Below are 123,087 nucleotides of genomic sequence, written 5' to 3'. Positions count from 1 at the left end.
AAATATGATAAATGAGTCGATTTGCCTTGTTATCAAGAGTCATGCACATTTCATTGTAATGAAATAACGAAGACTGACTTCATGACTGCTGTCGTTTTAATCATTCAGCCTGAAAGTTAATTCCACGGCGTTTTTCTACGTTTCCTTGGCTACAACTCTTCACGTGCTGGCGTTTAGAATGAAACGTAGCCTACCAAGTTGCTTGGGCTGTCGTGAAGAAGTCTTATTTTAATCCTCTTCACTCGACTATGGTAAACCTATTAAACATCACACTTGAAAGTGATTTTTTTTCTGCTTTCATGTTCACATCTACTGTTGAACCTCCCTGTTAACAGGTGCACACTGTCTTCCTGACCTTTGACCCCACCACCACCACCACCACCACCTTCCAGCCCTGAGCAATACCTGAGGTGCAGCCCCTGTGAGTGTTGTGATTGGTGGAGCAGAGATCAGGTGGGCTTTGCTTTTGTCTGTGTGCACAATAACACGGCTGTCTTCCCTCTGGAGCTCAGGGGGCCCCGGCCTCTGCAGACAGACGGGGCCTCTCTTTGCCGACCACGCACTCCCGTGGATGTCGAGCCGGTGAAGACAGGTTAGGCTGCGTATTCATACGAATCAAAACCAAACGCGGCTGTAAGTGGCATCAGCGCGTTGGTTCTCGGTGAAACACTCGTCGTCCGCCTTGACACAATTCACCCAGCCATCTTCCTCACCATGTCATTTATATTCTGGACTGTCTCCAAGTGCTGCTACTACAACTGCAGGCATTTCTTGAGACAGACCCCCCCCCCCCCCCGTATCTCTGACAGCGTCGAGGCTTGTCTCAGTCCTCAGCGATGTAAGGAGCTTAGCCCTCTAAGGATGTCTGCAGATTTACTACCTGACCTCACCTCCTGAACAGACACTAAAAGGCCTCGGGACAGGTGAGGTCATCTGTGGTGTAAACCTCGGCTTACTGGCAGTCATTTAAAAAAGAAAAGGTCCTTTCTATTTTCCTCTTGTCAATGTCAAGCTGTAATACTGTAGGATTATTGCGGCCTGTTTGCTAGGCAGCAGACTTGTGCTCCCTGCAGCAGGAAATAGATTTACTGACATACAAACTCAAGCTCCATTTACTTCCTGTCCCATCCGATGGTCTGAGATGCTCAGAAGCTGCTGTGAGCACCCCGGACTTCTTGCTTTAATCAGCGTAACAGATTTTTAAGCAATTTTGGGACAGTGACTAATCGCCCCCTTTTGGAAATTACAGTTGATTATTTGCACATTTGCAGAGGAACATCATCAGACAGTTCTGTCACACAAGGTCTACTCACTGAGCAGGCGACGACTGTGGATGTTGGAAACACGTTGAAGGCACCTACTCAGCCACGCCGGAGTCTGGACGCGCACTGAAGACCAGGAGTGGGTGAAAGACACCCCAGGACGACTCCACTGGCCAACAGTTAGTTGAGAGAAGACATTTGATCAGGCTATTTTAAGGACATCGTATCATGAAACTAGAAACACCACATTGTGGTCGTACGCCTGCGTGAAGAATCCCTGCTACAGCGACCTTTGACCACCCAAGTCTTTCTCGTCAGTTCAACCTCGAGTCCCAGTGGAATTTTACACCCAACGTGAAGAAATCCCCTCAAGTTCTTACCGTCCAACCTGAAAACATGATGCCTCACCTGTCTGGAAGCGTAGAAAGACCAAATATGGCATTTTGGGATTAAGATGGAGTTATGAGATGGGGGAGGCGGTGCTGTGAGGATCATGTGACACCCGAGGCCTCGTTCAGTGTGCAGGCAAATCTGATTAGTTTCACAAATCAGAGCTTTATCCATCCACATTGTGATTCTGAGGTGATGAGATGGGATTTGTTGTGTCCAGACATCACCAATCAATCAAAGATACACACTCATGACACTAACAGGTTAGTCAGCGGTCCAGTTTGAGCATTCACACATCTGGTTTGGCTCAGATTTGCAAAAACCCTGATGTCACGTCATTTTTGCCTGTTCAAATTGTGTTAAATCAATATGGATTTGCCAAAAGCTGATTGGGCTCAGCCTGAACTGATCTGGAATGGTTTGATGGCTTTTGATTAAACAGACAAAAATAAGTATGAGCGTAAATACAGTGTTAGCTAAGGAAATATTACTTAGCTTGCAGTCCACTTTACTGCCCCTTTGTCAGGATAAATCCATTTTAAGGAAATTTGTTCATCCCGGGGTTCGTTTATGAATCCTGGGAGATGCAGATTGTATTTCTGCAGGAGCTGTGATTTGTGAATAAAATTCTTATTCTGTTCTACAGTTACAGGGGGGGGGGGGGGAATGCAGTGAAATACGATCCAGTTCTATCTCTCTGGTCTCATGTCAGACATGAGGATGAGCAGAGGAGAAAACAAAAAAACGTGTCCACCGTCAGTGAGACGAGCTTGGCGCTGGACCCTTCAAGTACTGGAACATGACACCTCTTTCATAGGAAGTTTGAGCTGCTGGTTCTGGACTACAGAGACGACACACAGGGTTTGATATCACACAACTCTAAACCAGGAAATATCAGCATGAAGTCAACAACGCTTACGAAAAGCGACGTGACACCGAAATAACACGTCCAGGGCAACACACTTGAGAAACCATCTTTTTTTTTTAATAATTTTTTTTCATACAATATCAAGTAAGGAATTAAATAAAGGACCAAAGAGATGAAACAAAGCGGGCAGTGTACCGGACCATCACAGCTTGCATAAGAACACAATTGTCTCATCTCTGTTGGCTCTGTTGAGCCCAGCTGGGTCCAGTTGGGATTCAGTCAGGCTCACCTCAGTCTGAGCCTCGCTGGAGACGGGAACCAGCAGGGCTCAGAGGACCGACGCGGAGAGCCAGACAGACCACATCTGAGCTCCGACCACAGGAGATGAGACACTTAACAAAACCACGTGACGGTCTGAGGACAGTCAAGTTTCATGCACCAAAGAAAAAAAAAAAAAGGTCATATCACAACTGGCAGCTCCAAAAATAGAACTATCGTCCTTATTACAATGGTAATGAATATTAAATAGAGCTTTTACTCCCAAACAGAATCAAATCAATGCTGATATGCTTTAAAAGTAAACAAACCTTCCTTCTGTGTAAAGTGAAATTAGAGGAAACACGTTGTGTTATGAGAGCTTTTGCCAAAGCAACATCAGACACAGTGCTGCGTCAAGTGACCGCATGAATTCAAAAGACAGAAACGTACCTGTAAAAATAGATAACGATTGCACCAGAGGAAAAACATTGCGATTTCTGTAGATTATTTCAACATTCAATAGCATTTGTTTTGATAATTACCAACCCTGATAATCATATTTAGTTATTTGTATTCATATTTCTGCATATTGCCAAAAACTACTGAGCTCATTGCAAAACTGCGCCCCGCCACACGGAGAGAATAACCAAAGACGGCACCGACCATAAAGTGCTACAATATTTCTGTCGCTGGAATATTTGCCATGGCTGCTGGGACGTTATCGTGTGAAATGAAATATCAAAACTCTTAAATATATTTACATCTATTTTATATCTATTTTACAAGGCTTAATGATGAAGCTGGCCTGTTGGATTTGTAATATATTTATCATTTTTATTTAAATAAAATGCTAAAACATAGCAGACAAGTTCAGTAAACAAAATACGTTCATCTAAACGGCCCCCCCCCCTCCCAAAAAAAGCTTTTTGTTATGGAATTATTGCTTCCATCGTCCTAAAATGTAAACATTATAGCAGTACTGGAGAGTCGGCAGACGACCCGCTGTGTAGCGTATTTAAGACAAAACGGTCCATCAGTGCAAACATTCTTGAGAAGTGACGACACATTTCATCAAAACAACTTGTGACTGGCTGCGATGTCATTTTAGTCAGGTGACCATTTTCCGCTCTGGTTCGTATATTAGACGGATCTGAACCCGTTAATAAGGAGAAGCATCCGTTCCCATCAGCGTGTTTGTGGATCCTACAAGTCAAACGCGGCCTCTTTCTCTTGAGAGTTTTGGAAGCACGTGACTTGGCGTCGCGCGACGAAAGGTCGCGCGGCTGCTGCGGGCGCACTGGAAGCTGCGGATTGCTGCTGGTTGGGTAAACCAAAGCGCTACTGCCGTAAAAGTCGCCGTGCTCGGTGGCGTTCATCTCACCGCCGAGCAAAACACTGCAGGAAATTAAAGCTTCATTCTATCTCAAATTGACTGCCGGTTTCCTGGCAAATTAACGTAGCAAGCTGAAACGGGATTCTGCTTTTCCCAAATTTCTGTCATATGTATATTTTTTATATACATCTATGATATTACAATGTTGGATACTCATATTAAACATGAATTGAGGTAAACATGTAAAGGAACTCCCTGTGAGGAAAACGCTGGGGTTGCTCTGAACAACCTTCTCTTAATTCTAGTCCAATGTGAGCTGATGCCACCTTCTCACAGATGTAGTACAGGCTGGTAGGCTCCCAGATGTCAGCCAATCAGAAGGAAGTACATTTTAGGAGGCGGCCCTCAAGTGTGTGAGCGCAGGGAGGTTTCTGACCTCCTGTACATGTGTGACCCTTCCAAAGAGATTTCACTTTCATGTAATTGATGTTCAGTGACCTCCTAACTGTTGTGTGCCTTCGAGTCTTTGTGCCTCGCCAGGTTTATCTCGTGACCCCAAGTGGGTGTCCTGACCTTCAGGTTGTGAAAGTTGCTCTATGGCAAGGTCAATCAAAAACAGTGGTTTTATCAGCGACTTTGTCCTGCACTCTGGGTTGATATGTTGGATAACAGAACGTATTAAAACGACAGTGACGTTTTGAATACGGAGGAAGAGAAGACTATCTGACGCAGAGCTTTCACGTTTTGTCTGTTTTCCGAGCGAACTGAGAAACGTCTCTTCTTTTGGTCCCAGTGCTGCTCAGACAGGAAGTGCTTGTGTGCTCTGAAGCTCACACATACGTTATTTCACACACACCCTCACACCTGCATGTTCACTCTAAATATTGAACCACCCTCACACACTCGCGCGCGCACACACACACACACACACACACCAGTTCATCCTGATGCGACAGTCACACGTTCTTTCTCTCACACTGTTCATCAGCCAGCTGAAGTTTTCTTTATAAAGCTCCTCGACTTCAAAAACAACAGCAGGATGGTTGGACACGGCGCATCCATGGTTACAATAACTTACTGTATTGCCACTGACTTTAATAAATACTCAGCGCTCTGCTGCTGTGAGCCAGGAAAGCCAGGCTGAGCTGCCATTTGCTCTCCGTCTTTCCTGAGAGGTTGATTGCTACGTCCCGCTGGTCAGTCGATGCGGTTACCACAGATAGTGAAACGGTCGATCTCCAGCAGGTCCTTTTTGGGAGTCCTGGGCGCCAGTTCAGACGCCCCTTCTTCCTGCCCCTCCTCTCTGGAGAGTGAAGGGGCAGATTTTTCAGGTTCAAGTGGTGGAGTTGGAGGACGGCAAGATGGTGCAGCAGGGGAGGCTTCGGGGGGCAGCAGAGGAAACAAGTCAGTCCTGGGTGGTGGCTGGGTGGTCACAGACGAGGAGGAGGGCGAGGAGGATGGTGGGCTGCAGGGTGTTACAAGGGTCTGCTTCACCTTCGTCTCAGCTGTAGGGAACAAATAAAACACATGTAACTCTCTGGGTGGCAGACGTGTGGATTAGTGTGCTTCTGACTGCTCGGCTGAACCGAGGATAATGGATTTCTGTGATTTAATCTCATACTGATATAATATTTTATTGGACTCTGGTAGAATTTGATTCACAAGCAAAGTTATCAGGCAGGTGTCAACAGGTTGAACTGAAGAACCTTTTAAGATCAAGATATTCTCCGATTCATCAGGGGCTGCAAAGTTAGCAACAAGGTTGGTGGAAACAGACGATTAGATTAAATTTATCGTAGCACAGCGTTATAGCAACATAAAAGCAATAAAAATGTATAGGATTAGGATGTCAAGAACAAGCACAATTGTTTTCAACACAAAAAGAGCTTTTAGATCAAATTTAAGACCATTTAAGACACCATGGGAACCCAAGTTTATTGGCCAGTAGGTTTTCTCTTATAATGAATTTTACCAGGCGCAAAACAGTCCACTAGAGAGTAACAATCACGTCTACGATGACTTTCACTCATGAATCAGGAGGTGCTGAGTCTAGAGTGTTGTCTGCAAACAACGGTTAAAAATCAAATATACAAACATTCATCCAATGAATAGAAAATATAAATATCTGAAGAAATATAAATAATGATTAAAAAAAAATGCAAAAAGGGACACTGTCACAATTAAGATGATGAAACCAGCAAATGTGGTGCAGATTTTCAGACTGACTTGTGTTTCGCATTTAACTGATCAATCAGCGCAGGAATTTCAGCAAACTGATGACATCATTTCAGATGATAAGGATTCGTCATAACGTGTCTCGTCATGCGTGGGTTTCATTTGTGGAGCAGTAAATTCTGCAAGAGGTCTCTAGCATTCTACCGCTGCCTGATGCAACTCTGGTTTCAGACGATGACAAGCAGAGCCACTCCAGGGTCTTTGTCTCAACTACAAGTGTTAGAAAATCAACCGAACAGGGCAGTGAAACAGCAAAGAAGAAGAAGAGGGAAGAAGAACAGAAGGTCGATACAGGATGAGGGAGGGAGGCAGCAATCTTCAGGCGGTAACAGACGGAGTGAAGTTGCTTTGGCTGAAATGACGGCAAGTGATTCAACCTGTCTGGATCATTCAGGCGACCCGCCCCCAAACTGATGGCTCTGTTTCCAAGCAGCACTGAGGGACGCGATTGAATTATCATTAGAAGAGGAGGCCTACGCTAAAATCTCATCCCAATCTGCCGCATTGTTTTAGAGAAAACACTAAATAATGTTTTTACTGTGAGAGCAGCAAGTGTAGTTATATTAGGAAAATCAACCAACAGAATAATTCATCATTTCAGAGAGAAGCGAGCGAAGCAGCCGTCCACCGAGACAACAGCCAGCCAGGGGCCATCTGGCTACAACTTCCAACTCGTACTGTAAATGCGGCCGAGCCGACATTTTACTGTACAGAACTACTGCAATCCTGTGTGTGTGTGTGTGTGTGTGTGTGTGTGTGTGCTGTGTGCGAGCATGTATGAGAGTCTGACATGAAAAAGAATAAGCTAGAGGCCACATGGCCAGGCAGCATCACCGCAGGGCAGCTGAATATTCAAACTGGGCAGATTTGGTTCTGCCTGAATTATTCAGCGGTGAGTCTGTAAGGAATGATTGTTTATGTATTGACCGTCATCACGGCATCATTCTTTGTTTTGGGTTCTATTGGATTTTGAGTTGCTGGGATTCAGAATATATAACTCAATGGATTGGACTAGGAGTGGATCTGAAGTGGATCTGGTCATAGTGTTGTGGCGGAGGCAGGACTGGGCGTCAACCCTCTGACCAAATTACTTCATTATGATAAGGTGTCAAAAGATGCCTCGTCATGAAACACCTAATATAAATACTTGAGGGGGAAATTTCCAAGTTGGGTTTTATTTTTTCATGTTGTGAAGTGGAAAAATGCCAATGTGCTTGAATTAAAAAAAAAAAAAAAGTTGATATTTTCATGTTAGAAATGTTCAGTGTGTGAAAATCCCAAAGAGCTAAAAAAAAAAAATAAACATTTTTAACAGTGCCTAAGATCATTTTCATTTATGGCTGTTTTCAATTCTCATTGGTACAAAGTACTGACACTGAAAACTTTGTGACACTAACCAGCCCGAATGCCATGTTGCTACAAATGTAGGCCAGGGACTCCTGAATCTCCTAGGACACAGGAAGTGCATTCATTTCAGATAGAAGCCTCAACGATCTCCAGGGTGACTACAAAGCTCCTCCTGTTTAGTATTTGAACCGATAGATAACGGACAGTGTGTTAGCCAAAACAAGCTACAAATGAGCTACATAGCGAGCCTCTCCTTTCTCTGCGGGTAAGTTTAACAAGCAGATGATCCTCCCTTTTAACATGAACATAAGAGCCAGAGACCCAAGCAGACAAGATGTAATTTGCCTAAAGGGCACAATGTTTGCGTGTGTTTGCTGGATGTGTAAATCCACGATGGGTGGCCAACAAGTTCACCCAAACAGTCTTTTAATATACAGCAGTGAATTATTCAGCAGAAGTTGTTATTGTGTTTGTTATTTAACTGTTTATATTTTTTACATCCTCCCTCTGTGGGATTTATGCTTTGCATGTGTAAGTAAATAGTTTTGTAGTGTCTTTATTTGAGCAGAATTCCTGCTAGTCCATATGTAAGCTTTAATGAAACTTCACTCTATTGCTTGAAATGGCTAATGTGGATCTGCTCATTACCCATTCCTGCCCTCCGGAAACAAACATGCAGTTAAGACAGATGGCATATCTACTGTTATGTGAATCCAGATTATCGTAAATGCAGATGAGCAGAATTATGCAGTGAATCCACTGGAGCAGCAGGTAAATCTTGGTAGATTAATGTAAAAAAAAGTTAGCATGGGAGCCGAGGTCGCCGGTTCAAATCCCAGCAGCAAAAAATGTGTGGGCAGGAGCCTTAAGCCTTGTCGCTGCTGCTTTCTGAGAATCAAGATTCATTTGAAACACAGAGGAGCAAGTAGGAGCTTTGATGTCTGATACGACATGATGCGCCATCATTTCAAAGCTCCTGGCTCAGCACAGTAGGCGTGTCTGTGGCGCACACGGGGAGAAAAGATCTGCAGGGATTTGGCTGTGGATGACAGGAAGATACTGCCACCTCCAAATCTGTGTTTGATAATGTGTGCATGTGCGTGTCGTCGCAGGTGAACAGCCTGTTGAACAATTCACTGAGATATTTCTTGTTAACAAAGGAACTCAAATCAAATGTGTGACTACAACGAAAATATCCCTAAAATGTGACCCAAAGGCTCATTTCTTGGACACCGCATCTTTTCACGATTTTTACTTAACTGTTAACTGTTGCTTTAAACACCAGTGAAGAACTATTTAATCCACCAGATTATCTGCATGCAGATCTAAAGTGATTCAAAATTGGATGATTTAGACCATAATTCTACAAAATAAAGCTTACAGACATGTCACTCAATAAAACCACAGCGATTCAAGAGCACAAATCTGAGAAATATTTTTAAAAATTCTACGTCCCTGTAGTAATTCTAATAAAATCCTGATTTCTCTGATCATGAGCAGTAAATTAACACACTGTCATCAGCTTAGAGAAGTGCCAAATGCTACACTTGCTGGACCACCAGTCTGACTTCAAGCTACTTTCATATTTGATTAATGCTGCATTATCCAGTAAACCCACAAAAGCTGAGTTGAACTATTAAGTCGATTTTGCAGCAAGTGGACCGGCAGAAAATTAATCAGAAACTACTTTAATGATATATTTTATTATTTTGGAAGCAAAAAAATGACAAATATTTGTCTCCTTGATATTCAATAACCAGAATTAATCAATAATGGAAGAAGTAATAGTTGCAGGCCAACATGCATGACACTATTGTACTTACTACAATACATTCAATTCACAACACAATCCTCACTTTAAGTGACTGCATTGGCGATGAGACAATTGCAATATCAAAAAACACATACATTGAGATTACTTTTATCCATTTTGTTCTGGATGATTTACAATCAACATCTGACAGGTTATAATCTGATATTGAGACTTCCCCACAACAAAAAGTGACAGGTTTGATTCCTACAAGAGTCTCAAGTGGGCCACTGAGCTCTTACCTGCTGACAAATCTGTTTGGATACACGTGTCAGCTAAACGTCTACAACGCCAATTGAAGCGTCAGCTAAATGCCTAAAAATTTTAATATAAACATGACTCTTCTTTTAGCCAAAGTGAGTCTAAGCCTTGTGCTGCTTTAGAAATGGTGGCGCATGACATTATTTTGAAAAGATTACTCTATATAGTGTTAATGAACACTGGAGTCACTATCTTGAAATATAGAAATCAAAAAGCAGAGGGACAGGAGAGATCAGTGAGTGAGGAGGAGGAGGGAGAGGGCAACTTGGTATTTTATTCATAAGCAAGATTAAGTCCCAGAACGTCTCATTTACCAGAGATCTGTTCCAGAGAACCACAAGGATGCTCTCTCTCTTTGGTCTCGGCAGTTTCCATAGCTATGGCTTCATACAGTATATACAGAATGTCTGTAAACATGACTCTTTTTTTGCTGAAACAGTAATATAAGAGAATTTAACTCTGTCATCTGCAGGATTTGCTAAAACGAGGGTTTCTCCAAGCTCAAGTAATTTCTCGAAATGGGGATAAAAGTGAATGATTAAAGAATAAATCTAATGCTTTCGACATTTATTTGAGGACACTGATAAAAAATTTTTTTTAAATAACTGGAGCGGCAGGTTTTGACATGTCAAGGGGAATTCTCTCATTAGGAAATCACAAAGCGCAGAGCTTGACATAACTACAAACCAGAACTCTGTCACTTTGTCTTAGTTTTGTGTCAGGCTAATTTCTGCTCTATGCCACTTGGATCACATGACACCACTATCTTAAAAACACATACTGTACTTTAGCCGTTACGTCCAGTTTCAGTCTCCCTCAAAAAGTGAGTCAATCTGCATGATCTTCATCACAAATAAATACATGAAAAATAAAGAGTTGTTTCAGTTTGGTGCCATGCTGTTCGCTCCTTTGCTGTTTCATGATCTGGAGGACTGAGACACAGTGCAGTGGAGCTGCTAGTGAGCTGTGTGAGCGGATACCTGAGGGTGCAGAACATGTGGCCTGGTCAGCTTTGCTGGGGGTCTTTGCAGATGAGGATGGAGCTGACGAGGGCCTTGAGAACAGTTTCCCCTCCATGTTGGCCCTCTTGACGTAACCGCACGACTTACCGAGCAGCACTATACTGTTTAACACTTTCAACGTTACCAGCCTACAGAGAGAGAAGACTTGATTCAGAGGAATGCATTTCTGTCAGGAACAATCAAAAACTTGCTCAGCTGAAACCAGCTTTTTTAGGATGAATAATACATTTAAAACACGCAGCAGATCACAAGCAGTTTTAATATATGGCTACACGTTCATTTGTGTCTATTTGCTGATTTCTCTTTAAAGCAGCTACTATGAATTTTCAGTAGTGTTGATTATGGTAGCCCCTCTGGCTTAAAGCAGCAGTGTTTACTGAGATGAAGACTGCATTTCTTCAGAGCACCATTGCTTGTGTCAGGCTGCCTGGAGACCGTGCATCTCTTTTAGAAGTCAGTAAAAGAAGGATGCAGCATATTCAGTGTGCATGATGCATAATGATATGGTAATGTAGCTTATTTGTGTAAGACAAATAACTAATATGACAATAGTGAAACATGCAACTGCTAAATGCAGCTAGTAACTGTTGCTCTAGTAAAGTTTACATTGCTGCAAATGTAACACAAGACCACCAGCAACAGCTGAGCGAATGCTGGTCGTTTCCGTTAAGTCTGATTTCACGTGTGAACCAGACGGCTTTTAGAAATGCTGAATTTGTTGGCTGGTGGTTGTGTTTGCCTGTGTAGAGCATACAGAGTCATCAGTATCCCAGTTGGAAACAGTAATGTAGCTTTTTCCACTGATTTGGTTGACTGACTTATCGTGTAAATTTTGACAAAAAGAAATTGTAAAATGAATATAATCATTACAGTCATGACCGTACAGCCAACGCCAGGCTTCTTTCAGCACTGACACGTGGCAATGTTAACACAGTGCAGTAGAGGTAGAGAGCAGCTCTGATGAACTGGTTCATATCCCACTACTGTCACTGGGATGGTGATGTGTACATCCCTCTGTGTTTCTGGACTGTACTATAAGGACGAGGCTTGACACTGTGATGCAAGAGACAGACAAATTTGGGTCTGTGGATCACTGCTCGCTGTGACGAGGTGTTAGGACCGAGAGCATGTCAGCAAAGCTGAATCTTTGCCAAGGCGCAGCAGTCTGTTCAAGCCAGAGCTATTTTTAAATAAGGGGGGTTGGGAAGGCCAGAGATGGCACTAGAGATGACAACATTGTATTCTTCACCCTGAGGGAAACTCTTCAATGGTACAAGCCCAATGGAATAGGGCAAATGAGAATGAGCGCAGCTATCAGCAGCTCCTCATAGGGAGAACGTGAGGACACTGTGTTAATGCTTACGTAACTCTGTGTGTGTGTGTGTGTCTGTACATGTGTGTTTATGACAGTGCCTGCATGTGCTCGTATTACATTCAAGAGACTGTGCAAGCATGTCTAACACTCAATGACTGTTTGAGTGTCAACGCACATATTGAATACATTAAATTTACAGAAATAACTCAAAAATATTTACATTTGATGATCTATGAAATAAATGCTATGTTGACTATAAAAATGTGAAGATAAAGACTTTAACCCCTATTTCAATGGTTTGAGCTTTTAGTATTTCAGGGAGAGGGAGGAGCAAAACTCCCCCATCTCCATATTAATATGCATGAACAACTTCAATTTCAGCCTTTAAATTTCCTCTGGAGCAAAAGTTGAATTAAATATATACAGCATGTTTAAAATGGCTTAAAAGCCCTCGTAGGTATCGATATTTGGAGAGGAAATGTACAATGAAACTGAGTATGAACACTAAAGCAAACACTTTTGAGTCTTACCCGAGGTAAAAGAGGAACACACATGTATACGACAGCGCTCCTTGCACCTTAATCGAACTTGTGACCACTCGAATGAGCTGTAAAAAAAATTGTATTAACATATTTTGTTTTAGGAAGTTCTGGTTAAGATTGTTCACTTGCAAATGGAGATTACACTTTTTAATGGGTATTTGTTTACTGAATAGTAATTAACTCTCTTACCAGAACAGCCAAAGGCAAAGGGATGAAGCCCATCCTGCGGGCCACTGAGTCACTGTAGTCTGTACAAGCCTACACAGTGACAGAGGAGCACCGGTTACAGCTCTCCACAAAACTGCATTGATTAACTGCGTAGGCTCCACACGGTTTATGTAAGTATAATATGAAAAAACAGCTGCTTACATTCTTCTGTCGGCTGCTAAGGAGATCAAAAGCCAAACTGGCTCTGTATTCACTGTACACCTGGGAAAGAGAACAGCAAAATACTGTAGTACAAGAGACAACATCTAAGAGCAACCCATGAGTGTAATCGTTAGCTGGAGAGTGAGACTATTTTAGAAATAATGATCCTTTTATAGTTCTTACATCAGCGGTGATGTCATTGAACTTGGTGATGAAAGCATGCTTAATGATGTCAACAGCAACCTCCGAGGCGAGGACCATAAAAACATCAGGGAACAAAACCCACAGGTGGTCTGTAATAAAAACAAATAAACAGACAAAAAGAAAAGAACTTAAATAATCATTCACCTTAATTCATATTGGGAAGGTCGCATGCTACTGCACATGCTCAGGAGGCTCTCCAGGGCTGCTCTGGACATAAACAGTAACTGAAATAAAATACACCGTAAAAAGAAAGACTCCTTACACTTAAGAAGTAATAACAAGGATACGGTTGCCATTTGAACTGATTAACAATTGTTAATAAAAAGTAACGATGTTTGCAATGTCTAATTACTGTATGACAGTGTCTATTGGCAGCATGTAGCTGTGGCTAGTTTTGTAATCTCTTTTCCATTTAAAATGGATGACTTGTAAGGAAATAAGATGAGAGAACATGATTTGTTTCCAGTGTGTATTGTAGACTAATGCAGCATAAGAGATAAGTACATTACTGAGGTTGTGTGATTTGCACCCCCCCACCCCCTTCAAGGAAAAGGCGGCTGGAACGTATAAGCACTGTATAAGTGTATCAGTGCTACGACTGCCATTGACAGGCCACGTCTGTCATCCACTTTGTATCTGGCTTTGAGACTGGCAGGAGGAGATGATGGTTTTCAGGGAGCTGTCATACAGAAACGCCCAACTCTCATCCCTCACTCTGCTCTGTCAGTAGGATATAGCTCCTGGAGGTTGCGGTAGGTTAACGGAAACATCAAGAGGGGACTTGATTCTTTTTCTTAACCACAACAAGCATTGATCCCTGAGCTAGGCTGGAAATATTCTCCAGCCGTGACAGCACGTAGCCACAACTGTCAGTGAGTGTGTGTCACCATGGCAAAAACTGCTCTGTGAGTTGGCTATAAAGCCAATGTTCTTCATTGGTCCAATTGTTAACTTGTTGACCCGCTTTGAGGCCACTGTGAGCCCATCAGAATATAATCATGTGGTTCAACCAGGGCTGTCCAAAGGTTTGATTTGACTCACAATAATCAAAAATCAAATTAACTACAATTTTAGTTTAAAAAAATGCTACAATTACCTGGGTTCCATGAGAACTGCTCCATATTCCTGAGACAGACAATGAGCAGGAGAACTGAGCTGGTGAACCGCTCCTTGATATCTGCCAGGATAAGATAATCAAATTATCTCTTCGCTCTGCCACATCCTGCTGAAGCAAACACTCCCAGTAAAGTGTCTTCACTTCAGATACAACTGCTTTGACGTTGCATTCATCAATATTTGGGAACTTTTAGCAGAATATCCATCTTAACAGTGAGTTTAAATGCCAGATGTGTCAGTTTCATTACAATTTAAAAAATCGCACTGTTCATCACAGCACCGTATCAGAGCAACAGTACAGTTTTATTCTTACCACAGGACAGGATGCCATAAACATCAAGTATAATTCAAAGACACAACTGTAGCATCACAGAATGCTTTCATCTGTTCTGATCTTCTCATGCTAGTTAGGACTGGCCCGGCTCCATAAACTGGCAATCTCCAGATGTGAGTGAACACTGAGAGGAAAATGGCAGCTGATTGTGGCTTATTGTCTATTGCTGTCATTAGAACACAACAGCAGTGACTGAGATAAGAAAAAAACAACCTCCAGTTAAAAGGAGAAATGACCAAGGCCTTTCATCAAAAGCTGTTTGTTCTGTCCCATCATGGACATGCTCATAACAGCTGTCTATTTCGAGTGTAGTGGTGGCTTATACTCATGATACTGTGCTGTGTTCTTCTAAAATTAATGACGTATTATTTGGTCTTTCATCCATTTATTCTTAGATAAATTTGATTACACAGACACAAAATTATTAGTCGGTTTCCGTTTCATGTCTCATTACCAAATACCATGTTGAAGATCTTACCACTGTTAGACATTTGGAATAAATTGTTCTTCTCAAACTTCTTGAACACGCTTCCTTTGATCTCGACAAACTGTTTGAGAACACGGAAAAAACAAAGAAAGATAAGCAGTAAGTACCAAATGTTATTCGGAAAATAAAAAGACAAATCGTGATGCCGCTGCGACACGAGTCTGCCAAGTTAAATCTCTGAGCTACATCCGCATACAAATTATTCAAGTAAAAGGCAGCACAAAGTGTCTGTGTGTGTAGCTGCATGAATCACAGGCTTTTCTATTGTCTGCAGACTGCTGAGTATGCATTAATAGTTGTGTGTGTGTGTGTGTGTGTGTGTGTGTGTGTGTGTGTGTGTGTGTGTGTGTGTGTGTGTGTGTGTGTGTACACTAACATTGTTGGACATCATGATGGTGAGCAGGGACTTGTTGTGCGAGTTGAAGGCAACGTTGAGGGTGGAGGCTTGGACCATGATGAGGATGGCATGGAGGACTGACGACCAGCCACTCAGGAAAACAACTGGTGTGAAAGTCATTTGCCGTTATACTACCAAACTATCTCCCTCAGGCAATTACAAACACCGTTTGTACTTGTTATCAAATTGCCAGAGAATTAAAAGCACTCACGGCTGATGTGTGTCAATTCAACCAACAACACTGACGTTCAGTGGCGACTAAAAATGAGAAGCTGCAGAATGTCTCTTTGCAGCCTTGCTCATAATTGGCATCAAAGTGAAGTCAGTCACAGCTGCAACCAAATTTATATTTCACCTTCACACTCTCATATGTTCTCTCACATATGCTGCTCTGTAGAGCTCTGCTGTCTTAACAGAACAGAAAGGTGCTTTAGAACGATGAGACAAATGATTACAGAACTGAATCATTGCTTTAATCCTCCTTTGAAACATATCTGCACCTGCAACCATTGGATCGGTTTGAGGCTCTTGGAGAAGTTTCAATCTCATCTATTTTGAAGCCTTTCAGATGAAAGGTAACTTCACAAACGACAGCGTAATGCTGCCTGTTCAGATTGTAAATTGTCACATTGATGCAGTGGAATTGAACAAGGATACAAACATAAAAGACAGCCATGAGGAAGTGAGGGATGACTCCTATACTGTCTCTTTTCCGTTCTTTGGGTTCTGTGGCTGTCCAGTAGAGAGCATCTAAGATGTCTTGACCAAAGGAAGAGAAGAGGCGGTCTGCCACCTGACAAAGGAAGAACAGGTAAGATCACAAATTTAGTGAACGCTAATAGCATTTCGAATAAAAAAAAGCATTGTCCATTTCTGATTCTATTTTACCACAATCAATGTAACATGATTATTGTTGTAAGTTAAAAAAAAAAAGGAAAACATTTTTCCGTTCTATTTTGTTTCCTTTTGAGATGAGTTGACCCCGTTTCATTTGCTTTTCAAGCTGGCAGGTGTGAATCTGATCACGTGTTATCACAGTCAATTTAACACATATCAGAAATAACCAATACAAGTGGGTCCACAGTACATCTACATGCAGTGTGATATGACGCATTTCAGCATCTTCTACTAAACTTCTTTAAAACTGTGTGAATTTCCGAGACTTTACAGGGCCATTTTCAACAGTGCAACTCTAACTTGTGGTACTGTTCTGTAGGTACTTCCTCTCATTTACAGGCTGACAAAAACTCAGTTATCTATTTTCACACCTCAGTGCCATGGCAACCATGAGACATTATGTTTGTGAGTTCTCTGTCTGTCCATCACACTTCCAACACAATAACTCAGGAATGCCTTGAAGGAATTCCTTTCTTTTGTGTCACATAGGTCAACTGGGACGAGAAGGAGGAACTGCAAAGATTTTGTTGGTCAAAGGCCAAGGTCACTATCATCTCATAAGTGCCTGAAATCCACCCAATCCTCATTAACATGGTATCTCAGGACCCCTTTGACAGAATTTCTTCACGTTTGGCTAAAACAGCCACTGGAACTTGAGGATGAAGTGGATACACTACGGTGGTCAAAGGTTAAAGTCACTGTGACAGTCAACCAAAAAACCAAAAGAAACTGTCAAAATGTCGAGAGTCTTCTGGGGTCATAACATCCTGTCACAGTGCAACAGCAGCCTGATAGTCAGCATCGTCACACAGCAAACCAGATACATGACAGAACAGTGACTGGAGAGGCATTAAATAGGTTTCATGGACTGTCTGATTCCCATCTCTGAATCAAAATGATGCTGTAGCTTAATTGAAAACAGACGGGTATCCTCTTACATGCATGCACTACATTATAAAGCTATTTGCACAGTGTCAAATATTAGAATGTAATTTTTCATGTACCTCCAGCATGTTGTAGATGATGTAGAGTTTGATGATGGACTGTCCTCTGATCAGGTGGTACATCATGGCATAATCTACATAATGCATCATGGAGAAGCACAGCACCAGAATCAGGCCTTTCAGCACATCGCATACCTGCGCTGGCTGGAGCAGCCTGGACCCACTGAATACACACAAACACACACACACACACACACACACACACACACACACACACAATTAACTTATATTGTTCTTCAGTTTATTTTTTGCTCATCTAAAGGCAGACATGCATGCTGAGATGTACAGTGCAGTATATTAATGGCTACTTACTTAACATGTCCACAACATTACCACTATTGTCTCCATTAATATTTAAATATGTTTGAACAAAGATGATGTATGCATCTGCTGACACACAATTATGGAGAGCATTAACAACACTGACCAAGTCTGTCTTCTAAACTAGGCAGCACTGATGCTGGAACAGTGAAGCCAAAGGAGATCCTGCCTGTGAATTCATGACGAACAAGACCAAACCACAAGTATGACGGTCTAATGTTAATCACAGAGGCTCTGGAACATCTCCCCTACTGATTTCACATGGGAAAACAGCACTCTTCTGTCCAAGAAGTATTTCAAAAGAGGACAATTACTAATACAAACTACAACGACTCATAAAGTACAACAAGAAATATCAAATAAGAGTGCTGCAGGGAAGACTTATTTTTACAGGCCAACACAGAGGAAGTACGCTTCGCCATGGGTTCCTACGACCAAAAGCCAGTGGAGTTACTTAACATCTAAGCTTTTTTCGGCAAGATCATCTTCACAAATTTGTATCATTTTTCAACTGTAATCGCAATTGTTACAAGCTAAATGCTAACATCAGGCTGTGAATGAACTAAATCATGTACACACCACTTCAACTAGATCCAAATACACACAACTACAGTGCACAGCCAGATGTGTATTTCAGGTGCTGGTAGGTGGCAGGAACTTCTTTGTTACGATTAAATCTTGTTCTGATCCATCAGTCCTTTTGCAAATATCATATCTGACCAAAATGGATTCAACATTTTAGACAGAAATGCCTCAATGTTGTTGGAGGAAAACACAGTGGCTAAGCTGCCACATAATGCAGGGACAGCGAACATGTCTTGCATGGGTAAAAGCACGCGTTTCAAACATCTGCAGCTTCATAATTAATGGCAGTACGTTAGCAGTGGCAGCTCGTGAGCATGTTTAGAGGAGGGCTGACAAATCCATAGGGCTAGTTTATTTAGTATTTACTGTGACACGGATGAACTGGGATGAGTCAAAGAGCTTAATCTTAATACATACTGCGTATTTTCCATGTTGGCTGTGGTTTACATGCCATTAACCACCTCCAGCTACAGCGTTGTGTGTCAACACACAGTCTACCTCACAAACCAATGCAATATTCGCAAGCATTAGGATCCTCATTAAGACAATGTGAAGGTGGATTTAGCTTTCTGATGAGTCTTAATACATATCACAGCCAAACTGTGCTGTTTTTTAGTTTGGTTTTTTTACTGCAGTGTAAACGCTTTCATTATTAGCACTTGCCCTTAACTGTATTAGTTCTACACATACTACCACAAAATAACCACAAAACCACACGGACTAATTTTTGACCTACACACTAGTGCACAAGATATGTCAGGACAACAGTGAGCTGCTCTAACAGTCATCATTACCTTAAATTGCAACAAAAGCTGTTGATTATACCTGCTTCATTATGGTACTGTCTCTAAACTTTGGATAGAGCATAGAGAGAAAAATAAAGAAACATTAAAAAAACATTTCAAAGGGAAGGCTGGGGGAATTAGACATATTGTGTGTATATATATATATATATATATATATATTTACACACACATATATATACATATACACACACACATACTGTATATGTGTGTGTGTGTGCGCGCGTATGTATATATATGAAGAATTTAAACAGCTGAGAGAAAAAAGAGGTCTGAGCTCATGAATATGTGTAAATTAGCTACACCAGTTGTTTCACTGCCCTCTGAATCTTTGTGCAGCTGCATGCAGATTTGTGAATGACTGAGAGAAAATTAACATCTGGCCATTTTTTTCCAGAGAAAACAAGATAAGTATTGACTGAATTTGAATAAAAGAATATAAGTTGTATTTACTTTGTGCACAATGATTTTACAGTTCAGCATTGTTTAATTTTGTTAAGGTTATCTTCGGAAAAAGCATTGACTCTCATTGTTTATTGAATTATTGATACATTAATCACAAAAGATGCTAAGTAATTTCACTATGATGCTGAAGATTTTTTAGATTTGCTTTCCTTATTAAGGGGCGCCATCCAGTGGTCAACTCGGTCATGTAAATGCAATATTTCTCACTTGATTTAAACGTGTTGGTTCTGGACTGCGATTTACACATTTTTTTTTTTTAAATCGATTGATTTATCAAATAACCCAATGATTTAAAAAAATCTGAAAAGACAGAAAAGTCCATGGTGCACTAGATTTTGCTTCAAATATTAAATTTAAGCAACCAAGTAAAAAACAGACAAAATAAACAAAGACAATAAATGCAAAAGTAGTTTAACATGTCTGCTCAAGAAATAACTGAAATTAATTTCTACACAAATTTTAGCAGTTCAATTATCTGTCAGACTCTGCACACGTTTGTTTGTTTCAGCTCTCATCGACAGTTAGAAAAACAGGGTTTTTGCTGAGAGATTCAAAGCTGCTACCTTTAAGGGAAGCAAGGGACTTTTTTAATTCACTGTATTTCCAAGATCTTTCACAGCACATACTCATAATCTATATCACTATCTTCAGCAGTCTGCCGTCTCTCATCATGTACAAGGTGACAGCAGTTATTGTCTTTGAGTTATAAGCTTTAGCTGCAAGTATCACCATGGCAACCTCTAACTGCATCTGGACTCTTCCAGTTGATTCAGATCAGCTGATTAGAAATAAAAACACCCAACATCTAGCTATGGTCTTATCTAGGCAGTTCCAGGACCAGGAATATGGATAAATGTCCCTTCGGATGATTAAACATTGGTATTATATAGGTACTCAAGAGTCAGTATGAATAAGTTTTTCCCATACTACACTACTGCTGACAGCTATTCCTTTAATCAAGGCAAGCGAGCCCAAAACTGTCCCCAGAATGCTAGTTTTCACCAGGAAGCTTTCCAGTCTGAGCGTGTGCAGCTGTGACACCGACAAGCAACATGGAGATGAGAATGAGCATGCATGCTCAGCAAACCTTCACTGGGTGGATTAAAAAAAAAATGTTCAGACTTATGAGGAACCAATGTAGCTGTTCTGGCCTAGAAAATGAAACATGGCGTGCGGTGCAAAGCTGTATTAACAGACACAATGGAGATGGAGAGAGACTGGTGAATACACGAGGAGGCCAGTTCTGAGCAGTGATAACAGTTATGGAACCTTTATGGGAGCGTACCTGCTTCTTCTGCAGTAGGGGCATGTGCGTGCCCTGCAGGGGGAGGAAGGCAAGTGCAGAATCAGGCAATGGAACGGGGGGCACCCGTTGATAGGTTTCAGGTTCATATGACTGAAAGGTGGTCCACTAACACAGCATGTTACCCAGCAGTCACTTCAATATTAGCTTTGGCTGAGCTGCTGACACTCTGATTCAATAACACTGTCTGACAACATCCTCAAACACTGGTTGTTTTTACATGAACAATGGTCACTCAGAGAGACAGGTGAGGCAAGTTCAGTGCATAGCCCCTGGCCCCCTTCTAGACCAGCTCCTGGTCTCAGTCCCAGCAATGTTTATTTGATGCATACATGGAATGTGACCACATTTTAACATTCTGTGTGTTGTATGTTGAGAAAGGTGAATGAAACATCACCTGACAGAACGTCACAATGATATGGCGCCACATCAATAAAGCTGAAAGGCTAGTATAAAGTTTAGCCTGAAAACACTCTGATCACTTCTGTCTACAAAACAGAAAAGGTGATATGTTGTTTTTTTGTCTTATTCTGCACAGCTCTCTTATGAACACAAATGTGCACTCATACATGGAGATTATTATTTTGCTGCTCTGTGTAGGTTACTCATGATAGTCAGGGTTTACATCTGGAACAGGGATAATTTTATCTTTTTCTCTCTTGTATTTATGTGTGTGGCAGTGGGAGAGAAAGTGTGTGTGGGCTCTGACCTGAAGCCACAGCATGGCAGGGTGAGGAGGCGGAGCAGGGCCAGCAGCACCCTGAGGGGCAGCAGAGTGAAGACATAGAGGAAGGCATCCACGCACAGGAAAAAGCCAAAGATCATCAGCTGTGAAGTAACACACAAACACCTTAGAGTCAGACAACTATTACTCAGTAGGATTGAGATTAAGATGAATTAAACGAGATTTTGCTTGTCTTGTATTATCACGGCATTAAAAGAGAGGCAATGCGATATTAGCCATGTCTCCCAAGCATGCACGCAAACATAACCACCCACTAAGTTGGTGCATACCTTTATAGCTCGCCATATTTGGAAAGCCATTTTATTGACATTTCTTGGGGAATGTTTTAGCGGCAGTGTGTTATGTGGTTTAAGACCTTGTTTGAAAACACTGATGTAGGTATTGGTGGAAGCAGGTGCCGTTTGTCTGTCACTGATTGGATTCTGTGTGACTTCTCCTGAAGCAGGCAAGGTGAACTTTATGTATGTAGCAACTGCCGAAGTTGGAAAAACAAACTTGTTTGAGCAACACTGACCCACATTTGACCCTCCATTTCTGAAGAGCGAATGAGTCGGCACAACCCTGATTACAACAAGTTATGGTCTATTCCTCGAGTTTAAACAGAGAGCTAATCCTCCACCGTGGATATGTGCATCTCAATGCACAACAGGTCGCATTTTAAGCAGGTTAGAAAGAATACAAAGTACTTTTTATAGAATGCAGATATGCCAGATATTGAGATGCATAATTTTGAGACATAATTCAAGGAGAGATTCATCATACATTTAAATGAGCTTCAGACAAGTCTCAGTGACAGTTCAAGACTGCCACCCTGTGGCTCATGAGAGGAACAACAAATAAATGCTGGTCAGTTAAGCGAAGGGCAACAAAAATTAACATTTATAAACTGCAGATGAGCAGACATTTTTAATTGCAAATTATTGTCTCTGTGTCTAGTTGGCACTGAAACCAATTATCACTTTCATTATCATTTGGTATCTAGATTTCCATACAGTCAAAATAAACACAGTAATCCTCGAATCTCATATTGCACTACGACCTAACAGATGTGGTGGCTTTAATATCAATAAGAATAATACATATTGCTATAAAATTCCTGTAATTTGCTAATTTATCAGAAGAGGTCTCTGTCAGTTCGACGCCGTGCTGCCTTACACGTTTGATTTGTAGCCTGATTTGAGAGCAATTTGACTCAAATGCATCCTCTTTGTCTTCATGTTCTTCTCTGAAGTGGAGTCACACATTTGACAGTTTACAGCAGTCCAACTTTCACACTTTTGTGATGTTAACCATGCACTCTAACTAATTTCTACTTTGGAACTGGGTTTTTGGTTCTTAACCATGAGTGTGCTGTGCTGTCATCGAAAAAACAAGCAGAGGAAGCTGATGTGAAAGGGCGTAGCTAGGTTTGGGGCTTGTATTCTACGGTACCTTCTCAAGCTCCTTGGGAATACGCATGCATGTGTAAACTCTCTCTCTGCGCTCAGTGTACTTTGCTTCATTGTGCTCCAGGAAGTAGCCTCTGGTCAGCTCTGTGCAGATGAAGCGCGTCAACGACGGATCTGGAATGACATTTCAGCAACAGTGTTTCAACAAGGCCATTGTCTGCAACAATTACAACAACTATGGCTATCGCCACAGTGACAGCACCAACCTCTGGAGAGTTGCACTGTAAAATAAAAGGGAAAAAAAATTCTCCGTGCGAACTGGAGGTCTAATAATTGTCTTCCTGATCGTTTCAGTGAAACATGCATACATGTTGATGGGAAAGTGTAATTAAGATCCATGTGAGATACAGTCAGCTTTGTGCTGGCTAACCTGAGCATCTGCACGTGGAGACATTCAGGTGACAGATATCAGAAAATAGTGTTTTTGCCATGGCTATGCAAAATACAATTGGTTAAAATGAACATCTTGTGACACATCCAATCTATGACAGGTTGTATATAATATCAAAAGGTCCTCTGAAATAAGATATTTACTGTATCATTGAATAAGTTAAAATTAGAAGCCTTTACCTTTAGAAAATACAGGAAAAGTTCTCGTTAGGACCACAGTTAGACAACACAATTAAATGAATAGATGACAAGGGAACAACCTTATTGCCAACAAATCTTGGAAATAAGTTAACAATAATAGGAATATGCAGTATAGATTTTGTTTTTCAGTCTGAAAATACTGCTTAACTGTGCTGAAAGCATCGTAGCTGTTGTTTTACGATAATTCTATATTTCCTAGAGACATTTCCAGAAATGACGGAGTGATTATTACAGGATGAAGTCGGCTCTATCAAGAAAAAACGGTGATGACTAAAGCAGACCAAGATGTCTATTTATGGTGCCCTTGTGTCATAATAATGACATACATGTACTTCTTATGTCTAAATGCATTTACTGTTAAATCCATCCATCCATTTTCTACCACTTATCCAGTTCAGGGTCACAGGGGGGTGGAGCCTATCCTAGCAGCCTTTTCTGTGCTGTCATACTTGTATTTTATCATTATTAAACAGACCTCTGTGTGTGTGTGTGTGTGTGTAATTAATAATAAAGAGCAGATACAAGTGGCGGGAAGTTGTTGAAGTGTTGCAGCCTTTCGACACACAAATGCTCCATATTATACTGTCTTGGATTCGTTCCACTTGATTTCACCCTGTGAGAACCTGTCCTACGTGTCAGACCTCATAAATGTAAGATAATGGTAAGATATGAGAGTGCCGTCCATCTCATGATCATACAATACAATGGTGGCTAAACTTGCACCGGTTTAACCCTTGAAGTCCAACAGAGAGCTGGGGGCACTTTGTGGGTGGTTGAAGAATAAGGTTCATGTAACTTTAGCAAACATGCTGGATAACAAAAGATGCAACAGGCACATACTCTTGGGCCAAGTACTTGCATCATAATTTCAATGTTTCTATTGTAACTTTTCCCATTTGCGAATTACATCTTTTCTCACAATGAGACCTTTTACTTGCACTTGATAAATGCACAATGTTGAGGGCCAAGTGAGGATCAATGAACCCAGAAATTGTGTGCATGGGTCCCACATGCTCCTATTATGCAAATAAAGTAAGTGTAAAACTGTAATACTTGGGGATAAGAATGTTCTGGACCATCAAGAAGTAATATTAACATTCCTGTAATGGCCGGTGACTGATATTTGACCATACGATCCGTTCCATGGGAGAACAAGGTTGTCAAGTTTTTTTTTATATGCTTTAAACCTTGTGAATTTGAAAAGTAACATTTTCCTTTATTTCCAACACATTTGAAAAAGCCAATCAATTATGTATTTACCCTCTCATTGGGGTACAGAACAGAGCCACCATAAAAGCACAGGAAACCAAGAGAGTTAAATATAGGGTTCTTTTACAATTTGTATCCACAGTTTAATTTAGTTTAATTTACATCTACGATCGTAAATTAAGTATCCTGACAAGGTTTCATGAATATGGCTGATAAAATACAACAGATAATTCGCCAAACTGCTGTTGAACTGATACTCTAAAATCAGGATCAACTGATACCAATATGAACGCCGATTTATTGTTCGTCCTTAATGATAGGATTCAGCCACATTAAAGTATCAGTTGATTTACGACATTTATAGTTTCTTTATGATAGATGTCGCACAACATGACAACACAGCAGGGTTGAGATGTTTTGCAGAAGTTAATTGTGATTTTGTCAGGGAATGCACGGATTATAAAAGTCTTGGCCGAAACAAATCTATAAAAACAATATTTTTTTAATTTATTTTTTGTGATGCTGATGGAATTTAAAAGGCCGCTTATGTTTTTTTTGTTGTTGTTGTTGACCTTTATTCCCTCTTTTGTACCGCAGAATTCAAAGTATCATTTTAAAGAAAAATAAGGGTTGTGGGGAAGTTTCATATTCGGGACGGGCAACTGAATTTGACCCCGTCGTGAGAAAAAAAATGCAAGACAGTAAAACGAGAAGAGTTTCAAATGCATTTCTAAATACCTCGGGTGTCCTCTGAAAACTTTGGAGTGCAAACACACAAGCCAACCACTGAATCAGAGTGTGTACACGAGAATGAGTCGTAAAGCTTGACAGGCTGGGATATCATAAAACCCTTCATCTACCCTTCCAGAGAGATAAACACTTGCCAGCCACATCCTACTAGTTGCTAGTTGACAAGTTCAATATCGGCCAATATATTGATACATCGCTAATAGCGCTATGTGGTTAACTGCTCGCTGGACGACTGAAGTTTAAGCTAGCTTAGCGCGGCCGCGCTGACCAGCAACTTCAAACCATGACAACAGAGGAGTTGGTTTAAAACACTGACTCTTCTCTTTCCACCATGAGTTCGTTAATTGTGTTAACTCGCAGGGGTTTGTTGAGCGGGACTCCAGAGACTGACGAGTCCTTCAATTGAATCACACGGGCAACGAGTGTAAACAACTCGACCCGGTAAATATCTGGTAACTTGCCGCGACTGAAACTTGAAGCTTCTACAACACATGAATGCTGCCTTGTTTGGGGGGATTTATGGTGGCGAAGAGGGTTGACAAAATACGCGGGTGTTGTGCTAGCTGTGCTAACCCCTGAGCTAACGTCAGTGGTACTGTTAGGAGGAGGGATACCCGACGTCTACCTGCCGAGAGGTCTCGCTGCTCCCGCCTGACAGCACTTATATCGTAGAATCCCAACGTTTCCGGAAGCGGTGGAGGTACACCCATCTTTCCCGACTTGTGTAAATCATCCCAGGGTCGTTTTTGTCTTTTCTTGAGTTCAATATCTGCCTCTTTCTCTTCTGACAGCTCGGTCCCCGACAAGTCCGCCATCTTTACTTTGGCAGCCGCGTCGCCCTGTGCAACGTCATCGCTACGACGGTGGGGTGAAAAAAAAACGAGAAAAAAAAAGAAAAACAACGTCAATAGTTAATGATTATGAATATCAAAATTATTTGAAGGTTTGATATTATTCACAGCTTACTATTTTGTATTCATTCATTCTTCATTCATGTATTCATTCAAACGTCTTAATTCTTAATTATGTTTTCATCTATTTTGTTTGTTTTAGGTGCTGCCATTTTGGCCAGGTCTCGCTCGAAAAAGAGATCACCAGATCTCAAGTGACTACCTGGTAAAATAAAGGTAAAATACATTTTATTGTCAAAAGCCTCTCTTTTTTTGTTCTTCTATATTTGGCAAATTTACAGGGAAGATCAAAATACAGTGGTTGCCCAGGAGGCCAAACAGCTGGCCCCACCGAGTCAATTTGCTTGTCAATGCAACTTCGTGAAAATTATACTAGTGTGTGGTTTGTTAAAAGTCAACAGCCATGATCAGTTATGACAGGCATGTCCTTAGGTTATTTTCCAACAGCTTTTTTGAAAACAGCGGTCTAAAACCTGTTTCTTTTTGATATTATTTCATGCACTTTTTCCCCCCTTCCCATGAAAAAGGAAAATAATTGCAATTTAGTTATTGTTTTATTACAATAAAGATAAGGAAATATATTTTTTGGGGATTCTCATTCATGCTGTGACTGATGGATATTGTTGTCTTTGTGTAACAGTTGCTGACAGCAGGGTTGTAGTGCTGTTGTATCAGTACCGGAGCGCACCTCTGACGCACGCGTACGCGCGCACGGTTAACGTGAGGCTCCTCCCCGAGCTGCCTCTCCCTGGATGACAATTAAACCGCTGCTTAGGGCCACTAGGGGGCCCCCAAACTCCTGCACCAAATGCCGAGTTGACCGACCTGGTAACCCGGGTATCTGCTGGTCTTCATCATCGAGCTTGTTATTTATCATTTTAACCTTATTTTTGCAAATTTCCTCAGTGGGAGGAAAAACAATCCGCGCTGCCGTAACACTGCAACCATGATTGATGCATAATAGGTTTAGTAATTAATTATTTATTATTTGACTTAAGCTCAAATGGTCAAAAACATAGAATGATAACGTTTGTGGGGGGGAAATAAAACCTAGTTTTCCCTCGCTATTTGTGGTTCGAGTCAATAACTCAGCATGGAAGAACAAATTTGCACAAAAGAACATTTCGTGAGTGAGGCCCAATTTCTTTTTGATCACATTAGAGTTTCTGACGTGATATTTTATTGACTGATATTTGGCAAATCTGTCCGAATGTGCACTTTTTGTAGCATGTGATATCATGTAGGTACTGACGTAAGTGAAAACACATGATTCTCCCAAAAACATTCTCAGGGTTTAAATCACTCAAAAACCAGAAGGCAGCCTTGCCCACTTTGTGACGTCATTCATAAAAGAAACTAAAGTTGTTGCTGTACTTTATATTTTCCACTTGGTGTCGCCAAAGATCCATGACGTCGCCCTACATTGGAAGTCTACCCAACAACAGCACCGAGGGCCCGTTCGCATCGAGTTCCCAGGGCAACTTAGCCGAGAGGGAGCCAGAATCCATACATTTGTCCGTATTTGATGGCAGTCCAGGTTTTACTCAGCTTTACTATGCAGGTAATCAGGAGACCTGCAGCCTGAAACCAGCCTCTATAAATCCTCTCCATATTTCTGTCCACTGCTTTACACCATAAATTGTATATGATGTTTTTCCATTAAAGAAAACATATTCATATTCTCAATTACCCTTTGAAAAAAAATAGGATCAACTCTCAGATTTTTTGGTGAGTGCAGAGAGGACCCCTCCCCCCCCCCCCACACCTCCCCCCTTCAGCAGATGAATGTGAAAGAGGCCTGAGAAAACTCGGCACATACATGATTCAGCACAGAGTAGCTCAAACATTCAACTGAAGGATCAAGAAGAAAAACACATTTTTTTGAGTGGAGCTTTGAATCCAGAAGGCACATGAATACAGAGCAGGCAGATCAAATCCAGGGTACTGGATAGCTGATTATATCCATCTTAAAATGTTTAATGCTCAGGGAAATAAATAAAGTAAAATAAATGCATGCACAATTGAGTTTAAGGCGTAGCTATCCAAAAATACTATTTACATGCAGTATAATGAAGCATATTTATTTTGAGATGAGGAGAGGTAAGTTTTAAAGCGCAGTCTTAATGAATGAATCCCAACGTTTAGCTTCATGCATCTAATGTAAAACTGCAGGCTCTTTGGGTCTAAACATCTTTGTTTTTATCTCTTGTTTGAGGGAAAGGGATTTCCCCCAGTGGTTATTAAACAGCAGCTCTGAGATGTTGGCCTTCGCTTGATATCGAAAAACAACAGCAAGAAAATACAGTCCAAACCATAGTTGCAGTCCTGAAATGTACCGCAGTAGATCTCCCTGACATCTCAGACCTGAAACATCCCAAACAGACGATTAAGTCAACTTAATATTGAGGAACACATCAAACTTATCAAAACTACAAAGCACTTACCTCTGTCAAGGACGCTGCATGATACAGAATATTGAATAATTCGCCATACATTTTTTTTCCATCCAGACCATGATCCCTACTTAACATCTCAGAGAGCTTGATACTCATCCTCTCTTATCAAAACACATGGACCCCATGAATTAATCAAAATATGTTCAATTTTCAAGCATTAAAAATGTGTTTTCTGGACCACAGATTCAGAATACCATCAAAATCTCAATTATTTCAAACAAACTCAAGGAATTTCCAGGATATTCATCCGCCGCATGCCCAGAAAAAAAAGCTACATCCTGCCAAGGGCCTGGAATGTTCCTCAAGATCCAGGATCTTCAACTTGATCCGGATCACCTGTAAAAGTTAAGAACTTGTTAACTTGTTTTATTACGTATTTTCCCACCAGAGCTTATCAAAACTTCTCCATTTGTTTTTGAGGTATAGAGGTGATCATGTTACATCCTTGGAAATAATTTTGTGCTGCTCATCTAATCAAATCAGACTATCAGACTTTGCAATTACATACCTTCAAAAAAAAATACATACATAAAAAAAATGAAATTGTGATTTTGTAGGAAAAGCGCTTTATTTTCAAAGATATTTTCTTACTATTGCTATATATTTCGCGAAACACTGGACTGCTTTTGTATTATTCTACATTCGACATTGTAACATTGATCACAATAATCCCAACATGACTTTCTCATCAAATCGTGCAGCTCTTCTGAGGTCAGAGCAAATCACCAAACACACAAAAGCCTGATGCACTCATGAGGGGCGTAACCAAACCAAGCTGGAGTCCATTGTAAGCACAGTTTATTGGCACACGTAATGGTAAAGCATACATACCAGACATCAGATATGACACTGAACACCTCTGCTATATAATGTACAAATGGTGTCTAATAATACTAGGCTCAAACATATTTAGAAATGTGTTAGCTTCCTTACAAATGCACAAATAAATACCCATAAGATCCAATTGTACGAAGACATTCAACTTTGTCTTCTTGCCCATTTCCAAACAAAAGTCCAACAAAAGAGATCAGGGATAGTTATCAATTCATTAAAATATTAAACTGTGAACACAAATACAGGGAAGTTAGAGATTTCTGTGGGGTGGAGGGGATTTTATCTGTGCGCCTTTAAAATGTAAATTTTTTTTTTTTTCCTTTCTATGTCACAGAATATACAAGAAATATGTGACTGTTTGTCATCGTTGTGGCTTTGGTTCTCCACTAGCTAGAGGGAGGATGGGGAACATTAGAGAATTTGGTTTTAACAGAAGCAACCCAGCAAGCATCCAGACCACCCGACAGAAATCTGAACCTTCTGTACAAAACAAAACAGCTGCCATATCCAGACTGGTCTCTGCGGCTGATTTACAGTGGACAAAATCAGTTCCACCTCTATTTACAGAGCTACAAACGTTGTAACAGTGTTCCCAAACTGATGAACCCAAAAAAGGAAAATCAGACTGTTGTGTGTTTTTAAAAAGTACATATAGATAACAAAAATAAAAATCTTATAAAATCATGCAGGAAATTCTTTAGTATCAGTTTGGGAGTTGGTCGTTAAAGGGAGAGAAGTCCAATTTTTGAGGAGGGAGGAGGAGGAAAAAAACCCAAAACCATTAACGTGTGTTGGCTAAGTTCACATCTGCAAAATTACAACATGTTGGCAAAGGATTCTGAGAGAAGCAAAATACCAATAGACAGCGAACACAATCAAACTGGTTTGCATGAAATCACAATCTGTGACAACCGCAGTAATGTGGAAAAACAATCTTAGGACACAATTTTCCCTCATTTGAAAGGAGTCCATAGTGGTAGAGAACTGTTATTTCCTCTTAATTGGAAATGGAAATAACAGCAACAGCAGAAACAAACCAACAGCCGATTGAATTTCCAATAAAAATGCAATTGCCTCAAACAATGTTTCATTTGTCTCCAATGTGGTTAGATTCTTCCATCGACTCTCTCGGCTCTTAAAAACACCTTGCCTTCTTCCTGTTGAGTTGGCTATTTTTTTTTTTTTTTTGGTTAGATGTATTGTTTGTTGTTTCATCCTTTTTCTTTTCTCTCCGCTGTCTACTCTGAGCGAGATGACTTGCGACCTGCAGGTCAACCAATCACAGCTGTGATATTCCACCAGACGAGAGGTTTCTATCTGAGGGTCCAAGGAGGAGAATTTGATCCACAATTGTCCACTGTATTCTTGGAAAAAAAAAAGAAAAAAGAAAAAAGCCCCCGCCGTGCTATTTTTACATTGTTGTGCATACAACTTGGATGCATCTCTTGTCTTTGACACGTGGATATTGCTGTGCAATGCTGCCAGATATCAGCGTTCTCCAAAATGGTACAGCGAATCAGAGAAGAAGAAAATATCCAGGGCTGACGTGCTCTGGCTGGAGATGCCAGCGAAGAGTTGGCAGGCGGGGGGTTCTGATTCAGTACAATGTTGTGAGGCATAGAAGCGCTGCCCTCAGAGGAATGGAGAGAGGTTGAAGTCCAGTCCACATGGAGTCAAGGTGGTTTTCTTCTTCTTGTGTTTTACTGTGACGGCTGGGGCGCTGTGCTCTCAGGCTTGCTGTCCTGGGCCGCCGGCGGTTTGCTGCTCCAGGGGGCGTTGTTGCCCAGAGCAGGGGAGCTGTTGAAGTCGTCCTCGTCATCCAGGCCGTTGGTGGCGTCATACTGCGTGTTCTCCAGACGAGTTATCAGACGCTCATCCTCGTCTCCGAACTCGCCGCCCATCAGGGTCGGCTCGCCCACCACCATCACGTCCTGGAGAGGAGAGAGAGGCAGGGATGATAAACAGATACAAATGTTCTCCTCTCTTTTAAATGTGACATCATGTTCTAGCTGTCCATCAATATTTATGTTACTTGAGGCAACTCTGGGTTATATTTTTAAAGTTGACTGTGACCTTCAATTGTTCTTAAATAAACACAAGCCTCTTTTCAGCCTGACGCACACGAGGCTTTGAATGTGAGTCTACAGTTATTCTGTTGACAGCGGTCAGTCTAAAACATCCAGGACTCTCTCACAATGTGGACCTGGAAGTAGAAATTTAACCCACAACACCACCGTGGGAAAGTAATGTAAACTTTACGTGTAAAAGTAACATGTAACGTGAACAGATTGTTACATTTGGCCCTAAAATTTCCTTGAATGTATTTTAAAATGTTTAAGTACTTAGTTTTATCCCGTTTTCAACTAATAGGGTAGATACAGTATATACCTTTGTAAGTAGCTGTAAACATGGAAATAAATAATACAATACAGTTGGTAAAACAGTTAAGCAATTGCACTGATGTGGAGACTTTTTTTCATTTGCCCTTATTTTTCTTGTCTTTTTTTTCCAATTTCTTTCTTTGTTACCTCATTTTTTAAAATTTGTTTTCTACCAGCTTAAGATTCTTTGAGTCTGTCACTCACTAGTATATAAATATAATTGTTTTGTACGCAGTCAAGCGTGATGTGTGTTCGGTTTTTCACAGGGACGTCCATATTTAGCCTTTGGGTGATTCAAAATGAACAAGTGAGTGAGAAAGAAAGAGAGAGGAAATCAATGCGTATCTGTTTCATCTCAGACCGGAGCAGCTTCTCTACATCAACTCAGCGCACCTTATAACGTTTGAATGACTTCAAATAAATGAATATGTAAGTTTTCAGTTGCACATATTTACATCCCAGGGGAAAAAAAGAAAAAAAATGTAATTCAATCTGATGCTTTTTTAAAAAAAAAAAAAAATCAACCACAGAATCCTTCTAGAAGAAAAACAAACCAGGGGCTGATCTTTTACCAGCTGATGATCTATTTAATCTCTACAGAAAATAGAAAATAAAAAGATTAAGCTTAAGTTTAGTCAAAACCAACCAGAATGAATACAAGCATATACCACAAATCATTAGAATTTAGATCATATCACCGAACAATTTAAATGAGTAACAGAAGATTAAGGGCAGAAAACAAACAAACAAACATTCCAGGCTTTGTAAATTCGTCTGTCTTTTTTCCTCAGCTTTTTACCAGACCTCCACGTTGGTTGAGGTTTCCCATCTTTCTGAATGCATCATCGTACTTTCAACACATCCCTGCAGCCTAAAGTGACATTTAATAAACATTCTACACATTCAAACCCATTCATATTTAAGGAATCCACGTCAGCAGCTTTGAAAGTAAACGATTCCCAAACAAAACCATCAAATCACAAGAATAACGATTTGTCTCAACATCGACCAGATGAGAAGTCATCAGGTTGACCGCTTCCCAGACTCAACGTGGTAAAACCAGAGAAGATCCGACTCAGCTGTGTCCTAAATCTTTAACACTTTCCTCAAAGGAAAATAAATTCTTCATTTGTTTTAATTGAAGGATTATTAATGTGTTGTTTTATATACTGCGTATCACCAGAACTCTTGTTCCCATCGCTGAATAACAAGTATCCTCCCATTCTCTTATAGGTACTATGTGGTATAATCAAGAAGTTCAATAACAGTGTACAAATAACTTTGTTTTTATGAAGTTATTTGACCCTCTTTGTGTTGGAGCTGAACAATTTCAGGAAATAATATACAACTGGGATTATTTGGACTGATGCAGTTGTGATATGAAGAGAATATTAGTCGTAATCAAAATTCCTGTGTCATCATTCATATTTTAATTGAAAAAAAAAACAACCTGAAATTACAACTGTTTTTTTTTTTGCAGAAATCTGCACCAAACGAGGATGATGAATACCATTAAGAAGCTGGAATATCACCACAATGCTTCATTTGGAGTGGCAGTTGGACATATTTCGCTGTATGACACCTCCTGTAATCTTAGATATTGCACAGCAGGCCTTAAGGTCAGAAGAATTTCAAATGTTCAGCCTTATGTTTTGCAGAAATTTATGTTGAATACACGTCCGTTTCCTGCAGAAGCCGACAAAGGCTGTCTTTGGAGGATTTTCCCGTTGTCGTGATGATGGGATATTATCTCATAGTCACAAGATAAAAACCTCATTAACTCGTGATCCTGACACAAAATCATCATCTTGAGAAAACAGACGCTATCTCCTCATGGCAGACTGGTTGTCCGGTTATGTAAGAAATGATGTTGTTTCATGATAATGAGATAATATCCAGTTGATTTATCTTGTTAGCTCAAGATAATGACATTACTTTAAAAAAAAAAAAAAAAAAACTTTTTCAAGTATGACCTTCCTGGGGCTCTGCAGTTTCCTAGCAGCGTGACAGTGGCCCCACCCCCTACTTCAGGAGGCATGTGCAGTATTTTTCTGCTTCAACGCAGACCTCCAGCTCAGGACAGAAGAGGAGCTGTATAGCATGAGCGAGGTTAGGACTGACTGAACTCAACCATACGGCGTCTCCAAGCACTCTGCAAATTAAATCTTCCGGAACAGAAAGAAGAACCCCGCGATCTCTAACTGGCCAATCAATACTCATCATGTAAGACATATTTTTCATGGACATGGCCCTCACACAGGTCAAGGAAGGCTAGGAGAGAGGTTTGTCCGTATACATCCATGACGCTTGAGGTGGTAAGAAACCTTGATCATCCCTGTGAAAGGTGGCATTGTACTAGGATGTGATTACTGTTCCTTAATGATTCTATTGACAAATCATGAACACAAATATTGATCAGAGATCTATGAGTCATGTCTGGATCCCCGTGTCTATTATGAGTCTTTGAAAGTCGTCTTCCTCCGACTGGCCGAGCTTCTCCCTGCTGGCGAGTCCAGCGCCACCCACTGCAACCTTGGAAGAAGCTGTACAGTTAAATGGAGCGCACGCATCACTAGCCATGTGTGTCAACGCTGGCTGGCTCGGGAGATCTCGCTCTCCTCGACCTACTCCTCAGCCTCGCGCACACACACACACACACACACACGCACGCACGCGAACGCACACACACTGATAAGCTGACTGTGCAATCAAACAGTAACAGACAATCACACACCAGAACACGGACGCAGACAAAAGGTCCTGCATGCATACTCACATTAACCCTTTGTATTATACACAGGGAAAAAAAACAACACACACACACACACACACACACACACACACACACACACACACACACACACACACACACACCGGAGTACACGCAACCCCAAATATTGTACACAAATAAACACACACGCACAAACCAAACATGCATAATGATATTGTAAATATACAAACAAAACTAGCTCATCACACAAATCTGCCACACAAAACACACACACAGACACCAGTGAGGAGAACCAATAGGAAGAGGCAGTTTATTTATCCAAGCCATCCCCAAAACTCCCCTAGCGACCACTTCTACACCCCACTATGCCTTAATCAGGCTAATTAATTTAGGTGAGCTTTTCAACTAAATGACAATATCCACACTAATTTGTCAATTTGCATAGCTAATTAAGTCATTAGCTAAAAACGTGCTGATTGCCAACAAGCCTTGCATTTGCCATCTGTTCCTGTGAGGAGGCCTGTCAACCTACCTCTGGCCAATTTTGCCCCCCCCCCCCCCCCCCAAAAAAATCCCTCCGACAATAACAGCTGGTGGCTAGTCTGAGACTGGGGAGCACTAATTGTGAGCTAATTAATACTGTCTACTTGACGACTCATCTTGTTGAGAGTTAGCCTTCATGCTAGCTAACGGGCTCAACTCTGAATGGGCTGACGCCATCGCTCGCTTCATTCATCCAGCATCAGCTTTAACATATTCACAGAGATGAGCAGCGGCGGCGAGCCAGGATCACATATTTCCTCCTTGGAACCAGACCCAGAACAAAGGCCAGGTGTTAAACACCGTCTTCAGCCTCGGTTAGAAGATAAAACTTTTAAAACCAAAACACGGCCCTGTTTGCCTTATATATTGCTCTTTTATATCATAAAAATGTGTCTCGATTTTTCAGCTCCTGTAGGACTCCACTGAAGACATACATTAAATATGCCATCAATGCATGACTACTAAAACACCCGGGCAGCGCAGCAAACATGAAAAAGAAGAGCAGGATTAGTTTCAACCTTGAACGCACATTTGTGTTCTAGTATGCGGGTCTGCTGTTCGACTGATCGTCTTTTGTTTGTCTGTTTTTGGAGATATATGCTCCACAACAATAAGATAAGCAAGTTAAATAAAAGCTAGTCGGAGTCTTTGAATGGGACCAAAAACCTAACTGCTAACCATAAAAATATAAAACTAATTTCTATAAAATCAGATCAAATTTAAGGGTCAATCTTTACATTTGTCACAAATTTTTTAAATTACACAATGGACTGATATTTCAGAAAACTAGGAAACAAAAATAACAAAAAGTTTTATTGCAATCAATGATAATTCTACTTTTGTAAAATATGTTTACAAATCAAAGGATATTTAATGTATTTTTTTTTAATCGCGCCACCTGACAGGCAGTGTTTACGCTTCGGCTCCAACTCTCTTGTTTAGAAAGGAACGTTTTTGTTGCAATTTTCAAACTATTTCCACTGCAAAACAGTCTTGGCACGTAAATTTGTCTAAGTTCAAGTCAAAGAAAAAGACCTCAACCTGTTTTGTTGTTGTTGTTGTTGTTGTTGTTGTGGTAAGTTCATCAGTTTGCTAATGTAAAAAGTTTTTCTTTTCTTTTTCCTTGAAACATTGCGCCGTCATTGTCTTGTACAGTACATCACTTAGATGATCCTGTCATAAGAAATAGAATGAGATTTTTTAATTCAAAATTAGACAACTATTCTTGGTAAGACCTTGTTTTTTGTCGTGAGCTCAGAGTGGCTGCTCTGAACTCTTTCCATGCCAAGGATGGACCCTGAATGATGAATTTGGTCCTTTTATCTGCTTATGACCAAAAAACACTGACACTGACTTGCAGCATCAAAAATTAAAAAGGCCTGATTGGGGTGAAGGAAGTGCTACAACATTAAATTCAGTCCACTAGAGGTCAGTGTTGCTCATATTATAAACACCCACCCTCCCCATCTTTCTTTCCCCCGCACCTCCTCTCCTCCAGCCGCTGGTAACCCCCCCCCCCCCCCCCTTCCCCTTGCGAGGGTCCACTCCTTATTGTCATTGGACTCACGTACGCTTGTGCTCAGCCACAAACGAACAACTTCTCAGACAAAGACAGCAGGCATGCAACATATGTATCCAGCATGTTACCAGCTACGCTGCCAATGTTTAAGAGGCGTGTGAATGTACGGCATGAGTGGTATGTGTGTGTGTGTGTGTGTGTGTGTGTGTGTGTGGGAGGGAGGGTGCTGTTATACGGGGAGGGGGGCACTGATGGAGTACAGTGTGTGCATGTGAAGGAGGAAGGGGCTGGGGGTGGAGTGTACACAGATATCGGTGATAATGAGAGCTGGCACCGAGCCAAACTGCCTTCTAGAGAGAAAACAATTGTGCACGCTGTGTGTATTTGTGCGTGTGATGTATCCGTGAGAGGGAGAAGTGAGGGCAACAAATCAGAGAAGATGACGAGACAGCAAACCACGGTAAACAAAATAGAAGGACAGTATGTATGTGTATGTGTGTGTGTGTGTGTGTGTGTGTGTGTGTGTGTGTGGGTGAGAAACAGAATATATTTCCTATTTAGAGGAACTGCAAAAAAAAGTGAATTTTTCTCGCTAAACTATCAAATTTTGTTGAATAGTTGGAGATACAACAACTCGCCTGCACAATGTTAAAATTATTCAAACAAATGTGTTTTTTTACTACTCTAAGTATAAAAGGACATCAGCATAGTTACATTTCCTATTAAACTGATTTATTCTTTGTGTACAAAATGAACACACATTACCCAGCAACATTTTAAAACAGATATATTCCAGTTGGGTTTGGTATCAGTACATTTAAGCTGCACTGGAATGACCCGCGTTGGAAAATATTGGTGTTCTGCACCAGTGTGGGCACAGAATAGTAAATTAGATGCAGCAGTGTAAATATATAACAGTATGTTTATAATGAGCTGCGTATGAAAGAAGCAGCGCCTCTGTAGACAGCGCCGAATCCTCCAGGGGAGTGCCAGGCATGTGGTGTAATACTCAGCCGGTTAAGAGGCTGTTTAACCTCGAACTGTGTCAAGTGGCCTGTGATGGAGACATGAAGCAAAATCAGGCATCCATACCCTAAAACACAGCGTGCACTGTGCAGGCTCTCCAGTGGCTTCTCAAGTTTACACGCTTTTAGGTGACAGTTTGTGATTTTTATGATTATTGGCGAGTTTATGTGCAGGACTTTGGCTGGTGCTGTTGTATTTGTTAACCACAAAATTTTCCCTAGTTTGAAAACTGTGATGTAATTCAGATATTTACTCTTTCCATATCATGTCCTGTCATAAAAATCTAACAATCCACTAAATGTTCGGGTTTTGTTTTTACAGCAGTCAACGCAGTTCTTTTCTTTTGTGATTAATTGTCGATTTACATACGCACATGAATCGATCAGTATTTGCTTTCAGAGATCACTAGAAGGGTTTGAGACCATTCTTCATTCAGTTTCTACACTCCAGTAAACAGACTTAAAAATATGGCATGTAAGGAAAGGTGAGATATGCAAATAAAACTAAACAAAACAACAATCAAAAACAGGAATAGACCCCAAATCTAATGAAGCCCCTGCTGAAGCGGAACAGCAAAGCTGTGTCTGTTTACTGGACTAATAAAACCAAGGACAGTTGCATCCACAGAACAAACAAATTCTTTCTTTACTTCCAATCCAAAAAACAATATCAGCTCATTATATATGATATTATTTTTTGGCACAGAGGAAAACACGACACAACTTTCCTTCTCATTAACACTTCATATTTTTTGGGGGTATTTTAGTAATTATGTATATAAATGTCACGGCCTTTTCCTTAAGTTTACCTTACTTTTGTATGTTTACTTATTAATTTTTATGTTCTGATTCTGTGTTTTTGCTGTCTCTTTGCTGCTGTCAAACCACAATTCTGATGATTATCTTATCTTGTATTAATTCTTGCAGTAATTTTGATGATAATTAAAAGACTGGACTATTTGAGGGATTATTGTCTAAAATGGTAAGTGTACTATTTAAAAATATATGCAGATAATATGGAAAATTATCAAGATGTGTTTGGTTCCTGCCTCAAAATGATCACATTGGGAACCAACAGGCAGCCAACTAATGATTATCTTCAGTTACTTAATTATGTCACAATTATGTTTAGTTGATAAATCATTGAAAATTTCTGATTGTATTTACAAGCCCAAAATTCTTCCATCAACCCGGTCCCACGTACGTTTAGTTTAGGTAAGGAAGTTAGCATCGCCATGGCTTCCTTTGGAAAAAAAAAAAAAGTCAAACGCTTCCCGTTTCACATTCATATGTTTCTGCTTATGCTACGCTGGTAAGGACGACCAGCTGGTCCTCTGGGCAGCTGTGAATTTAGTACCTTGCTTGGAGTTTGGAAGCACTGTGGCTGTACTGTGGAGGGGGTCCTATTAAAACTTCTCCAAACCTGGTGGCTGCAGCCACTTGGATGGGCAACAAGGTCAACAGGGTGTTTCCAAGCACACATATTCAGAAAGCAGTGCGATACAACACGCAGAGACCTGTACTTTCCATTCATACACTTAGCTGCACCGTGTTCTGCTTTGATTCATTTTAATGTTGTTTCTGTCACACTTTGATATTTAATATATTTCCTTTGTATTTTTGGAGCAAGTCCCACTGGGAGACTCGCTACACAGGCTTGTGTTTCTTTTTTAACTTCTCCTTGTCGCGCTTTTTTTCCCTCATTTATGCAAATAAATTAAACTAATAGCTGCAATACCATCAGGAATTGTAACCCTGCAAACATGCATGTAGATTTTGAGAATACAATAAAGGAAGAGGCAAACCAAGTGGAGTTGATGCTTACAGGTACCTGACTGGAGAGGCTGAAGTTGGTGGCGGGGCTGCGTTTCTTGCTGGCAGTGGTGCCCACGCTGCTGTTGGCGCTGCTGGCTGAGTTCTTCCGTTTCCTCCTCTTCGTGGTTGTCTGTCGGGCAGGCTCAGCTTTGGCGCGACCAGCAAAGAGAAACAGAGGCCATGCCAAGAACATAATGCATACAGACGGGTACAGGGTGTAGGTCTGTGGGATGTGAGTGTTCGTATAGCTGAAGCTCAGACAGATACATGCAGAGAATATTACAGGCAATGCGTTTATACGTGCAAGCATGCATGCAGAGAGAACGCACACACACACACACACACACACACACACACACACACACACACACACAAGCTAAACACACACACACACAAGCTAAACACACAGAGCTAGTCTACATTGACTCATGCTTTGTTTTCTTCAGAGGTGAAACCACACAAGCGTTAACATCTCCCAAGACATGCACTAGTAAGAAAGAACCCCTGTAACATTTCCACAAATGTTCAACAACGGACCCTGATGCTCAGAGTAATGAACATTTGGTCATGATTTCAGCAGTTTGTTATTCGATGAGATTAAAACCACTCTGCCAAGGCAGGAAGTGCGTTCATGTTTCCAAATCTGCTTTTATAGATATCACTTAGCTGCAGCTTTAGAATTCTTACATGCATTCAACATGTAAACTGTTTTTGATACAAGTATAGATTGCAGCAAGGAGGACTTATTTTTGTGGGGCAACCCAGAAGTTAGCATCGCCGTGGCTTCCCTCGACTAAAAGCCGATGGGATTCTTACGCTGAATTTAAAAAAAAATGTTAGCGAGAATAAGTTCAGGGGCAAACAAAAGTTTATAAGACTTACGCATTTTTACCTTGGGTATTTTAATGTTTTTTACGGCATAAAATACATCTGTGAATACCACAAGACTGGATTTTAAAGCTTTTTAAAAGTCTCAGAAATGGCAGAAGTGTTAAATTACAGTAAGTTATGGCGGTGAAGTCGTGCGCCTCTGCTTGGTTCAGTGCAGCAACAAGTTGAGCTTTATACTTCCAACAACTGCATTTATTCTTTAAAAAAAATCCCTAAAGTGTTCATTAGTGAGGATTACCTTGATGAAAACTTCACTAAAAGTTAGTGTGAACCACAGACTACAGACATTTAACCAAAAATAACCCCAGAAACAATGACTTTGAGACGAGGGAAGCGCACGTTTGACACTGCTAACTTACTTCCAGGTTTTTGGGCTCATTCCAATGCTTCTCTTTAGACTATAGTCACTATGTTTTAGCCAGAAGCTTTAGAATTCTTGCATGCATCTAAATGGCACGTGGAACCTGCATTTGACGCAGGTATCGGCCTCGTTTCTTTACATGCAATCAAACATCCGTGATAAACTTGCACACAAGAATGTATTTCATAGCATTCCTAGAATGTCGCTTTCCAGGAAGATTACAGAAAATTGACAGCGTAAGAGAGAAGATACCTTTTTTGTGATTTGTGGGAAATATTTCGGTTTTGAAGTTCTGTGGATGTCCAGCTGAAACCGGAGCCAAAATGAGTTTTATTTTGCTCAGACGGCTCAATCAACAATTTCTTAAAAGCATTTAAGACAGCAGAGACGACAACAGAGAAAATGAAGAGAAATAATTGAACATTCAATGCCAGACAGATGCTATGTAACACCAGTGGGAAACTTACGCTCTATTTTTTTTTTCCAATTATGAGCTATACATAATTCCTGAAGGTGCAATTAAATCACAAGTGAAATCATTACCATTAATAAAGTACTGACACAGGTTAAACAGACATCTTGGTGTTCCCAGTATTTACAAAATAATTTATGTTATGCATAATTTGATTCTGCAAATTCTGCCAACATTTGTTAGAAAACATTATTCCTTTTAATCTCAAGAGAGACAAGCAAACATGACTGCGATCTTCAAACAAATGTCTGAAAATGAAATACATTTTTCGAGGTTCTTACTAATCACACCAAGGGAGATGCTTTCATATTCTGTAACAACAACCAGCAACTCATGATACAAACAAAACTGAAACTATAAATCAGAGGCAAAACATAAAGGGGAATTTTTATCAGTATCTTTCCTCTTTTGATTCCTGACTTTGACAGACGTGTGTTCAAAAACCAGGCCTATTGTCAGAGACAATCCTTTCTGTTATCCGTCTGGTTTCCTTCGATGCTGCGCTGGTGACGCACTAAAATCACTTCCATTTCCACCAAAAGGACTTATCAGAGCATAAATGGTTTCCTTCCTGGCTAAATCCCAACCAGTTTCCAAGCTGGAGAAGAATTGCAGGAAAAGGAGAATAACACTAGCAAGAAGAAAAGCTGCAATTCCAGCTAAGTCCAAGCAAAGTGCATGTCAAAATAGAGACGGATGACATGAAACAACCCTGAAAACGACTCTTCGCTGAGGACGCTGGACATGAAGGACACATCCGACTCACTGCACTGAATATTTAAAGCCCAGCATTTATAGCGCAGAATGGCCAAGTGATAGACGTAAGTTGTTCCCATACTGTGATTAATTAGTGGCCATGAGACATAATTTGTTCTCTCGATTTGATTAATTTGTGACCACAAAATATACCTTTTCCCAACAAATTAATCAAAATGGGGGACCAATGTATATTATGGCCACGAATAAATCAGTCATTGCCCAAAGTGTGGGAAAAATTATAGCTAATGCCCACAAATTATTTAAAGTGTGGGAACAACTTATACATTGCGCCCACGAAATATTTATTTTCTCTCCCATTGGCCACTCTGGGACTCTGTACAACATAAAACCGTTTATCATATGTCAGTAAGTGTATACAATATAAAACTACATCCTCCAGAAACCATTCAGCTGCATTCTCATTCCATTGAGCACAATTAACCATCAATACTAGACACTTTATATTCATAAAATGCTTTCCATGTTTTTATTCCCTCTGTTTTTCTCTGTTCTTTGAAGAGCGTCGTCAGCGCCGGGGAGCCTGCCGGCCCGGGGAGCCTGCCGGCCGGGGAGCTGGATCTACTTGTTTGATTACACCCAGCACACTTAATTAAAGTTACACAGGTCTGAGTCAAAGGCTTTTTGACTGGTGTTGGTTCTTGAAGAAATCTTGTCATGCCTCGCTGAGCATTGCTGTAATTTGCAGCCACTACGATGTGTCCAAAAAAAAAAAAAAAAAAACTTGGTTTACTCCTCCCAAGCTTATGACTGCACAGCCAATTTAAGCCTGGTGCTTTTCAGAAACCACCCTTAAAACATCAATCATAGAAAGCTGAGAGGCCTGTTAAGACTGGTGAGGTTGAGATTCAAGAGGCAGCTCTGAATTCTGATTAATTTCACATACCTGACAGGCAAAATATATTTAACGGATTAGGACGTATAATGGCAAATTTATAAACATAAATGATGCAATAAAGACATCGTTGGAGAAAATATTCTCTACTCTAAAATATTCCTACAAAGTGGGTGATGACAGAAAAGTGAGCCTCTGTGAGGGAAATGATTACCACAACATTTGAATCTGTTTCTGTTTGCAATTTGATCTGATACTTTTACACCCCGTGCACACTGGGAGCTTTTAAAATCCAAGCTGATCTTAAACAATTACACTGAAGTGGTGCAATTGAATGTGACTTCCAAAAAAAAAAACAAAAAAAAACTAAATAAATACACACACACACACACACACACACACACAAAAAAACCCATGTTATGGACAATTGTAAAACAGGTTGCAATTGTTGTGGTTGTTGTTCTGCATGGAAAAGCATAAAAAGAGGGAAGTCGTAGCTGAAGGTAGATCGAGCTGGAAGTGAGATGGAAATAAAAGGTTTAACGATGGTCTCAATGAGGCTAGTGAATGCTACCGCGAAAAAAGCTAATGCTACACATTCCCGAGACATGGCTGTCGCATGTTTCTGCTCATTATTCCATTTCTGGTCCTTTTATACTGCAAGACTTCAACTCAATTTACACCCTCCAACAAGTGTCAGGAGGGGGCGAATCAAACCCCAAATCTGCTCGAGTATCCTGCAGTTTGCACCCAGTTTGAGCCACAACAACTCCTTTCTACTGTCTGTGGATGACTTAAGGGTACAGAGGAGGATTGGAGAATTCTTTTGGGTGGGAAAAATGGAAATATATGAATAAAATTCTGATCCACCCCGCTGAAAAAAATTCACATAGGCTTAATTCTCTTCCACACTAAAGAACAGGTTTATAATGAAAACAAATGGGAATTTTGTTTTGTCAATAGAACCCAGAAATGTGAAAAAGTTAACAAAAGCTGCTTCCCCCGAAAAGGCTTTTTATGAGCAACGACATGCGTTCTAGCAGCAGGTAGTTACCTGGTGGAGCTACCATTCTCTGCCATTTCTGGAAGAGGCATGTCTTGAGACAGTCGCGGGGGCTGAGGTTGTAGGTCTTGTGTCTTGACATGAGCTCCTGCATCGGCTCCAGGATGACACACAACTGCAGAGACAACAGCATAAACCACGTATTTCAGATCAGGAAAATTTATCGAAGACTTGATGAGAGTCTGTCGTAGCTCTTATTAAAGTAAAGCAAAACAACATCAATATAAACGCCGCTCAATTAATCACCCACACACTTTGAGTGATTAATTGTGCGGTAAATCTAGTTTTTATAGACACTATTAATGAAGTATCGCAGGTTTAGGGAAGCAAAAGAAGACAGATAAAGAGAGAAATATAGAGGGGAGATTTAATATGAGCAGCCTTTATTGAGCAGTTGACAACACATGACAAAATATGGAAAATACACACATATCAATCCTGAGCTGTTCCCACACAATACTCTCCTCCAGCGGAATATTTGGTCTGGAGAAATCTCTGGTGATTTGCAGTGGGAGGAACCAGGGGTCAGCCTGTCATCTCGAATACATCGAGATTTGCTTGTCCAGATAACATCTGGATCACATTACAAGCTGGTTAGCCCGCCCTCCTCCACCGCAGCAGCCATCAGGATGCTTGTCGGTGCAGTCGGAGGCTGGTGATAGGCCGCCGGCTGGAACAATCGCAGGGAAACACTCCATGGTGACCTGCCATATGTTTCCCTCTAACTGAATCACACTGTTTTTGTCTTTTTACTTGACTTTCCTTAGTCTTGATGCATCTGCCAATTATACCGTTTCATCTCGCTGAATGCGGATGAAAATAAACTGTATATTTTCAATCACTTCAACCTAGAATTACCGAGGGAAACGGCATTTATTTGCAAGTAACTTATAAAACCTGAAATAATTGTCAGCATTCTCTAAAACCTTTATCTTGCCACCTCTGTAGACAGAACATGAAATAAAACCTAACAAAACAATATGTCGAGGAGCTCGGCTTCTATGTAAAAAGGCTGTTCATTTCTTTTACACCTTAAACAACATGGATGCCACATCCAGGAGAAGCACGCAAACGTTACCTCGGATCGTAAAGTCACTGAGGACCCACCCGGATGTTGCATCAGCACTAAATGGGTTCAATATTTGATTTCCATTGCTAGCAAAGGAGAAACTTGCCTCTAGACAGTAGAGAGACTGTTTCTGACCAGGAGGAACCTGCATTTATCTTCTTTTTTTTTTTAAAAATGACTAAAAACTGTCCATAATCGGAGACAAAGCGGGAATCATTTGTGAAAAATACTAGAAAGGAGGTCAGAGTGGATTGATGTGCATCCCAGACTCCTACAGACAGTCAATGTTGGCTTCTTTTAATGATGAAGACCATCTCTCTGGTAACCATGACCACAAGCTTTCAAGTGCTGTTGGTTTGTCTTTGTCACACCAGATATGCCCGGGTATCGGCTTTTACCAAGAAAGGCTGTATTGATTGTTGTTTAAAACAAACTGCCTCTACACTCCAGCCAGTGGAGAGTGATAGAAGATCACATGATTCACACAGCAGGACTGGAAGGAAACAAAAAAACAGTCCTGTATCAAACAGCAGCCTGCTGGCAGAAACCCACCTTAGACAGTTCCTCTGACTGACACGCTGGAGCTACGTGATTTACTTTAGCAGGCATGTGAGGCTTGAGTTCGAGCGATTATTTTACCATGAAACTTTGGGGATTCATGGACAATGTCTCTGATTTTTTTTCTGTCTTGTGTTATTTTTATATTCATACTTTTCAAACATTCATTTGCATAAACCAAGCATTTCGCCAGTATGTACTTGACGAATACATAAACGCATAAATAGATTTGTTTGGCAAAAATTACATTTCTACAATTCACACGCTTATAATTATGACAAAACTTCCCACCAATGTTAGGTGGGATAAAATGATAAGCTGATATTTTCTATCCAAATGATCAAAGGCCAGCATATATGTTCTAACTTTTCTGGTCATACGTAATTAAATTCTCTTAATTTCCATATCTCATACAGCGTCCTATGATTCTGGAAAAAACATGGACGTTAACTGCATCCGATCTGGTTGGCAAATAAAAGAACTGTGCGCCGCTGATTCTGGTTATGCTACATTGTGAACCCCTAAAAAAATGGACAATCAGACAAATAACTGTCTTAAAGCCCCGACTGCAACTCATAATCACAGCCGACAGTTCGACCAAGTAGACCAAACTTCAATCGTACGACAGAATTCCAGTGTACGTGTCACATCTCTGTGGTTAAATCTGGTACAAAATCAACTTGGCGCACGGTTAGGGAGCGACTGTGGTTTAGTTAAAATAACTCAAGTGCGAGGGAATCCACTTCATCAAGGTCTGCTCAGATTAGAGAGCGACCATCCACCCGCCATCAGACATCTATACCAACACTATTTCTTCTTTTACGCTCACGGTGGCTAAAGTAGCGAGCTAGACCAGCTGGCAGATTCGGTTGAACAGGCTCACACTCATGGTCTCATAAAATCAAAGTTGTTGCTTTTCTTTATTCTTAGCTCAAATAAAGCTAAACAGAACGATGCAAACTACGTGAACTCATGTTTAGGATGTTTTGCTGTCATTGGCCTCCTTTAGTTTTTTTCTGACTTTTCAAGTCACTGGCAGTCATGCGGGGGGGACATCTGTCAGAGTGAAAGGTGAATACATATTTTGGGTAAAGTACCGCTTTAACCAAAAAATATGTCAGTTTTGGGCGTTTAGAGACACAACTGATGCTGTTCTTTTCTTGGAAACATTCCATTTTTGTCTCATTTACAGGGTATGACATAACTACGCTCTGACTGAGACGCAGTTGAAACAGCAAGTGACTAATTCTACTCTTCTGTCTGTGTTTCGGGTAATTGCACAATCAGTATGTGCTGTACAATTACAGCTGTAAAAGTGTGTGTGAGGTTGATGACGTGCTCAAGGGCACTTTCAGCAAAGGCAGCGGCTACGGCGTTCCCTGCATACTCAAATGATTTAATCCGATCTTCAACATCCCACCACCCTTACATTTCTGATGTCAGTTCTAATCAACATGCTCGTCCTGTAATCAGCGATCCTAACTTGGAGCTAAAATGACAAAACTAGAACAAAACTATGAAGGACACAGGAGGATTTCACACAAACAAAAAAAGAATGCTGGTGTTTAACTAGCCAGCAAGCTAAGACTGAATCACCGTGTTGTATATTCAAACCAGGATCAGTCAACTAGTTTTTCTAACTGCTCAACTGCTAAATAAACACAGTAATGTCTGTTTTTCCCTCTGTTAGGATGGCGGTGTTTTGATGCCATGCAGCTCAAGGTAAAGCGAACATCCCTGCAGCAAACTAATCCTGTGTTCTCCTCTGATAGTTCCCACCTGACACAGTAATATCCCTCCCAAGCTCAGCCAACAAGCCCTGGCTCTCAGCCTGAAAACAAGGGCTATTTTCAGGCTGAATAGTAGGAAGCCGGCAGCTCCAGTACATGGAAAGGCTTAAATACTCGACAGGAAAAAAAAAAAGAAAAAAAAAAAAAGACAAAGTGTATGTGAGAGCGAAAAAAAAAAGCCGGTTGTAACCCCATGGCCAGGAAACCGTCAGTCTCTTTTGGAAGGACTGATAAACGCTGGGAAAGGCCTTTTCCAGAGACATGTTATTGCTAGTTTAATATGAGGAAAAGGGTGTACTTCAACTTGACACCCTAAGATAAGAGTTGAAAAAATATAATTTGCAAAATGTGTGACATGATGGATAACATTGACGACATAGCAGTGGTTCCCAACGTGGAGGTCCAAAGAATTAATCAAGAGATTGATATATGGGACGGAAAAGGGAGGATATCAAACTGCTTTAAAAAAAAAAAAAATGTTATAATACTTTTATCTCTTTACATCCGAATGAAACACTCCAATACAGAACAAAAAAACCCCCAACATTTGTTTTTATTTTATTGGGGTTATAAAGGTTGAGAACCACTGCTTTATAGCCACCAATCCTTAGACTGCTGCAGTCCAATTTGAGATCTTAAAATCCTCCCTAGAGCCGACCCAAACTTTTAATCACTGCTTTGATCAATGACAAGGAAGAACATTTGGCTTGTATATTCTCTACACTATGATCAGACCCTCATGTGAACATGAACCTGCGGCAAGGCAGTGCAAATTGATGATCAGACCAGCAGTTAGAAACAACACAAATGTACGAAATTACGTATAATTTGTTGTTAAGAACATATGCTGGCTGTTCTACGCTCGACAACAAACTAGTTAAAAATGTCACAATGTCAATATGATATATTTAATCAAACTAATGTAGTATTTTAAAACACTGAAAGGGATCCTGCAGTACCTTTACAGCCCACTAAGAGGCCCATACTTTAGGAACAATTGTGATACATGACTCAGTTACATTTTAATGAAATAATTATTACACATAAATTCATTAGAGCCACAAATCTGGGTAAATTCCTCTTTATCACGGACATTAATGTGATTTTTGTGTAATTATCTTCACCAGAGGCCGTGTTTTTCCCCTCGTCCGTTGGTTTGTCCGTCTTTCATCAGGATAACACAGAAAAGAGAGCTAGCATGAGCGAAGGAAGGACTCATTGAAATTCGTGCAAAACTAGACTGCAGTCTCCAAATGACTGTCCGTCAGCGAGACAACACACACACACACACACACACACACACACACACACAAAAAACTAGCGTGAAAATTTTCCAGAAAAACTTGGCGGAGGGGCAGTTCGTGAGCCGAGGGAGAATCCATTAAATCTTGTGTCAGATCAGTTTATGGCATTTTACATTGGCCTTGACGGTGGTATGTGCTCTGCCCCTCTTATTTGTGTTTTTATTGTAAGTGAAATGACAGGAAAAACTCAGAACGAGACTGAATCACTTGCAAGAATGAAAACGTTGCGTAACATTTAAAATAAAACCACATTGTGCGCTCGGAGAGTCGTCCAATTCATGATTTACCAGATGCATGAGGATTTATGTGAAACATTTCAGGTCGGGTCCTGTGGGGCAAAACAAGTCATGCTGACGCACTAACAACACTGTAACTACATTTGTCTGGTTCTGGGAACAAAAATCCCATAACAGACACTTAGTGGAAGACAGAAAAACTTACAAACCTAAAAAACAAAATTTTTTTTGTTTTTTTTTTTGCTCGTAATTAGTGAAATTCTACCAATGTAGTCAGTAAAATTTACTTATTTCAAAGTATTAGTATTTCAAACAAGCCCCTGATATTGTCAGATATTCGCAATAAATCAGCCGATATTTGCAGATGTAAGCTGAACACTGCACTCAGATGCTGCTAAGATGTCATTGTGGATGGTAAAAGTTATCTTTTGTTAAAAAGTACAATGATCTGCCTCCAGACATCTCTTTCTCAAAAGTGTTTGAATATATATTAGCTCTGTCACTTCCACGCATTAATTCTATTAATGAATTGCAATGCAAATTATCGCGTTATATAAATTAACGCAAGATTAATTATAGCACACTTGAGTGGCAATTCAATGCGAATTTTACCACCAGCATTTTAAACTTGGCCCACTGAAGCACCCGTACTTGGCAGTGGCACGTCACTTCACGCACGCATCGCGAGTCAAAGCGCCTGTTTGAGACTCCGCCTTAAGACGCCCTGATTCAGGGTTTATTCAATCACCAATAAAAATGTGGATTTCAAACCTTCTCATCTTATTTCATTTGATTTGTCATGCACTAGAATTTTGTAATGTCCTAGAATTCAAATTCTTTAATTGGGGACCTAAAGCAGATATGGGATTAAAATGCAATTATCTGATTAATTAATTACAAATCCTGTCATTAATTAGATTATTTTTTTAAACGCCTGACAGCACTAATATATATATATATATATATATATATATATATATATATATATATATATATATATATATACATATATATATATATATACATACATATATATATATATACACATACATATATATATATATATATATATATATATATATATATATATGATCATACACAACTTTAATCTGTCAATATATACGCCCAAATTGTTTTTACTCTCTAATATCGGCATCAATTCCAAAAATCCTGGTCGAGTCCCATTCCTGAGATGTGACCTGATCAACAATTCCATCCTACATTAAGTGAGATTAGACTTTTTGACGAGAGATTAATTTCTACAGGGCATCCTTTAAAAATGAAGCTCGGATTGTTCAGACACAAACATGGTGTCCTTGTCCACTTTGTCTTGACAGAGAAAAGTAGATACAATCCAAGTTTTACTTACTGAGCACTGACCAAAATAAATAAAAGGAAAGGAGCTAAATCTTGTTATTACAGATACCTTTCAGTTGCTGTATAGAAACTCTTTGTTACAGGAATACAAAAACAGCCTCCCCCTCTCCCTCTCTCTCTTTCTCTGGGTATGTGTCTTTCTCTACCTATTATAAGCAGTGGAGGTGCCGTTCCCTGATTTGCGTGCCATTTCACAATTATGAGTCTCAACAGGGAGTGTTCATTAATGTTATGCTAATTTTCTGTATCCAATTAATTCTTCTCTCTCGCTCTCGTTCTTGTTCTCCCATTTGGAAATTGTAGCTGTCAGTCAACTACGGCGTCGGAACACACAAACAAAACCATGTGAAATCATCATTAATGTGTTCAGCCGGCTTATATTTCCTATTTCTGTAAATAATATTGCTGCGGTCAGGTAGAAAAACATGAATACGGAGAGTAAAGAATAAAATTATGGTTTTTTTTTTGTTTTGATGTCATGCACTTCTGAAATCTTTAAACTGAAGTGCCTTAGAGTTCTAAAACATGTCTGCCATATTAATAACTGCATAAGCTTCCAGACAAGAGAAAAACTGCTGCGTTTATAGTGATGATAAGACCTTAAATAAACCTGTACCGCTGTATATGAGAGGGTAGAAAAGCATATCTGGAAAATGAAATTCATGTCAAACTTTTCAGTGCTAGTGTACTTGTAAATATACACTTTTAAATGAAATATTATTATTATTACAAATCATATTGCAGACCTAAAGGGGACTTTCTGATATGAAATTCCTTCTTAGAAATGCGGTCGCTCTTTGTGTCACATCAACGTTAACATAACCTGAAAGTGATATTTCCCCCAGAGGAGCATTAAGTGTAAGTACTGCATCCTAAACTCACAACATTTTTGTTGTTTTGTTTTCCTCCTGTATCACTTTGTGACTCAGAATGTAGAAAAAGCCAGCCATGCATATTTAGCTAGACGCTAACAGTGACTGACGGCTAAAAACAACCAAAGGCCAGTTGATCCTGCTTTATGCTCAGTAATCCACGTACACAGTAAACATGTGTCCTTAAAATGTCAAGCAAATTTTAGAAATGCCGCAAAACAGGATATTTATGATCAGATGACGGCGGTACAGGCAACATCATGATGACACAGCACGGAAAAACAAGCCTCAAAATCACTTGGCGCAAGCACAGCTACTAAATAGGGCGAATCTGTTCAATTGGATATCATTCTGGCCAACGCCCTCATATTTTTTCACTGCCAGGATTTTCCATATTCAGATTTTTTTTTTTTGTGTGCAGATTTTGGTCAAAATCTTGCACCATTAGCATGTGTGCTTCGGGTTGCTAATCCCTGGAGTGGAGCATGAAATATACATGACAACATGACACGGACGAATATGAATCGGGCCTTTCCGAACCAAATGTGATTAGAAAAAAAACAGAAGCAGATTTTATATATATATATATATATATATATATATATATATATATATGTTTCCAACAATGTCACAAGCACATACAAACAAAAAACATGCACACCAATACTGTTAAACCACACTTGCAAGGACATTTATCATCACAACTAAAGCCTGACCACAACCCTTACCTCACCTAATCCCGACGAACTTAATCTGAAAACGTTGTCATTTTATCACACTGTGTTTGCTGGCAGTGGTTTTAAACTGGTGCTCACAAAGATAGCTCTACAAGTACACACACAGACACACACACACAAACACACACACACACACACACACACGGACCTTACCCTGAGGTAGTTGAGGGTGAAGTTGGTCAAACCCATGCGAGTGATGTTTTTGGACAGTTGCTCCAGCACCTGAGGGTCTTGTGCCTGAAGTCAGTGGCAGAGAAATAAAGAAGAAGTGCACATCGACTTAAAGGTTCTATATTATAAATACACATCGTATGTTTGCATTGAGCTGAAAACACCATTGAAACAAATCATCTGCAGGCAATTAGACTAATTGGCGTTGTGGATGCGCACAATCACCACATTCAGAAATGCTTAACAGTGTTATTGCAGTTTTGTCATGTCAATATGGAAATGTTATTATTGACCTTAATTTCACACTTTTGTCAAACTAATGAATCAGTATTACTTCATTTTTTTGTCGCTGGGTTCACACATGTTGGTTCTGAACTAAGGGGAAATTATTTTGATAATAAGATTATGGAAAAATCAGTAAAACATATGCAGTTCTTACCCACCCTCACACATGAATGACACTAAATATTATTATAAATTATTCATAAGTGATCCAGCTGTGCAATGAATCTATTTAGAGATTGAAACATAACTAAATAATGTCTGAGGATTATATAGTGTCAGGATAGAGTAAATCAATTAAGAATTCGAAAAAACCTGATATGGTACTTATGTGATGAGATCTGGTTGAAAAATAATGTCATGAAAACACCTGATTGTTCACAACTTGCTACTCCAAGACAAAGCAGCCAAATTTTAACAAGCTGTAGGTGTAGAAGGCTCCAAACATAGCCCACACTGAGGAGAGGCAGCGAGCACACTTGCAGTCACTGCCTCATGAAAAATGCATAATTCTATCTGCCGTTGCATCTCTGTGTGGAGAAAGTTGAGAGAGGGAAGCCAGGGAGTTCTTCTGTACCGTCAGCAGACCAACACCGGTGACGGGAGGGATTCAGCTCGTGTACATTATCGGTAGCTGCTGGATCCACAGCTGAATGACTTTGCTCATCAATTAGAATTACTTCACCGTACAGGATTTGGTCTTGGCAGCATTGGCATACACGCTGCAGTCAGACGCTCGGTTCACGAGGCCACATTCAGAATTCAAGACGCATTAAAGCGGTCCAAATAGCAGGTTCAACCAGCTGAAGCTGGGGATGGCTCGATAGCCAGGTTTCATGTCTGGTACCAGCCGTTCAAGTCTTTTTTTCTCTATGATAACTAAACCATTTGCTTCATCGCCCGACTACATAGACATACATAAACTATACTTCCTGGTTCTGTGAAGAAAAAAACATGTGCAACCTGAGTCAGTTACGCAACCCTTTACACACGCAGCCCAAATGTTTTATTGCGTGTTAAATTCTAAACAGAGTCAACGGGAGCCCCCTAAGGTTGGACTTCCTACTCAGACACTCAAGGATACATGACGAACCTTGAACAGTTTGGTAAAATCCATTTTTTAAGCAGCAATGTGTCAGACTGAAGCAGTGGAACTCACAGTACTGTTCTTTATCCATCTGGAGACATATTACTCAGGTGTGTGGAGTATTATCAGCTGGTATTGCTTAGACGTCAAGAATGCGTATTCATTTTTATTTTTTCGTCATTTCTTTGACTTGTACGCTTATTAAGGATATGTTGAATATAAAGTTTCACTGCTGCAACTACAGGGATTGAGGGTATCTGTTGAGACACCTGTCAATCACGCAAATGACCTCCAAAACTTTATTTAATACTTATGGACTTTTATAAACAAAAACTTTCCAAAATCACCGTGAAGCACAGAACAATTATCGCTCTATTTTGTGGCAGGAGACGTTTCAGTCAGCATCTAGTGGGCGTTAGAGGAAGTGCAGCATTTTCACAGTGGGAGCTCTCAGGCGTGACGTTGGCTGGCATTCTACTGTACGTCAGAGTAGGAAAAACAGAGTAGCGTCACTTTACGGTCTTTAGCTTAGCAATGAGCGTAAAGTGATCATGCACAGAGAGGAGGACGTGCAGCTGCTGTCCAATGCGACTTGGATCAGATATTTTAGTGTTTTTAAAGACACAAACAATGATTAGATGTGAATCAGGCACGTGAGAAGATTTGAAAGTATAGAATACCTTCTCATTGTAATTAAAATTTACTTTTACACACATAAATCCTGCATTTCTTATATCTGACTTCCCTCACCTAAAAAGAAACACACCTCTTTTTTTTATTTTGGCAACATATCATCCATTTTATTTCCATTTGAATTCACAAAGCCTCTGTGTGTTGCATTTCTCAGTCTAAGTGTAGATAAGAATGCACTCCCCCCGCTTCTCTGACGTGTGTTTCGAAGCACTTGTCTGTTATGAGCCTTTTCTTTTTTGTTGTTTCAAATATGATTTTTGATCAATCACAAAAATGCGTTGTTGTTTTTTTTAATTGTATTTTTATATTTACTATTGGTAACAGTTAATTAGGGTAACACAAAGAGCACTTACAAATAAAAGGTGTCATTATCAGTCGTAATTAAGGCCAAATTTTAATTCCACTGATAATCTTTTTTTAACACGTCTCTGCACTTCCTGCTGAGTCAAACGTCTATATTCCCCACCAGATCAGTCGCTCATTAGTAGATATTAATTACAGGTCCACGCTTTATAAAGATTTGAAGGTTTAGATAAAAGCAAACTTTTCTTCGTGACGGTGAAAAGGAGCAGCAGCGGTTTCGGCAGCTCACTTCAAATAGCGGCCCTTCAGCTCAGGCTACATCTGCACTCGTATCCACAGTTAAACTTCCCCGTTCCGAATCCCATGTGTTTGTATCTGCTTTCATTAGACCAGGAAACCATCAAACGGGCGAACTCGCTCTCGCCGTATGAAACGGCTCAAGATCTGGCTGGGACCCACACCATATACCCACAAAATCCAACTCTTCAGGAATTAGTGCGAATACCCAGAGGGGCCAATTTATTGGTGAGTGAAATTCATATGAAGATTTGGCCAAAAGAGGCAGGAAACGCTGCTTCTTACACACACCTTAAGGTCCATGGGGGTAAATACAAAATACTGAGGGAAGGGGATCTTGTTTGATTTAAAAAGCAAATTGGAGCAGCTGCATGGAGTGCAACTATACTGCCTGGGATTAAAACTCAAGAGAACTTTTTTTTTTTGTGGGGGGGGCGTCATTTTTGTGTGAAGGGAGTTGCTGGAGCCTTTGCATTTTTCAGGTTCATAAATATTTTTACAAACAAATTTCCATGATCCCTATGAGGAGAAATTTCATGACTATACGTTTTGTCGAAACCACGTAAGATAAACCAAGAAGTCCATCAAAAAATTATTCATAATATATTTAAAGGATGTGCTGATTTATCAGCATCAGCATCGGAACAACAACCGGCCATCAGCAAATATGATGGCTCTCACAGAAATGTGTAGGATTGAATCCGTCCTCAAAAAGGGTCTCAAAGAAGCCTGAGAGATGAGAAACAGTTATTGTTTTGACAAGGACTTTTGTTTCTTTTCCTGGCACAAAAGGGGACATATGAAAAAAAAAGAAAAGCAACTTAAAATAGATATAGTTAAAGAAACATCAGCCTAGGCACACAAAAAAAAAAAAGATCTGCCAAATTACTATTTTAAATATTGGCATCCCCAAGGATTTTAACAATTGGTGCATTCCAGGTGAATTTACCTCAAATTACCCACAAGCTACATGGTTTGATACACCATAAAGATGAACTGAGATGTATATAGTGTTTTGTACATATGTAACTTTGTTTATAACGTTCTTCTTCTCGTTTCTTGATATATTTTAATTGCTGTTCCCTCTTCCTCTTGAAACTGAGCCGTGGTAACACAGAAATGTCCCCGTTGTGGGATTAATAAAGTGCTATCTATCTATTAAAATAAATCAAAATCAATACCAGAAGAGATTTCTGTACGTCCATCTTCGTCGAATCATATGTACGCAAACAGAAAATTTCCATACTTCCAAAAGATTCCAGGTTCCAGGACTTTTTCATGTTTTTCATGTCCGTACGAACCCTGATCTTTAAATGCACCATGCACAGTACGGACAATAAAATAATATGACTTGCCGTACTTTGCCTTTGGAAAAAATACGCTGTTTGTTTCTCTATGACAACCAAAAATTGATCATGCAGTTGAAGTTTCTGCTGGTTCACACTCGCACACTGTACAGCTCAAGTGACTAAATGTGTTTAACACTTGGTGGAATTAAGCAGATTATTCATCCAACCTTGTTTTTTTTTTCCCCTCTCCATTTTCAGACAAGGGCTCCTTTTTTATCCTTGTGGCCTTTGATGTCTGCAAATAAATTGGTTTGCAGAAATCCCTCCAAACTGCTTAGCTGGCATTTAAATTTCATACGCTCATGAATAGCTTCTAAAAAATGCCTCGGCAGACCCTCGTTAGGTTTTAAAAGTGCCAAAAGTGAGGGGTCAGATGTGTGTTTTTGTCAGGCGTTAATTATGTCACACTCACGTGCATGGCCAGGATGCTGCGGGGGATGAGCTCTCGGTACTGCCGGATGGTAAAGTGCCACGTCTTGATCCTCATCAGGTCATCAAAGGCAAACTCCAGTATCAAACGACCCTCTGTACAGACCTGGAGAAAGATCACCCAGTTATTATTCACATTTTCTTCTCAAACTTAAAACAATTTCAGTTGACTTTAACTGGTGGCAGCCAGCTGATTTGGAAGAAGACAAAAAAAAAAAAGAAAGTAGAGTTTATTAGCCGATTCATGATTCTCATTAAAAAAAAAAAAAAATGTCGGACAGGATACTTTTTGAGATGGTTCAAGGACGTTCGGCCGGCTATTTTGCTCCCATTATTTACAGTGTTTGCTTCCCTCATTCAGAGCATCTGTCCCTGGGCCTCTCAACCATCCAGCTATTTCTAAAATGTGAAAATAAGTATAATCTAGAGAGGGTGTGTTTATGCCAAAGACAAAGGAACTTCAGGTCAGAGAGAGTTGCCAATTAGAAGTAGAGAGAGAGAGAGAGAGAGAGAGAGAGAGAGTGAGCGAGAAGGGAAAAGACTTTTTTTTCTTCGCCCCTTTAGCTGAATTCAGCGCTTGCCGGGGCTCTTACGTTTCTCCCGTATTTCGTTGCTGTGACAACCAGTAAGAGTAAGAGAGAGAGTGAGAGAGAGAGAGAGAGAGAGAGGGAGAGAGAAATGGAGAGACAGACAGAGAGGGGGGAGAAAAAAAAATCAGCTGATTAGTTGGCATGGCAACGGCAAAGATGTAATCCCACCAGACACACTCTAATCAATGCCCCCAGCGCAGATGGTCTCCTGAGGATCAACAAGAAAGAGGCTAGCGGCCATACTGCACCCCCCCACACACACACCCCCATCTCCCGATTTCCCTCCCTCCCACCTACCCTGCCAGTCACATGCTCTGCCGCTAACTCCAACACACTCTGTTTTTAAAAAAAAAAAGAATAAATGGAAGCTCGCCTGCTCCAAAAACACCCTGAATACAACTGCTTTCCTGCTGTCAGAATGTCTGGAATATGAGGGAGGACATGGACGTTGTATCGTGTTCTCACTCCGCGAGCAACAGTGTGTTTCCTGAGGTGACAACAAACAAATACAGAGGTTTGATGATTTTTCAAATTTGATAACAAGGTGAAGCCTAAACTTAAAAAAAAAAAAGTTAAGAAAAAGTTGAAGCGCACTTCCACATGTCGATCAATTGATCAGCCGCTGTTATTTGCCCCTCCCCCACATAGACAGTTAACTACGAGGCAATGAAAAGAGAGACAAGGTAACAGCAGGTCATATGAATATGAAATGCCAATTTGGAAAGTTAAACTATTAAAATATATATAAAAGAAATGTATAAATGAATCATGACATATTCAGATTCCAAGGGTCTAGCAACCGAAGGGTCGCTGGTTCGATCCTCACTTCCCCCGCTGACCATGTCCAAGTGTCCTTGAGCAAGACACTGAGCCCCTAATTGCTCCTGATGGCCCTACGACGAACTGGTGACCCGTCCAGCGCGAACCCCGCCTCTCGCCCAATGTCACTTGCAAGCTTTAACAGATCAGCGGTGTAGAAAAGGATGGACTGAGAGTCAGATTCCTCTTCACAGTCACAGGAGGAAATTGCAAGTTGGCTGAGGGTCTCAGATTAAACAAGGATGTATTTTTACAGAGTATGGAGGATAGAAAACGCTGTGGAAATTAACTCTTCTCTTTAATGATAGAGTCAAGCAAATGCTGACAGCTTTACATGCAAACATGTCTGGGATCTGCCGGGTCTGATAATGGGCTTGTCCCGGCTAGATATGTGTGGATTAGACTAAAGCAATGTTTGGACGTAATCCTCCGTGTTTAATGGAGAACGAAAATAGTCTTTATTTTATTTTTTCATTTAGTCTAATTCCAATAGCATTTTGTCCAACTTTTGACCCCTGAGTTCAGAGACAAAGATAGCACAAAATCCTCCAAAATCAAAATAATATCCCTCCACTAAAAATGGGTGTAAATTATTACGATGTATATTATTATCCCCCCCCCCCTCCCCCCAAGATAACCAAAGGATTTAATGTTCCATTTTGAATTGGGAAATTATTCTCAAAACAAATTAAACACACATTGTCACGAAGCTTTAAACGTGTTTTTTTTTGGAATTATTTTTCTCAGCTTTCCTTAAAAAAGTAGGTGACGAAGGTTAACAAAGTGAAACTACATTTGTGTATTAAAAAGTGCATTACTGAAGTTTTCACTGAGGCCCCCAGGTTTCCAGCTCATGTTGAATTAAAGGACGGATCCTGTAATTAATTAACTTGAGCATTCAAATTGCTGACAAATGAAAAACAAACACAAAAAAAAGCAACTTTTCTTCTTTTGAATAAAATTGCCGAGCCCCTCGGGCCACGGCATCCTATAAAAAGACAAAACATTTTGGCATGCTTGGGGAGATAAGTGATTCTTTACATCATTCCCAAAAGTGTATTTTTGCAGATTTATGGTATTTACCCACCAGCAGTGAAAAAGCTTGAATTGTGTTTACCAGTAAGCGTCTGAGTCTTCTGATGCTCTCCAAGTGCTGTAGCCTACAGTGAAACAAGGCTGCACTATTGATCCCTTTTCCCCACTGTTGCCAACTGTCTTAAGCACTGCTTCCACTTTTGCTTCTATTTTTCTTTCCGCTTCTCTGAAACTGATGAATAATTGGTAAACTGCCCAAATCAGAACCAGAATGAGAATAATCTTAATTGCCAACTGCAATAAATCTGCGGGAGTTGTTCTCTGTGGCACTGTTGCAGAGACATATTAACCGCAAACGCAACCAATGCTGCCTTTTCAACAGATTCCAAGTCAGAGTCCCCCACAATGAGCTGATGAAAATCAGATTCTCACATTAAAAAAAAAAAAAGCTAATAACGTTCTCTTATGAAAACTAAAAGTAGGAAAATCCCCTTGAATTAAAAAAGTGGTCCATTAAATGGTACAGCCCCTCACAGAGAGTCCCCATTGATTTAAGAGCAGGGTCATAAATCTTCCACACAACGGGGCTGAGATCAGGGGATCTCCGGCTCAAAAGAGCCCGAAAGAATAACAGTGTCCTGCTGCTGAGACGCTGTTCAATACTTTACCTTAACGCCATGAATTAACAACAGAGGTGCTGAAGGTCATTAAATCGATTATTATGACATATAAAGTATTCACGGCTGCTCTGTGTGAATATAAATAGGAGTTGACCAAATAAGCTCGATAATAGCTGCAGACTTACTGTACAATATGTACTGTAATATGACCCTCGGAATGTGTGCAAGGAACACGGAGTTAATATAATAGCCTACAGTCCATCGTTAATCATTGTTCAGTAAAACTTGGTGCTGTAGCGCTACAATATTTTGTTGAGCTGCAACTTTGATCGACATCAGCTGTATGATTGCAGATGAACAGGATCAATACGTATCAGTAATGTGCAGTATTGGTTGCGACAAAGGATGAAGTATAATATATTACATAAGAAAATATTAATAAATGGAAGATATTGCACATATCCTGGGAACAACTTATATATGGCCACTCCAGGTTGATCAGCCAACAGTGCATATAATGCGTTTTTTAAACTCTCTACATCATCATCTGCATCAACCAAAATAAAAACAACCAAAAAAAACAGTTGCATGAATAAATAGCTCGCTTAACTATAGAATAAATAAAAAAAAAACAGAAGTGTCTTGAGGTTAAGATGGGATTGCTGTGAACAGAAGAGGCCAGAGATGTCAGAATAAAATTATTTTAGTTGAAAAAACAAAGAATGGTGGCACGCACACACACACACACACACACACACACACACACACACACACACACACACAGAGAAATATCAGCGAATAAACAGCTTCAGACTTGGCTGCACATAATGTATTAATTCATATCACAAATACATGAATGAACAGATCGCATGTCTGATAATGAATACACCACAAAACCTGAATAACTAAAAACCTCCAAACCCAGTTTACTGCTCCAACGATATTTAAGTACACAGCTAATAAAGGAAAATACTGCGACTACACATTAGTTAGACTGGTTAAGAAAGGGAAGGTAAATCAACAAGTCAAACCTATTGGAAGTTTGCAGAAACCTCTATGAAAGCAGAAAAAACACACACTGATGGCACATCCACCTGTCAATTTCTTTAAAAACACATCGACCCGCCCTGGGAATTAAATTCACTTAAGTTGCGATCGATGTGTCACCAACTCCTTTCTTGTCTTTGCTCACCTCCCAGCATGCTGAAACCTTCTGCTGAGCGCAGTAACAAGGGCCGTGGCCTCTGAGCTAACACACACTGGCGGGGGAGAAGAAGGCCTGCTGGGGAGACAATGGAGGTGCTGGGCTGCTTGGTGGCGGGGATATTCTGGTCAAATTAGCACCCTGTGTCACCTCGTCAACACCTCGCTGGTCTGTGATTCTTACCCGCTTGGTCCACCAACACCTGTGCAGCACCGCCACCTTTTGCAGCCTGCTAGTCCCGCCCACTTGTATGTCTCCGTAGCGCCCGGCCAACAGAGAACGACATGCATGCAAATGAACACAGAGTGAAGAGTTCATTTGCTCGTGTCTCATCTTTGTTAAGGGTTTTGTTTTGAATTATTTCCACATTTTTGTTGCTTTTGGAAATGTGCTAACCCGCTAATTTTGTAACTTCGGAGAATCAGCTTTGAAAATAATTTGCAGATTGGATTAATGACAATTTGAGGTTTATTCTGTAGTTTTGGCTCCCCAAGTTTGTGTCTGGGATCTGGGTGATGATGGGGACATGATGATGATGATGTCACTGCAGTTAGAAAACACAATCGGAGGCAAAGACTCGCTGGAGACAGTCGATTTACCGTTTCAACATAGGTCTTCAATAAACAAAAAGGCTACAATTACATTAATTACATATTCATATTTCAAAATGATCAATCAAACAAGATGAGATTAGGCTGAGAGCATATTAAATATATGTGGCTGTGTCACTAGTCACCCTCTGGAGCATGAGTTTTCCATATGCATACGTCAGAAATAACAGCAAAAGGAATGTGCAGGATGGAAAAATATTGATACAGCATGAAAATTCTGCATTAACAGCTTCCCTGCTGACTCCGGTTGAAGCAGGATTCAAACCAACCACCCCTCAGTTACCGAATGAACACCAGACCCCTGAGTCATGGCACCCCGTATTTCCTCGATCGCAACAAGACAAGGAACAACAAACAAAATCTGACTGCATTTTAGCCCAAAAACAAGAACTAGAATATATCCAACTGCCCAAAAAAAACACAAAGAGACACAGCAAGGAACTCGAGGTCCATTTTCTTTGAACTTTACAAAAGTTCTGGTTTTCTGGACGAAGACAAGAGGAAAAGGCTGATTTTAGTTCACTAAAAACTGTCTGAATACAAACAAGATGAGGATGAGTGAATATGAAGAAAACTAACAAGGACTAAATTTAAAAAAAAAGAAAACCAAGTGCCAAATCTAAAGCGACTGCTTGCACAACGTACTCAGGGCCAACAGATCTAAGTTGAACAAGAAGAGGAGAACAAAGAAGCAGTTTGGGTTTATCTCGGAGCTGTTGGACTTTGTTCTCCCTCGAAATCACTGAGAATCTGGCGACCTTGTGGACTGAGGGTTCAAGGACATGAACCTCAACGTCCCCCGTGTCAAGTTGGGATTTCTGATGCTCTCCCTCTTATTTTCCGTATTTGCTTTAATAAAATTTCACATAAAAATTGACAAAAGGGGCTTCTCTTCATCATCATCATCATCATCATCATCTGATCGTCATCACTGCTGTCTGGCTGCATTTTAGTGACGTCAGAGTCCCCAAATCTCACCAATTAACTTGGTTAGTGCCACATTCTTGTTACTACAGAAATAATGAAAATAAGACCAGAGTTGTAATAAGCCGGAATTACTATTTAAACATGATCACACCATTAAAACAATTTAGAAAATTTGAAGGAGAGATCGGGGAGAACGAGGGAGACATTTAGAGAGAGACAGACAGAGAGACAGAGAGAGGGAAGGAGGGAGGGAGAGCGAGTGAGTTGGGAGCAGGGGATGATTTCTCTAGGGATGAAGGATGAGGGTGTGTGTGTGTGTGTGTGGGTGTGTGCATGTGTGCTGAGGGTGCTGGGAGGGGGGTTGAGAAGAAGAAGGGGGATGAGAGAGCGGTGGAGGAGGGAGCGAGGGGAGAATAAGTGAGCGAGCGAGCGAGTCAGGCAGGGGGGATGAGAGAGAGTGGGAGGGGGTGTGGTGGCGGCGGCGGCGGTGGTGGTGGTGGTTGAGGAAAGCGAGGCGAGGCAGAGCTGATTGAGATTCGGGCCTCCAGAGCTGCAGGCTCGCTGCTGCTGCTGCTGCTGCTGCTGCTGGGAGCTCAGGGAGAACACGCTCAGTTATTGGAATTCTTTTTTTCTTTTTTTCTAATGAATTAATTCTTCTCATCCAATTTAGGTGAAGATGAAAAGAGAGCAACGCTGCGAGCATCAAATTTAGCTTTTTGTTGACCGGCCCTGAACCGTTCTGTTCTACGCTGTTAATATCTGACATGTAATATATTGTGTTTTTTTCTCTCTCTTGTTTGGGGACGCTTGTTTACAAAAACCAAACAACGGAAACATCAAAGACATTTCCTGTGTGTGTGTTATTGGGGATGTTTCATACACATTTACTCATATGCACCCCCATAAAAGAAAAAAAAAAACCTGGCACAAGCCCCCTGCAAATCTACAGAAACAGTCACATGACCTTATGAAACCTTTCGACACAGGGAAGCAGTCACGCGTGTAAATATAAACTAACATGTAAACACACAGACTCATATGCCAAATAAAGGTCATGCACTAAATGTTTCCATATGTAAATTATCGCTAGGATGGAAAAATGTAAAATATGACTGAATGTTTCCTGACTGCATGTCATTTTTAATCTATATTTAAAGATACTCTTTATAAAAGCTTTTGTAAATATGAAGCCAAAAAATTACATTATGACGGGAGAAAGATTTACATCACCGGGGGGACGCAGTCAGACCTGACCCCGCTGAGTGGAGAAGTTCAAGTATTGCAGCAGACTTTCTCCAATTTTCAGTAATACGATGTTACAAAGCTTACGGCTCACAGTACAATAGCATGTCAGCTACTCAGCGCTGCTACACGGACAGCACGAGTCATGCAGATTTTTTGTTTTCTGCTACACGAGACATAGGGCGGCACGGTGGTGCAGTGGTCAGCACTGTCGCCTCACAGCAAGAAGGTTCCAGGTTTCAGCCCCGGCTCCATCACAGGGTCTTTCTGTGTGAGTCTCCAAGTTCTCCCTGTTCCTGTGTGGGTTCTCTCTGGTACTCCAGCTTCCTCCACAGTCCAAAGACATCAAGAGGGACCAGGTTAATCCAGACTCTAAATTGACCGTAGGCGTGGCTGGGAGAGCCAATGGTTGTCTGTCTCTATGTGTTGGCCCTGCCATGGACTGGTGACCCGTCCAGGGTGAAGGCTGCTGGGATAGGCTCCAGCCCTGCAACCCTTAACAGAATAAGCGGTAGAAAATAGATGGATGGATGGATGGATGGATGCTACATGAGACACCAGGAAAAAGGTAGTGGCGGGAACAGCTGGTCAGTCACGTGACTTCTTGGCCACAAACGAGATTTCTGTCTGCCATTTTGTACATTGTCTCTTTTCTAAAAAAAAAAACAACCCTCAAGCAAGTGCAATAATTAGCGTAATCATTTGGATTATTCTGATTCTGAGAAATTTGCTCAAAGATTCAACGTTGAGAAAAATCAATACAATCAATGTTTCAGTGAGGCAGTAAATTCCTCCGGTGCGATAATGATGGAAACTAATAAAAAGAAAACCTCAAGCACATATTTTGTTCTTGGGAAAATATGATCTTAGATGTCAAGCACAGACAAACGGACTTATTTTCACAATTACGTCTATTTTCTACCTTCTCTCTTCTCAGCGGCTGTTGACTGTTTAAAGTGAGTTCCGAGTGTGACAACACAAGAGTGTGTATGGCTGCTGAATGTCAGAAACCCTCTGGTCCACTGCAGCAGCTCTGGGTTCATGGTACAGGGAACATGGAATCCCTTTAGCTGGGACGCCCGGTGCTGACAACGTATCTGGCCTCAGATTCATTTAGACAGTCAGCAGAAGACGAGTCAGCTAGCCATCTGGATCAGACGGCGCTGAAGCAGATATTCACTCCAGCGCGAGGGAATCCTCTCCCCGAAGACAAAAGCAGATGAGCCCATCAGATTTAGCGCCTTCAGAAGACCTTGCTGTCAGGTTTGGATTATCTCACCTGTGCAACTTGTACTTTTCTAGCTTCTGTCTGGGTGTCACTTTTACTGCAAAGTCTTGAGAAATCTTACTCATGTGCCCAAACACATTTTTTGTTGGAGGGTTTAAAAACTGTTGACGTCTTTGAAATCAGAAATTGAACCACTGAATCACACAAAACTACAATTTCACTTTGGATTGCTGTTGCAAACTCTCATGTGCTTCACATTTTAGTCAAGGGTGCTTTATTAACTGAATGATTTTCATATTATATTTTTGCCCCTGTCACTTCCACGGCTTCCGCTACTGCACACCATTCATGTCACTCGAGAGCCATTTAAATGAAAAACTACATGTTTTCCATATTGTCCCAGCTGGATCTCTCTCTCTCTCTCTCTGTCCAACTCCTGCGGCAGCCATATTGGATTATTAATTTGCGCACCATCTTAAAGTCCTGCGAGAGCATCTTACGGCTGTACTGTTACAAATTTCAAGACGAAAAGTGGATACGTGTTGACAGCATCCAGTGACGGAGTAGCAGAACCCAACGGGGAGAGACGGAGCTCATCTCCTGCTCCGTTGTAGTTGCTGCAAAACATCTTGATCATCACCTGGAACCGTCACATATCCCATTTTCCTCAACATGAATGCAATTTTGTCTCTTGATCTCAGGATTTTGGGAAAAAATGAAAAAATTAAAAACAGGGTGTGAGGTAGCGCATGGCCAAAGACGTGTCGATTTCTCTCGCAGGTTCACTGACGTGTCTGAACGTGCAGAAAAAATTCAAATGATGCTAAAAACTTGAAGATTGAAAAAAGGTGGATGTCGTGATATTTCTGAGATTTGCTGGTACATGCTTGACCTGAGAATGCCACACACTTTGTTTCATAGGAAGAAAAAAACTATTGGCTATAGAAATACAAAGAAAATGTGACCAGGAATATGAAATTAAAAAGGTTAAAGAAGTATTTTCATTTCAGCTCAACTTCAGAAGTCTCTTATACTCCTTGATGGATTTGTTTCATATTGTAGTTCTGAACAAGATGGCGGGTGAGGAGGCTTGATGGCGTGATGGTAAACCCCGAGCAGCCACAGGCCACGTGCGTAGATTATTTATGTTTTAGTTCCTGCACTTAAAATTAACTTAATAACCAGTTTTAGTTTGAGCACACACCACAAATAAATAGATAAAAAATAAATAAAGTAAAAGCTAGACTTTTAGTCTAGACAACAGAATTAAATTAATTTTTTGTAGAAAAAGGAACATAGCTCCTGTAGTAATGACCACCAGAAGACTAAATTATAGTGCCATCTAAATAAATCATTTAGTGTTCTCGCCTTGCTTTAATTGCGCTGCGATGCAATCTTGCACAAGAGCTGTTGGGAAACATGCTGCCTTCACAAATAAGACATTTACATTCAATGTTTTCTCAAAGCATTTTTTTTTTCAATATCAAGCAAATCAAATGAGTTAATTGTATCAATTTATATTGTTTCCATATTTCACACTGACAGCAACTGGTGGGGTATTAAAAAAAAAAAAAAGCCCGGTTAAAAATGAAGCAGGGAGGGAAAAAGGATCAAAGTGTGTAAATGGATTTGATCTTTAACCAGTTAAACACTCGGCCTGCTCCATTATCATAGCCTGTGATCAATTATTCATGTCGGGACAGCTCTCAGGTCAGGCGTTACCTTTGTAAACATGGGCTTCCCGTGCTGGGTGACCATGGTGCACTGATCACAGTCCAGGGTGATGCAGGAGTTGTGGAAGGACTCCTTGGAGTGTTTGAGGATGTAGTGGAGCTCGGTGACCCCTCCCTCGAACACCGTGCTGAAATAACGTGGGATCAACGTCCGGCCAATCGCTGCGGAGAGACCAAAGACAGGGCAGAGCTGCTGAATATGGAAGGAGACCCAATGCAAAGCCATTCGGAACAGTAAATGGACTTTGACAAAGCAATTCAAGTGAATGAAAAAGAGATGCAAGAATAAACGCAATTAAAATTGAAAACTTGTCTTTGTACTCTGAAACACATCAAAGTGAAGACGAAAAAAAAAAAAACCTCAATAACATCTGTATTATATATTTAAATCCAAATAAACATTTTGGCTCCGAACGGAGCAGAAACAGATCAAATTGATTAAATATTTGAGAGGAAAACAGTGATTTTCAGGTTTATAATGAAGCATCGATATAAGAACACAGTGGGGATTGTGAGGTCTGCTGCCAATTGATTTGACTTGAATCTTTCAACTCATTACAGGTGGAATTCTGGGAAAACGCTGAAGGATATATTGACTGCATCCTTGAAACATACATGTCAAATGTTCATATGATAACACAGATTATCTTTAATGAATTAGAGCTGACACTTAGCGAGGTGTGCACGAATGAACTCTACTAAATGCTAACTAAGCGGCGGAGATGCTATCAATTCACACCTTTGCAAGTCACCAAGAAGTCTCAAGTCTAACAGAAGTCCCAAGTCTTTTTTTTTTCCTTGGGCCATTAAAGTAAAGTCAGTTTCAAGTCAGTGCGTGTTGAATTCTGAGTTGAGACGAGCGAAGTTCCATGTCAGATCACTTCATTTCCCTCTGTCGTTCATTTACTCCCTCGCTCGGTTTTAAAACATACAATCCAAACAAAGCCATCGAGTCATCGTGTCTTAACGTCAAGTCGTGTCTCAAGTCCACGTCTCTGACTAATAACATCATGGATTTGAGGCTCTACTTATACCTTCAGTTACGACACGTTCACATTTGAATATTCCTAACATGACGGAGACTTCACATGAATGAGACTTTCTCATATTTTCAGGGGAAAAAAAAAAAGTAATTCCATGAGCGACTACAGTATAGTAATAAACTGAATTATTAAGACGGACAACTTCTGCAGTGCAAACTTTCTGTGGAGGCCTAACGAGGCAATGAGCCGGCTGCATGATGAAAACCGGGAGAAGAGAGAGAAAGTGTCTTCAGTGTTTTATAGCCCTCAGGCTTTGTCTGCTTCCCTCTGTGTTCGCTGGCTTCAAGGAGGAGAATGGATGATACAGGGAGAGGCTTACATTCCCATTACAGTACTCTGTGATGCCAGGCAAGATACAGATTCTTGAATACTTGCATCCAAGTGGATATGAAATTCTCCATGGAAATGCCTTTTACTTTTTAGGATTTAATTGCTGTCAATGAAAATGTACAGAATTTAAAAAATGCGTCTGTTACGGTGTCAACGTTCACTGCGATGGATTAATAACGAACCGATGGATTGATATCGACGTTAATGGAATGTCAATCATAACAAATTAAAATCAAAATCCACGTAATACTGTACAAAACATGATTTCTGGACCACCACCCCCCCCCCAAAAAAAAAGTCCATTAAAAACCAAACAATGATTTTCCCTGAACCATAACAAAGTGTTTTTGTCCCTAAAAGTAACCTGGGCTTAACTGATTGGTAACGGCTGCAAACATGCGTTTACGTGCAAGATGGTTGGAACAAATCATATATTAGGTTGTTTGGGCTGGTGGATGTGTTGGTGGCAGAACAGGTCAGCTGGAAATGATTCATATTTAAAAAGAGAGAGACAGAGAGGTAGATTTACTGACAATGAAGATGGAATAATAACAACATTTTTGTTTATCTATTCACCGAGGGACTGAACTAGCGTCAAAAACTGTTTCTGCTCTGAAGAAACACACCATGCTGGTCAACACTTCATTCCATGACATTTGCGGGTAGCTTCATTTCAGAACTTGGTGCAAACACACAGGTTTAAAGTTACATATTAGATGTGAACATACAGGATTTATTGTGGATATAAAAGTGAGATTGTCTTCCATAAACATCTTAGTATGTAGATATATGACTCTGCAGGGCACCGGTACAGAACAGCTGCGTCAAACAGCTTTTACTCGGGACAAAAATTGCAGCCTCTTTTGGTTAACTGCAGAGCTCAAACATTAGCATTTGTGTTACTTGTTGAGCAGCTGTGCCGAGCCGGTCTGCAGAACAACCCATATCATCTCCGACAGCATCTTAGCAGCACATTCCTCTCTATAAAAAAAGAAGACTTGTTTTTTTTTTCTTAGCTTGTATTTTTCTAGCTGTAGGGTTTCAGCTGAACACAGATCCTCATTTTCAGCACCGCCCTGCTTCATACACGCCTGCACTGCAACCACAAGCTTCATCCAGACGACACCGGGCAGTTCCACTTGAGCAACATGCTAAAGGGTACCGCCACACTATTTAATGAAGGGAGTGTGCTACGTATTCCCTGAGCTGCTCTTGGATCTGAACCAGCGACCGGCACACTTTTGCTGTTGGCTGTTAACTTTCGCGACTTCTGTGTTATTGGATCTCATTCTCTTGCAAGTATTTCTAGAAATCATTTGGGCAGCATGTACAGTAATCTTGTGGTACATTTCTCATATCAGCTCGTATTGACATGTGAGTTAGGAGGTCCAATTGCACTGATTATGGTATTAGAACCCTGAGATTGACAAGGGATGGAACACTGAGCTAGACGTTCAAAAGCTGTCCATGTTCAAAATAGATAAGAACGTACACAGAAATGAAGCCTGCACCAGTGGAAGCAGCAACAAACAGACAAACACACAGAAAAAACACATTAATTAATAATAACAGAAAACTTTTTGAATTTTCGGTTTCCACGTACCTCTCAGTTTGTATGTAAAATTTAAGTATCACATAAGCCTGTTTTAAATAGGGATTATATTGAAATGGGCTGTAGGTTAAATCAGTTATCAGATATCGGCCAAAAATCAATTTACATGCAAGTCACAGCTCCTCTTGCTGGCCTTGCCACAGATTTAGATGACAAACTGATTTATGACAGGTTTATGATATTTTTCAAGAACACAGTTTAGATTTACATCCCAATATTTGCATTCATCAGGGGAAAAAAAAAAAAATCAGCTAAATGAGATTACAAGTGATTTTAAATTAAATCTACGGTCAAAACAACCGGTGCACTTCTAGCTGGACACACAGGACTGCCTCCCCAACCCTGACCACCCGACCTCAAACCACATGATTACGATTTAGAGACCAAGTTAATAAGTAACACAATTAATCATCTGATAAGAGCATATATCAGGTAAAAAAAAAAAAAAAAAAAAAGGATTAAAACAAACTTGACCAATAAAACTGTAGGTAAAACCAAAAAAAAAAATTAAGTTTCTTCTGTTTGTTTTGTTTTTCTGTTTGACATCGCTGATTCAACTGCGAATCAATCCTCTAATCCCAGCAAGTGTGAGTGACCTGGCCAATCCGCTGAGCTACGCCGGACTGTTAAATAACAGCACAAACATCACAACCGTAAATCCTGACTCTGGGATTATGAAGGCAACATGTTGGGATTTCCTTTAGCCTCTCGTTCCTTGCCTGGTGGAACAAGTCTCTCTTGTTCCTCTGCATTTTCCTGCCTGTCAAATCTCCATCATTAGAACGCTGCTGGGAAAAGAAAAAAAAAAAATCGGGACAGCCACATTATCCGGCAGCGCATGGCCTCTGATTTCAAGCAGAAATAATCCATCTTAGAGTCAACAGTGTTGGCTAGAATTATGCTCATTCTCTCCTTCCCCCAGGGTGGGTGGCTGGCTGGCTGGTCGGTCAGTAGGTGCTGTATGTATGCATGCATGTGTGTGTGTGTGTGTGTGTGTGTGTGGAGGAGGAAGAGGAGGAAGAGGAGGAGGCGGCAGAGGGAGTAGTGAAGCCTAGAAATAAAACTTCATTTAGAAGTGAAATGTCCCCAAAGACAGTGGCTCAAGAGGTTCTTGAGGTCAGACCTGGATGGTTGAGTTTGAGAACGAGAGTGAGGGAGAAAGAGGATGATGATGTTGGCAGTTGTGTGTGTGTGTGTGTGTGTGCACGTGCGTGCACGCGCCAGTGTGTGTGTGTGTTGGGGGGTGTTGCTGGCCTGTTTTTCAAATTCTATAAAGTCAGGCATGACTAAATAACACATAAAATGTTTGGCATCATGAGCGGTGGTGGAGAGAGAATCCCCCCTCCCCCCCCCCCTCCATTGCTTGCACTGCACTCTCTCAACCTCTCTCTTCTGTAATGGTGCACCCTCCCTCTCTCAGTCTACACCATGGTTGAAAAACACAGTACGTCTAGGAGGGGAGCTGACTGCTAATGAGGAGGAGCTCTGAGGAGACAGGGGGGGGCGGGGGGATAAAAGCGAGAAAGAGAGAGAGAGAAGAAGAAGAAACTAGTAGGGAAGATGAAAAAAGGGTTGTCAGCAAGGGGAAGGAGACACTGAGGGGTAATAAGAGCGAGGGACAGTATAGAGAGGGTGAGAAACTCAGGTGATCTTGCCCACCTCAGCAAGCCATGCACGAGTTTTGGTTGCATCTCCTCAACCAAAACTGCCCGAATAAAACCCAGCGTGCGTAGCCCGGGGTGACAGAGTGATAGATAGCATGTAATGGTAGCCATGCTAGCAAGTCTTGGATCATTTCAAGCACAGTAGCCGTCTGTTTTTCCTCAGATAGATTCCAGGCTGAAGTTCAAATATCTCTCAGCTCCCTTACACTTTATTTACATTTGAGGCAAACACACGAGTGGACTTGCTATAAATCAGCAGGCTTCCATGTCTTGCTGAAGGGCACTTTTAGAGGATACAGAGTTGTTGCGATGATCAGACTGTTAACACGTCAGGCCCACCCTTTTAAGCCTTTCACGCTGAAAACAGTCTTTCCCTGACCCATCAAATATTTTACAAATACTGTCCTGACTGATGCTAACTGCCAGTTATGTACTGCAGCCACTGAAAAACTGATGTCAGAATCAAAATGTGTTTGTTTTCCTTCCCCTCGATAAGTATTCACAACTAAATTTAGAAAAACGTTATCCTTGGTGAATATTTTTCAAGCATTTTACACTTGAAAGTCTGAATCTCCCAGTATTGTTGCGTGTGGTTCAGTCACATTTGATTGACAGTAATGGCGAAACAAGCAATTAGCCCCACAGCCGTCAGCAGATTTGGACTCAAACTTAACTCAACAGACACTTTCTATCTGAGCCCAGTCTTCTTCAAACAAGTGGGGGAAAGTGAGGACAAAAAAATAGAAGTTTTTTTATTATAGTACCACACTCACAGGGCAGCGGCAGCCAATCCCAGCTGACATGGGTGAGAGGGCGGTTACGATCTCAACGGGGCACCAGTCAATCATATTCACACCTGCGGTTAATTAAGAGTGGCCTAATGAACCAATTAACTGAACCCGCTTGTTTTAGGTCAGTCCCTTCTGACAGTGTGGGGTGTCTGCTCCTTTAAACTTTTGATTATCTATGGATTATAGGAAATTTGATTTATTCGCTCAGTAAACACCAATGAGTGTATGGTTAATTCAGTCCCATTTAGAGTGGTAGCGGGTACTCCCACCTCCGCCAAATCAAATGCAGCCAAACCAAATGTAAAAAAGATCAAATTTCTCACTAATCTGAATGGATGTTTCCCCAAATTTCCGTTGGCATCCCTTGGCCCAGGCTACACCCATCTCTGACACAGTCACAAAAATGTCACTGCAAAAATGTGGAACATGTCGGATAAAAATCCTTGAGATAAAATTATTTTTAAACTTTTGATGGGAATCATGGAGAAAAAGGTGAGTCTTAAACTCACGGTGCAGTGTGACGTCGCCGGATTCATCCCTTTACCCAACCAAGAGTCCAAAACTAAAACATTGATCAAGCAATTGATTAACACTTAAACACTAATAGCTCCATTTCACAGCAGACATTTGGACTTGTTAAGGCAGGAAAAGAACAGGTGTCCATTATTAGTCCCGATAAGCCTCATCAGCACAGGAAAACTGAATGGAGCCATTAATTCAACTGCAGCTTTCCTGCTCTGACATGCCAAAATATCCGCCGGGAGAAGAGGTTACAGAGAGGACCTAACAGAGCCACTGGCATCTTGATACTTGGGTCACGGTTTAATTTCATCATGATATATTAAAATACATGTCATTTTTGGAGAAATTCAAAGTACTGTTAAAAATACTACTTGCTGAGTACCACCTGGGTAGTCTAATAATATAAAGATCATATCATGGATTTCAAACCTGTCGTTTGTCGTGTTCCCTAAATACTTTTTTCACAAATGTATTCATACTAATGGGCTGCACGGTGGTGCAGTGGTCAGCACTGTGGCCTCACAGCAAGAAGGTTCCGGGTTTGAGTCCCGGCTGGAGCACAGGATCTTTCTGTGTGAGTCTGCATGTTCTCCTGTTCCTGTGAGGGTTCTCTCTGGTACTCCAGCTTCCTCCACAGTCCAAAGACATCAAGAGGGGACGAGGCTGATTGATACTCTAAATTGACCGTAGGTGTGGCTGTGAGTGTGAATGGTTGTCTGTCTCTATGTGTTGGCCCTGCCATGGACTGGTGACCTGTCCAGGGTGAACCCCGCCTCTAACCTGAAGGCTGCTGGGATAGGCTCCACCCCCCCCGTGATCCTTAACAGGATAAGCAGTAGAAAGTGGATGGATGGATGTTATATCAATATAGTGCATTCTGCAATAGTGGTTTATTGTGCAGCTCTAAACAATAAATGATACAGCCTGAAGTAGAATAACACCACACATTAACAAAGAATTTAACCAAAGATGAAAAAGTAAACTAAGAAGATGCACTAAGAAGTGTAAAAAAACAACAACAAAAAGGAAATCTCCACAGTAACATGAGAAACAAGGTCACGAGCAAAACTCAAGCCAAAATTTAGGAGCCTCATCAAATTACACACCGACAAACTTCAGACGAATAACAATCATGGAAAAAGGCCCCCCCCAAAAAAGGAAAGTTTCACGGAGCCCAAACGAGATGAAAGATATTTGTGTGGGATCTTATTTATTTTTCTATCCTCTTCACCTCACCCCACTTGTCTCTCTCGTTCTCTATCTTCATGCAGTTTCTTTTTCCTGCACCATGCTGATTGGCTCGTCTTCAGACGCGGGGCACTCCAGAGATACAGATTAGCTGGCACTTGTTTGGGCGAACACAACAAGCAGCATATGCCTCTCAAGTAATGTGTACCCAAACATGCAATTTACAAATAATTAACGTGGTGTTAATTAGTCACATTAATTCATGCCACTTTGTTGGGATTGTTTCCCCCCGTCGGTCCCCAGGACTCCTGCCAGCAACGTCAGCCAGCAAGACGGCAGGAGCGATTTTTCTGCTCCGAAGCAAGAGCGGGGCGTCAGAATAAAGAAAGGCCGCTGGCAGACACACAGTCACACAGTGGAACACACACACACACACACACACACACACACACACACACACACACACACACACACTACACACACAAGAACATACAGGCCCTTACTCTCATTCAAGAGTGGAATTTGAAACAGCTTTATTGGCCAAGTTTGTGTACAAGAAATTTGACTCCGGTTTTTCCACAGCTGTCTTTACACATAATGGACGTAAAGGTAAACAGGGACAACAGGCTGGACAAACACTCAAAACTACAATATCAGGGCTGCCAGCTGAAATTTGATGGTTTGAATCATCAGTTGGGAACTGTCTGAGCCGACTGGGATTCTTCAAGTTGAGCTAAAAGGAAAGGAGAAGAAAAGTGTTCCTGTTTTTGTACTGCTAATGTTTAAGTACATGTTACGCATCTTTTAGGAAAGAATGGAGGTGTTTAAACCTTGAATCCTCTGGTGTTTTTTTTCTTTTCTTGATAAAGTCAATTTGCTACCCTTACTTAAACTGTTGCGGCTGTGCACTGAGTGCTGATTGGTCACGACTGAGTTTCTTGTGAGCGTGCAAGCTGCTCCTGCTAGCATGGTGAGTGGGGAGACATGCTAGCAGGAGTTGCCTTATTGCCTTATATATTTGCAGTTTGCTGTGGTTGCAACCATCAGTAATTAAGATGTTTCTGTTTATTTTGTTATAAACTGCAGGTACTAAGTGAAGAGTTGTACCCAGAGAATAGTCACATGATTTTTATAAGAGAGAGGAAGCACGGCTACAAAAACTCTTTCTTTCTATTTAACCAAACAAATCCCTGATTCATATCTATGTGTTTTTGGAATGTATTAAGTTTGTGACCAGAGGGCCACAGTGCAACAGTGTAAAGATGATACAGGGTGCAAAAATGAGAACAAATGTTTTATTGCAAATATTCATGCTTCAAACCTGCAGGTGGACCATCGACCACCTGCAGGTCCATTTAGAATAAATATGGAATTATTAACAACTGAAATAAAATTACATATGAAGTAACACCACAGTTTTCACAGAGCTACTTATTTTTAATGATACTTGCTAGTGTTATATTTGCGTTCACTTCTGTTTGTTTGTTTGTTTTTGTTTTTATCCTCTCTTCCCACATTTCAAGGGTTTCTAAAACTGTTACTAAAATCATCCTTCTGACCAATAGACGTCCATGAATTTTCCATGACTTCCCCTTAAGGATTTCATTTTAAAATACATACTCTGCAATGCCTGGTTACTTACTGTATGAAAAATGCAGAAATGGATGTGAAAATTGACCAGTGAATATATTTGCCTAAACATAAATTAACTGCTCAACCACACATATGAACATAATAGTCATTAATGCTCGCACGTGCAGATGTTCGTATGTATCCTGATAACCGAGATTAACACAAATAAACACACTAATGAAAGAAACACAACTGCTAAATGACCAAATGACTTCATCTGTCTGTCGGTGCCTCGCTTGCTGTCTATGGCTCTTGGCCATTTGTTTCACGCAGAAGATACAAATAAAAAAAAAAAAAATCAGACGCTTTCTTTTAGGCTAAATGACCTGAAACCACTGTGGGTTTTGAGGAGATAATACTCAGTATTATCGTAGTAAACAGCAGTTTTGTCAGGGATTGTTTGTGTGTCTATGTGCTTCTGTATTTATGTACATTGCCTTCAAGAGTGTGCATGGCTGTGTGTGTTAATGTGTGTTTGTGTCCGCATGGGTTTCTGTGCTCCATATATACGTTGACGTGCATGGTGCACAATGGTGTAACGCTGTGAGCCGGAGGAATCTGTGTCGTCCACTCCTACACACTCACGCACATATGCAGCATCTACATTTACAGTAATTATGCACCTAGGGAGTAAACAATATGCACACCCACATGCATGAACAAAAATAAATACATGTAAACATGGGGAGTTGCACTAGGAAGCCTGAACTATAACATCATCTCCTGCTGAGTGAACAGACCACCCATTACCATAGTTACATCATCTAGATTTTTGGGTTACATTTAATCAAAAACTACAGTGAGACATATTTTCATATAAACTTCTCTTATATATCTTGAAATTCTCGCCAGTTGAGTTCACATGCTGCTCACGAAGCTTCTCGTCGCCAGATAAATCTCTGCATTTCACATGAGAGACCGTTTCAACATTTTGTTTGTAGCGATATTCCCCGCCTAGCACACCTTTAGCAATGCCTTTTTGACGGTAACGACGGAGAGTATGGCGGGAAAATGTAACAAGAGGCCGCGCCAAACAAGCGTCTCTCCAGTGGAAGCTGAAAAAACAAAAACTCTGTTTTCAGATGAAGGATCATAGGAAAAAAATAATGATAAAAAATTAAAGCGATCAGGTGTGAGGTGGTGGATTGAGGGCAGAGACCCAGATGCTGTGTTGCTGCTCTTAGACGGCTATATTTGGTATAGATTTTCTAGCTATTGCATTACATCAACTTGTAACTGTGAAAATGTTCTGACTTCGTCACCACTTCTGAAAACGAGCTTCCGCTGGCTGTGGGTGTGTAACTTTATCAAGCAAGTTAGCGAGCAAGCGGTTTTACGAAACCATTTTGAAAAACATACTTGGGTCTGCTCACGCCCTGTGTCCATCCATGTTGGTGTAATTACACCTAATTCCAGAAGGGGGAGACAAAAGTTACACACTATAGCTTTAAGACAAATGGTGGATCGCAGAGAGAATCCCATATGTTACAGGAAGAAGACAAAAAAAAAAAACAGTAAAAAGGTGAACTGTTTAGGTCACCCCCTTAACATTAAAAGTCTATTTCCAGACATGTATTCTCCTCCAGCCTGAAAGCAAGGCACCTCTTTCCTCCAGCTCACTCGTGATAACAAATGCATCATAGTCTATCAAAAATACTCAAAACCAGCAGTAAGAAGCCTTTATGTGAGACAGAAAAGTGGCAGAAGTCAAAGCAGCTCCATTTTTTTTCCCACAGTGAACCAGTCACCTCCAAGTCTCTCACAAAGTTAAAAGTAAGAGGCAAGACTAGAAAGAGTAATAGCTTTAAAGGAGAGTGCAGCAAGCTGTCACTAAACACCTCTGACGTGGCAGCCAACAACACCAGGAGAGTTCTACTCTAACACAAGTCATTACCTGGAAGCCATCACTTTACATTCATTACTCAAAATCTGATAAATACAGATAATGTGCTGGAAGGTAAAAGATTAGCAGATTAGCAACTACTGTGCTTTTAACAGCACCAACGTTGGACTGTAATTTTCTTCTATCAATCCCATCTGCAAGAAAGGATGTCACAGTTTTCTCTTAAATTGCATTATGTCAGTTAGGAGTAAAACTGGACCACTCAGACCTATCAAACCCTGCCGGTCCATTCCGTCCATCTACTTGACTATTAGACCGCACACTGGTGGAGTACACAGCTCGCAGAATGAAGCCAAATTAAAAAAGTGTGGGGAAAGAGAAGGAGGCGAGAAAGTCGGGAGCTACTCAGTGGGCGATTATGCAGTAAATGCAGCTCTCCGCAGTGCAGGAGAGAAAAGGATGGATATGAGAAGGGGAGAGCAAGGAGATATTTTCAGCGATCCACCCTGCAAATATTCATCAGACACTCGCTTGTTCATTTGGAATTGAGCTCAGGCGGTACAGCAAGGCACTTACAGGGTTGGGAGTTCAATTCCCGTATTCAGCATAAAGTGGAGGATGCTATCACTTAAACACTTAGAGGGTGAGAAGCTCAACTCTCTCTGTGTGGCGTCACAGACTAGTTTTACTATCAAATACATATTTTTCCATTTCAACATTTATTTCTACTTTAATATTTCAATCTAGATATGCTGGCTAATTCTAAAAATAACAGGTCTTTGAAGCACGTATAGTTCATTTCCAACATATTTTCTAAATTGTTTTAACAGAAAGTGTTTCACCATTATTATTTTGTGTTTTATCTTGTGAAGTTATCATAAAAAATGTTTTTTAAATGATTAAGATGAATCAATGATAGCACCTTGAACCCATACTGATTTAGCTAGTAAATGGAGAGCTGTGATTAACCAGTGGAGGGCAGCAACACGCCTCGGCTGTATCTCGTCTGCCGCAAACCAAAAGACGAAAAAGTAGACTCCATACGGCAGCGGGATTGTAGAGCAATGAAAGCAGACAATAAAAGTTACTGGTCCCTCAGGTGCTCTGTGGTTCATATTCTATTTTTATGTTACATCCTAATTTAAAACTCAAGATCTCTACGTTACATTGTGTTTATGTTGATGTGCATTTTAATACTCCTTATTAAACACAGCCTGTGTCGTATTGCAAATTGAATACTGTTGTACTGCACTTGTGCACACAAGGCACCCGTTTCATTTCTGCGTCTCAGGGAAAACAGATATCAGCTTATTCTGAGGTGTCTTTCTATCTATCACCCAGTGATCTGGACAGAAAGTTAAGCAGTAAAATGCAAAATACGTAGTACCTTTAAACAGATGTGCAGTGCATCTCTAGATAGAGTTGATTGTGTACTTGTGTCAAAGGAGCTCTATGACAAGCCGTCATGTCCTGTAATGTCATCATGGTGTAATACCACATTGCATCCCACTGGAAGAACATACAAGCCTGGCTGATCGGCACACGTGGCTCCTGTATCTAGTACATACATAAGTAGTCTCGGAAGCATGTTTTCCCAGCAGGCTTTTTACATCCAAAGACATTCTGCCCTCTCCCAAGTGATTTTGTCCCAAATGTTTAAAATGACTGAGCGGGGATTTAGAGCCTCTCTCCAGGAGTCACACTGAATTCCCATATACTGGCTGGTCTCTTAACCTCAAGGTCACTTGGAAACTACTAAATAACTTATGCATAATGCCAGGCCAAAGCAAACAGGTTATTGGACCTGAAAAACATAGTGGATCAACAGACTCAGATAGGTGTATTGATTTTTTTTTTTTCCCTTTTCAGTCTGTGACGTGTGTACAAACCAGTGCTTGCTTTGACCTACAGTACGGGCTGTAATCAATACGCTAAGCTAAAAATACTATTAAAATCAATGATTACCCCTCGGTATAAGCCAGTGTTGATGATAGGTGAGAGGAGAGATGCATGGATGAAAACTGAACTGACATATTGATCTGTGAGTGTAATCAATGACTGAGCCGAGCCTACACCACTTGGCAAACAAATGTCTGTCTCCATCGACTCATATCTCTATCTAAATACCCATCATGAGCTACCATTACAGGGTCAGCTGGGAGGGGTATTAGATCATTGGCAAACTGATTAAGTCAACTCAAGTTAACTGTTTGCCAGGCAGCCGACAAACAAGACGGTTGCCGCGTGCCTCACCGAGGGCTGCAGCTGGGATGCAAATGAATCACAACACACACAGGTTTCAGTTGAAGGATGTTTGGATACGTCAAAGTTCCTCTTATTCAGCGCTAACATGCCTCCATGGCCAGTTGTTCCTAATTGTTCCAGCATTTAGATACGAGAACCCATCTGATTTCAACTTTGTGCGACGTGAAAGTGTGATGGACAATGTTCTCTTTCAGAAATTCCTAGATGTGTTCCGCGCGGTGGTTGCGCTGACTGAGCTCTCACTCGCTGGCCCTGGCCACTGTCGGCCGTTTATTTCTTCATTTGGTTGTTTTTCATTTTTCTTTCTCGGGGGGTCTTTCAGAATGCTGCTCTGTCATTCATTAACCTGCATGAAGCTGGACTTACAGCATAAATAGGAACTCATTGTTGCTACCTGTGTTACCACACTGCAGCGCCTAAACTACTCAGGGGTTGTGCAGTAAACACCTAAGCGTTGTCGTTTGTTGTTCTGACCCTGCAGCACACAAAAGCAAAACTTTGGAAATGAAGACGCAGGGTTGTATCAGACGCCACATGACAAATCAGGGAAGATTGTTCCAGAAGAAAGCGTCGCTGCGCCTGTCAGAGTATTTCAAATAGGTGCTAAAATTCACTTTTGGCGTTAGTTTAAAAGAGAATAGGATGAGGGAAGTGGGGACTCCTTCTACTAATTCAGTATTTTGCTGAATGTACAGCCGCTGTGATACCAACCTGATGTGGCTACAGAAATTCTGACTGCTGAAGCCTCATGAAACTGTGCATGAACTTTAATTCTGATGAGAAAAGGCTCTGTGGATTATGTTCTCCATCTCTGAAGGTGTCTGGACAGGAGGAACGCTGCCAAGAACGCCTCTATAAACCTGGCATGCCACTGTATGTGAAGAGCCTTCAAAATATGGAACCAACGCAACTGTGACTTTGCATATTGGCAATAAGACAAAAAAAAAATCTCAATGTAGTGGTGGGGAAGGGGTTAAAAACACCAAGCATATATTCCAGAAGAACACTTATACATAGCGGTGGCGTGTGCTCACACACACACACACACACACACACACACACACACACACACACACGCACACACACGCACACACACGCGCGCGCACGCACACACACAAAAACATGCACTAGAATGTGGGAATCACTGCCCAGAACATGAAATATTCATCAGTCATAAAACTTTAATTCAATCTCTCTCTCTCTCTCTCTCTCTCTTTCTGTCTCTACTTCCTGTCATTTTGAGGGCTGCTGTATTCTATTTTGTGAGGTAAACACTTTCCTCACTGCCCTTGGAATGAAAAACAGTAATAGATTTCATTAAAAATAAAAACAACAACAACAACAACAAAACCCTTTTGCCCAACTGTCCAAACGCACCAGCGAAGCAAATTAGGAAGTTACCACAACGTCTTTGATGGAGGAGACCACTGCTCCAAATTACAGCTCCAGGAGGAAGGCTGCTGGGCGGTGGTCTGCTGTATTTTTCTTGTACAGAAACTTAAGTTCCATCTTCAAGGTTCTAAGAGGATCAGACAAGCAATGTTCAGGTAGTCTTCCTTGTGGGAGGAAAATGCTCGGAGAAAAAAAAATTAAAAAAAAAAAATGTTGAATGAAGCAACAGATTATAGATCAAATATTCAACAACATCCAATGAACATTCTCCTGATGTTGGATTGAAAACATTTTTTTCTCAGTAAACGTTTAACCTCATAGTAACCCAATTAAAAATCATCAAATGTCATTAAAATATTCTGTAAATGTTAGATTAAAGCATTTTCTTTGACATTGTTAGAAGTTGTGGCGAATGTTAGCCAACTGGAGGCTCGGTGGTAGGTTCAAGGACCTTCGCGGACACGGACGAAGGACATTAATGTCACGCAGACACGGGGAACTTGAACTGACCTTTACTGTGTCAACGTTTCCTCTGGCTGAGTCTTGAATTTGACTCAAGTCTTTTTTATCAGTTTTGATTCCGAGGAGGCTCTCAGCAGGAAAACCGCTGCTACTCAGAAACACTTATGACACACAACTGCCTAAATACCTTCACATATTCATTTCCTTATTTAACATTTGCTGGAGAGAAAAATGTGTTGATGAAATTCCATACAGCAAGTAACAATTGGAGGGCTGACGGCACCAAAAATAAACTCTCCTCTCTGTGTAGACAACAATGCTGGAAAATGTCACCCATTCGTTAGACCGTATTTAGGTTTAACAGCGTCACAGTGCGACTCCTTTGTCTTTAACAGCTCTTCACAATGTGGAGGGTTATTTTAGTGGATGAACATGATTCAAAAGATTCTTATTCTTGCTGTATGTGTTGTACGTTGTGCATTGGGTTCGAAACTGTCTAAAAAAAAAAGCGTAAAAAGCGTATGTACCATGGTAACAGCGGTTTAATAGTGTATATTCCAGGTTCCCCGCCAGCCCATTACTGTTGAACACTGAGGAAAATCAAAATACTGTATGCCTTTGTCTCTGAACATTTGCAGACCAGTTTCGGCTGAATGGACCTCTATCATTTTGACTTTCCCAGCTGAAATCTGGGAGGGAGAGTAAAAGAGAGATAAGGACGAAAGTGTAACAAGAGAGAAAGAAAAAAAGTGAAGCAGAAAGTCGAGGAGGAGAGAGAGAGAGAGAGACACATCTCCACTCACCCTCATCCAACCTCACGCCACGCGTGGATGGCGACTGTTTGGGCAGAGAGCGAAGGGAAAATAGAAGATGGGGGGGAGGATTGGGGGGGGGTCGGAAGTGTTGGGGATGGAGGGGGGTATGTCCCCTCGAGGCCAGCCCTCATCCCCTCTTCACCTCCATCCATAATTCAACAGGGGCCGCCCTCCCCCCCAACTGCACTGACCCCCAGGGCGAAGCTCCGCAGGGACAACACAACACGCAGAGGAGGAAGAGACAGAGACACCCCAACACCAACACCAACGCCCCGACCACCACACACACACACACACACACACACACACACAGCAGCCAAATACTGTAACACTGAAAAATACCACAACTCAGCGGCAAGAGGATTTCTCCTTAAGTTATCAAACGCTATTGTGAAGGACAAATATGAAATACTGTCACACACGGCGGGATGCTGAGTGCTCAACACACTCACACACACACACACACACACACACACACACACACACACACACACACACACAATTCTCATAGAATGAATTAACAAGCAAACACACACACACAACTTCCTGGTGGGGCTCACACTCCCGGTGAGGCCGAATCAATGGTAATGAGCATCACTTTACAATAATGGAGCTCAGATCTAAAAGAGTTAGCGATACCTGCTAGGCTCTCAGCAACCGACTAGAGAAGGGGGTGGCGGGGGGTTATGTTAGGAGGAGGGGGGTCTTTGATTGGTATAACTTAATTAATTAATTAATTCTAACCTCCCGTGATGCAACTACAGTATCTCATTGATATTAAAATTATTTTTTGCTTCTGCCAAATATGCCTAAAACAGACCAGATGATTAGATTTTTTTTAGATCAATGTATTGATAACACAAACATTCAAGGTCACTGCCGCATGATACATTTAGTGTCAATTCAGTGTCTCCTGCTGGCACCACGACCCCGATTCATTTTATCCAACTAAAATAGTTCTTTCTGTTACTGAATACATTAAATTATTCCATTAAAAAAAGTCAACATCCGACTTTTAACTCTTGTCTGTCCGTCCGTGTCTGCTCTCCGTCCTCCTCCCTGCAACTGTTCACAGTGTTAGGGGTTCCCAACCTCTGGGCCAGGACCCCTCAAAGCTGTCTCTCGTTAAATGTTGGGGTGAAGAAGTGTTTTACTGTTCACAAGATGATGGGAATTTTTTCCGGATGATTCTGCAAACACAGCTACTTTCTTTTGGAAATATATTTTTGAATATTCTAAAAATCCTTCAAATGAACTGAACAGTCAGGGGGGGGAGGCTATCCTGTGACGAGGGGCCACAGGTTGACCCTGCCTCGGTGTGAGAGGTCATGAGCCCAAAAAGTCAGGAAAGAGTACGCTAAACTTCAATAACCATTCATTTCTGTTTGCGTTGATTCTTGTGTGTTGGTGGAGCAGACACAGACACCTTTGCTCAAGTTCTAGATTGCGAGTTGAGTGCTTTACGGAAAACATCAGATTTTGCAACACGTTTAATTTCATATTCATATGAAACACCTGCATGATATTTTCTGAAAAGTTACGAATCCCCGCAGTAAGAAACTCAAGCAACAAGTCGTCTTTTTCCTTCAAATATCAGAGGAAAACGCACTGCTTTTGGAATGGCAGCTCAGGTTTAGGCACTCAAAAGACTTGGTTAAGGTTGAGGACTGGTCATAGTTTGGATTAACAACCACATAATTAAATCAAATGAATAAAAAATGACAGTGAAAACCATGTCTTGCTCAAAACACCCATTTTTTCCCACCAGAAATATGGCTGCATATGCCCCAACGTCTCACTCCTGGCTCATGATTATACGGGTTGAATATGAATTATTGTATATAACTTTTCACAAGTGTAGTGCCTGAAACACGCAGGCGATCTGCCTGACAGGGTGCATCAGCGGCGAGTTACTGTGAGTTCGTATTTAAACTAAGGCAGCTAAAGTCAGGTCACCTCACAGACGTAATAACATTTAGCAGTCAAACATCCAAAAACGCGATTCCTGTCAAAAACTGATTCGTATTCGGCGACATAATCGGAACAGTTTCCTGACAGCGTTGTAGCTTACAGCAAAAATATATGACGTTAAGAGTGGGTAGCATGTTGCAATGACAGGAGGTCCTCGCTAAAAATGACTTTTTTTAGATTCAGGAACAGAATAAACTCAGAAAACATCAAATACTCGAAAGAATGAGCTGACAAGTTTAAAAAAGAATTTTTCAAATTATTTATAGTTTGTAAATTTCTTATCTGATTTGGGAATTTGCTGCGGTCAGCCAGTGTGTGTGTGTGTGTGTGTGTGTGTGTGTGTGTGTGTGTGTGTGTAGAGGAGAAATGAATGAAAAAGGGCTACATAAACATTTAATACCTTAAGTAAAGCGGTGCAGGTCCTTTCATGGACTATGGAGACTGATGGGTCTCCACCACACTGTATTATATATAAATATGGATTTCTTCATGTGTCAATAACTCTATGCTCTGTGTGTGTGAGTGTGTGTGTGTGTGTATGTGTGTGTGCTTGTGTACATAAAGTATGCCAACATATCTGAGACCAGGTATGTCCTCTCTGTGTGACGGTCAACGTGCGAGTGTATGAGTAAATCTGTTTGCTAAATTTGAGTGTTTGTGTGTGTGTGTGTGTGTGTGTGTGTGTGTGTGTGTGTTTATGTGTAAGCGTGTTATGCAGACACTGCATGTTTTCGAGGTGAAATTCTCTCCAGCGTGCAGATGAAGATTCTATTCATTATTAATATAACTTCTGTCTCGGAGCCCATCTTGTTGACCTTTCTGGAATATTCTACTGTTAAAAGCTCGTGTTGCTCTTCACTCCTTATTTTTTCATGACCTGCATGTTTGTCACCATAACTTACAGCAAACAATTGCAAATTACATTTCAACAAAACAAATGGCAGATTTGTCTGGTTAAGAGGCCTCGCAGGATGACTTTCAGAGTAAATGCATGTTTACAGTATTTCATGTGGTATCAAATGTACTTGTGCAGTGATTTACAAGCTAAATCTGAGTGGCGAACACCGCAAATATCAAATCCAAACAAAGCTGCTGTTTGAAATGGCACCAGGACACTGATTCTGTGTCACACTTGTTTGTGCGCGTGCCATTAAAGCTCAACATCCTACTTCAGATACATAAATGTGACTGACAACAACGATTTGCTGTTCTCTGCGTTGTCCTAGTTGTCTCTTCCGTCGCGCATGCAGCACATGCACCTATCAGGACGCAGCAGAGGTCAGAGTAAGCGAGCAGCTGTGTGCAGTTTAGAGCAGAATGGAGAAGTCGGATTGATGCTGCGACGTTCCTCAAGATGACCCCGTACGTATCGGACACTGAAAAGTTTTGTTCAAAAATGATTGGTGTGTTAATTTTGCTGAACATGACATGCAGCCCAGGTGTTAGCGGCTGCATTAAGGGCATTTACACTCTTACTTGTAAAAGCAAAAGCAGAATTTAGACGTAATTAATGTGCCAACACAAACCTTAACTGGTAAGAAAAGAAGATGTAAAACCATCAAAGGTATTGAAGTGGAGGAGATTGAGGTAGAGGACAGGAGGGATGTCAGCACAAGACACAGAGAGAGACAAAGGGAGAGGGAGAGGGAGCAAGAGAGAGAGATGGAAGAGAAGACAGGAAAAAAGTGGGGGAAGAAAAAAGTGGGAGAGAACCGGCTGAGGGCAAGAGGAAGACAAGATGAGAAAAGGTGAGGAAAAAGAAAGGCGTGGTTGGAAGTGAAGGAGGAGGAGGAGGAGGGCTGTTTGGATCATCTATTGTTTCTCAAACTGGAAAGGGAAGCTGGTTTTGTTTTGCTCCGGGGCACAGAGTGTTGAGAAACAGGAAGCCAGGGGACCTGCCCATCCTCACGGACAGCTGGTGCCCTCCGATAGCCGCTCCCACCCCCACTTCCTGTTAGCTCCATACAGTGGTTCCCACCCTCCACTAGGTCACCTGGAAACAAACTGACCATTTGCACATGTAAAGCTTTATGACTGCCTCGCGAATTCAGAGTGAAGATGGGAGCTTCAGTGTGCATCTCATTCGATACATGGAGAACGTCCTCCACAGGAAGACGAGTCCATCCAGCGAACGAGTCAGAAGTCGCATTCACTGCTCTGTTGTTCCACTCATTTCCTTCAACATTCCTTTCGTCAGGTGTGGGTTTTTTTGTTTTTTTTTAAAAAGGCTTTTTATTTTGTTTTCCATATTATAAGAAAGCATCTAACTACAAATTTAAAGATGACTTTTGAAAAGATACACATACAGTAGTACAGCTACTCTATGAACATTTGTAAGTGCAGGTGCTTGAAAAACCGGCGGCAGCAACTTCTTAACAGCCCTCAGATGGAAGGACAGCGGGCATGCAAGGCACCAACCCACTCATCAGGTACACGGGGGTCCAGTGTCTCCTTCAAGGACAATCACCGCTACCAGTTTAAACTGGCTCTGGTTTTCATCTCTTACACACTGCTGATGGTGTCTGCTGATGTAGTAGGACCCCATGATTAATCCAAATTTTATCCAAAAAAAAATGGCCATAATGCAGTTTCCATTTCACAGGGGCTGCAATATTTCCGTGAATATGCGTGTCAAAATACCTTTCAGATACAAGTGTGTTGTTATTGCGTCGCTACGGAGACGGCCCAGCCTGCAAATGGTGTTCAAGAGATATGAGACAACGTCACACTAGAGCTGCAACAATAGTTCGCTTCAAATTTTTGCTAAGCTACAACAAGGGCAAACACAGTTCCAGAAAAAAATAATAATGGCAATAATCAATATATTTTAGAACATGAATGATGACACAACAATGATAACTCCCTCTTCTACAACCACATCAGTCAAAATAATGTCAGTATTTGATCCGAATCTTTCAGTCCTACCATGAAGAAAAGCACATCCTCTATGGTTAAAGTGATTTGGTGACTTGGAGCTCATTTAAATACAGGCTGGTATGCATTTTATGTGAAAAGTTCCAGTCTTTTTTTTTTTTGTTTGTTTTGTTTTTGTTTAGAAAAGTCTGCAATACATAATAAGACACGTTTATGGTAAATTGTGGTCCCTCCTGCCAGCGGCTAAACGTCATAGCTCACTGCTTCACTGTTATGCCCATAATCCCAATAAGGAAATGTCATCTCTTGTATTATTTCTAGAGTAACTAGGTCGGCCTCAGATAAATGTGGAACTTGCATATTGCAGAAGCTTAATTCCCTGTTTTCCACAACAGTTTTTCTGCTTATTCTGACACTTTATTCCACAAACACTCAAACAAACTGCAGCTTAAAAACAGTGTCTATTATTTTAATGTTTTATTTGTCCTTCGCATCATTTGATGTTTATTGAAAACACTCAATGAGGAAAATTGACTTTGTGCAAGTGAAGCAATGACACAGAAGAAAATAGTGATGGCACACAGTAACATTTTTAAAGAGAGTTGCTTTGTTGGAATGAAATGCAGGTACTTCCTAATGTGCTTTACTTTTATTCCAGCGTGTGGTTTTTTTTTCCCCTTGCGAGAGTAGGCGTCAATTATTTTAGATATTGTTCAAGATCGAAAAGGCGAGCTTTCCCGGCCGCCTCAGAAGAACCACATTATGTCTTTAAAAAGGCCCATCTTTCTTTTTTCTCTGGTCAAAGAGTGCAACAAACCCCCTGCTCACACCTGCTAGTGGATTCTTTCATCAGACTCTTAGATACAATGCATACTGTGCTTCCGCCCACGGACTCACACATGCTGCATTACCGAATCATCAAAAGAAATCGGAGCTTGTATCAATTTGAGCCTTTATTATTGATTGGCACGACACCAAAAGACCGATTATGAGAAGAGAATAATAAGGTTTATTCCCACGTTTTTCTCTCTTTGTTGCTTGATCACTCAAGTTCATCTTCTGGGTGATTTCTAGTCAATTTGTATGGTACCACATGTGAAGGGAAAGTTACAATATCCTGAATTTTTGTAAGCCAAATGCAGTAAAATGAACTATTGATGATCAATGCACTTGACCCTGGGATTCCAACCCCCACAGGAGGGTTGCACTCTGTCCGGATCCTGGTTTTGTTCTGTCCTCTGAACGGTGTTGACCCCCACCGGGAGCGTCTCAGCGCCGTCGCTGACTGGATTTGTAAAACCAGGAGATCAGGTGATAATTAGAAGATGACACAGGGATGGTGAGCTCACGCAGGTCTCCCTTGGCGGCAGTGTAAGAGAACAGAGGTAAATTTGTTTGTCCAACTTTGACTCCATCTTGACTTGGCCACTTTTCTTTGAAACTCCTGTGATTTTCCACCGCTAAGATGAATTTCTCACCATCCATAAAGCCAAGAATCTTCTCTGCACCGTTGACTCCTGGTCTGGCACCACCCATCATGACTTAATATCAATGCAGTCACGTGATATGTGATCTGTGCCTGACTTCCGACCCTAGCTTGATCTGCACTGTGCTGCCCGTCACGCCATGAGCCAGCATCTGTAAAAATAGTACCTCCGGAGAACTCAGAGAGAGAGAGAGACAGTCTATGATAGCAAATGCAGAGGTGTATATCACCCAGAATGCATTGCAGCTTCCCATCGTTTCCACCACAACATCAATCATTCACATTTGGCTATTAAAGTTTGTGAACGGACCAAAACATAAGAAATCAAGAATAAGAAATTATATCTGAGCGACTTACAAGTTTGAGCAACAACAATACGACCATTGGAGTAACTGGTAAACGACCCGTAGTAACTACAGACTACAAGAGCAAGTGGGTTCCGCGAAATCCCCAACCCACGTTCCCTTTCAGCTCCCACCTGGACTCCACAACTCTGACATCACACTGAGGGCAAGTGGAAAAACTAATGAGGGAGGGGTGAGGGTTACAATCTCCACTGCTTAATGTCACGAAAGCCTACACACTGGTCCTTTAATACTGTAGGGTGGAGAAAAGGAGAATTTTGGAAATATCAACATGGGAACAAATTTCAATTTATTAGCATAAATGTGAAATGCTATAATATAATGAATAATGCAAATGCTGAGCTGCCGAGGAGGGGGTGGCACATATATTATTGTGTGGTGCTTACTGTGCCTGCCCATACCTTCAATTTTGTGTCATCCCTGAGGCTTCTTGCTTACTTAGAAACTTCCTTTATTTCTCTACTCCCAATATACATTAAACACATACTGAAGAAGCTTTGTTAGCACATTGTCAACTAACATGATAAAAATATCCTCCAGGTACAATAGATGGCGATGTAGAGCTAAGGACAGATCACAAATGTTAAGGCTGCATAAAGAGTATATTTGAGTTTAAATCTGTTACCTCTCTCTCTCTCTCTCTCTCTGGCCAATCATGCGCCGTGGTTCCCAGGATCGGCTCAACTGTCAATCAGCAGCAGCCTACATCTCAGCGCTGCAGCTGAGCCAGGGCCGCATCATCCGTCCTGCCAATCACCGCTCCACACCTTCAATCCGTGCTATCCATCTCTCTGTAAAGCAGCTTCGCACACACCACCCCCTTCCCCTCCTCTTTTCAAAACAACCCCCTCCAAAGAAGCACTGAGATCTCCCTTTAACTCTCCAACTAACACATGCACGTTCACACACAAACATCAGCCTTGCAGAGGGAAAAAAAAAAAAATCACACACACACACACACACACACACACACACACACACAGACAGATAAAGGCACACAAATGGAAATTCACACATAAACATGCATGCACAGCGACTCTGCACCACTCCTTCATTTAAGGCTCCACCTCTCTTCAGCTCAGCACCAAATTCAATAATACAGAGGCAGTTCAACCCACCCGCTGCTGTCAATCATTTATTGAACAGGATGGGAGTCCGATCACTGCACCGGATGTATCCGTTCATCTCAGACCTCCTTTCAGCTTCTTCCACACAGATAATGTACCAACAGCTTAAACCCCACAAACACAGAGGGCCGATACATAAAGTGTTTAGAACCGTGGTGAAACCAATGGTAAATATCACGAGTCTAGGCTTATTTGCATAATTTTACAATACAAAAAGAAAACAATAGATTTCATTAACATTATGTATCACATGGCTTTTCTGAAGATGTATTTGTGTTTGGCCAATAGGGGATTTATGTTGCATTTAATTCCTGAACTGGGGACATGTAATCCCATTAATTAAATCAGAATGATTCTTTTTTTTTTGTTGGGTTTTTTTAATGAATAAACAGTCAAATCACTAATGTTTGAACCCACAAATAATCCTAGACCAACTCTGCAGCTCCGAGGAGCTTTAGCCATTTATTGACTGGGTTAGCGCTTTCATCTGGAATTTTAAAGGAATATTTCCCATAAATAAAGCGTATTATTATTATTATTAATATTATTATTATTATAAGTAGTTGTTGGGAGTTGTAGAACTAAATACCCAACAGACAACATTAGTGACTTGCTTGGACGGCCATGCTGGTCACCGTAGTTCTAAGTTGGTCGAGACTAGAAGAGAGAGAGAAAATATTTAAATATAAACGTAACAGCACAAGACTGACGGTATTTGTGACGATATATCATGGATATTGTGATATCGTCACACTTACTCTAAAAATTAGAATAAAATGTGCTTGAACACGCAGCGGCTGAGTTCAACTAAAATGCTGTCCCGCTGGACTTTAACATTCCTCAGGTGAACAGAATTTTTTTTTTTTCTTCTTGCAACTCCTTTGCTTTCGAAGCCTGTATCAACATGTGGTGCAAAATAATTTCCCTCCAGTTAATTCCTTCACAAGTATTAAAAAAAAAAGCTCTCTCTCTTTTATTTTTTCTACCTCCTCATCATGTCCTTTATGATTATTAGCTGTGGTCATTTTATCGCTGCAATTATTGCGTGCTGCAATGCAACAATAACTCGATGAATTGTAAATGTGTTGTGGAGCACTTTTGCGGTTTGCCCTCAACCAGCCCACTAAACATGCAGAGTTTTCCCTCTCTTGTTTGAACTACTTCTAAAATGAGCCTTGCTCTTTGATTGCATCATGGAGCGCAGCTTTCATCAGATGCCTCATAGATTGCAGAGCCAAACAAGGTACTGGGGCGAATGTTAAGGCCACGGCAATTGGGGGTATAATTAGATGGAGTTGCTGAATATTCCATGTAGAAAACAATAATTGGCCTGCACTGATGGAAAATTATTTTACACTCATAGAGCAGCACACATATAAGCTACAAAACACTCCCTCTGACAAGGAAATGTGATGCTGAATTACACATTTAAATATTAACTATCATAGAAATAAGTAGTATAGATTATATGATTATGATATATTTGAGAATACAGACTCCCGCCGCTCACACTTAGAGCTCCTCAGAACTGTACAAGAGCAAGAGGAGGCAGTAATATACCGCAATCTGTCTTGATAAGCTGCTTATGATGTCGTCTGGTTATTGTTGCTATGTAGATTACAATTAGACACAAAGGAGAATCTGGTGACGTTTGAGGTTTTACTTCCTCAGTGACACACAGCGGGCAGTTCTTCAGCAAACACGTTCTCTGACATCAATCTGCCCACAGACGTTTGTCTTGTGAAGGTCTTAACTAACATTTCGGGCCACGTCTGTGACTCGTCAGTCTATAATTCCAGTGAATTGGGGGACTTATTACCGGCTACCAGAGCCATTAAAAAAAAATAAAAAATAAAAATAAATACCAAGCACTCCAGAGTCAGCTAGCAGCTAATAATTTCATGATGTTGTAATATCAAATGTTTGTACCTTTAAAAACTTTTTTTTTTAATCAATTTTTTTTTCAATTTAATTTTCTATTTAAGACATTTTAAAGACAAAATTCATGAGTGATTTCTGGACTAATCATCTTTTGTCTTATTCTACCACTGCAGTTACTTAGTAAACTCTGTATGCTGCATTTCATTTGAAGGCATCTTTCAAGGTCACCTTCTGGCATCTCAGTATTGATAATGTATTGATTTATTGCCCAGCCCTTTGTGGCGGTTTATTTATGGATTTGGACCGTCGGAAAAGTTGATCTCGATGTGAAAGAGTTCAACAAAAAGAAACTAAAAGATGGATTAAAATAATTTGATGAAATATTTGTGGAAAATGTGACCTCACAAATTCAAATTTATGAATATTTACTGAATACTAAGAACTACTACTTTTTACATGGAGACATTTTAAGACTCTTTATGGAGCCTGAGACACACTGGACAAAGGAAGAAGTCAAAGCTCATCACGTGTCCTTTACATGTGGACTTTGCATATTCTTCCTCTGTCTCTGTGGATTGTTCCAGGTGCCTCAGTCACCCTCAGCACTGAGAGACATGTATGAGGGAGTCACAGTCAGCAGACAGAACCAGACCTGGTCCCTGGGTGCTGCATGGCTGCCCCTTAGAACGTGGGTAATCCCTACAATGACAATAAAAACCGTGTCCTTACTCTGACCAACAACGTAAGGAACGTGTTAATCAATTCATGGTGAAAAAAAACAAAACAGATGAAGGCATCAAATCCTCGGATCTGAGAAACCTCACTCGCCAACTCTTCGGACACACAATCACAACACGCAGCACATAAAAACAGATTAGCTAAATTGGCTTTTCTATAAGTTTTCCTCAGGTGAGCATTAGAGCTCCTCCGAATAGAGTGAAATGATTCTTGGTAATTATAAATAGGACTCAATATTTTTAATTTATTTTTTAAAAGGATAAGAGTTCTCCCACTTATACCTTCATACATAATACAGAGAGAATGACTGCCGGATAATAAATGCAGTAGGACGGTTTTAATGGTGTATTAAATGAACATTTTAATGAAAATAATGTACACTAGAGAGCATCTTGTGGTGGGATCACGCCAGCCAACATGTTGACTTCCTGGCCCGTGCGTGCTCATTATTAGAAGATTGCATTAGTTCTCCGTAGTCATGGATCAGACCGCCAAATGACCTTCCATTGCCTTTGCTCGGGCCGCACCCATCTTCACTCTGCACGGCTGTTAAGTTTCCTTACTGCAGCTGCAGTATTATAAAGACTCACAAAAGTACTCAAAACTACCTAAAGTTAAAAAAAATACTCATATATCCTTATTCACTTGCTTTTTGCGTTTTTTTTTTTAAAGTTTTAAATATCATCTGAAAACGCCATGACGTGTCGTGTCATATTGAAGAGCTAAAAAAAAACAAAAAAGGTCTACAATAATAAGGCAACTATAACATTTATGTTCAAAATGAGGCTGTTCCAGTCTACAAACCGATTCCTGTGAAAAGTATAACTTATCCATAACTCGCATAGAAGCAAGGCAGGAGTGAGACATCTGGACATTTGCAGCCGTTGTACCTGCGATAAAACGGAATAATTTTCGCAGGTCATCGATAAATTTGGGGTTTCTAGTGACAAATCCACGTTTTCTCATCAGGCGTCGAAACACTTTGCAGACATTTTGATTCATTTTTTTTTTATTGGTGTATCTATTTTTACTGTTACCCAACCCACGATGTTCCCTAACCAATTTACTTGTGTCTAGCCAGACCTTAACCACAGCATCATCACAGCGATCTTATCATATTTTATTTTCCAATGAGAATGAGAGTAATGTCTGCCATTTAGCTAGAGATTCTCACCACGGGGGTTTGCACTGATCGCTTATGCTGCCATGGATTTGTTGAGTTATGGATGAAAGCTGTTGTAAAACCTCTCTCGTAACACATCACTCAAATGTTTTGTGAGAATATGAATTCAAAGGTGCATTATACGGAAAAGTTTACACTCAGAAAAACTGCCTGAAACTTTGTGCAGCTATAATAATGCAACTTAATGACTCTCCCAACATATCTGCCTTTAAACCATGGGTAACGAGTACACACTCCTCCTACACACTCACATCTACGCTGGTCAGTGCTCGTCTGACCAGCAAATGACAGCTACTGTACATGTGTTCCACTGTTCACTGCAAAGATTATTGCAGACCGAAGGTGTCAGCGGTCACTTTGAGATTTTATATGTGTTGCACGGACTAACGAGCAGTACAGCACAGTATTTTTCCGTTTGCATGTGGCTATCCACCACCACAACCCCATACACACACGCATTCAGACATCGCTACCTGGAAATAAGTGTAAATGTATTCATATGTTTGGCTTTAATGTGGCAACAGGTTGTTTTCAAGCTACACAGCATGAGGTTGCATCTCAGGAACAAATATACCGAACCCTAACAAAACAAAACTGTAAAATTAATTCAGTTTAAACCATTTGGTTGGATGTGCACTCATAAAATAGGCAATTTCATTTGTATACCGGCCTTCTTCTCTCTCTCTTTTTTTCCTCCTCTGAAATAAGCAGTAATGGCGACAACAAAAATTATCTTTAAAAATCACGTTGGAATGGAGCAGTGTTGTGCTAATGTTAGCATGTAGAATGAGGGTCTATTTTCTGCAGGCGTCTGACTTTGGTGTCTAACTTTTAATTTGTGCAAGATGCTGAACACCGCTTGCTGCCAAATTATTGTGAGTTGTTGTGTTGCAGCTGAAATAAAAGACATAAAAGCTAAGTGGAATACCCTGTATATGATAATGAGAATTGCTGTGTGACTCACTGTATTGTTGTCTTCTATAGACGCCGCTGCCAACGTGAAGCGCTGACAGACAACATCACTTTCTGAAGGTTTTATTTTTAGTTTTTCTTTTGAGTTAAATCTGTTGCTGGGCACATATGAGGGTGGTGGATTTTTCCTGGATGATGTGGATGTGTGTGTGTGTGTGTGTGTGTGTGTGTGTGCGTGTATTTGTCAGTAACTAAGCGGACCTGAATGTGAATCGAGGAAGGCTTGCGACTGACAGTGAGTCATCATCGCCATGGTGTTAAGCCTCCTGTTCCTCAGGGAACAGGGTTACCATCTCTACACCACTGGGGATTTTTATTTTTACATTTGAAAAGCAAACCGGGGCTCGGCTCACAACAATCCTTCACTGCCTCTCTCTCCCTTTCTCTCTCTCTCTCTCTCTCTCTCTCTCACACTCTCTCGGCCTTTCTTCCTCCTCCATGACTGAGCTGAATCACACGAACACACACACACACACACACACACACAGCCAAGACGTTACACACATCTGCTCATTTCAGGGCACCACATCCTTATCTATGGCTGAGTGATATTCAATATGTTTCAGATATCAAAACACAAACCTATGCAGATGAGATGAAGGGCACAATATCACGAAACTCAATAACAGCCTCTGCTCTGTTGTTTGCTGCCGAAGACGCTAACTGAAGATACAGCATCTGACTGGCGCGATGGGGAGATGCCTATATGCTCCGACTCCAAAATGTCCTCCATACAGTTTCCATCCTTGTCCTATGTTCTGGTTAATGTTTAGAATATCATGTGATGACTAAGGAGAGAACGGAATATACAGACACGCCATCATCAAGCAGGCGTGAACATAGCATCATCAAAATATCTGCATTTCTGACACTGAAATGAGTCGCCGAGACCAACGTCTTTACATGTATTTGTCACAACACCTCAGTCAGACAGATTTCTCATGATCTTCTCGAGGTACAGAAGGTAAGAGAAGATGTTAAACTCCCAATGGCGATGCTAATAATCTACTTTTCCTTCTCTCCTTACTTTTATCTCTTTCTCTTTTTTTTCTCTTCTACTGCCTGGTGAAGGGTGTTAAGTGAATTTTTTTAAATTTGCAATTTATAAAAGGGTCTCAGAAGATGGCCGGCTTAAAATAATTAAATTATAGAGTTGGAGTTTTTTTTTGTAATAGTAACTTTTTAATGAATATATATTATTTCAATTTTCTTTGTTTGTAAGTTCAAAATAATGCGTTATTTGTCTCATCAATAAGAAGGTCTCATAATAAGTCTCATTAATACAACAGACAGTATCCTACCAGTGCCCTCGAAGCAGTCTTCAGGATCCAGGATCTACAATTTGATCCAGATCCCCTCCAAGAGTTAATCACTTGTGCCTTGTAAGACCCCCTGCCCTTCCAAAGTCATACAATCACATTGCCACGGCAACAATGCTGGACTTGTAGACCGAAACAGAAATATGTCCGGATCAAAAGAGGGTAAACAAGCCAGTAACTCGAACTCTGCTGCAAGTAAAAGCAAGTTCAAAACTAACAAGTCACATTAATCATGATTACAAGTTCATGTAACAGTGCACGTGTGTGTGTGTGTGTGTGTGTGTGTAGGTTACAGAGGTGGTGTATCAGGGAGCTCTGCATCCTTCTGTGAGTAAAAAAATACCAAGATACCAACAAGCTCTTTATTAAAGTATAAACACCCCCTAATATGACTGTGGTTTAAATCTAAATCTTTTTCTGAAAGACACTGACCACAATAGAGGAGTGTAATGACATTTGTGGAGGCAGTGCCCTGCGATGTAGCACTGATGTTCAGCAATCACATGCAGAGAATTAACTATTGTAGAGGGAGGAGGAGGGAGGAGGGAGGGGGGAGGAGGGAGGAGGGAGGGGGGGATGTTCATTTCCTCACTGACAGAGTTTCAGTGCAGCAGAATGCAGTGACTCAGTGGTACGAATCTTTACTGGAAAAAAAAAAAAACTCTCTTGTACTTCTGGCATTTTGGGAAATCAGTAACTTAAATAAAGGCAGGAGGAACTGTGAAAGTACCAACCTCACCCCCTCACCCACCCCCCGCCCCCTGTGTCGACATAATACTGTATTATTTGTGTTTCTGTAGGCCTGAACACTGCTACGTACGGTGTTTTGTCCCTCACGACTGCTCATAAACTTGCAGCCTGTGATGAATTCTTGTCTGCATGGGGAAGTTACCAGCAAAGTTGTTGTCCCCCTTTCAAAGAAAATGCTACATCACAAGCAGCACAAGCCAGGGTAACCTGGAACACCGCACCTGAATACACCAGCACTAACAGTTAACACACAAAATATTTTCATCGAAAGAACAACAAAGTGCAGATGCTTGATCTTCACAACTGATTTGGTTGAATGCAGATTTTACACAATGTCAAAAACATCAACATCTGTCCGCTAAATAATTTTGACAAGCCAATAAATCATATCGTTGCTCCCTCATAAACAATTAGCTAAAAAAACGTATTAGCAACAGTTAATGAGCATAGAAGAGGAGGCCGATATCCCTGTGCATCTCTACCAAAAAGCTCTGTGTGAATGAAGAATATGAATCTAGTATCAGAATCCGGTCCCACAGTAAGTTTTCTTCCCAACCCCCCAAAATAGGTCCTCTGGATCATGGCTCCAGAACATGATCCATACCATCTCCAGAGTCTTTATAATTATCCCTCTAAAGCCTCATTCACACACGAAGCCATCACCAGAAGTGTTCCAGCATTTTCCCAGGAAGGGTTGAGTATGAATCAGAGCCAGATTTGATTTCCTGGGAATTCTGCTCTGGCAATTTCCCACCTTAAGACCCAGTAACATTGTAGGAGACATACAGGGAATGAAAGCAGGAGTGTCAGTGTGAAGGTCCGATCGCTCCCCTCCCTTTACCAGCATTGCCATGTACATTCATGTGTTTAAAGTTCTTTTTTGGAGGTAATATTTATGCATCCGAGACTGTACTTTCCAAACAAACGGCGAGAATTTAAAAACAAAACAAACAAACAAAAAAACGTGACATGATCATATTGGTTTGCTTAAATAGCTTACTGTATCTTTTTGGTCCATCTTCGAGGCAGAAGGAGAGCGTGAGCGTGGCATCTTCCTCAAAGAACTCTGTAGCAAAGGCGTCCCACCACAAACTGTCGCTCTCCTGGTGGAAGACAAAAGGGATCAAACATCATTACAGGTAGACGGAAGGAGGACTTGCTCTGGGTTGAACAACACTATGAATGTGTTTAAAAAAGGATAATTAGATTCATCAGTATCTATTCAACACAGAAGTGTGTAAAAGCACTTCAATTACCCTCCTGGGCTCTAAAAGCACCATGGTCTAGGTTCAGTTTTGTATGAAACTCTTCATTTTCCTCTATTATTTAATAACCCTATGAATTCTCTTTTATCCAGGTTGCTGCCAGGTTGCGCTATTGCATTATTTTGCATAAGTTCAATATTGATTCATTCTGATAAGACAAAGATACTGTGACCATGCAGGCTTTTGCATGAGACAAGATAAAAAAATGTTGTTGTTTTTGATATATATGAAGTCAAGAGTGCAAGGTAATAAATATTCCCTTTATTGCAGTTTGTTTTGTGGGTTCCTGATAATTCAAATGAATTTTATGGGCTTTATTTAATTCAAAGTAGTAAAATTTGAGTTCACACTAAACTTCAAGCACGAACATTAAAACAGTCAAATGAATTATGAGCATAAAACTAATTAAGGCACACAAAAAAAAGACATCACAACATCAAGAAAAGAGAACAAAGTAAAAGCTGGGCAGAAATATGAAAATGAGTCTATAAAATCAGCTTTAAAGGGGTAATTTAAACAAGGATGCTGGCTGCTGGCCTCCCATCCAGGTTGGTGTAAAGCCAAAGCCTGCTAACAGCCTTTACTTTTCCTAAGCCAGGACTTTGGAGGAGCCCCGCCTGAGGCTCCGACAAGTCTGAAGCACAAGTGGAGGTCCAGCAATGTTTTTATATTTTACTGCTCCGTCTACCTTTTACATCAGGTGGAGATAATCACAGCTCGCACCTTAGAAAAACAGCCAAACACTTTCTCCTGCTCCGGTTCTCTGCTTAGAATTCCACTTTCCAGCAGTTCTTATTCAGGTTTGAATTATATTGGCAACGTCCAGATGGTCTCAAACTGCCAACCCAAGGACGAGGGATTCACCAGAGAATGACACATGTTTGTAGCCGCATTAACTTTACCTCGTGTTTAACTGTTCTCACTGTAATAAAGCTGCATGAAATTGTGGCTACTCTAGACGGAACACATGGAGGTTTTTGTTTTTGTTCAAGTAGCATTTATTTGGCTCTTTGGTAAACTGTTACACCAGCTGCTCTTCCGTTTTATGTCTGATAAATACGTTTGCTGTAACTTGGGAGACAAGCAAGATGGGTATTTTTTTAAAGGAACACACCTACATTTTTTTTTAATACACTTAAAGTCCACCATTTTTAGTGCCGCCCTCTTCTCTCCATGTACACTACAGAGCTCCGGATTCCCACCGCAAGGCTGACTGCTAGCTAGCTTAGCTGCAGTGAATGCTAACATCGGGTCATCAAACACACTGTAATCACACCCAAGGCTAAAATAACAACCTCTTGTAATTTCCCTCATGTTTTCCCACAATAAATGTTAAGCACAGCCCTAGTTCTATTCATGCAGGTAAATACCGGTATTCCATGATTTTTAAGAACCACCACTTGCCTGCCCCACTGCTAGCATTCATAACAGTGAAGCTAACTAGCAGTCCGTTGTCCCATTGGGTTCTGCAGCTCTGTGATGCTAGTCATCTGGCTACTTAAAAAAACAAACAACAAAACATTGACAAGAAGTGACCCCCCCCCCCCCAAAAAAAGTTGGTATGTTCCTTTAAAAAAAAATTTAATAAAATCATTGTGTTAAGATTTGTGTTGCGTTTTGCGCAGTGTTTAAAGTAATGGCAGCATCTGGAGGCAGAAGCAGAAGTAGTTCCAGTAACCTTGTCATTAGTAGCTGCGGGGTTTTGGCTAAGCAAATGCAGAACATGTGTATCTTTAACGCCCGTCGTCCTCAGCAGAAACACACCCTCACAGCACAGTAGAGGATGACATCACAGTCCAGGGTCGCCCTGACAACAGTGTGATGCAACATCATGTTATCTTTAGCTGTAGTGATAGCAGTCGTAACAGAACATTATGTAAAGATAGTGGTAGTTTGTTTTTTGAACTAACACTGTGGTATTGGTAGTAATAAGCAACAGAAGCAGCAATCATCTCTCCTCCCCCTAAAAACTACAACCTGAACCATGTTGTTGGGGGTGACCGACCCCCCCCCCCCTTCCGTTTCACCCGCTGATGTTCATTGATGCTAATTTCCTCTGACACGTTGTGACAGATCACCACGTTTCATTCTGCGCCGGGTCGAGGGATGGCAAGCACTTGCCAGATGTTGACAATTAGCGTTGTCACCATCGAGCAGTGTCAAGCCCAATAAGCTGCCGGGCCACGCAGGTCAGTGCTCTCTCAACTCCCGATGTGTAGAGGAAGAGACGCAGTGTGCAGGACCTGGACCTGGACCTGGACCACCATCCAGCCAGTCCATCAACAGGTCAGGACAATAAGGAAGCGTTGTAGCTGGCACTGGCAGCTGGACCCCTCCTGCACAGGTGAGGCGACTCGGAAGAGTTGTTGCTTCAGCAAAAGGTCGACTCAGTTCTTCACAGCAAGTTTTCAACCAGGTGCTTTTAGCCAGATTGTCACATTTTTGAAATATTTAGATATTTAAGAAACGTGTAAAGGGTTTGTTGACTGAAAACTCAAATAACCGTGTGAATAACAGAAAAGACACAGAGTGGAAAGAAAAACATCATTAAACCCACCTGAGAGGAAACACTGCCAGGCAGAGCTTCACTTTGACTTTTGGTTTCTCTATACATCTGCGCTCTGTTGATGACGAATTAAAAAAAACTTTCATTTCCTATATTATCATTCATTTTTATCAGCCGGCTGACAAAATGAAAGTCCCCTTGTCTGTGTAACACAGCTTTGACGCTGTGAGGTTCACAGCTCAAAGTTTACTGCCCGCGCATGCAGTTTGATTCATGAATTCACTTACCTTTTTTGTACCTTTTGTCAGTTTTGGAACTAATTTATTTGTATTTTCTAAAAATCCATTCAGATTGTTATCTAGGGCTTTGAGAGTCACGTAGTGTATTTGAAAAATGTCAAATATTTTATGTTTCAAGCAGGATTCTATACCTTCGGAGGCGGCCTTGTGTCGGGATTTGTGCTGCTGTAAATTCTTGGACAAAAATGTTCGCAGTAACTGAATATCATCGCAAAATATTGGCTATCAGCCTCCTTGACTCACTAATAAATTGAAAAACATATCGGTTATTATTTTACATCGACTTTCTGCTGCACGTGCTGAGAACGGCTGCTACGGCATCTTTTTAAAACAAAAGCACCTTTGCCTGAAATCTGTTATTTGAAATGGAAACGTGTCTGTCAAACACACACCAGCGAGCGGCTGTCCAGTGGGAATGAAGTGCACGAGCTGTGGCGTGTGTCTGTCTGAGTTTGTGTGCGTCTGTCTGAGTGCGTGTGTGTGTGTGTGTGTGTGTGTGTGTGTGCGTGTGTGTTTGACTGACTGTGTCATGACTGTGAGAAACAGCAGGTGCGCAGTGTCTGTTCTGTGTGAGTACATCTATTTCAGGTAGATGGATAGAGAGTAGAAGCACATCAGGTTAAAACACAGCAAAGAGACAGACTTTGATGTGACTCCATATTCAGATTAAGTTCAACACATAATCCCATGCAGTGAGGGGGTGGGGCCTCATGGGATTGACAACCAAGCGAGGGGTGAACACGATACTACGCACGCACCCTCAGCAGTCTTGTTGAGTAACTGTGTTACCGTGACGATCCTGTTTGATAGTCAGTGTCTCAACTCATCTGCCGTCAGATAGTTAAACATAATCACACCTAAAACAGAACTCGATAAATAAGAGTAAAAAAATCGGTTGTGGCCACAAGATATGACGAGTTCCCACACTTTGGAGAATTAGTGGTCATGATGTCTAACTTCTTCCAAGAGAACAGTTGATCTGTCGCCATGACACCTAATTTGCTCCCACACTTTGATTCTTTTTTGGCTGTTAGATATACTGTAACTTGTTCCCAAGTTTCAATCCAATTGTTCCCCTGACATTTACCTTGGTCTGACACGCGGGTTTATTAACGGCTATGACATATAACTTTTACCCTCAATTTGATGAGTTTGTGGCCGTGAGATTTAATTTGTTGCCATGTTTGACTGACATTTGGGTACAAGTTTTAGCTTGTTTTCCAAAAATCACCGAAGCGTCAGAGCAAGGTATATCTTGAGACCACGACAGAAACTTCGTGGCCACTCAGGGCTCCAGGTATAATACTAGTACACCAAGTTAGAATTGTTTTCTTTTAATTAAAAAAAACAAAACCAAAAAAACAATTGATTTTCATCCTTTCATGGAAGAAAACACAAAAAAATATAACAAGCTCGTGCTTCAATTGGAGAAGCTTAATTGTGATTTCTGCCACCAAAAAAATTAACCTTTATTTTACCCGAATGACTCATTTGAACTGTTGATAAACCAGGTTAGAGGAATCCATGAAAATGTGTTTGACATAAACTGCCAGGATTTAGAGCTGGAGATCAATTTTTCAAGAGCTGTTATCCTAAGGGCTCCCATCACTCTGTTTTATAGACTACAGTATTCATTAAGCCTCCCTCTTACTGTTTTAATGGAAAGTGTTTAATTTGAGCCCTGACTACTCTGCTTTACAGAAAACCATCTTCCTTAAAAATCCCTCTGATTTAGTTTCCCCGAGCAGGGTTAACCTGTTTCACTCAGCCTGGTGTCACTTCAAGCATGTTTCTTTGACTCTACTTTTCTGTTCTTTTCTAATTGTTTCCCCCGAAAAATGCCCCTCACGCACTGTTTTCCAGTCTTTTTCGGACTCCAACATACTGATATTTGGCTTCTGCTTGGAAACTGCCCCCCCACCCCCCACCCCCAAAAAAGCAAGTATTTCACAAAGAGCAGAGTTGAGCCGTGTGTTTATTGTCTTGTCTCCATTAACTCTGCTCGGCCCTGCAGGGTTCAACCATAGATTATACGGTTTTGTTTGTGTCTCTGTCGAAAAGCCTCCCACCCAGACAACAAAGGAATCTGAAAATAACAAGCAGATTTCATGCGAAATGAACAGCGTTTTAGTCTCAGCAGTCACAACAATGAATCGAATGAGACCAGCAGTGTGACTCTTCTTCTCCAAATCACTTATTTTGTTAATTAAATATAAACAACCATGGTTCTGGCTAATAAAGCTAAATGTTGCTCAAAACTTTTCCACTGTATCCACAGGAAGTTATATTTAGTCACCATTAATCCTGCAAACTGGAGCTTTTGGGCAGATTTGGCCGCCAAGTTGTTGCTGGCTGAGCCACGTAGCAGCCAGGTTTGGCCCGGATCTAAAGACAGAGGAGAAGCTGGACCAGAGCCAGACGGCCGGAGAACAGCTAAAGCCTGGCCAGTGGACACCAGCCATATGAATCCTCTGGCTGGAGCTGAATCAGCCACAGGAGGCTCATGCTGTTGTGGAGGCTGTCTTAAATTTCAATCCTTCGACTACAGCCGGAGATGTTGCAGGGTTTTTACTTTACAAGCAAGTTGTTGGTGAAATATTTACCATAAATGCACTTCTCCGGCCTGTCTCCCTCTCTCCCTCTCGCTCGATGTTGACACATGACGTCCTGCCTTCATTTACGCTCCTGGACTCTCTGACGAACCACGTGGCGTGACGATGTTTGTTGTCAAACGCGACAAATCAGAGCGACTCTGAGGGACCTGAGGTGAACCGGCGTGGTCGCAGCCGTGACGGCTGTCAGATGATAAGGCTCTATTGATTCTAACGGATCGCACCTCATCTGAGAGGGATTTTTCAATGTGTCAATTGCCCGATAGCCTACCACAAATCACCAGTGCTGGTGAGGCCCTGGGGATTTACAGGAAATCCAGAGGATTGGTGGGACAGCGTAGGGAGGATCCTCAGTAAATAGCAAGAGAGCTGAGGGTTAAGTCCTCGCATATATGAATGTCCATGCTGGACATAAACAAAGAGGTGGCAACACTAACAGAACTTTTGGACAGAAACACACTTCTGCGTCTACGCACATATGTTCTCCTGGGTGTGCGGTGGTCATATGATATCATTGAAGAGTTTACCACCAAACAAAACTACAGTTTTCTCTTCTTCCGTCCACATTTGACGATACAAGACTCCACAAACCACAGACATCGCAGCTGAACCCCAGCCGCTCTCCCAGCTTGCTTCGGTTAGACCGTATTTCTCTGCTCCTCTGGTAGAAAACTACAAGAATGTCTGGGGCGCGACACCAGAGATGGGAAAACGACCAGTTTCTGAAACCACATTCAGCGTGGTGATATTTATATTAGTTCATTAATTATTAAGTGATTGGCAGAAAATTGACATACAACCAGAACAGCGTGTCCTGCAGAAACAGCAAAGTGGCTGAAAACTGCTGAAATAAATTGAAACAAAAGCTGAATGAACACTTTAAAGAGACGAGCAGACAGAAGGTGGGGGAATGGCAGTCGATGGGACTCTGGCGCTGAGCGCTCGGAGGCTGTTTGATCAAAAAGCGTCATCCCCGTCACAGTAAGGATGACACAGGCCATCAGGAGACAAATGTATCCGTGTATATATAATTTGTCTCCTTCTGTTTAAAAAAAAAATGCTGGAAAAAGCGGTGTATATTTTGATCGTAAAAATTAAAAAACTGGTGGAAATTGATGATGTTTTAAATGTAGCTGAAAGTGTGAAGGAGATGAAAGTCGACAGAAAAACGTAAAATATGGTATAAAGATTGTGATGTTAAATATGTCAACGTGTCAAAGCCGGTATCATCAAAATGTGCTCGTTTCCCCAACAAAACAGATATCCCAGGTCGCTCATTAATAACACAACCCAACATCCGTGGGAGCTTAATACTTAGCTCTCTCAAAAAATAAAACCCACATCACCTCAGAGTTTGTTTGTTTTTGTGGAGATCATATTATAACCATAATATGCAAAAAAAAAAAAAAAAAGCCTCATTAAGGAACACAGATAGTCGCTAAATCCTGCTGGTGGCCTAAAAAAAGACCAACTGATCCAGATCACCTCTTTTCTTTGCCTCGATCGCTTTGTTCCTATCTCTTCTTTCAAATTTCATCAAAATTCATCCATCAATTTTGGACATATCTGTTAACAAGGACATGCCAGCCATCACATGACTTCCCTGGCAGAGGCTACAGAGGAAAATGTCCCATCTTAGCTCATATTCATAAGGCATTAATCACAAAAAAGAAAAAAAAAAAGAACAGAAATTAGAGGCAGTCTTGTGGGATACCAGACTCATTTGGTTTTGAGGTTCCCCTTTTTTTGTACAGTATGTAAATTCTGTGCAAAATAAATCCCCACACTTGGTGGTCTGGAAGACAAAACAGCTATTGTATCTATTAACGGGTACTTAGGATGACAAAGTACAAGAACCACTCCTTTAGACTGCATAGACAACAGCGCTTTAATCATGTCCAACTCTGCACTAATGTTTGAGATCAACACAGGTTTATCCTCTCGGGTCTTAATTGTTTTTATATGATGCAAACTTAGAACGTTGCTGCATTTGGCCGGCGTACAGCCACCAGCCAAGCATTATGCAAATGAGGAGAAATTAATGCAGGCAGGGGAAAAAAAAAAAAGCCATTGCCCTTGAACAGCCACAGCACATTCACCAGGAATGAACTTTCTCCCTATAAATGAAGTCAGTGAAGAAGTTCCAACATTTAATTGCTCATCTTCCAATTTACTTAGAGATCCTTCCCCTTCTCTCTCTCTCTCTCTCTCTCTCTCTCTCTCTCTTTTAGTGTCAGAGAAGTTACAAGCAGCAGTCAAGACTCCAGTTCAGGGTCAAGGTTAATACACATGAGTCACCTATCTGCCGATTTAATGCAATAAGACATGTGAAGTTTAGCCGCTACATTAGCAGGGTAACAGCATTTATATCAATGCGGCGGTTGTGTTGTCTTTCTTTCGTGGATGTCACTCTGCGGCAGCAACCTGTCGGGGGCACAATTGAACTATTTTTTAGGGGCGGCTGGAGGAAGGAGGAACTCCAGCGCTGAGGCCTATTCTGGCTCTAATGGGAACAGCTCAGAATCACGTCTACGGAATGACAGTCAGGAGTCAAACGTGGCGTCATGACACATGACCGAATATTTGACCATTCCTCTTGAGGGCTCTTTAGACTGAAATGTTGGGGCTACTGCACACCAACGCTGCAACAGAAGGACTGCTGCTTGACTCAGCTGCCCAGCGTCACAGGCTGCAGTGGAAGTAGACGTGGACGTAAACCCTGCCGGTGCAAGCGCATCCGGCAAGGGGCGCAGGAACGTCGCCGCAGACGTAAACTCCATATATGTGAGAGATTTACCTGCAGGAACTTGTTTGGCACATGCTTGCAGGGGACATATGTGAATATGTGATGCACCTCAGCTTCAATACAACTCAGCTAATCAGCCTCTTCAGGAATATGTGGGTGCAGTGTGATCAGATTTGATTGACAGTAGCTTGAAAAACATAATATTGCGTGTTTGAAGCAAACGTTGTGAGTTGAAAGTGGAAAAAAAAAAAACGGTGAGAAGATTTCAGAGAAAACTCAAATTCTGATGCAATTGCATCTGTTCTGACTAAATGCACAGAAACAGCTCTACATGAGAAGGAGACATAGTTCCAGCCAATGATCTTCTGTGCTCTCTATTTATGCAGAACAGTTCAACGGAGCTCCCCTGACTGGAAGAACTGTAAACTGCACGAAACAGCTGATCAGCAAAATGATGAAACACACAGAAACCAGGGGAGAGCAGAAGCTGCGTCCTGGGGCGACTAACCTGGAGCTCCTCTCTGTGTCTGCAGCCGGACGCCGGCTTTCTACAGCGTTAATGATGAAATACAATCGGGCGGATTCACAAGAATCACATAGAGAAGGTTAATTTGTTTGTTTCAGTAAGTTCTCGCCTAATTGCCCAGCTTAAGCTAAAATCGTGAGAATTCAGATTAATGTCAGACCTCTACTTACTACTGTCATCAAAAAAAAAAAGTGCTCAAAACAGATCTGAAAAGTTACGGTGCAGTCGAAGAATTTATTTTTATAGAAGTGTTTTGGACACCGCCCTGCAACAGACTGGCGACCCATCCAGGGTGAACCCCGCCTCTCGCCGAATGTCAGCTGGGATAGGATCCAGCCCCCCCGCGACCCTTAATGGATAAGCGGTATAGAAAATGGATGGATGGATGAATGGATATTTTGGACACCAAGTTTTATATCTGTGCTTGAAATAGCACAAACAACCTTCAAGGTTCACTCGGAGGCCGGTCAGCAAGGCAGAGGGGTTGTTGCAGGATGCACACTAGCTGATGCAAGGATCCAGCCTGTGACCTCTCTGTTACTGGACCGACTCTCAGACAGACTTCAGGCCCATCTGTCCTCTCCGTTATCTGAGCGACAGCCTGGAAGGAACCATGGGAAAGGGCCAGGAAAAAGGTGGGTCTATTGTCCCAGCATCCTGCTGGTCGGGCCTGATGCTCGTTCTCTGACCAAAGCATTTTCTGGGAACATCCTTTCTGAGTATCCTCCATATAAGAGGACATTACCGTGACTAAAGTAAAAATAAGATTTCTATCTGGATCGAGCACGTGTCTTTACCCTTGCTACAGAGGTCACATTTGACTTTTGTCTGTCTGTTTGCAGGGTTACGTTAAAAACTACCAGACCGACTTCCACTGAACTCGGTGGGAGGGTGAAGCATGGGCCAAGGAAGAACCCACTGAATTTTGGGCAGATCCATTCAACACTCTTTTTAATCTCCAAGCGTCTGTGTGTCGGTGGTATGACTGGGACTTGGTGGAGGTGCCCTCTAACATCAAACAACGCTTTGATACAACAGCATAATACTTCGATTGGACTTGACGTTTTGAATTGACGTCCATCTTGTTCATACATTGTGGGTTAAATGTGTTGTAGGAATTGAGCGTCTCGTACCAAATGTGATATATCAATAAACTATATTTTAAAAAAACGAACAGAGTATATTCAATAATTTGGATGCAGAGAAACTATTCAAATGACAGGATCAAAATCTTACCTCAGCTACTTTGATATCGGAGGGAACAACAGAGCTTCCAGCGCTGAGGACTGTCAGATTTGAAATAAACGTTTGAATTCTCAAGGCTGTTTTTATAATAGCTTTGACTCATGATTCACTCTTGTAATGTTTTGGAGGAAAGAACCAGAAGGACAGTTCTCTCCATACTTCATCTCCAAGTGTGCTGAGTGACTGATCAGAAACTCTGCAGCTTGATTTACAGCCTCTTATGAGCCCACAACCATGAAAACCTTTTGAGTGACAGATGCCCCCCCCCCCCCAGATATGGCGACTGGTTTGACATAATTTGTGAGGTTTAATTTCATGTGAATTGTTTTTTTTTTTAAAAACATTTCATTTCTTATTTATTGCCTTTTTTTATTGAGCTCATTTTTTTAGGTGAGTAGTGAGCCTTTTATTACCTCCACCATGTTTTCATGCACGTTTGCGGCCTGTCTGCCTGTCTGCCTGTCTGTCTGTCTGCAGATTTACACAAAAACTTCCAGGCTTATTTTCCTGAAACTTGACGCAGGGTCCCATAGTATTTGCAAGCAAATCAGTTTCATGTGAAAAACTGCTTCATCCATCCATCCATCCATTTTCTACCACTTATCCTGTTAAGGGTCGCGGGGGGGTGGAGCCTATCCCAGCAGCTTTCGGGGCAAGAGGTGGGGTTCACACTGGACGGGTCACCAGTCCATCACAGGGCCAACACATAGAGACAGACAACCATTCACACTCACAGTCACACCTACGGTCAATTTAGAGTATCAATCAGCCTCGTCCCCTCTTGATGTCTTTGGACTGTGGGAGGAAGCCGGAGTACCAGAGAGAACCCAGCAGGAACAGGGAGAACATGCAGACTCACACAGAAAGATCCTGTGATGGAGCCGGGGCAAGAACCCAGAACCTTCTTGCTGTGAGGCGACAGTGCTGACCACTGCACCACCGTGCCGCCCAAAAACTGTTTCTATTATTCTTATTCTTAATTTTGTATCTTTTTCTACTGGTTTTGGTTGGGGGTTACACGCTCTAATAGGCCTTCTAGTTTATTAATGGATGGTTTTGTACAAAATAATTCCATTTTAGTGCTCCAAAAATATGTCTGTCTCTCTTCCTGCTCCATGATCCCACACTTTGGACACAAACTGGTTTCACCTCTGGGAGTTGTTAACGTGTACAGAAAAACTGAATTTACTACAAGATGGAATTTCATTTAAGATTCCATCCTTGTTTGTTGACTTAAAACCAGGGCGCAGCTTTCTAAGAAATAACAGTAAAACATAGCTATTCACCTCAGCTAGCAGTCATCAGCCCGTGAACTCACCTTTTAGTTACATTATTCTTTCATTTAGCGAGGATATGCAGGCAAGGACTTCAACAAAGGCAAGATGAAGCTAATGTGCTACAGTCCTTTCAGTGACTACGTATCTATGTGTGTGTCTGTGTGTGTATTAAAACATTTCGTAAGAGCTATCAGCAACATTTTTATGAATACACAAAAGCAAATGTCTTTTCATCGACAACAAGGCTGAGAAACACAATGAAACACACATTAGCCATTTTGTTTCTAGAGAAATAAAGAAGCTCTTTCAATCCCGAGTAAGGGAAATATTACAGTATTTAAGGTTTTTATGTTGTTGTTGTTGCTTAACGTGTGAATACACATTCATATAATCAGGGTATTTTTTATGATGAAATAATAGGTGATACTTGTTAATAAACTTAAAATACCTGTGAGGAATGTTTTGAATAAATGACTGAAAAAATGACACGTTTTTCTTATAGAATGGATCAAAAGTCTGCCCCTTACTCTTCCACGACAGAAAATTAAAGTTGTGACACATTCACAGTACTTTCCCTGGTACCTGGAGTGGCTTGTTCTCATTGACAGGACAAGTACAACAGTATCGGCTCGGATAAAAATGAGTTTGTGTAGATTGTGGAGTGTAAAAAGATATGCAATTAAAAGTACCCGGTTAAAGTCTTCTTTACTTTGTCTAACTTTAATTTCAGCAGTAATAGAGCAATACAAACCTTCAATAATAGAATTCAATTCCTATAATATCAGGTACGTGTGTTACCACCAGAAATGAGTGCTGTTGTTGAATATTCTAAATTCTATTCATTCATGCGCGTGCAAAGAAGAAGATACTCAGCTGGGGATTAAATTCGATAAAAAGCAGCACGGAAACTAAACAGTTGCAGCTGATTTCCGAGCCGCTGCAGCGACTCCCCTGCAACTGACAGGAGTCACACTCAGCGATTAAAGACAAAATTATGGTCAAACTGAGTGTGGCGGCGGCGGCGGTGGCAACAACAACAACAACAACAACAACATAAACTCAACCAGTGGCTTCAACTGGTAATAATCATAATAGGATTTGATGGGATAAAGCGCATTCATGTTTGGAAGCACAACTGCAGGGATGTTTCATGCAAAAACACATTTGAAATGCAAAACATCCTCAAACTCACATTTGTTCAGGAGTGAGTCTGAGTTTCACTTTTAAGTTTTGTCACTTTCTCTCGCTGAAAATGACAAAGAAGCTTATCGCCGCTGATCAGGCAAAACAACAACAACAAACTGGAGGTACCGGCACTATTTGCACATTCAATACTTTTGTGTTTTTAACATTAAATGTGAATGGAAAATTTGTAAAATCTGTTAAAAATCTACTTTTAATGAAAATATGCTTTAGTTGTTGTGTGTTTAGTTCCACTTGGACAACTAGTCGGACTAAAATGCGAATGCAGAATATTCCCATTTAGATTTCATTCCGCTCCTAACAACGGAATGAGAGGATATCGCGTCTCTGTTTCACGATTGTGTTGAATGCATGTTCGTACTAAACATAATTCTGCGCGTGCGTTCATCTTAATCCGTCTCTGTGAACCTTACAACTTGACCTCCACATCATAAGCCTGTTGGTGTCAATCTGACACAGTGCTGATGGGAACAGATCCACTTTGCCCGTGACAGGAACAAGGGATTTGGCCATAATGAACACTGCAGTTCCTCCTCCACAGAAGACCCAATGAGTCAGGTCTGTGGGCCCATTTGAATAATGAGAACCAGACTAATATGTGCAATAGACACAAGAATCCAATGAATGGTCTGCCAATCACTGTGACCGATTTCACATCCATCCACTGAGGAAGACTGCGACCATTAGACCCAGCAGCCGAGAGGTTTTGGAGCACAGCCCTTTGAGTATTATTACGGAGCCGCCATTAAAATGCTTTTGTTTTCCTTCTGTTTCAGCCTCTGTGTGGTAGTTTTACTTACAGTGTTGTTCTGTATCTCCGCTGGCTTCTGCTGAATATTAATGCCTTCTATGCTAATGGCCTTACAGCGGCTGAGGTCGACCAAGCTCCTCCTCTGAATGTTAATCCACTGACTCATTTGCATACGCTTAAGTGTCAAATTCCCCCACAAATCATCACAGCTGCCTCCGTACAACGAGGCCAGTGCCCCCCCGAGCGACAGCACAGAAACAATGTGGTCACACCGTATGCATAGCATCAAATCCACATCAAAGCCTGTTTAGATTGCCAGGTCACAGCGGGTTCACATTGTATAAAATGAAGGTAATGGGATAGCAGTCAGCCTGGTGCAGAAATACAGCTGGGCAGGTAATAAGTATGAATGGAGCAGGTAATAAGGTTGGGATGGAAACAGACCCCGAGTCATCACAGGAGCAGAACTGTTTAAGCTGCAGCGCAGTCATCAGTTCAAAGGTGAGTGCTGATTCCTGACAAAAGCTCAGGACTCGCTCTATCGCTGCGTTTCATCAGTCTGCAACTCTGGACGTGAACTTGTTGTTAGGACAACACAAGCAGTCCCTCGGTACGCTTCAACGCAAGAGTCGCGCCTCTGAATACAACCGGGTTTTTTTTGTGTGTTTTGTTTTGTTTTTACTAAGCTGAAACAACAATGCAATTGGTCAACGGACAGACAATTAATCATTGATTGTTTTCATCGTTAATTAAACAATTTAGCATTTTTTTCAAGCAAAACGTGTCAAACATATCTTTAAATTTCCTGGACATTTGACACTACAGAATTCATGGATTGAGAGCATAAAGGCAGCGGCACCAGTACATGATGGGTACCGCGTGTCCACCTGTCTGACTGCACGACGCATCTGAACCGCACAATCGCGACAATAACGAGCAATGTGTCGAATAGTTGAGATACGTTAGTATTAGTAACATTCTGTGTGCACAAGTATCAGTATTATTATGTATTCATATTACAATTATGCTCGAGTACTTTTAATATTGACACAATTAGCAGTAGCCTGTTGGTATGAAGTGAGACTCACAAACTTACGTAATACGACTTCAAGCGAAAATGCAAAAAAATTTGGGGTTGCATTGTTGACGAGGGGAAGAATGATAAATGATTTAAGGAGCGAGTGATTTCATCGAGGAAGTCATCTGCAGATGAACTGTTCCTGCGACTCTGATACCATCATCACTGTAATTTATTAGCTGATTCATCGATAAGTGTCTTAATAGCTTGGAAACTTTTTAATCAATCGGGTAATCGTTTTGTGCCGTTTTTCCATTGTAAAAACTACGACAGCTCTCGGGTTGGAGCTTCTCCGGGGTGGCCACCGACTGATGCACATCGGTTATTTCACACTGGATCAGACAAATCAAGACACCTTGAACTCTGTACAACTGAAGTATTTAATGAACTAAATTTTGAGTCAGTAATTCGAGGAAGCCAACAACGGACCTCCACTTACACTCTGCAACTCAAAGCAAACACTGAATGTCTTTTATTCTGAGGGGTTGAAGGAAACTCGTTCTAGCAACATGTCAGCTCAGTCCTGGAGGATGAGGAGCATTAAGCTTTTGTGATATATGTCACTTATACTCGCAAAGACTATAGCTTCCTCTCTGGGTAAGTACGTCTCCTCCAAGTGTCAAGTCCTTGAGTCCCGTGTCTGCTGCTGTGAGCGGCAGTTGCACCACCAGCCAAGCAAATTCAAAAGCACACTCATGAATAAGACAAATGGAAGAATTTCCAGCAGAGGAGGGACTTTAGTCAACTTTTATAAAAGGGGGTGTCATATTGAAGCTTAGACATATTACGAACTAGTCGGAATGCAAAACCAGTGAGTCATTCAGCATCTATACGGGCAGCCAGCGAGCATGATGTTGAGAAGGCTCGCAGCTATTCTTATCCTTGACACTGGCGATCCTTTCGCCATATTTAGTATCTTTACTTTGGTGATACTGCTGACAAGACTGCTGTTTGCAAGCTTGAGATCATTTTTTTTTTTGACTCTGGATAAACAAACTATAGCAACGGAGAGAAAAAGACATCACACATCTCTGTGTGCAATGAAATCCAACAGAAGGTCTTTAAACGTTTTGGATCAGCTTATTCTGCCGTCTCTCACGTTCAGAGCCAAATTATCTGAGGATAATGATAAAAGCTCAGCCTTCTCTTGTGGTGCCTGGACATCTAATTGTCTAAAACATCAACTGTCCTTTTTTTAAAAAAAAAATGCACCTTTTCTAAAAAAATCCCAACCAGCAAGCGCCACGCTGCCTCATCTCATGAGACCCCATTACCTCGGCGGACACGATAGATTGTTGTGCAAACAAAGAGTTGGTGAAGGAAACTACCTTTACCTGCTTACATCCATAATCTCATTGTTTGGTTCGCTACCAAAAATAGGTCTAAACTTGCAGGTGCTACAGAAGATAGCATTTCCATCGCATAACAGCCCACATTTCTTGAGATATGCTGCCCCCTACTGGTTTAGTGGGTAAAAACTGAATGACTAACTATTTTTTATACTTCACCAAATAGCACCTTTAACAAACCACATGTGGTTTTGTCGCATTGACAAACCAGAACCATCCGTATTCTTTGAGACTGTGATTTTAAAAGACCAGGCTAAGACGAAACGGTGTATCTCATCGGTACCATCCAACTGTAGGATTTGCTCTGTTTTTTAAACTCTTTGCCCTTTTACAGAACAAAGTTGTTGTTGTTTTTTTATGTTTGCGTATTCTGAACCCTGCAAGTATTTGCGTTTGAATTTTGACTAGTAAATCAAATCCTTCAAATACTTTACACTGATTTCATGGTTAAAGTTTATCATTTCATGACCATCAGGATTATGTCGATACTAAAATACTACAACTGTATACTACCGTGACTGGCGGCTGAGAAGAATGAGTATTTTATGATACTATTTCTATATCATCGTTCCTATCCTTACCCCAAAAATTAAGTGTCAAATCTCTATCACCCACCTCTAATACAACGTGATATGATTTGTTTGATATGTTTCAGAAGTACTTGTTACTCTGCATTACTGCACCCAAATGGCACATAAGTCTAATTTCATCTCTGGGGGCTTTTATAGTCGTTTGTCCAAGTGTAATGGAGAGTCAACGGCTCTCTTCTCGGGGGTCTTATTGACTCCAAACACTGAACATTTCTCTCTCTGTAAATTATTTCAGCAAACACTATGATATATTTGCTCATGCTTAGTGCTGCTAAGCTGTAAAACATGAAATATTTCCCCTCTCGGTGTACTGTATGCTTTACTCTTATTTCTATATGCTGGCTCTTTTTTGTCATTATTATTAGCAGTGCCACTTGTGAGGTCTAAAACTACGAGGCTCTAAAACGAATATCAACATCGAACAAGATTATAATATATTTTCCAATTTTGCATGAAAAATCAGCTTTAGGACATCGAACACAACATGGTACGGACCCTCGCAGCAAAGCCTTGATGAAATATTCAAACAAACTATCCGGCAGGACAACTCAGCTATTTTCCTCCTTGTGCAAAGAACACATCAAACTTCCTGTTTTGGAATACAGTGAGCCGGCACTCGTGCTGAAGTTTGAAATGCGTGCTGAATTAGAGATGGGCAGTGATGAAAGAGGCAGCGCGATGACCCTTCAGCGCTCGTCATCATTAAAGAAGCAGCCAGCTAGCCTTGCTGAACAGGAAGTAACCAGCTCCAGAGTCTCACTCGAGACGCCGAAACCGCCCCCCCCCCCCTTAAATAAGTGAGAGAGACTCTTACAGCTGTTTAAAAGACAGTTTATATCACTATCTTTTACAAATATGATCTTTAGCTAAAATATTGTCCCCATGTGTTCGCCGTGTGAAAAACTGATGGCTTCAGTTTTGCATTCGTGAGGATAATTACTGTATAATTTAGTTAAAAGCCTGTATGGCACATCTGGATGCAAACAAAAAGACTGCCTGTTTATTTCCTGTTCTGTGGGTCTTCTCTTCATCCTGTTGCAGCCACCAGCTGCATTTGAATCAAGCAGCAGCCACCTCACTCCAGAGAAGTCAGAATTATACATTTAATTTGATTGACTTCCTCACTGAGAGCGGATGCAGCATTTAGGTTGTTTCTGCCTTTAAGACCTCATGCAACATTCACATCATCTTTCTTGTTGTTTATTGATTTTTTTAAGTGAAATTATTTTCTTTTTACTGATAACACATGTATGGTATATGCCATTCAATGCACAATAGAGTCAAAGCAAGTCCTTTTTCCTACAATATCTGCTGCAAAGGCTGCAAAACAAAGGTTGTAGTAGACCACAGTTCTAAGGTCCTTTATAAAAATGCCATATGTTCCTCCAGACGTTCTGAGGTCAGATAATGAGATGAATTCAAGAAGAGAAAAGGTATGAGGGTTCCGTGAACAGCAACAAGAACAGGAAAAACTAATCAATTATGATATAACAGAAGTTAGAAGACATGTCCACTCATGCCTGTGTCATTTGTATGTTGATGCCGTGCGGGTCTGGCAGAATGTGTGTGAGTTTGAGCATAGCGACTGCACTTTGCGTCGGGGTTTGTGTGGTACGGGAGTTGAGGTCTACCGGGGCTCGGACCATTCCACATGAATAATGCATCAGACCGGGCCGTTGCATCTCAGCAACATCGCCTTGGTCTGCTTAAAGTTGCAAGTTCCTCTTAAGGAGAGTCAGCATCTGCAAGCTGCTGCAGTAACTCAGCCGGAGTCTGACTTCAAATAGGATCAGACAAGGACGGCAAAAAAGGAGATGGACAGGTCAGTCCACAGCTCGAGCCTCCTCGGGGATCTGATGCCGGCCCTAAAGCCTCCTACAGCAACGACAAGTCCCATTATTTAAAACCCACATAACCAGGTTTTAATTGTTGATTTAGATCCTTCTTGCAGTAAAAAAAAAATTTAAAAAAATTAACATAATTATGACTTTCTCACTCATTTGCATTCGTAAACTGAATATCTGTGAGTTTTGGACTGTTACACAAAGACGACATTTAACCTAAGGCAGTAAATCCAAGCAATTTGTTAAAATCTTATAGACGAAACAATTGATAAAGGGTGAACCACTCACTATCACCCGCTAATGATAATCCTTAGATGCAGCTTTGACATTTAATACTTTAAGAAGTGAAGAGATAAGCGGCTACAAACTGTATTTTACTGCATTTTGCCGCTTTCAATCCCTGCGAAGATACCTCGCGAGGCTTAGATCCTTTTTTTTTCCCCTGCAGATTTGTGAACAGATGCTAAAGACAGATGCTTCCTATAATTCACAATGAGATCGCCAAAGGTTCAGTCTGGATGACACTGTTTGCCCCCCCCCCCCCCCCCCACACACACACACACACTCCAAACTCTCAAGAAACTGATGTGGGATTAACTCTCTCAATTATATGAAAATCTATTTTACATCGGGGTCAATTTCATTGATAAAACCTCATCACACAGCGGTGACTCATAGATCATGATTGCCTTGCTGGAAACTATTAGAGAAACTCTTCTTTCTGGTCTGGTTTGTTTTTGTTGTTTTTTTGAGCTGTAATATTCCAAAAGAGCAAACCAAACATGCAAATATGTACAAACATGTGATGTCATATGTAAATATATGCTAATTTATTTGAATACACGTGAAAAGGCTGGTTTGCATCGGTCTGTGGACTTCACTTCTCCCTCCTCAGTCCACAACATGCTTGGCGTTGCACACAACTTTCTAAATGTGTCACGTTGCGAACAAATGAGGAATTAAAAGGAGTTCAAAGCAAACTTCAACATGGTCGCATGTCTGAGGAGGAGGCTTCCTGTCAGAAGTATTTCATTTCAGGTGAGTCACTGTATCCTGGCTGGCGCTGATGTGGTGGAGAAGGTTAACAAGTTCTCCGAGCAGGTGAAACATCTCAGCTCCTCATCTTCACATTCACCTCATTGATTCCAGGAGCGGAACCGAGCACTTCAGCGGCCGCACGGATGTTTACTTGTTGTCTACTTTCACCTCAGGAATGTTTGGCACTTTGGCATCTCATCATATCCCCTAATTGTCAGACCTTCACACCGACCGGAGCTTCTCTGCACTCCCTCCCTCATTACCGGACCTCCCCCAGCCCGCTTTCCTCCTACCGGTACCGCCACCCTAACGGGACCGTGCGGCCGGCGGTAATCCCCGGTCAGCTCACCTCAGTGCGCGTCATCAGCCGCTTGTTCATCTCGTAGATCCGATACTCGGGCTGGACCATGTAGGGCGAGTGTCTCCTGTAGAAGGGTCCGAACGGAGACGAGTAGAACGGGTCGTGGGTTGGATTGGACATGGTGGCTCCTGGCGAGGCGCACGGCGCGATTTCAACATCCAGCGGGCACAGCAGCGCACATGGAAGTGCGATGCTCTCCGAAGACCCCCAGTGGGAAGCAGCCGCTGTCGAGGCTGAGCTGCACTCTGCAAGTTGGCCTGCCTAGTTCGCTGCTATAGCGTGGAGGAGGAGGAGGAGGAGGGGGAGGGGGAGGAGGAGGGAAACGGGGGGGGGGGGGGGGGTAGAATTGAAGGAGGGGGAGGGAAGTCGTTTCCTGCTCCCTACAGACCGACACTCAGTTTTGCACTCTTGCAAAGTTCAAGATCTGTGTGTGTGTGTGTGTGTGTGTGTGTGTGTGTGTGTGTGTGTGTGTGCACGTGTGTGCCCATGTTGTTTTGCAGAGGCAAAAATGCCCCGAAACAACATTTATAAATAAAGACCTTAATGGTAAAAACTATGCTAACTCGCATCCTCTCCATTTTAGGGCTGTGCAATAAAATTGATTAAGCAATTTATCATGATTTGTCCCCCCCCCAAATGATAATGATTGATATTCCCGCCGCGCCTGTAGATGTCGCTGCATGGCGACTTGCCTCCTGGCACCATCTAGACAGAGGGGCAGCACCTGCAGCTAAAGATAAACTACAGAGTAACAAGTTCATCAAACAAGCGTGTGACGCACACACGGTTGGAATGCCCACATTCAGCTGTTGTTGTTTTTTAAAGTCAGTTGTGTAAAGTATCGCTAAATGTGCTGGATCAGATTATCACATGGCATCGCAACATATGGTGATAAAACTGACCGGAGTTCTGTGTCATATCATGAGGTCCACCTTAGATACCCTGACCTAAACTAGTATTTATCCTTCAGGATGACGTATCTCAAGCCAGTGGGGAAGGTGGTTCCCTCCACAAAAGGCCAATTGGATTTTTACACTGGATTTAGGTTTGTTTGTTTTTTTGCTGAAAAACCCATGTGTTGAAACCAAAAGTTTTTGAGAGATAAATGTTTTGTATTTGTATGCAAATGAACACTATGTTGCAACCCTGGCAAAAAAGGGGGCTGACACATGCGTAGGGGCCTAACTTAAAACATCTTGTTTGTGATTTATCCTCTGCTTCTCTTTTCTTTTCTTTTTTTCCAAGTCTGAAATTAAAAGGTAAAACATCGACTGACTGGGAGGGGTCGTGTTCTCAGAAAAAAAACAAAAACAAAACACTAAGTAGTGAATGTTTCCCTCCTGAACCATATCCAGAGACCCGAGTCACTGCTGAGAGCACACAGATGCGGAGCAACACAGCAGATGAGGCTGCAATCATAAAGAGACAATTTTATGTAAAAGGTGATTTTATGAAATAGTACTGATTGTGTTGCCTCATGTCAATGAGTGTTCGTACCTGGCATGGCTAGCTTTGTACTAACGGCCAATAAAAATAGAGTGGAAATACTTGCTGCTCTCACTCACCTGTTTGTTTGTTTGTTTGTTTGTTTGTTTTTCTTGGGGAGGGGGCGGCAAAATAATTACAAAAATTGAAGGGAGTGTAAAATATTGTTTGGTCTCTTAAACCAGGATGTTGTCAATTTAATTAAAGACAGAAACAAAAAAATGGGCTAAAAAAAAAATATATATATATATATATATATATTTATATATAAATAAAACTGTATAAAAATAAAAACAACATCGGGCCTCTCCTGCTTAGTCTTTAAGTTATTAAAGCAGCTTTACGTGGTCTTGCTGAGCGGTGAAAACTGTTCATCTGAGAATGAACTAAAATGAAGCGAAACAACCGAGAGGAAAACATCGCAACCCCAGAGAATTCCGAGCTGGCTTCTGGTACGTGAAACAAGCTGATTTAAAAAACAAAAAACAAAAAAACAACCTGAAAAGACCACAACCTGCGTCACACGGTAATACCACGGCATCTGTTAGTTATACGTCGGCAACACTGAAATGATGCCAACAGAGAGACGGTTAGCATCGTTTTTGTGGCGGCAAACTCTGCAGTTCAACAAGACAAAGCTGTGAGCTGCAACTTCCTGCAACTGCAAGTAAAAAACAAAAAATCCCCTCCTCGGGCCGCCTCCTGATGATCTTCTCACGCATTAATGACAGCTTCCACCACCCATCGTACAAAGTTGCCGTTCTTGAAACAGGGAATTTGTGCACTCACAAAGAAAATGGGTCCTAACGGACAAATCTAAGCAGCATTAAGAGGCTGAGGTCACTTAACATATTTTCCTCATGAGATATCCGTCAGTTCAAGTTATGAAGTGCAGGACAGGATGATCGGAGCTCAGAGGAGGAATGAAAGAAGCACCATTCCCTCAGCGTACTGTCTAAATTACACTGACGCTGTTAGCTGGAGCTAAAAAAATGTGGGTAGCAGAGACCCTCATAATTAGCCAGAGCAGGGGTAGCCATTATGACCGCGCACGCAACACAAAATGACCGCAGCCAACTGAGACCCAAACTTGACTGACAGCTAGTTAAACCTGTTCAGGACTGATTTACAGGGATGTACTTGATTCACTGTAAGAGTGTCAGGGTTTGTTTTAGCTGCTCTGCCTTAACTTCCTGCATCTAGTTCTGTTGACATTTCCTACATTTCCCAGAATGACTTTGGAAGATGTTTGAACATGCATCCACCTGCAGGTTTTTAATTGAGGTGAAACGTAATCAGCTGGTGATTAGATTATGAATCATCAAATCTCGCTAATTGCCTGCGATTCATTTTGATTTGGTTGCCTCTATACATATTATTGAACGAAAACACACACACACACACACACCCAAGTCATTCATGAACCTGCGCACAGAACATTTCTGCTTACTAGTCGCCTATAATTCCCACTAACTCATACTGGTAATGACTCTGTGTACCAACAGTGCAGCCCTGACTGGTTCCAATTTACTTTGACCGTTTTTACCTCATGCTCCATGCAACATGTCAGTAACATCATTTACTGTGACAGTACGTGTTACTAACATGTTGAATTTCCAGACCACACAAACCCGAGTGCATTGAAAATCTTCTTTAGGCACACTGATTAAGATTTCCTCCATGTGCTCCTCTGTGACAGATTAGGCCCGGGCTGCAAAGTAGCCACAAGAATCTAAAAATAAACAGACACTTAGACCAACCGTAACGTTACAACCGAATCTCACATTAACTGCTCGCGCTGCGAATTAATGAACAGCATTTATGAAGTCTGACTTTTAATCCAAAATGGCTGAATGGGGAGAGGCAGTCTGAATCGAGTGAGATAAAAGTTGTAATCCAAATGCCTCAGGCATCCGGTCGGGTAATTAAAAAAAAAAAGTTTGAAAAATCTATTAATAAACCTTTAATTAAAAACTACATTTTTAATATCTCAAGACCTTTTCAATTGACATTTCTAACAGGATTTGGTTGCTTGCCTAAAGCGCTTGCCACTCGAGTGTAGCTGCAATACATTGAAGTGAACAGCTCATTTAACAGATTTCCATATTAAATTGGTTGTATTGTACACATGACGGCGAACGGGACCTACGTGTTGATGCTGCTGCCCACTGAGTTCAGACGTTGGCTTCTCTGCTTGATGCTCCACCTCAGATAGACAGTCTTACCGATTCAAATCTCACCAGCAGCACATTCAACAACACCGTGATCTGAAATTCTGATCATTTGATTTATTTATTAAAGTACAAATCTTGTGATTCGCGATATTTTCCTGTCAGAGAATTGAATCTAACATGCACGTCCTATATAGATGGCGCCTGATTATATTCAGTCGTGCCACAGAACCTCACAATTATCAAAAGACTATTGAAAACTCTTGGGTGAGTCACACCAATGCACCAGGTGACATGTTCCTGCATTACCAGACACACGCTCACACACACACACACACACACACACACACACACACACACACACACACACACACACACACACACACACACACACACACACACACACACACACACTGCTGCTAATTTCCTCTCAGTCCCCCACACACTGTTCTGCTGCTTTAAATACTTCAGGGTGAGTTTGGATTAAACAAAACCAAAACAATAATCCAACATGTTTGAATCTTGTGATGATTTCAATTCAGAACCGCTGCGTCCATTTTTATGCAGTCTTTCGTTTTCGTCAACAGAACTCATCTTAACAATAACCACCTTTTACTGAACCCACCAAAATTTTATGTTTAATCGCTTTATTGCAATACTTCACTTCACCAAGGCAAATTGGAAAACACGCTATTAATTATCTGTACTTGATGTTCTGTTTTTACTTATTTCAGCGCAGTTCAACACAGGGAAATGTTCCTTTTTCGTGACCTCTTCACTTTTGTCTCACATACTTTTGTGTATTTATGTGTTTTTCCCACTGAATTGGCTTCACTTGGACTGATCTGAATAGAAAGCCAAACGTGCCTTGAGAGTTTGAAGCGTTATATCCTGCACACGTTTGCTGAATGTTTCGAGCCTTGACCATTGGTTAAATGTGGCGAATGCATCAAGGTGAAGAAGAAGTAGAGGCGCTTTTAGTTGTAAAACAGCAAGGTGAGGGAAACAAAACACTTGTGGATGAGAACGGAAATGGGTCAGGACACATATAGACAATCTGCTTCTGCTGGGTTCCCTCTTGGTGTTACTATGGTAACATACCCTATCTCCCTACCTACCTGCTTTTGCACACAAACTACACATCCTAGCAGCCGTGCTACAGGTTTTGCACCTGAACGCACCGATGCCGCTCCTGTTTGGAGGAACCCGGAACATGGCTTATCCTGTTTCACAGCGGAGCGTGAAAATAAAGTTGTAGCTGTTTGATGTGGCTGCTGCATATGTACACAACCACACTTATTTGCTCTTTTCGACCGAAATATATGACGTTAATAAATATCATCAGCTTTCTGGTTAGTGACAAACAAGATAGAGCTGCTAAAAATAGAGCAGCATAATTGTAAAACTGCAATAAACCACTGCAGCCTGCTGTTTCCTCCACAGCACTGACCAGGATCACCTGGTTATGGACCCTATGGTGAAACTTGCATACTTGGCTGAGAACATCAGGCAGTGTGTCCCTTATTTTTGAGCACACAACTGTTTTCCAAATATGGATGAAATATAACCCGGATGCCGGAGCAGCAACTTCTATGGTGGAATCTCATTAGCATCGTAATAGCTTCCAGGCTCATTTGCATTTTGCCGTGAGTGATTTTTTTTTCCCTC

General features: G+C 41.2%; 2 protein-coding genes across 10 annotated transcripts; both read right to left on the bottom strand.

Moving 5' to 3' along the window:
* Window positions 1-2,633: 2,633 nt before the first annotated feature.
* Window positions 2,634-26,517, bottom strand: tapt1a (transmembrane anterior posterior transformation 1a). 2 transcript variants are annotated; one of them, XM_086222225.1, is made up of 15 exons: window positions 26,297-26,517; window positions 23,105-23,235; window positions 21,638-21,756; window positions 20,911-20,943; window positions 17,452-17,614; window positions 16,208-16,343; window positions 15,530-15,627; window positions 15,145-15,214; window positions 14,313-14,393; window positions 13,196-13,305; window positions 13,013-13,072; window positions 12,833-12,901; window positions 12,632-12,708; window positions 10,745-10,914; window positions 2,634-5,616 (listed from the first exon to the last, which is right to left on the bottom strand). In XM_086222225.1, the coding sequence occupies exons 1-15, from the start codon at window positions 26,484-26,486 to the stop codon at window positions 5,309-5,311; spliced, it is 1,815 nt and encodes a 604-aa protein (XP_086078351.1). In that variant the 5' UTR covers window positions 26,487-26,517; the 3' UTR covers window positions 2,634-5,308. The 2 variants fall into 2 exon arrangements, with proteins under 2 accessions (XP_086078351.1, XP_086078352.1); XM_086222226.1 differs by lacking the exon at window positions 20,911-20,943.
* Window positions 26,518-29,819: 3,302 nt separating this feature from the next.
* Window positions 29,820-118,043, bottom strand: ldb2a (LIM domain binding 2a). Of its 8 annotated transcripts, none has more exons than XM_086222220.1 (9): window positions 117,752-118,043; window positions 98,074-98,176; window positions 66,838-67,010; window positions 56,823-56,945; window positions 52,382-52,465; window positions 44,277-44,400; window positions 41,391-41,444; window positions 39,903-40,033; window positions 29,820-31,803 (listed from the first exon to the last, which is right to left on the bottom strand). In XM_086222220.1, exons 1-9 carry the CDS (start codon window positions 117,881-117,883, stop codon window positions 31,573-31,575), a joined length of 1,155 nt encoding a protein of 384 aa, XP_086078346.1. In that variant the 5' UTR covers window positions 117,884-118,043; the 3' UTR covers window positions 29,820-31,572. The 8 variants fall into 8 exon arrangements, with proteins under 8 accessions (XP_086078346.1, XP_086078344.1, XP_086078345.1 ...); XM_086222218.1 differs by having other exon boundaries at window positions 39,903-40,046; window positions 41,392-41,444; XM_086222219.1 differs by having other exon boundaries at window positions 39,897-40,033; window positions 117,752-118,041.
* Window positions 118,044-123,087: the final 5,044 nt, after the last annotated feature.

Source organism: Aulostomus chinensis, chromosome 13, assembly GCF_037954235.1.
Source record: "Aulostomus chinensis isolate RoL2024-O1b breed Wild chromosome 13, RoL_Achi_v1.0, whole genome shotgun sequence".
Taxonomy (NCBI): Eukaryota; Metazoa; Chordata; class Actinopteri; order Syngnathiformes; family Aulostomidae; genus Aulostomus; species Aulostomus chinensis.
The sequence above is the reverse complement of the archived record's forward strand: the minus strand, read 5'-3'. Positions and strand labels throughout refer to the sequence as shown.

Coding starts and splice junctions, on each gene's coding strand:
- tapt1a (XM_086222225.1), bottom strand. CDS start 26,486: ATGGCGGACTTGTCGGGGACCGAGCTGTCAGAAGAGAAAGAGGCAGAT. Junction 20,944..21,637: donor CTGCCATGCTGTGGCTTCAG/GTCAGAGCCCAC, acceptor CTCCCCCTGCAG/GGCACGCACATGCCCCTACT. Junction 15,215..15,529: donor CCATCATGATGTCCAACAAT/GTTAGTGTACAC, acceptor GTTCTCAAACAG/TTTGTCGAGATCAAAGGAAG.
- ldb2a (XM_086222216.1), bottom strand. CDS start 117,883: ATGTCCAATCCAACCCACGACCCGTTCTACTCGTCTCCGTTCGGACCC. Junction 98,177..117,751: donor GGCTGATGACGCGCACTGAG/GTGAGCTGACCG, acceptor GTCTTCCACCAG/GAGAGCGACAGTTTGTGGTG. Junction 31,804..39,896: donor GCCTCTCCAGTCAGGTACCT/GTAAGCATCAAC, acceptor TCTCCTCTCCAG/GACGTGATGGTGGTGGGCGA.